The sequence below is a fragment of the Cyclopterus lumpus genome, chromosome 17 (assembly GCF_009769545.1).
Source record: "Cyclopterus lumpus isolate fCycLum1 chromosome 17, fCycLum1.pri, whole genome shotgun sequence".
Taxonomy (NCBI): Eukaryota; Metazoa; Chordata; class Actinopteri; order Perciformes; family Cyclopteridae; genus Cyclopterus; species Cyclopterus lumpus.
This window is the reverse complement of record NC_046982.1, coordinates 19,662,391-19,805,638: the sequence shown is the minus strand read 5'-3', so window position 1 is coordinate 19,805,638 and position 143,248 is coordinate 19,662,391. Positions and strand designations below refer to the sequence as shown.

General features: G+C 43.2%; 8 protein-coding genes across 16 annotated transcripts in view; 3 read left to right on the top strand and 5 right to left on the bottom strand.

Annotated features, from left to right (window-relative positions):
* Window positions 1-37,765: 37,765 nt before the first annotated feature.
* On the bottom strand, window positions 37,766-41,822 carry ube2v2 (ubiquitin-conjugating enzyme E2 variant 2). Of its 2 annotated transcripts, none has more exons than XM_034556210.1 (4): window positions 41,690-41,822; window positions 38,741-38,889; window positions 38,509-38,634; window positions 37,766-38,396 (listed from the first exon to the last, which is right to left on the bottom strand). In XM_034556210.1, the coding sequence occupies exons 1-4, from the start codon at window positions 41,703-41,705 to the stop codon at window positions 38,250-38,252; spliced, it is 438 nt and encodes a 145-aa protein (XP_034412101.1). In that variant the 5' UTR covers window positions 41,706-41,822; the 3' UTR covers window positions 37,766-38,249. The 2 variants fall into 2 exon arrangements, with proteins under 2 accessions (XP_034412101.1, XP_034412102.1); XM_034556211.1 differs by lacking the exon at window positions 41,690-41,822 and adding an exon at window positions 41,404-41,615.
* A 1,323-nt stretch (window positions 41,823-43,145) lies between these two features.
* Window positions 43,146-50,344, bottom strand: mcm4 (minichromosome maintenance complex component 4). The gene is made up of 17 exons (XM_034556157.1): window positions 50,277-50,344; window positions 49,504-49,581; window positions 49,212-49,370; window positions 48,932-49,095; window positions 48,740-48,841; window positions 48,534-48,629; window positions 48,274-48,369; window positions 47,867-48,005; window positions 47,487-47,707; window positions 47,253-47,373; window positions 46,619-46,875; window positions 45,179-45,544; window positions 44,935-45,062; window positions 44,559-44,766; window positions 44,250-44,478; window positions 43,992-44,125; window positions 43,146-43,676 (listed from the first exon to the last, which is right to left on the bottom strand). Exons 2-17 carry the CDS (start codon window positions 49,565-49,567, stop codon window positions 43,581-43,583), a joined length of 2,580 nt encoding a protein of 859 aa, XP_034412048.1. The 5' UTR covers window positions 49,568-49,581; window positions 50,277-50,344; the 3' UTR covers window positions 43,146-43,580.
* Window positions 50,345-54,001: 3,657 nt separating this feature from the next.
* Window positions 54,002-55,479, top strand: cebpd (CCAAT enhancer binding protein delta). The gene has a single exon (XM_034556158.1). The coding sequence runs from the start codon at window positions 54,225-54,227 to the stop codon at window positions 55,116-55,118; it is 894 nt and encodes a 297-aa protein (XP_034412049.1). The 5' UTR covers window positions 54,002-54,224; the 3' UTR covers window positions 55,119-55,479.
* A 72-nt stretch (window positions 55,480-55,551) lies between these two features.
* On the bottom strand, window positions 55,552-83,693 carry spidr (scaffold protein involved in DNA repair). 5 transcript variants are annotated; one of them, XM_034556153.1, is made up of 20 exons: window positions 83,439-83,693; window positions 82,828-82,962; window positions 82,652-82,706; window positions 81,777-81,941; window positions 80,789-80,925; window positions 77,751-77,980; window positions 76,998-77,113; window positions 74,493-74,712; window positions 70,138-70,330; window positions 69,317-69,558; window positions 63,484-63,642; window positions 61,039-61,126; window positions 60,580-60,720; window positions 60,389-60,451; window positions 59,636-59,840; window positions 58,830-58,973; window positions 57,649-57,742; window positions 57,449-57,560; window positions 56,653-56,709; window positions 55,552-56,074 (listed from the first exon to the last, which is right to left on the bottom strand). In XM_034556153.1, the coding sequence occupies exons 1-20, from the start codon at window positions 83,451-83,453 to the stop codon at window positions 55,940-55,942; spliced, it is 2,706 nt and encodes a 901-aa protein (XP_034412044.1). In that variant the 5' UTR covers window positions 83,454-83,693; the 3' UTR covers window positions 55,552-55,939. The 5 variants fall into 5 exon arrangements, 4 of the variants coding, with proteins under 4 accessions (XP_034412044.1, XP_034412045.1, XP_034412047.1 ...); XM_034556154.1 differs by having other exon boundaries at window positions 74,493-74,715; window positions 77,004-77,113; window positions 83,439-83,668; XM_034556156.1 differs by having other exon boundaries at window positions 81,777-82,025; window positions 82,828-82,957; window positions 83,439-83,668.
* Window positions 83,694-84,181: 488 nt separating this feature from the next.
* Window positions 84,182-96,301, bottom strand: mapre2 (microtubule-associated protein, RP/EB family, member 2). Of its 3 annotated transcripts, none has more exons than XM_034555204.1 (8): window positions 96,201-96,301; window positions 89,810-89,937; window positions 89,081-89,226; window positions 88,710-88,926; window positions 88,447-88,595; window positions 86,880-87,038; window positions 85,522-85,664; window positions 84,182-85,306 (listed from the first exon to the last, which is right to left on the bottom strand). In XM_034555204.1, the coding sequence occupies exons 2-7, from the start codon at window positions 89,928-89,930 to the stop codon at window positions 85,566-85,568; spliced, it is 891 nt and encodes a 296-aa protein (XP_034411095.1). In that variant the 5' UTR covers window positions 89,931-89,937; window positions 96,201-96,301; the 3' UTR covers window positions 84,182-85,306; window positions 85,522-85,565. The 3 variants fall into 3 exon arrangements, with proteins under 3 accessions (XP_034411095.1, XP_034411092.1, XP_034411093.1); XM_034555201.1 differs by adding an exon at window positions 91,725-91,854 and having other exon boundaries at window positions 84,182-85,664; window positions 96,201-96,280; XM_034555202.1 differs by lacking the exon at window positions 96,201-96,301 and adding an exon at window positions 91,725-95,628 and having other exon boundaries at window positions 84,377-85,306.
* Window positions 96,302-97,599: 1,298 nt separating this feature from the next.
* Window positions 97,600-114,967, bottom strand: dtna (dystrobrevin, alpha). 2 transcript variants are annotated; one of them, XM_034555327.1, is made up of 20 exons: window positions 114,665-114,967; window positions 111,009-111,076; window positions 110,585-110,665; window positions 110,292-110,505; window positions 109,907-109,992; window positions 109,282-109,436; window positions 109,083-109,188; window positions 108,510-108,676; window positions 108,164-108,288; window positions 107,035-107,118; window positions 103,663-103,741; window positions 103,225-103,319; window positions 101,670-101,783; window positions 101,399-101,495; window positions 99,841-99,988; window positions 99,638-99,727; window positions 99,442-99,541; window positions 98,970-99,081; window positions 98,831-98,869; window positions 97,600-98,642 (listed from the first exon to the last, which is right to left on the bottom strand). In XM_034555327.1, exons 2-19 carry the CDS (start codon window positions 111,073-111,075, stop codon window positions 98,852-98,854), a joined length of 1,938 nt encoding a protein of 645 aa, XP_034411218.1. In that variant the 5' UTR covers window position 111,076; window positions 114,665-114,967; the 3' UTR covers window positions 97,600-98,642; window positions 98,831-98,851. The 2 variants fall into 2 exon arrangements, with proteins under 2 accessions (XP_034411218.1, XP_034411219.1); XM_034555328.1 differs by lacking the exons at window positions 97,600-98,642; window positions 98,831-98,869; window positions 98,970-99,081; ... (1 more) ...; window positions 99,638-99,727; window positions 103,663-103,741 and having other exon boundaries at window positions 99,876-99,988.
* An 865-nt stretch (window positions 114,968-115,832) lies between these two features.
* LOC117746283 (coiled-coil domain-containing protein 178) lies at window positions 115,833-134,482 on the top strand. The gene is made up of 20 exons (XM_034555326.1): window positions 115,833-115,977; window positions 116,260-116,373; window positions 118,632-118,768; window positions 118,869-118,927; window positions 119,019-119,098; window positions 119,458-119,661; window positions 119,764-119,984; window positions 120,796-120,938; window positions 122,527-122,680; window positions 122,776-122,871; window positions 123,145-123,281; window positions 123,393-123,576; window positions 123,686-123,748; window positions 124,111-124,239; window positions 124,358-124,471; window positions 124,583-124,728; window positions 125,292-125,451; window positions 128,191-128,340; window positions 131,388-131,522; window positions 133,773-134,482. The coding sequence occupies exons 2-20, from the start codon at window positions 116,316-116,318 to the stop codon at window positions 133,890-133,892; spliced, it is 2,490 nt and encodes an 829-aa protein (XP_034411217.1). The 5' UTR covers window positions 115,833-115,977; window positions 116,260-116,315; the 3' UTR covers window positions 133,893-134,482.
* An 8,756-nt stretch (window positions 134,483-143,238) lies between these two features.
* klhl14 (kelch-like family member 14) overlaps window positions 143,239-143,248 on the top strand; it is an 11,305-nt gene continuing 11,295 nt past the window's right edge. Inside the window, exon 1 of the mRNA XM_034556093.1 lies at window positions 143,239-143,248. This exon is cut by the window's right edge and continues 889 nt beyond it. The gene's annotated coding sequence lies outside the window, so the exon portion shown is untranslated.

The window sequence follows — 143,248 nt, the reverse complement described above, 5'->3', positions numbered from 1 at the left end:
ATCCTTTCTGCTCAGTAAGCCCTCGCTGCATTCAGCCTCCTTCTGCACCCCAGTGTGCGAGGATGACATGTTTACACCACAGAGGCACCTGTAGCCGCCTACAGCTCAGCAAATCACCAACAAACCTGCAAGTCTGGCCATGCCACGGGATTCCTGCCATCACGGTGCAACAGTAATCATCTGCACGGGAGTGTCCGAGTGATGGAAAATGATGAAAAAAATGGTTCGGCGTGCAAAAATCTTCTAAAGGATACGTGACTCACCGTGTGCCACACACACGCTCACAACATTTTCTTATTGTAGGAGTGGCGATGAAAGGCCCAGAGCAATAATTCTTCAAGGTTCAAAAGATTCCATGCAAACCTATTTCTGAAATACTGCAGAGAGAGAGAGAGAAAGAGCGTTCTAGTTATGGTGGTGTTCAACAAGAACTTGTCGATCCAGAGCCTGTTGCAGCCTGTGTTGGAAAAGAAGGACAACAAAAAAACCCTGAGTGAGATGATATGAAAAGATTTTTAGCCCTCATGCTGGTTTTGGAACATCAAAATCACATCAATGCCCACCAGTCACAGGAATTTAAATACACCTCCTTAAGCCCCCTTTTTAAGCCTTCTAAGCCCTGGAGCGTTTTATCAGCAGGTCATTTCAGTGTGGGCCTACGGTATACGCTACATGCTGCTTTATGCAATTTAGTTATTTTCCCCAGCTGGTGGAGAAAATGTGATGATGCGAATCTCAAAACACAACGTTTAGCTGCAATTTACGTCCGCAGACACCTGAAGGAGTGGAGCATTTTTAACAATGGGGGGCAGAGGAAGCAAGATGATCTGCCCTCCCTCCTCTGTTTGCTTTGCCTGAATGAATAGCAGATCCACCAGCATGGCAGTGTCAGTACAGATTAGCACCACGGTCCATCTCCCTGGCTTTAGAAAATAAAATCCTCTTAAAAGCAAGGCACGTCACTCAATCTCCTGAGACATGTGCTTGCATGGAGCCCTGCTGGGAAATTATACCTGAACAAATGGAGGAAGTTAAACCAGAAAAATGCTGCCAAAAAAAAATAGGTATTTGGGTATTTGCCAAGGTATATAGATCTGCACACCAACGTTCCCAACACACAGCAATTTGCATGCTATTGAAGTTTTTTAATGCATTTAGAGAATGACACATTATCGAGCTGCAGACAGGAATTATCTCATACATATAGAAGTAAACGTCTTTTACACACAAGACTTGAAGAGGACAGGTTCAAGTGGCTCTTTTCTTTCAAAAAGTATCTTCACATTGCCTTCAGCTATCTGTTATTCTATGATCACAGCCCACGGCTGAGAGAAAAAGACGGCTTTCCAAAACCCATTCAGGGTTTTCAATCCCTGTAACAAAGAAAATAACAGGAAGTTCCTCTGAAGAGCCCAAAGGCAAGAGGTTAAGAGTTCATTGCTCACAAAATCTCTAAAGTACTCTCCTTGCAAAACAAAAAGTATTTATTTATTCAAACGGGAAAAAAACATATTGTGAAAGGACTTTACAAAAAGACGATGAGGGCACACAGCTGTGTAGCACAATTTGACTTAAGTATGTATAGGCCTATATCTAAATATGTGAATGTATGAATAATAATGTATTTATTTTGACATAAATAATACTATCTATTGCACAACATAGAGGGATCAATCTTGTCATTATGGTAAATTGATCGTGTCATTGCTTGTGTTTTATGCTGTTTTGTATTTTTTCATTGTGTATTTTATAAAAGCCCATCTCGAGGGATGAGGATTGCAAACTATTCTATAAATGTTGTGGTATGTGGCACTGGTATGTTATATATACATATCCATAAAAATATAAAACAGATAGTAGATAAATTAATATCTGAATCCTCATGTCCTGTCTTATTCTAAAGTGCACTCTGGGCACTCACATGTTAAATAGATGGAAATATTCATACTATTCATACCGAACACAGAAACAAAACAATTTCACCAGCACATCTAAATGTGGCTTATTTGAGTGACATATTGTTGCTCAAGAAGTAACAAGTATTGACTCGGCCAATCGATGACCACCAGCTCGACTAAATAGCTTAAACTGACTGATAGAACGGGGTAATTAGTGGTGAGTTGATTAGCACCAATCACGATGAACCAAATGAATAACTACCCGAGTTTCGGAACATCTAGAAAGTCTAACATTAAAAAGGCACAACCAAATAAATGACAATACATGGCTTGAGATTGCCCATGCGTTATATGTTGGTCGTGGAGTGGGGCTAGCCAGAACTGCTAGCATTAGCATAACATTTAGCGTTGGATTAGTAATTTGTAGGTATTGTTAGCCCCTTTTTTTGTTGAGTGGAGTAGATACAGGCTCTATTTAGGAGGAAAGTTATTGGTCCTCATTGAAGAAACTTGCGTTAATTTACAGCCAACAGCTGTTTAGTTAGTTTAGCCCAACAACTGCAATCAGCTAGCATGAAGGTCCGTACGAAGGTATTTCAAATACATTTGACAAAGCGTAGAAAGCATCCGTAAGTTCTTTGGACAAATTAAACAAACAAAGATATAACTTGTTCATTAGTGGAGCTTTAGAGGCACAGGTAGGTGTTTTTTTTTGTAAATGTAATTGGACAGAGCCATGCAAGCCGGTTTCCCCCGTTTCCAGCGTCTGTGCTAAGCTAACTGGCAGCTGACTGCACCTTCACATTTAGCAGCTACGAGAGAGGCATCAAGCTTCTCAGCAAGACCTCGAAAAAAAGCATTCCCCCAAATATTGAACCATTTCTTCAAAGCATCAATACACCTTGGAGATGATGCAGTCTCTTTTTCTTAGCAGGGAAAAATCGATTTTTCCGTCCCTACCCTTCAATAAAACCGGACAACCGCAACACACATCCTTGTTTGGGAAAATCAATCCCCACCCTTGTCCTGGAGCTATGGTCTCTAAACACTAGCTCTGAAAGTATTTACTTAAACAGTGGTGGCTCCTGGCTGCATGTTTTAACTTGTAATCTGTGCTCAGATTCACAGCTCGCAGCCCAGGAATGTAGAGCTTTTCTACTTGCTTGGGGTGATGCGGTCGCTCCCACTGTCAGTCTATCATTATGCCAGAGGTGATACAAACACACACGTATACGTGCATGCACATGCACCTATACGTAAACATGTGTACACAAATACTGCAAGGTATTGCATTGGTATTTCTTTGGCCTGTAAGATTCAGCTCAGTTTGAGCGGTAACATTTTTTATATTATGATGAACGGGGAAAAATCAACATTCAAAAAAAGCCCTGGAAAGTGTTTTGAGCTGAAATAAATAATGGATGAGTACGGTTGTTGTGTCAACATTCATTCATACTTTCAGACCACACCAGAGTGTATTCATCTAAAATGTTAGCAGACACAAAAATACTGCGCGCACACACACACACATACAAGATGCATTAGGATGATGATCACACCTGTTCTCTGTATCAGAGAGGCTCCGATGATCAATGAGACTACGAGATGAAAAGGAGAGGGGAGAGGATCCTTGTTATGGCCCAGAAAGTGATCCCAATCAGTTCGAAGAGAGAGACACGTTGCTCTGCGGAAAATGTAGACTTTTACATCCTCGCCTTGAATGACAGCTTATCTTTGTGGGATGTTCGGGGGGGAAAGAAACATTGCCTTCTCTCCTGCTTCTGTGAAAACTTTACACCCCTGACCCAAAAATAGCTTCATCCTTACGCCAAAAGGTGTGGACAGTGACCAAAGAAATATTTACATTGTGAGCATTTAAATGCACTTCTTTGGGATAATGTGTGAGCGTGCATGGTTTGCACTGACATGATTGTTCTGACAGACTTTGAAGTCGCTGCAGGCATTAGGCTGACTGGCCAGCACTGCGTCACCTTGCCGGCAGGTAATCCCACTTTACAGGTCACCGTCTTCCGGATATGTCAGACGGCAGTCTGTATTGTCTCTGCTCCCTGTCTCACTGTCATCGTGAGGCGAGAGAAGACAGGAGCAGATTGGACGACGTCACATTTATTCCCGGTCTTGAAGAAAACACAGGAGGGTAAAACATGTGCAAGATTACTGTCTCGAAAGGAGTCTGCATTCCCTCTCACGTGGACGCCTTTAAAAAAAAGCTCAAGATGCACATGTTAAGACTTTTGTTTTGTTTATTATTTATTTAATGTCAAACCGATATTTTTAGCTTATATCTTTCTCTGCATTTTGTGTCTTTTAATCGATAGTTTTGTCTTTTACTGTGAAGCATTTTGTGTGTGCAAAAATGTTACTGTGAATTTTCTTTTTCTCTCTATATTGTTGTAGTAGTACATATATTAAAAAAAACTGCATGTTTCAAAAAGTTCTTCAGATTAATTGCTGTTAATCACACACTTGAAAAATACAGACTCAGGGTTGGCTGGTTTCTTATGTGGCGGGAAACAGTCGAAGACTATTTTGTGAGAAAAAGTGCAGCGCAAATTAGCTAGTAGCGTACGTTAGCTAGTCGTATGAAGTAGCATGTGTGAGCCAGCAGTGCATATTAGCTAGTAGCCTACGTTAGCTAGTCGTATGAAGTAGCATGTGTGAGCCAGCAGTGCACATTAGCTAGTAGCCTACGTTAGCTAGTCGTATGAAGTAGCATGTGTGAGCCAGCAGTGCACATTAGCTAGTAGCCTACGTTAGCTAGTCGTATGAAGTAGCATGTGTGAGCCAGCAGTGCACATTAGCTAGTAGTGTACGTTAGCTAGTCGTAGGATGTAGCATGTGTGAGCCAGCAGTGCACATTAGCTAGTAGTGTACGTTAGCTAGTCGTAGGATGTAGCATGTGTGAGCCAGCAGTGAACATTAGCCAGTAGCGTAGCATTATTCTCAGCTAGAAAGGGGCTACCTCGAGCTCACTCGATACAGCATAAGGACCATAAAGGCTGAGTCCTTGGCAGCGGTCATCCAGCTGCTAAAGGCAATAAAAGCTGTAAAGAATTCATATCTAAAAAAAAAGACTCAGCAAGAAAACCAATTTTCTAAACAACGTTAACTGTTCCTTTAACCAAAAATGAAGTGTGCCAACATGTTTGCACTTTTTCTATGTGTGATGACTCATATTTGTAACATAATTGTGTATTTGCAATGTGCTATAAAATAAAACCTGCAACACAGAAGTGGCTCTCATTGGATTCCTGCATGCCGCAAGAGGAAATTATGGATTTATCCCATGGTTCACTCTGGCTGCAAAGATCTGCATAGATCACCACCTGCCACTCAAATCTGAAACACCTGCTTCCTCCACAGCTTTCACCGCCAGCTGGCTCACTGCAGAGAACCCTAAAATAGCCATAAAGAAATTCTAACTCAGCCCAGAACCATATCTTTCCCACATCAGAGTTTAAACATTTAATCCCATAAACGTTCACAAGTACATTTCATAGCTCCTGTATATACCCCACTTTTCTAAGATTTATCTTCCTCTCTTTTAACCATGCTCTTTTTTTTTCTCATTTCGCTCACTCTTCCAGCTGACCGGGGGTTGCATGAGCTACGAGAGGAACTTTCCTGAACTCCCATCCAACATAATCAAATAGAACATGTTCCCAATAATAATACCCACTCCCTGCAACCTTTTTTTCCCCCCTTTTCCTTTTCTTTAATTGAAACATGAATCAAAACAGAGTTGCCAGTTTGAGCCGTGTAGCGCTCAATATTCCCAGGCAATAAAAGAGGAGGCCTGGTGATTACAGGCCGGACATATGTGTGATTTAGGTGGCGGGCTGATGCTCATGCTTGCTGGGAACATACAGGAAGGAGGATCCACTCCACCTACAGGTTTCCACCAGGCATAACAGAGCCGGCGTTACTCTGCTTAGAATGCTCTGCTGAATCCTTTTATTTCCGAATTGACTCGATAACAAGCGTATTGGGGCCGCTCTCGTCCAGGCTCACTCTGCCTCGCTGCTTTTCTCATTGTAATTCACGGCCGTTTTGCAACACTTTTGACCCGCTCCGTCGCATACAATCCTGCCCCCGATGCCTGCGGTTCATTGGTCCACTTTTCACATCTGCACATGGCATGCAGGCGGAGAGCACGTGATTCTTATGCCCCTTTTTTAAAATGTTTAATTATTATTTCACCCTCGATCCAGGCTTTCAGTTTGATTATTTTTCTTTCATCCGCGGTGGAAGAAGTAGCGATATTTTAAGTCAAAGTAGCAATAGCTCAATGTAAATATACTCCCATCGCAAAGGAAATGCATCCAGGATTTTACCTCACCGGTGGCACCCAAGTATTAATAGCTCAACACACGAAAGCATTAAAAGTGCTAATTAGACAGCAGAGTGACCTTCACCAGAGTCTTGTATGACATCATTGGCAGCAGCCGTGTACATTTACTCTGGTCTCTGGTACTGTATTTGAGAATTAAATCCATTTAATGCCATGTTATACTTCTACATTGCAGACACTGTACTTAGCTAGTGGTACGAGTTGCTTTATACTAAAAAATAGATACAATTATTTACAGGTTCCCACTTTTATTTTTGTTTTTTATTATAACATGTTCAAACGATTTGATGTTATAAGAAATCCATCTGTATTTTTTCCAATAATGTTGGTCTTATTACACCTCTGTCTGAAAGGCTCAGTGTGTTTCAACAGAATTGTGTTGCTAGGCAACAACTCAGATCCATGTTTACTTCCTGTCCTGATGTCATCCACATACACCGCAACCAGAAATAAACCGAGACAAAATGTCGACGTTTAAAACTGGGAAATTGTCTAAATTATTGTACAGTTGTAATACCATAAACGTACAGAAGGTTTCCCGAATAAGGGCCGAGTGCATTTCTCTCCAAGGATTGATTATTTCATTCACTTTGACATTATTTATATCCAACTCAGACCGGTTTTATTATTTAAAAAATAAGAAAATCTCACTTTTTACAATATGGGACATTTAGGCTTGTCTTAATCTGGCACACTGATGCTTGAGGGACATTTGTAGGGAATCACACATAAAAATAAATAAATACATATGCGATGTGATATATAGATATTTTGGAGCAGCAACTAATCTTAACTTTCCTCATACTGTCGAGAATAAATTACATCCGTACAAAGTGATGGGATATTTTGTATATAAAATGTTCATCTTCCAAGTAACCAGTACAGCTGATATATATATATATATATATATATATATATATATATATATATATATATATATATATATATATATATATATATATATATATGCTTTTTTAATAAAGTGGGAAAGAGGTTAAAAAGAAAGAAAGAAGTAGCACTAAATTGAAATAAAGAATATTACTTAGTGCATTATTTGAGTAAACATTTACACCAACACTGCGTTTGACACACAGAATTCTAAAAACCGGGATCAAAATAATGCTCTGCATGCTGCGTTGCAAATAACTTTACTTTCAGTTGAACTGGTATTTGATGGATGAATCGGGAGGAATAAATCCTTTCAGTCTGTTCACAGTCAAAATCCTGGATGCTGCACGTCAAACAAAGCCGCTGCAGCTTGTCCGATCCCAATGACTCAAGCCCACTGAGTGCAGGATTTCCAGCAGAACGTCAGATCTGTTTCAAAGTTGAACTGACTGGATGAATTTCATCAATTGTTTACAGGACTGGTGTCATTTAAGTCCAAGGCCTGTGGTGACACATTGACTGCGTCTGATATTGTCCCAGTTTTAAAAAAATAAATAAAAAATGGACTGTTTGTTGAAGAAAAAGAAGAAGAAGAAGGAGGAGGAAAAAAAAAAGGCAGTAAAGTTTCATTAAAAAAACTAAATTAAAATGCACCAATGCCAGCATTAAACATCTTTGATCAGACAGTATGAGCATTATTGCTGTAATGAGGCTCTTTTATCGCACTAAACGGAGGTTAACAAAATTATTATTACAGTAACTTAATGCAGGGCCTTTTTCCCCCAAAACCACAGAGTTTAAAGCAACAGAGACGTTTAACATTTGAATCTAGACTTGTCGGGGCGTAGGTGTTTATAAAATCGCCTGGTGCAAACTAAATAGCTTTCCAGACAGACCTGCAGGGCGGAGGAGGAGGAGGAGGAGGAGGAGGAGGGGGAGTGTCAAGGTGGTTGTTGCACCTGATGAAATAAAGGGCCTGTTGCCACCAGCTGGAGCAGAGCAGCAGTGCATCATCACCTGCAGGGGGGGAAAACCTCAACCCCGAACAGACAGGTGTGTTCATTCACTCTAATGAGCATGTGTGGGAATCTGAATTCAGCAGAGGTCGCTTATTAAAAACAAGACAAATACAAGCATTTTTAATTAAGAGCTATAACCCGACAAACCGCGACTGCGATGCGTTTAGTGCCTCTGTGTGATGCCGATGAGCGTGGCGGTGCGCTGAGGACATTTCACATGGAACCTGACGGATCTTTTCCACCCCCCCCCCCCCCGCGTCGCATGCATGCGGTGCACGAGGGCCACGCGCAGTGATTCACGTGGTTGTTAGTGACGGTGGTTATCTGGAGAGGAGGAAGGATTAGTCAGAAAACAAGTGGTGGAGGAAGAGTATCTAGATCAAATGTAAAAATACAAAAATAAAAAAGTTCTCCGTGGACTCACACGGTGCACCAGGCTCTCTATTGGCTTGCCGGAGCACATCCACTCGTGGGCGGGAGATCACAAGCCAAACAGGAAACAAGCTTGAATCTTTTCCGTCTTTTGGGTTTCATTATTAACGAACGGGTGGAATCTGAGCGAGTATTCATGGAACAGGAGTTTTGAATGTGACTGTACCTTTTAGTCCATCCGCCCAGGTGTTTACCGTCCTGATTCGGGTTGCAGCCCAGCTCTTGACTGACATCTAGCTCACCCTTATTTTTAGTTTTTTTTTGTTGTACCCATTCCACCGTCTGACAGTTTAAAAACAAAAAAAAAACGGATCAATCAAGATGGAAGCAACAGAACCAGAGATATGGTCTATTTTTAAGTCCACACGTTCGAGCGCCTACATAACCCGCAATGTAGCTCGACCGCCAACCGTCGGGTCGGTAGCCTCGAGTGGCTTTAGCCTCCAGCACACATGAGGAGCTACAGAGGAGCTGGTTAACCGCTCTTCTTTTCTAACTCCCCAGATTTCATTTTCCAACCTTGTAGCCTTCCACAACAACAACCGACGTAACCGGAGACAAAAATAGGCGCGCGATTCTTATCCCCGACTTCCCGAGACCTGTAAACAATACTTTGATGCGTGAAATGGATGAAGAGGGAGAATGCGTCCTTTTATGATCGTTATAGTTGTGGTTGAAGGCGTGTTAAATCCAACTAATGATTTTCCAAACTTGGAAAAGTCAAAACGAAACGCCACCGACCTCGACGTTCGAGGTGGCGGGCAGGTGTGACATCGTTACCAGCTCTCCGACCTCCGAGGTCAAATAAACCCCCCAGCGTCACACCTGGAGGCCCTAACCAGCCAGAGTGATTGAAAACACCCTGTGTGGCTGTGCAGAAGCCTGTAAGAAATGAATGTAGTGGAGTAAAGAAGTATAAAGTGGCATAACATGGAGTAAATGCATCCCGTTGCATTTCACCACCATTCAGGAGGGTTGTGTTGTCAGCAGAGGCAGATCTCCGGTGAAACAATGGCATTCGAGCCGCTCTGAATCAAATTCCAGTTTGTACAGGAAGCTGTAGAACACCAGGAAGGACACTGCCCCTCGCTCTTCCTCTGTTACGGCAACAAATACACCGGCTCCACGCGCTGCCCCATCAGGATCCTGTTTTCACTCTTTTTTTTTGTTGTTGTTCTTTTCTTTCTGTTCCACGCCTGACAAGTTTCCAAAAAAGGAGAAGGGTCGACGTGACATGACACCGGCCCTTCGCTGCACCATGAGACCAAAGCGCGTATAGCTGCCACTCTTATTTATTAAGCAGCAGCAGCAGCGAGGCGTCTAATTTTAGAGGAGGCATATGACCGAGTGGGAATATGGCTGATCGCTGATCACACTGCAGACTCTGTGGATATATTCGGGGGGGGGGGTTTGAAAGATTGTTTTGTAGGAGGAAGTGATTACTGCAGCGCCGCGATGACTCACTGAGCTGAAACTAACTTCTGAATCTGTGTCACAATAGCAAAGTGGCAGTGATTCACAAGTCACTTGACATTAAAACAGCTTTTTTAAAAAATATTTTCTTGATGTATGCTTGAGATATGCCGTATGTGTTTATTGTACAGACTGTAGTGCTGTGTTTAGGATTTTGGAAGTACATCTACACTGGTACTGTACCATTTTAAGGTACTTTTTTTACTCCGTATTACCATTTTGTTTGTTCCTCACCACCACATTTCAGAGGGAAATGTTGCAGACGCTTTTTTTTCCACCGAGTAATCCTGAATAGTATTTTTAGTAGTACGTCAACATTGCATTTAATACTGCCAAGTTTAGTAGAAAATATAATAAAAGCACAGTATTCAGAAATGCCGAGTAAAGCTTTCATCAGTTTTCCTCAGCTGACTTTATTTGCTGCTGCGTTGAGCATTAAAAACATTTGGGCACATCGGTGCTTTTGTTTGATCAAAATAAAGCATGCAACGAAATATGATGAACATAGTGGTGTTATTGCTGAAATTCCTAATGGGGTTACAGGATACAGTGAAACACCGGTTAACGGACCTCAGGAGGTCATAATTACCAAATAAGACCCTTTTTTTTTGGTTTGTTTTTTCACTTCAGTACTTTTCAGGTTTAGGTTTCACAAATAAAACACACACAGCAGAGTTGAGGATTAAACCAGTGGTTCTAATCTGTTTGGCTTTTGACCCCTCGCACAACAACAGTGTCGGGGTGTCAGCTGTGTCCCAGTCCTGGGTTAGATACTCGATAGCAGACGCGACACACACACACACACAAGGTAAGTTAAAACAGACGAGGTCTTTATTGAAAAGCAGGTGTTCAGACACAGGTAATCAGTCCCAAGAAGAGCAAACAAATCCAGACAGGGAAAATGGCGAAAAACCAAATAAAAAGTTCAGAAACCAGAGAAAAACTTAGTTAGAATAAAGATAATCTAGCAGAGGAACACGAGGGAAAGACTAATAGCTCAGTCTATCAGGGGCAGGTGAGGAGTTGAGGGCAGGTGTAGATAATCAGGGAGGTGGGGCAACGCGAAGGCAGGAAGTAAAAAGGAAGAAAGAAGAGGTGAGTTTCACAATAAAACAGGAAACACGAAAGGAATAACGGAATAAACAGAAGACACAAAACTGGCAACACAGTCCATTCTTTATACAAAATCAGACTGATGTGTTAGAGTGTGTTAGCAGTTACACCAAAGAGATATTTCCCCTTCAAAATAAGCTTAACCCCCCCAAAAAAAAGTTTAATTGTCCCCAATTCCACAAAAGAAAGCAACGACGTCAGTCTTTATTAATTAGCACATTAATCCATCCTCAGATTTATTGTGTGACCCTTTGGAGGCGCTGGATCCCCAAACTCTAGGACACAAGGGATTGAAGAGGGTCCTGAAGGGCTCAGGTTCAACCCAGTATGATTGGCATTTATAAAAAGGTTCTACCAGGAACCACAAACCGGCTGAGGTTCCCTATATGGTTCTAGTTAGCACCTTTTTTATTTATAGAGTGTAGGCACCAGTGGACTAAACCACGTATAGGAAGCACTCTCTCCCCCTCAGCCCGTCTACGTTTGATGCCTCAGTATGAAGATGAATCGTGAAAGACGTAACTACGGTTACAGGAACCACTTTACTGCAGCACAATGCACTTTGGTACTTTAAGTACATTTCACTTAATGCATTGCTACTTTCACTTCTGTGAAGAGTACGAACTCTTTGTTCGCCCTTCGGGAGGAAAAAAGGGAGCAGCTCGGGCCAACGACACAATGGAAGAGAAATGGGGAAAGTTACATTTAATGTAGTGTCTGCGTCCGATCTCCATCTCCCCTCCTTGTTAAGCTATATAGCTGCCGAGCTGAGCACAGAGGCCGGACTTCCAGCTGGAAATGTTCTATTGGGCTTTGGGCCAGTTTCCCATAATCTTTGCTAATTAAAAGCAGCCCCTCCTGCTTTATTCACATACTCCGTGCAGCAGAATACCATAAATCCCCGTAAAAGGGAGAGAGAGAGAGCAATTATTCTCCATCATTATTATTATTAATTTCTTCTTCTTTTTTTTTTTTAAAAAGATTTATTTTGCAATCATCTTGTTTTTTTTCTCATCTTTATTGGGATAGTTTGCATAATTTGATTGATGGTTGTAAACGTGTTCCAACATGGTGGACCCTGTAAGAGTGATATGTTACCGAACGTAGTTTTAATTTCACTAATATATCAAGAAGATACTTCATAAAGCTAAAAGTAACCAGCGTTACATTATCTTCTTGATTCATTATCCTCCTAATTATTAGCGAGCGAGAGGACGATATCTCAGACTCGTTTATGGGGCTTGTTTTAATGGCAAAAATGTAAGTTATTAATAATTTTCTGATAATCAGTGAGACATAAGACTGCTGGACTAATACCATCAACTAAAAGTGAATCATGTAAGTTTTCATTGATGTACGGCTTTGATATTTGCTGGTGATGAATGCGTGCTGGGTATTAATTAATTAATAATCAGATCCCTAATCGAGCTCTTTGGAGGCTTTTCTGTTGGTCTGAAATGAATCGGACCTTATTAACAGGAGAAATATGTGCTGTTAATTCATCTTTTGGTTGTGTTTTGTTTATTAATATTGACCCTGCACAGACATCAGCACAAAATAATAATTTAAAAACTTTTTGTTAGCTTTTAAAAGTGGCATTTTAATAATTGTCTGTTTAGTCACAGTCTATCTATTGGATGAGGCGACACAATGGCGATTGAACCCACGGTTAAAAGTATTTATATATTACAAACTGTGGAGATATTACCACAAAGAAAACAATATAATTACACTTTTTCTCCATTGAATACACACAAAAACACCTGAAACGTGAAGCTCGTGAATCAACAAAGAGACTGCAGCCCGTTGGACGAACCCGTGGAGATCGGCCCCAGATCTATTGCTCCAAATCGATTAAGAGTCCTGACGACTTTAAATTCCAATCAGCGCTTTGCTTCAAAAGGCTTTTATTCAAGGCGGATGGATTCTCATCTACCGACTCGGCCTCTTTGGTACTTGAGGAAATGGTTCGGGGATTTCGAATGGTGATTGTTATTTCTCTGTTACTAATGGAGGACGAGTCCTCCGAGAGAGTTCATATTGAAGAATTGCCACAACATCTCTGAATCATTGCGTCGAGGGTCCTCTCGTTCGTCCCCTCGTTCGTCCCCTCGTTCGCCTCTGAGTTCGGGTCCGGGGCCTCTACCCGTTTAGTTTTTTTTCTTTTATATTCTCTGTTAACTCGCTGTTGTCATGGCAACGCATCCCCCTGTCGACTTAAAGCAACATTATATTCAGGCCATATATATATATATATATATATATATATATATATATATATATATATATATATACGCTCGTCTCCAGTGATGGTATTCTGTCTGATATCAGGCAATACTGTGTCCTCTAACTCCAACCGAGGACCCTAATCTGAAGGATCGCCACTTTAATACGCATACGTTGTAAAAAAATGCGTACTAATTAGAATTTAATACCAAATGTTTGTCTTCACTCAAAGCGCTTGTCTGTCAAATATGAGTCGCAATTGTCGAGGCGAAGCAGACGTCCGATCAATAACGAGGCGATCCAAGGTGACCTCCGTGTCACTCCCTGCTTATTCGCAAGGGAAACCCCCTTTTTCTGAGCCGACATCAAATCTGAGCTGCCTTTGAATCCCTGGCTCTGAAAGCCAGTTGGTATTACACAGACCCAGTTAGGAGCATGTGTATAATGAATTTCAAGATTTATTAAGGTTATTTATAGGAGCAAAATATATATATAAAAAAATAGGCAAATTGTCATTTCCTTTCAGCGTTTTTCTAAATTGAGATTTTACGTCGGCGGTTTTCATGAGTCAACGTGTGCACGGAGGTCACGGGAGCCAGTTTCCTTAAATAAAAGCGAGTCGTTTATACCACGAGCGATGCAAAAAAAAAAAAAGATCAATACATTGTGTTTTGTTTGTTTGTTTGTTTGTTTGCGGGGGCGGTTGAGTCTCTCCATACCGTCTTGAGAGAACAACAAACAAAAATATATATGAAAAAAAAAAAAGGTCATAAACACAAAAATAGAGACACAAGACTAAATTAAATTTTTTTTTTTAAAAAGGCCACACAACACTGAACAACCGTAAGTGTTTGTGTGATAATTGTGCGAGAAAGAGGTCTTTTTTTTTCTTCTGTGTAGTACTGAGTTTGCGTTTTTTTTTCTTCTTCTTCTTCTTCTTCTTCTTCTTCTTCTTCTTCTTCTTCTTCTTCTTCTTCTTCTTCTTCTTCTTCTTCCCCCCCTAACAAGGGTCTGGCGTCCCCGCAGCCGTCAGTGGGATCCACGCTGGGCCCTTTTTCTGCAGTAATCAGCCAGACTGTCTTGCTCTAATTGTTTCCAGATTTGTGTGGGAGGTCAGAGCCCCGGAGTGCTGATCCTTGCCAAGTTTATAAACAGAGCAGTGTTTCCAGATGGCCACTGGCTCCAGACTGGCTAGCAGGTTGATTGGGACCAGAATAATAACAGGTGGAGAACAGACAATGAATTCCTTGACACTTCTTACCTCGCGCACACACACACACACACACACACTCGCAGACGCGCCGACACTCTCTCACTCTCACACACACACACACACACACACACATACGGAGTCACACGCTCTCAATATGGTGAGCAGGAGAGACTCTTGACGCCGGCTCTGTGGTTTTCTGCTCGGCAACAACCAGATTTGAGAGTAATCCGGGCAGGATGTCTGAACACAGACCGTTTTTTTTTGTTTTTTTTTTAAAGGTTTTACACATGATGCGTATGGAAGGGTTACACATTTTAACCTTATTTTGTGACGCAAAAGTACAATTATTAATATAAGCTTGCAAATCACTTTAAAGTGTTTTTTTTTTTTCTTCCCTTAAGCTTTATGAAACCTTTCCTTCTCGTGAGGAATGACGTCATGTGTGAATTGCAAAAGACCAGATTACAAAACACCAGGTTCCTCCAGGAAGCCGACGAGGCTCTCTTCTTGTGTCGTTTTTTCTTTTTTTTTGGATGCCACGTCCGATTGTGAAATCATCATCGAGCCCTCCGAAGGCTTTTTCGAATTATTAGTTTTTTCTGTAATTCTGTATTTTTTTTTTTGGTCTGAATCCCAAAAAGCGAAGTGAAAAGGAATTCCCGGGAAATGTAAAGTAATATAAACGTGTCGCGCACACATAATCCGTGTATATTTCATATTTTTTTCCCCTCTTCAAGTTGTCACTCACTTTGTCAAAAGCTGAAGGTTCACAGCTCTTCCAGGAACCGACTGCGTGACACACACACACACACACACACACACAGTCACACTTTCAACGTGGAGATTTCAGCAGCTCCACAACAATCACATCATTAGCTCCATCGTGTCTCTTAATGCCTCTCTCAAGTTTTTGTTTACAGAATCCAGTCCTCCCAAGGTCTTTTGTAATAGCTGGAGAGATCTGGGCTCCGGAGGAGGGGGTGGGGGGGTTCTGAGGATGTGTGTGTGTGTGTGTGTGTGGAGGGGGAGGCTGCCTTTCATCGGTTTTGCTCTGCTACACTTGTTTGGGCCAAGGTTGGCCCCTGTTTTTCAGTAAGCGTACTCCACTCCAGATGTGCGGCGGCTCCAGAGTGGCTGCCATGTACAGTAAATCGGCATCTGAGGGCTCGTCAATCTGTGGGGTAGAGCGCTGCGGTGTCGTCAGCCCCAGCCACTGGTATAAACGGAAATTTGTACTGCTGAGCTCCCATGAGGCCTTGGGGGTGGGGGGGGGGGAGGTGGAGGTGGGTGGTGTTGCAGGGGAGAGAGAGAGAGAGAGTGTGTGTGGAAGTGAGAGCTCCAAAACTGAAACCGATGAGTAGCGAGGGACGGAGGCCCGTTAACAGGCACGAAAGCTCCGACAAATGTCTTATTATTCTCGTCCAGAAGGGATAATAATGAGCTCAAGCTTGATGACTTTATCCTCTGCTGGAAAACGAAGGGGAGACGTGAGTGAGGAAGGCCGAAGGCTTGGAATAAAGAAAAAAAAAATACACGATTAGTCCTTTTTTCGAGAGCCGCGTCTGATTTAAAAAAAGAGTTAATCACGATGACCGCGTGCAGACGGACGGACGAACGTTGAAAGTATTAATACAGCATCACCGCGTTAATGTAAATACATCAGGCATCTTGAGTCATAATAGAGACGGAGCTCTTTTTTTACGGGGGGGGGGGGGGGGACACAGAGCAGACTCTGGAGTGCCATCAGGGGCAGACAGTGTTTCCCCCGCACATTCCTCCCTTTTACATTTTCCCATGCTCGGAGCTCGGAGCCCTGACTCAGCGCCATTATCACTGGGAACAAGTCGTAGGAAAAGCTGCAGATGACTTACAGAGCGAAGAGCGTCCAGACCGATGCTCGAGAGCTCCGTCCTTCGCTGACGTTATTAAGAAGGTCAGCCAGGTTTTCTGTCACGAGGAACGCCGCTCCAGATAACCCAAAGTGGGGGGGACCGATCACTTATTGTTGTGGTGTAACTGTCACCTGGTTAAAAGCTTTATTACAACCGAGCAGCGTGTTTACACGCACTCAGATGACCGGGTTCAGGCCTCCCCCCCCTTCCCTCCGATTCGGGGCGTTGACAACTGTGAGAGAAACGCGACGAGGCCTTCGGGTCGTCAATCAGAAACGAGATCTCTGATCGCTGTGCTGATTGACAGCTGATTCAGGTTGCAACAACAAGGACTCTAAAAACAGATTGCACATTTTATTGTGTATATTTTTGCAGCACGCCGTAAGCCAGACGCTCATTTGCGTGTCTTGTGGCATGTCGTGGTTTAATTCTGAATCACGTTGCACCAAACTCGAGTTTAAAAATAATATCTGTTTACTCCTTACTCTAAAACTAGACTTAATCACTTTAACTTTACTCATTTTAAATCTAGTTTTGCTAAACTCTGACTAGAACTAATCCAGATTAAATGAATCGTTGCTGGTCAAAGTAACACAATGCTACTGAGACGTATCAAAAGGACTTCCTGTCATGTCATGTTTCCCCCTGCTTTTGACACTTTTTATTTTTTTATTTCTTGGTGCATTGAAGTGAATTGAACCGTCTCCCACGGATCCAGCACAAAGCGAGACGATTGTTGTCATCGCATTGTGCATGCAGGCGTAATCACAGGCAGCTTTTCTGCAGAAAAAAACAGATTTTTCTTGAACGTCTGGAATTTTGGGCCATAATTACCTCGTTTTTTAGATCCAGATTTCTCCTGTAATCGTTTTCCTGAACAACTTTTTTACATGAGCATGCATCCAGTCCAACAAGAAATCCTTCTGGATGTGTATATATATATATATATATATATATATATATATATATATCGGAATGGTTGTTGTTCCTCTGTAGGCATGCCCATACCATGACCTCTACCTCTTGGAAAAGACCCACTGCCCCCCGTCCCCAGTCGCTGGTTTCCTTTGGGATCCCCCACACTCAACTTTGGGTGCTCCCCCCCCCCCCCCCCCCTACTGCCCAGTAACGAGGCAAGGCGTCAGAGGCCTGATTATTTGCACTGACCCGGGTCTGTCTCCTCGGGGCGGCTGCCTCGGCACAGTCGCACTGGATCCCATTGACACGGTGAGAGGGAGAAGAAGGGGGGAAGAAAACAGACCCTGGCTCCAGTCAGTCGGCCCTCCTCGGCAGGTTGATGAATGTCCAGGACTTCACGATCTTTGCCACCCAAGCCAGTGGAGTCAGGCTACAATGAGTTACAGTCTCCTGGTTAGAAAAACCCTCCTGCCCGCCTGCCGCCGCCGCCGCCACCACCACCACCACCCCCCTCCCCCTCCAGCCAGCCCACGAGCCCCACAGTCCCCCCCCCCCCCCCCCCCCCCCCCAGAACCCGAGCTGGCCGGCCTCCCTCCCTCCACAAACACTGGAGGTCTATCCTCGACTGCTCCGGGCCGCACTCCTGCCACCACCTCCCTCGCCCTTTCAACTCTCGGCCCCGAGTGCGCCGACTCTACCCGGCAACACGCACACACACTCACGGGTCCGACCGCAGGCTGGCACGGGGTCACCTCGGCATGCCATTTAATTTCCATCACCCCCCCCCCCCCCCCCCCCCGCCCCTGGCTGCTCATGTCAGTTGTCTGCAGCGGTCGATGCTTTCATGAACGTGACACCTGACTTTGAAAGCATACGATGAAGTTCGCCTTACGTGTTCATTGTGTGTCTGACGCACGCCGCCACCAGCCAAAAACCACTAGAATAATAATAAATGTGCTAAATATTTAATAGTCTCTCTTCACTCCTTACATCACGTCTCCACCAGCTCCGTCTACCTTGTAAATGCAGAAGCGAGAGGTGAAAAAAACAACAACAAAAAAAAAGGTTCGCTCTAACATAGGCCATAAAATTTTTTTTAAAAAAGCCCTGCAATGGCAGGAGGAAAACAAAAAGCATTGTTAAGGTCGGGCGCCCCCCGCTGCTGCAGCTAATTGTGCTCCAGTCATGGGCGATGTCACAGCGAGATGGAGGCCGCTATCAAGAATGTTCCCCTCATAATTTGTTGGGGAATAATGGAGATAATCGGACGATGATAGCGGTTCCTGCGAGAGGATGAAGGTGATCACGGGCTCCACGAATGTACCGTCTTCTCACACGATCGTCTCAGGATCCTGATGAACGGGGGGAAGAAAGAAAGAAAGAAAGAAAAAGAAACACGATGAAACTACACAGAGGCCGAAGACAAATATGTCGTCCCATTAGAGTCGCAATTATTCGTTATTACGGCAAAGCGCTGCCTCATTATGTTACCCCTGCAATTGAGACTGGCAACACTCGTGGCAATTTGATGACGCATCGGGTTTGCGGTTTTTTTGAGGCCCGCAAAACAGAGCCCGTGAGTCGGTGTGCTTCGCGCCCATTTATTTATTTATTTTTTTCTCCATCTTCAGCCAGAAAATCCCGACTGACCCCCTATAATCACTTGAAAATGTTCCTCCTTTTGACTCCTGTGGCCTCCGGAACATGAGAAATGAGAAGACTCTACAGTAATGATGTGTCATCACGATGGAGTGGCTGTGTGGGTGTGTGTGTGTGTGTGTGTGTGTGTGTGTGTGTGTGTGTGTGTGTGTGTGTGAATTAGATAAGAATTAAGACATTATTTAACATAAAACATAATCTTTAGTATTTACAGTAGCACCTGTGGTGGAAAGTAACTAAGTACAGCTCCTTTGCAGAATTAGATTATTAATAAAAAAAATGTAAAAAACTAATAAATGATGATGTGTAAATGAAACTAATCCTATTGACCTAAATTATAGATCTTGGCAAGTTTAAACGTTTTAAACTGATATGTAAGAACCCATTAGATAACTTCAGCACTGTGCTGGCATTGTTTCACAAATGTCGTTAGCTGGATCATATTTGCTATAAGCTGTGATGTTGAATTAAGATATTTGGTAGAAGAAGCATTCAGATCTGTTTATTAAACAATAGGAAGTAACACAACAGTCCCATAATACTCTGTAAAAGAACTGAGTTACACATTGTAAAAGTAAACATAAAAAATCTAATTAAAAGTGCTACGTATTAGTATTATGTTCAATGGTACCAATGGTATTTGTCAATACATATCATATTCTTGGATTATTATTACTGATTCTCAATGTGAGCAGCATTTAAATCATATAATGGTAGTGAAATCTATAAAAATCATCACATTTTAGAGGTAGATTATATTTGAAAGTACTAAGTGCTAAAGTACAATAGCATAGAGAGTACATCGGTGGTTGGAGGGCACGTCAGACCCCAGAGAAGAGTCGGAGCGCTTGTAATCAGCTGACACAGTCGCCCTCAAAGGATTCTTTGAACGGCTTTTTCAAAGGACACACTGTCCGCGCACGGTTCATCCGTCTGTTCCCTTTAAACCACATCTAACTTCCGCCCCCCCCCCCCCCCCTGCAGGAGACATTCCTCACCAGGCGGGTTGAATGGCGGCCCTGTTGCAGGTCAGCAGCCCAGGCGGCAGCGACAGGCGATTTACAGGGTCCCTGCTGTGCGGAGCTGTGACCCGGCCTCCGAGCGGCGCTCCCAGGTGACGGATAAAACACTAGCCCTCTCAAGGAGCGCGACTTCAGGCTCCACAATGCTAATTCAATACAATGCGTCTAATTGTGGCCCGTTTTTTAGAGAAGCTATGTGGCGAGATCCTCTGCCAGCCATTCAGAGGATTACTGCTAATTGGGAAATAAACGCGTGGTTAAAAAAAAAGAATAAAAATAGAGTGTGAGGCGAGGTAGTTAATGTAGAAACCCTGGTAATGGACACTTGGAGCCCATTTGCTTCAGTCTCACAAAGCATTGTTTGATTAGAAAGACTCCCTATGTTCTCCCTTTATGGCGTCGCATTGGATTTAGTGTGTTTTTTTTCTTCTTTCTTTTTCTTGAAACACACTTTGATTGTTTTGTTTGGCGACCGAAAAAAAAAAAAGAAAGATCAGCGTCGAAGAAAAAAAAAAAAAGAAGTTGCGCAACTCTCGCCGCTTCTTGATATCACTTCAATTACCCGTTGGCAATTTCATGTCATGCATAGACACACACAAAAAAGAAGCATATTTTATTAACGGTCCTTGGATATGGAGACCAGACGGCCAACGGTGCATATCTCATATTTTGTGGAGCGTTAAGGACTCAAAGACCGATTGTTAGAGTTTGTTTAACAAAAACAAGCTTAAAATCACGGTGCCACGAACACTTTAAACTAGAATATATATATACGAGTACTTCTGGAAAAAGCTGTTTAAAAACTGCATTTATGTGCTGCTGTTGGGTAATTGTGTTTATCATTTTGTGTAGTTGATATTTGGTGAAAATTGAGCTTTAGGTTGAAGATGCTCTCAATGACATTGACATTCCCATCCAAGTGACACTATATATATATATAGATGTTCACATCTACCTGCTTGATTGCACCTGTGTCATCTACCCAGTGTGTCCCTGATTGTGATGACCAGCTGACTCCAACCCGGGTTCATCTATCGCTTTAACAATTCCCAGAAGAAGACTGTGAGTTGAAGGCGTGCGTGCACAAATCATTTGTGACGGGATTGAATTGAATCCCATGAAATAAAAAAGTTGTTTTGAGTTATGACTTCTTTTTCTCTTCTCTAGTCTCATGACTCGTCTTTAGATCTAAAGATTTATCCATCTGCCCCCCGGATAAGCGGCATAAAGTGGATAGCTGCATGGATGGGCAATATTCAGTTAACTTATTCTATATATCAATAACTATATATCAATATTCACCCTATTGCTGCTTTCAAATCCAGCATGAAATCCTCTTGGGTTCAAATGATTTATAGCTTCAGGTTCGTGTATTTTCAAGATAAATAGTATCCAGTTTTGACCCAGAATGGATCTCGACCTAGAAACAGCTGTCCCGTATGTGGAAAAAAATAATAATAACACAAAATCTATTGTCTCCATTTCGGGGGGGGGGGCAATATGTCTTCATGAAAATAGCAGCTCGTTGGCGTGGCCTCGATTTAAAGTTTGTGACTTCAAACCGAGAGCTCATTTTGAGGCGTCAGTTGAGATGGTTTATGAAGCGAGACTCCTGCCACGTTGGTTTTAGTTTGTTTTCTATATACGCAATTAAAGGACCCGAAAAACGACCTAGAAAGAAAAAATCGAAATCCAGTGTGCAGGCACGAAGGCTACAATCTGTGGGGTGAGAAGGATGCCAGAGCTGGCCCATCACCAAATATGGTGTTGTTCCAGCAGCTGATAAGACAAATTCCTGTTTACTCCCATTCATTCATCAACAGAAAGTTATGCCGTGTTGTTGCAGTCACAAATTCACTGCGTGTTTTAAAAAAAAAAGATGACAAATGTCTGAATACACTGATTTTTAGATTACGGTCATTACCCGTAAATGCATCAGTTTTCACGATCTTGTATTTTCTTTTCAAGGCCTAACTTGTACGTTAAAGCATGTTTTAAAACACTGTGTATTTATCGCTCCTTTATGCACCGCGGGAGAAAGTTCATGTATAACTTACTGACCTTCTACATCCTTAATAAGCTGCCTCCTCCTGTTTTACTCAAAAGGTCACTTTTGCATAATTTTTTTACCAATCCACTGCAAGTCACATATACTTCTTTTTATTCTCTGGATCGCTTTACAAAGCGGAACAGAACATGTAGATTTTTTTTTGTATATTAATGCTATTGTTTAATATTTGTCGCTATTTATCGCCGAATGAGGAAACACGGAGGTGACTGAGCTGTGGCGACATTCTTGGAAAATATTCCTGTTTTTGCATTATTATTTTGCCTTAAGACAATATTCCTACTTAGCTATTTATATGGTTAATAAAAAATGTAATTCTACTATAATATATTCTTCTCTAATAGTCCCCGTTTGCATACTCCGATTAACCAGTGGTGGACTAACCAGTGGTGGACTCGTTCCTTCAACCACCTTCTTGAAAAGGTCGCCGTTGCCATTTTTTTTTTGCCATTTTTGGATATTAACCTGTTAATATCCAAGTCTTTCATTCTTTTTTTTTTAAGTAGGTGTGTTTCTTCTTCGGACCAGGAATGTGAGCTTTTATTTGGGGCAGTTAGGTGGTTAGCTAGGTGTTTTTTTTTTGTACAACCATGTGCACAAAGAACAGAGCTGGTCGTAAACAGGAAACCCAAAATTGCTGAAAAAAAACCCTAATTGAGATGCAAAGAATGCTAAAAAAACAACTGAATATATCGGCATGTCCCACTTGTCTTAATTGGAAAATGCTCTATTTTAAATAAGGCCTAAATATGAATATCTAAATGGGATGTGCTTTCTTTTCATCAAGTTTGAAGGAATATTGTCATATTCTAAATAATAGTTGAATATTAGCGTGCATTGTATCTCAAACACAACCTGCAATTACCGCTTATCGCCACATGGGTGCCGTCAAAGAGTATGAAAAAAACGAGAATTTAACCGTAATTTACCAAAAGTGAACATTTAGTGTGCTTTCTTTCGTGCGTGGTGTTACGAAAGTGTTGCACGTTAATATAATTGTGGGGAGGCTGTGACATGCAACAAACTCAGTGATGAAACTAGCATCCATATGCATATTATCCTCTTCACAACTTAATGTGCAAATCAACAATAATATAACCCTGACAAATAAATAATAAATACATGATTTAAATGAGTAGAAACAAACAAAGCCCTCCCCATGTTGAATCTATTATCACGTGACTAAAGTTATGTACTTGTTCCTGGCAGGAAATAAATAAAACTATCTGCTGAAGAAGACTTTGAGATGTAGTTAGAACAAGTTAGAGGACCTTGAGTTAAGATGTATTAAAACCCTTTATTGAGCATCTCCCCTTTATCACCTTCTAATACGGCACTTTGTATTCAGCTACCTAACAACGTGTCAGACAGGAGGGATTATTGTAAAAACATGCAATAATATTTCATTCCCAACTGTACACCTGATGGCATCATTGAAGGTGAGACCATTTATTTACGACGCACAAACATGCATTATTACCAAATTGGAAAAAATATATATATATATACATAGGCACGAGTCAGAGATTTTTTTGCAGAAGAAGTTGCTCTTATTAACCGACGTATAAAGCATTAAAAAGTCGTACATCAGCCATTATTCTAAACGTTAGTTGCTACTCAGAAACCCAATATAAAAGGTTCTTTCTGTTGTCCTTTTTAGTTTAACGATAAATTGCGACGCTCTTTTCCACCCCTCATAATCACCCACGCACAATGGGAGACCCCAGCAGTCCCTCCCCCCACCGAGAAGCCCCAGAGAGTCTTTTTACGAGTACGTCACACAGTACAAGGTCTGTCCTGCTTTGTGTAACACACAGAAAGCGACTTGTCGTGTTTATACCTCCTCTCGGGTCCGACCAGGATTATACTGGTGTTGTCCCATAATTGCTAGATGACATTAACCTACCGCACTTTACTATAATCCTGACTCTGGGACCATTAAACGCCGTGTTCATATATCAATTATTGATAGTTCATGTTGTGTCGTGTGTACCTGGATAACAATATGGGATTCGTGAAACCATGCGCGTGGTTATCTCGGAGGGCTTTTCTTTGATAATCTGCTGGATAACGCCGGTTGTAAAACAGTCCAGAGCGAGCTGTCTCCTGGATCAAATGGGCAGGTTCTCAGCATGCTATCAGCACTGTTAACGCTGGCTGTAAACCGAACCTCCCGGGAGGTCAGAGGTCAAAATGTTTGGGCTTCAGAGAGACGCCATAGACTGAGCATGGCCAGGATTTAATATGAAGTCTGACACAAAGTTACTGCCTGTGAAGCGGTGACCTTAACATCCACCCTAACACCATGTAGGACAATACAGGGGAAGTCCAGGCGTTAGAAAAAGGTTATTATTGTGAGGATACCTTTATTTCACGGACAATACTTTATACAGTTATAAAGAGTTTATAGAGTTTAATACATAATTAATGTTTCTGTATGTTATGCTGTGTTTTATTGACTCTCCGTGGATGTCCGTCTGTCGGTCCACCATTTTTATTCTACACTGAAATAACTCAATAAATATTGGGAGGATTGCAATAAAAACTTCTTTTTTTTACAGACGTTCATGATCCCCAGAGGACAAACCCTGTTGAGTTTGATGATCCCTCGACCGGTCCACTAGCGCCACCATGAGGTCAAGATTGTATTATGACTAGATACGGATATTCCCAGAAGCCTCGGCTGTACTTAGGGTTTAGTGCTAATTAACGACTGTTAGCTTGCACGCAGGCTTCGCTAAGTTTTTAGCATCGAGAGAGTTAGCACGCCGACGTTAGCATTTAGCTCAAAGCACCGCTTGCTTTCTCTTCCTCGCAACACAACTTTGTCGTGATTGTTTCATTCATTTAGTTATTGAGGTGCGATGCGGGTGGATGCGTCTTTCTTAATTAATTTGTAATATAATAATAGGCCTCGTGTCTTATTGCCATTTGGCTAATTGATCAAATGAAGAAAGAAACAATTTGACTACGAGAGTAAATAATCTGATGTGGAACATATTATATACAAAAAAGAAACACAATCGTGTAATTAAACGCACGATAAAGGATTAGGTCAGCAAATAAACTAATTATAAACAGGTGAATATATATATATATATATATATATATATATATATATATATAACTGTCTTTTCCTTTTGAAACCAGATGACAGAAATGGTTCGATTTTGTACGTCGTAAAAAAAAAAAACCCGATGATACATTAGTTGGGGTGAGTAAGAGGAAAGTCATGAGAGGCGACGCCAGTCGAATGAGCGTTACATCACACCGGCGGTGTGGAGATGAGTCTCGTCTGTGTGTTTGTGCGTCGCCTCTTCAAACAGACTGGAGCACGATCGGCTGAAAAGCAATTTCTTTGATTGCATGAATAGTCAATGAGTCAATAACTGATTTAAAAGAGGTCAATTGGATTTCGCTGGTGTCATTTATATAATAAACCCTTTTGACAAAATAGTTTCTGGTTAAATCCACATTGTAACAGTATACCGCCGCAATAAAAAATGTCGGTTATCATCATTCCGAGGACATCAGTGAGTGGGTGAGTTAAAGCTACAGACAGTCTGGTTGTGCCACTACAGTTTATGTTTATTGGTAATCATCACAGGACATTATTTTAAAAGCTCACAGCTGATGTTATGAATTATATGGCGTTTGATTTAACATGCTGTATGTAGTGCTACTAACATGTACAGTAACATATCATAGTTACATGCCTGTTTATTATTATAATTCGGTTCTCATTCCACTCAGGGGCATTGGTGACTGTCACTAATAATAATAATAAATTGGTGTATTACAGTGAAACCGCGTTATCGTACCGTATAATTACAATCCCAGTTACCACGACCTTTCTAATGTAGTTCATTGAAGTAAATAGTGTAAAAATACTCATGAAGCGGACGTAAAACATATGCCTGAGTTGTTTTATGAATACAGAGAAAGCCATTCGGGCAGTTACAACTATAGATAACAAGCTTCTAATTAATTCAGATGAATGTCAAGGCTCCATTAAGTTTAACTCCGGCAGCTTGTTGAGAGAACAATGTAAGTTTAAAGCACTACAGTTTAGTTTTTGTTATGTATCTACCTGAGATACTTCTACAATAAGGCAGATACGAAGGGGTGGCCTTAACACTGTGGGCAAAAGATTACACTTTTCTGGGCACAACATAATTGAAGGATGCTTCAAATGATTTTATTTTTTTTTGAGAGAGAGAAATGTTCAACAGCCAGATAAGAGACTTAGAGCACCGTCGCCTGCTTCCCCTTCTTGCTCTTCATTTGACGTGCATGTTGGCCGGCACCTCAATGCACTGCACTGCAGGGTGTTACGGATGATAAAGGGAACGTGGACAGGCCTCGTCGTGGGGAGGGGAGGAGGGGAGGAGGGGCGGAGGGGAGGAGGGGTCCGTTATCAGCAGCCCCGAGAGCAGCAGCCTTTACCTGAGACGTGCACCTGCTGAATCAGTGTGCTCTCACGGAGGAAGACCCCCCCCCCCCCCCCCCCACCCCACCCCACCCCACACACAAGGATACATCTGGATACACTTGGAGTGGGGAGGCCAATTACCGGGGCATTCAAGTGTTCTTGTCTGATATCACAGAGATTTGTCCCCACAGCACTCTGCAGTGGCACGAAGCCTAGTTTTCACACATTTGGAGGTCAAGCCAACTAATCATAAGACATCCAGCTACATGTGCAAGGAGACACTATATGGAGAGATGCATTCCTACATGGATACACTAGAATATCTCATTATCACTGTAGTTTAAAAATGTTGGGAAAGATTCTTATGTTTGTGCGCTAAATAGCTAAATATTCTGCTGTAGCCGGTGAGCTTAGCTTAGCATAATGACTGGAAACAGGGGGAAACTGCTAGCCTGGTTCTGTCCACCTACCAGCACCTCTAAAGCTCATTAGTTAATACCAAATATCATGTTTTTTATCAATCGATATCGTATCAATTCGTCGTGCGGCACAAAAGCAGTAACTCTGCTGGCTGTGTGACGAATTGCAGTTGAATAGATCATTAAACAAACAAAATACAAACATTTTAGGAAATATGTTTACTCCTTTTCTTTTCAGAGTGAGACGACGTCTCGTGTTTGTACAGGTATGTATTGAGCTAACGCCAGTTACCCGTTAGCTTAGCATAAGGTCTGTAAACAGCTGGCATGGCTCTGTCCAAAAGGTAAAACAAGCTGAAGACCTGTTTAAGAGGATCCCATGTTTACAGATTAAACAAACACAGTGTAGCCTAATGTGTTTGGAGTGCTTTATGCTAAGCTAAGCTAACAGGCCACTGTCACCAGCTACAGAAGTGAGAGTGGTATCGAACTTCTCATCTCACTCTCTTAGGGATCAAGCACATTTCTTCAACTTGTTTCTTTCCGCAATTAAATCTCATAACCAACTTTCTTCATATATGTCTTAGTATCAAATAATGTTTCTGCAGGGAGCGATCGGCCTCTTGTTCCTCCTGTGCAACTGAGCCCGAGATGAGAGCTATTGTAGGGAGCGTTAATACTAACCAGATGTTAAACTTGTGTCCTCAAAATGAATGGGCCTATTGGGAAACCGAAGGCGAGTCTCAGGGGACATTCCACTGGAGGCTAAGCTGATTGGTTCATATTGAAACAACATGGCCAAGATAAACTGGGATTTCAAGAAAGGGGGTCTCTGGACGCCGGAGTCTAAAATAAATCGTTAGGGCTAAAGGAGGAGCTTAGCTCATCCTCTAAGGAAAACAGTGAGTTTTGCAAGTGACTGACATACATGATGACTGTGGCGCCAGGCAACCTCGGTCTACAGCCCAGTTGTGGGCTGCATGGGAAGTGGAGAGCATCGGGGGCCATGCTTCTTTTGTGCTGATGTCACAAAGCTGCAGGGTATTACTTTTTCCAAATTGTTGTATTTATTTTCCCCTCACGACGTGACTGTTTTGGCAAGGGGGGGGGGGGGACTGGAGCTGAAATGGTCTCGTAAAGACACATTTAAATGCTGCTTAGTGGTTTAATCTTGCATACAGGCATCAAAGAGACCATGTTTGAATCGAGCTCTGAGAACACTGATACATCTTGATCTGTTTTAACTTTTAACTCAATTGGAATATTATTTGGTTCGTGACATATCAGTTCAAATTAATTTAGTTAATTCACTTTTTTTTTTCTTTCTTTCTTTCCCCCTAACTGATCAAAGCTCAATTGCTTTCATATATCCAAGATTCAAAATAATGTATTCGTCACAATCGTACACGGTGCAGTGAAAAGCTTAATTACCAGAAATATATAATGCGGGATTAAATAAAAGTGGAAAAGCAAAAGTATGTACAATAGTAAGTAAAAAGTGGATTTGGAACATGGGATATCAAATATGGAGTAATAAGTCAAATATAATACATTAGCTTAGCATTAATACTGGAAACAGCTAACTTGGCTCCGTCTGAAGGTAATAAAATATCGCTTAAACTCACCAATTACATCTTGTATATTAAATAATCAGCACAGAAAAACAAAGTGTAAAAAAAACAACTTTCTACTAACTGCTTCCAGTCGTTGTGCTAAACTATGCTAAGCTAACGGGCCGCTGGAGCTGATAACTATGTGCATAAACAACAATTTTGTTTGACACCGACCAAACAGCTTGTTACAGCTTTGTTCCAACAGGAGTAAGAGGATATTATATTTGTGCTTTTATTAGCCAATAGGGACGTCGCCTCTCGTAAAAGCTCATCGGTATCAGCTGTGAGGAGATTATCTCAACTGCTGTGTGGGCCACATCATTGTGTCGCGTGGAAGTCCAGTTGTTTGGACCTCCTGTGTGCAGCCCAGAAGAGCCAGCGATATAAAAAAGAAAAAGAAAAGAAAACCTCCCAAGGTCACAATAGTGGCATTTTAATCACCGTCGGCCAGCCAAAGGAGGTAATTGCTGGTGCCGTGCCGTCAGTACGTAGGAGTCGTCAGGATTCACAAAGAAAGATCTAAAAAGAGAAGCACGCTCCCACACAATAGCTGGAAAGCAGGAGTGCGGCGGTGTTTTCCTCTGTCAGAGGGCCGGCCGGGGCCTGTTTTGTAAGCACTACATCCTGTGAAAGCCCCCCCCCCCCCCCCCCGCCTGCCCCCGGTAGACCTCCACCTGCTCGCTCACTGCAAAGTCTGCGGCGACTTACTTCTCAGAGAGGAGCGAGCCAGCCTACACCCCCCCGCCCCCCCCTTCATTTCACTGGCGCCAGCGCTCAATGGGCCCTGCACTTTGATTATTTGTGTTAACAGTTAATTTAGCACCACAGACACATGTGCCAAAGCTGGCTTCACTTCCTCATGCATCACCAACAAATGTGACTTTTATGAGTTCCTTTTCCACGGCCCCCCCCCCCCCCCCCCCCCCCCCCCTCTTTAGACTCAGTTCTCGCCTGTCGACTCACTCTGCAAACTCTCTGTGGACTCGAGACCCCCACACCACACCGCGCCACACACATACTCACACTCACCCCCGCAGACACCATCTCCTCACCTCCTCTTACCTCGCCTCTACCCCCCCTCCCCCTCCCCCCCCTCCTCCCCATCTCATTTTCCAACCTTCCTTTCTTTCGTTGGTTCGGCCTTAATCTCTTCCACATCTTGCCTGGGAGAGTTATTTCTGGCTCCTCTGTTCCCGATGTTTGCATTATCGGGAATACATTTCATGTCAATTTATTCTTTTGGTTAAACACCACAAAAGAGTCACCCGTTGGGACATTTGAACTGCAGTTGAAAAGAATGCTTACCCCCCCCCCCCCCCCCCCCCCCCCCTTCACCCAAAGGAGGGTCTTCTCTGCGTTTTCTTTCTCCATTTGGGATCAGAGCTTACTAAAATAACTCCTATAGCTCAGGGGGAATAAAAGGAATAACCGTTTTCATACAGCGAGCTCACTTAAAAAGACATTACGGATCCGCGGAGAGCGGATACCTTATTGCGAACCGATGATCAACGGCGCTATCGTCCAGACTCCCCGGGCCCCCGAGAAGGACCGCCGTTAAGCGCGTTCCAGGTATTTAGTCAAACCTGAGAGCGTGACGTCGGTGTTGGGTGACACAAAGATATAATATATAGATACGCTCTGCCCCTCGATGCCGAGTGGAGCCAGAGTCTGGTGGGTAGTGGGGGGGGGGGGGGGGGGGGGGGGGAAGGGAGGCTCGGAGAACTTCGTCAATGCCTACTTAGCTTCGACATTGATACTTACAGAGTGGGAAAGAACAGTGCTGAGGGAGCACAAACTCGCCGCACGCCGATGAGCTCATGCCAGGGCTATGCGAGCAAGAAGGCCACAGGAGCCATGGAAATATTTGGACATCTATTTCGCTCCCCCGCTCGTCTGCAGCGCAAATCCAGTACATCATCTTTTGTGGTTCGAGAGAGACACGTTTTTTTTTCTTGTTTTTTTTCATGTGGCCAGAGGCAAGAACCTTAGAAGGTCCCGGTTTTTTTTTTTTTTTTTTTTTATCGTGTCGCTGCATTTCAGCTACTCAGCGGGAGCAAATTGCGACCGCATCCCTGACGGCCGCAGATTCTTCTTCATTAATTCTCCATCCGTGGCGTGCTGAGGCCTATAAGTGCTCCAGGCATTGATTCACGCGCAGAGGGTCCATAAAAGGCAGCGATGGTCACCGCTGGTTGGACGAAGTGTGGTGAAAACTGACCGTGGAAACAATGATAACCGAGCTCACAGAAAAAGCTTTTCTTTGGGATTATATTTCATCTCTTTAAGAGATGTTTTAGCTGGCAGCAGGTGAATTATCCCACCGCTGTTTAGCATTGAGCAGTGTATGAATGATTAATGAGCGCTTTATAACACGGGAATGTTGTTGTAAACAGATTTATACATCCAGGCTGAAATATCTCAAGAATGGATTGTTATTTTTTATGGACATTCACGGTGCCCAGAGGATGAACCCTACTCGACTTTACCCGTACCTTAACTATATTGGATGCATTCCCATTCAATACAAATGCATTCATTCTTTCTATCCATCTATCAAGAGATGAATATTTCAAAATGTCCTTAAATATCCTTGGAACTATATTATACTGTGTTATAATGCAAGACAATTTCACCTTATACCTGTAGAAAAGGTATGTTTTTATACTTAAACTCTTACATCTGGAGTAAGTAAGAAACAAGCCGGTCATTTTTCCTCTGCGGGCTCCCGAGGTCAGAAAACATGTGATTGAACAAGTCACATGCAGGCTCATTAGAATAAACTGTTTTTAAACCTTAAAGCATGACATGTTCTCGTAGAAATAAACAATGCAACCTCAGAATGAGCATGTTATGGAGCCAAGCTGCATAACAGCATATCCGGTTTCCTCACCTCGAAGTCTGTGTTTTTTTTTAATTATAGGTTTTTGGTTAGATGCCTGAAATAAGGTCAGTGGTTGACACAAGGAGATTAACTACCCCGCCTGTGAATTTTGAACTTTTTACGTAGGCGGTTGCTAACAAGTGGCTAAATGAGACAAACTTAAAAACAAAAGAAGAGTGACATTCAAACAATCAATTCAAATCATCCCCATCGTTACCAGTTGCAACAATAAAGTGATAAATAGATGAATCTATCAATCACTATAATCCAATAATATAAAACAAATATAATAAATTGATATTTTGATGTTAATGCTTTTGTACTTTTAGTTAAAAAAAAAAGAAAAGAAAAGACGTCGTACTTTTACTTCAGTAAAAGATCTGCGTACTTCTTCCACCCCTGATCTAATGTCCTCACAGCTCCTTAGAACCACACGTGTGTTATAAAGTGTCTATTAAGGGTTCGTACACTGCCTATAAATGCTCTTAAAAAGGGTTCAAATAAAGTGCTACTCCACTGAAGCAAACCAAATGAAGATATCACCTCTTAAAGCCTTTGAAGAAAGTCTTCATCCTCATTCCCCTCACACACACACACACACACACACACACACACACACACACACAAGGTGAGAGGATGACAAAGTCTATCCTCGGGTGGTAAGAGGGGGGGGTTGGAGGAGAAGTCACGGGGGAGTGCTCTCAGAGACACTCGGCTGACCGGGCCTTCTGCAACACACAGCTCCGGGATTCCCTCCTCTTCCTTCCCAGTATTGTCTCACATCCTGCAGGCCGCGGCATCGGGGGCCGTCCTCCGCGGCCATCGCTGCCACAATAGCATCAGCGGGCAGCCGGGCACCGAGGGGTGACCGGAGGGACGCCGGCGGTTTTCCGTCTGACAGGATGTGACACTCGCTCCTCTCGACAATTAATGAGCGCAAAGAGAAAAAGCGGATGACACGACATGTAGCGTGGCACTTCGGGCCTCAATGGCCTCGACCGAGTGGCATCTTCACACACACACACACACACACACACGCACATACACACACACACGAGGACGGTGCTGGACTGTTTTATTTCAACGAGAGGTCGCGAGCGTGCAAAATAATGCAATAAGATGAGACAATAAGATGTACAGGTTTTTATAAAGGTTTTACAATATTAAAAAAGTGGTATACATTCAACCAGCTAGAATACCGCAGTCTCCAATATCATATCATAACACGTAGAGGCCATCTTGGCTGCCTGTACATGTACTTCTGAACACGTCTCCCCCCCCTCCCCCCAGAAGCTCGAGGCTAGCTGTCGCTACCACGAGGATTTATTGCAAACTGCCTTTGACAAAACAGCAAAGTCGTCCAAAATATCACGAAATAACGAGTAAAAAAACGCTGCCAAACGCTAAATGTCAAAGCAAAGACAGCTATTTGTCAGGGAGAAAGAAAGAAAAAAAAGCACCAAGACACGACGACGTTCAACAAAAAGAGTATTGATACCCTTCTTCTCCCCAGCGACTCAGTAAACGAGCAAAAAAAAAAAAAAAAAAGGCAGATTTTCTGGCGTCCGCCGACTTACGAAACAGCAGCGTTCTTAATATTAATAATATTATTACCGATGGCACCACTCAAAGAGAGGGATTAGTGCTCGTACTGCCGAATGAGAAAAGTCACCGCTTGGCTGGTATACATGTGGGATTTGACTTGACTTTCCTTTAAACACAGCAAAATGGGGAAGCCAAAAATCTTTTTCATTTAAGAGCAATTAAGTGGATCCCAGAATCACTGGCTCCAGCACGCCGCCTAGGCTTTTTTTTAACATTTTTTTATTTTTTTTAAACTCTTTGGTTTTATTACCCATTTCCTCTCCCTTGCGCCAGCAGAAGGAATGCTCACTTTTCTCTCACAAAGCCACATTTCCAAACGCCAGAATCACACAGGGACCACCATGATTAAGTGCAAGCCAGTGCTTCCCTAAACATGTGAGACATTATGGACCCCCCCCCCCCCACACACACACACACACACACACACACACACACACCTCCTACTCCCCCTCAAAACACTGGAGAAGTGTTATGTTCCAACATTTATGTGAAGTAATTAAAAACATCCACCAGTAATTTAATAGTTCTCACCAAGTAGAGACATGAAGTCTACGCAGTTTTTTTTATTTTCACTCTGTATAAATAACCCGGAATGCAGCGAGTACACAGACGATTTGCTCGTTGCTTTTCTTTTTTTCTTCATCTTTTGCTTCCCTCTTCCTGCTGCTTTTTTTTTTTTTTTTTGCAACATTTTGTAAGAAGCCCTGTTCTGTGCGTGTCGCTTTGACCCGAGACGAAAGGTCGAGCGGTTACAAGCGACACGCTGACATTTTTTTTCTTTTTTTCGAATTCATGTGATCCATATACATCAAAAACTGCTGACAGCAGATTCAAAATCAAAGCGCGTTCCTATAACTTAAGGCTGTGTGCCCCCCCCCCCACCACCACCACCACCAGGCTAACATCAGTGAGCATAAAAATGACCTCAAGTGCTCGATGTGGATGGTTCAGTGAAGTGCATGTCAATAGCCCGGAGAGAGCCGGCAGGGCAACAGACATGTGGTTCCAATCTGTGTCTTCTCACAGCGAGAGGAGGCCATTCATTTATCTCACTGTAAATACAGCACTTAAACGCACCGTTTTCCAAGCCCCCCCCCCCCCCCCCCCCCCCCCCCCCCCCCCCCCCAGGAAAAAAAGAAGTAACAATACACTGTTTATTATGCAAACAGTGTATTGTTACTGATTATCTTTTTATAAGACATGAATACAAATACTTGAAAACTTGAGCTTAGTCCAACCAGAGTAAGTTGATCTAGAAATACAGTTAGAGAGAAATCGGGGAAGGTGAACGTCATAACTCGTGGTTTTTTTTTTGGGGGCTGAGAAAATCATATTTCAATTAGACTTGTGGCCAATTTTCTTGCTTCGACTTCTCTACTTGTTTGTGATTTAAGGGGAAAGACACACGAGGCTGCGCTAATCAACATTGTGATATTAATAAATATCAGATGACTTTAATGCGTTCCTCAGGAGTTGGAGGAGAACCAAACGGAGCGTGAACGTCTCCAGACGAGTGCCGATGGGGAGGGGGGGGGGGGGGGGGTAACTGGGTGGAATATAGACTCGGCCCAATAAGCTATACAATAATTCATTAAATACTGAGCGTCTCGTGTTGCTGACCTGTGTGTTTTAAAGGTTTAACACCAATATGGATGCTTGTTCCTTTAGCTTCTGTGCTGCCAGGAATTGGATTATGCAACCTTTGCACATACAAAAAAAATCTAATAAAATGTTAAATCCTGGCTTTTGGGAAACTTAAAAGTTATAATTTTTTTTGTCGTTTCTTTTAAATAATTTGTGGGATGTGTGACTGCGTGATGTTATTAATGCCTTGTCACCTAACCTCCTGCACCTTTGACTAAACTAAACCTTTTGTCATATTTTTTTTTTTTTTTTTTAAATCTGTTAAAAGCTCCAAAACGTGTAAGTTATGACGAGGCTTTAAAAGAATGGTAACGCGTGGGGGTTTTCTCAGGAAGACGAGACACATTCTCCCTTCAGCGGCCATAAAGAAGACAAAGCTTCTTCTTCTTCTTCTTTTTTTACAGTATCAACAGACGCAAGACGCAACCTCTTGGCCCTTTTGGGGCTAAAGGTGAGCGCTCATGTGAGCGGAGGCCTGGTTCCAGCAGTCTGCCGGCAGACGAGACGCATGTCCTCCTCACCGCATTCCTTCCCATCTTAGATCACCCAACAGCTCTCTGCCTTCATCATCCCCTCCACAACCAAAAGCAACAGAACTCTTTTATCTTCGACCCGGGGTGGCAGCTTATAAAAGAAACCAAAATAACCCCCAATAACAAGTGTATAGCGGCTTCAGTTGGTGCTTTTTTTTGTGCAGGTGCACGTTTGAAATTCAGATTAGTCTGATGGGGGCTGCAGTTTAAATAGTCCGAGGAAGGATTTTTCCATCCTTCCATTAAAATGAGAATCTCAAGAGAAAAAAAAAAAAGGGTTCAGAGGAGTCTGCTACATATGGTTGAATAAAGGAATACGCCTGTGTGACCTGGGGGCTGTTTCTTTCATATTTGGGGATGGATGTGCTGCCGAGTGAACCGGCTGCAACACAAGCCACTTCAGATTTCATATTCATGACTTCCGAGAGGAGAGGAGGGAGGGAGGGGGGGGACAAAACAACAAGCGAGCTGAGGAGAGTATAGCTGATGGAAGTTAGGCCCCCGTGCACTGTCACATCCAGAAAGTCACGTCCACAAATCTCATCTCGCTCAGGCTGAGGAAGAGTGAGGTCATCCTCCCGCAGAGCAGGCGCTGGCTCATCTCACACCCACGCACATGCACACAAATTGAAATAAGAACTCTTGCCTTGCACTGAAGGGATTTAATGGCTACACGGTGCAAAGAAACGCTGCCTTGTATTTATCTGGCAACGTGCACAGTCACGATGCCCCCCCCCCCCCTACACACACACACACACACACACACGGGGACACCAGCTAAGAGGCTTTTGGAACAGTGGCCTCCCAGCAGCCGGGATGCAGCTCCCTGCAGCACACTGCGAAACACGTCACTTTTTCTTTTTTTAAAGGAATAATGACAGCGTGCACAAACGGAGCCTGGAAGCGTCACAGTGGCCCTCGTGTCCTCTGAACGGAAGCAACGTCAAGGCCATGCATGAGTGCGCAGCGCCCTCTAGGGGACACAGCTGGGAGCACGTGAGAGGCAGTCAAGCGTAGCATCGAAGTTCACCTTATGCAAATGTGGGCTTGAAAATAGAAATAGTTCAAATTGGTGACTTTTTGAAAATGCAAATGCTGCTAGAAATGTACAATCCTTCTCCGTTTATGTTGCTTTTCTCATGAGGATGCAGAATTATTATGCATTTTAAGTTAAAAAAAAGCATTCTGAGACAAGACTCCTCCGCGGTTCTATTCATATTCATGCAAGTCAGCGGTCCAATAATTTAATACACACAACAATAACATGAAACCCGGAGCTCTCGACACGCGGCACTGACAAGTCAAGTGTCGCGAGGCCGACAGACGGGTGCTCATTTTCATCACGTTTTTATATGCGTCGCATAAGGGCCCCCCAGCGGCTGCTGTCAAGAATTCAACAACCATTCATTAAAAATATCAAAAAGAGAAATTAAATGTCAGTCGAATGACTTGACTGATGGCGCATGAGTGTTTTTTGCGACTGGACCATCAAATAGTAATCCTTCCAAAATAAGGTCTGCGCCAGTGGATAAAGAGGATGTAAATAGCAGGAAATCCCCTAAAACACACCATTAGCCCTCTCCCAACAGACCAACCACTCTCCCCGGGGCAATTACTGGGACAAAGAACGTGGTCCGGCTCCATTTTTCCTGGTAAATAGGGTTTTAACATTTTCCAATTCAAAAGATGCTTCACCAACTTAAATGTTTGGCAATGCACAATAACTCTTAAACAAACTGAGCGTGCAGATTACAGCAATCTGCAGTGAATTCCCCTTTAAATGCCCATTTGCTTAATTAAACTGGGTGAATAATTAAAACCACCGCACAGCAACAAAAGGTCACGCAGGGAGCAGGACCCTCAGTTTCACTGGATATCTACTGGCAGACTGGGCACTGGTTACCACCAACATAAGAACAATTGGGAGCGACAGGGTGGACTATCAATCATTAAGAAACCGGGTCCTCCATTTCATAAATATCTCACCAAATGAGAGCTGTAGTGTGGAATAAATAGCATTTTGATTATATATTTTCTGACTCCAAGTGGCATATCAAATATCTGCACTCTCACAACAGCGCAATACATGACGGTGCATCTCCTTGTGAGCTGAGGCCCCCTGCTGGTTAAACTGGTGCATTGCTGGGAGTCAAATAAACGTCACGCTTGCGATTGATTTCCTTTTTTCCCCTTTTTTTTTTTTTTTTTTGCAGACAGTGATTTTTATTTCAGAAAATTACAAGTTTACACACCTGCCATTTTCACTGGGAGTCAAATGCGTTTAGGTTTCAGAACAGAACAGGCTTCAACATCTGTTACATGTCAACAAGCTGCACAACAGAAACATAATACAGAAATATATATATATATATATGTATACATATATATATATATATGTATACATATATATATTTCTTACCTTGTGACACTATTTTGAGACTACAGCCACAGTTAAATATTTAGCAATCTGCATGATATTTTAATGAATCAGCTAACTTTGACTAACAAACTGAAACACATGGCTTCTCTTCGACTGGGTATTAAGTTACAGAACATGCCTTCATACACACATCTCGCCGGTTCCTTCAGTGATCAGTCATCTGAACGTAAACACTATCGGGACTCTGGTCCATCCTCCGCGTGGCGTCATGCTTCCCTCTTCAAGCCCACTCAGGCAACAAAACACGTCGAACATAAAAGTCATTGTCAAAGTAAGTTTCTTGTTTTAATGGCGGGTAACTTAAAGTCTTTTAACTATTCAGTGCTTAACTGCAGGGATATTTTCCTTTTCAATGAGCTATGCAATAAGAAAGTCCAATCTTGGTCTCGCAGACGATATTGTTGATGCGTGAAGTGAGCCTCTTGATGATTTTACACGATATTTTCTAAGAGTAAGGTTTAAGACAGAGGGTCAAACAATCCATTGCGATTAAGTGCTGTAGGTTTGTCCTTCCGGTGGTTGTGGAAGCTTCATATTTTCTTTGGACATCATTAGACGCCTTAACTCTTGAAGAATAATTTTAATGCTATAAGAAGTCTGCCATTTTGCTAAAACCGGTACGCTACTTGAATCCACCTGCGAGAGACGAGACAAAACAAAATCAGTAGTTGGGACAGGAGGGCGGACATCTGAGCGTCATGGAACTATTTGTGAGTTCGACATATGTGAGATTTGTGAGGACACTTACCCCCCCGTTGGAATTATCTATCCCATTCATGCTTATTTTCGTTACAAATTTAACAGTCGGGGACACATCTGGGTATCTAGATCCGCATACCACTCTCAGACTGTATATTCTGTTCTCATAATTGGTCTGGGGAGACAAAAAGAAGAACAAAATGCAGACGTCAGTAAAAAAAAAGGTATCTGGAATAGTTGCATCTGGAATTGGAATGAGTCCACGTGCTCAGCCCGCTTACTCTCGATGGTCCAATGATCATGCCCGTCCACCACGTGAGGGTCATGTCGTCGTCATTCTCGAGGCCCCAGCTGACGGTGCCGTCGCCTTCGCCCTTCTGCCCTTCTTCAAGCTCCTCCAACAAGCGGAAATTGCGTGGAACTTTAACTCCTAAAATAACATAAACAGAATCAGAGTTTTAAATATACCTACGCATTACTCCATAGACTGTCCAATAACTATTATAAATATATCAGTGAGCATAAGTGGACCATTTGACAAAACAAGAAATTTTAAAATGTCCCTTTGGGAACCTGACGGGCACTTTTAAAAACTATTTTGTGACATTTAATAGACCGAAAGGTTAATAAAATACTTTGCAGATTATTCAATTTAGTAAATAGTACTTAATCGATTCGTTGACCGCTAGAACCTGCAACTACTTTTACAATCTGTCAATCGCTCCAATCAATTAACAAGGAGAAATGTAAAAATATTCTCTGGTTACTGCTCCTCAGCTGTGAGAGACTTTCAGCTTTTTTTTCTGTCAGATCTTTGAATATTAGGCTAAATATCTTTGCAATTCAGACAATGAATAACAATGAAATTGTGACAGACAGAGGAAGATTTTTACGATTCACCGAACAAAATAGAGATGAAAAATAAGAGAGAATAATCAATGAGGATAATGATCATTAGTTCCATCCCTAATTGTAAACAATTGTTACTCGAGTCTTAAAATGGTTGTGTTGAAAAGTGTTTTCTCACTGTTGGTGACGAAAACTGATGCAGGCACACATTCCTCTTTCTAAATCATAGAAAAGTAATACTTTTAAATGACGATGATTGATGGTTGACACAAGAAATTATCCTGGTCTACCTGCTGTGGCGCTGCATTTAATTAGATTACTTTTGTTCACAAGATATCCATTTAAGATATCTGATGCCGCTGAACACCGAAACTTAATACAAATCTGCAGTCTTAAGGGTTGTTCGAAAACACTCATGAGATTCGGAGCACACAGGCTTTTACAGCTGATTTTTTATGAATGTTTCAGGGTAAAATCCAGTCGTCAAATGGCCGAGAGTTGAAACAGCTGACTTGATCATAAAACCAGTCGGAAACTAGTCGGTCAAAGAGTTCAGATGTTGTCAGTGCCAGGGGCTGTAAATGATGAACCATTTACAGCTCAACTCAAACTGCTGCTTTTCATAATCATGATCTTGAAGACCAATGGAAGAACCATTTCAGGACACGACGAAAACATTAACATTTTCCCTCCGTCATCAAACCGTTCCTTTCACCTCCTTCATTCGCAAACATCCATCACAGTAATCCCCCCCCCCCCCCCCCCCCCAGAAAAAAATCAATAATTCACATCTGGTGTGCAGTGGCCACAATGAAGGGTTGATTTTCTCACACAAAGTTGTTTGATTTCAGTCCTTTATCGACATTCAAACGCTAAAGAGACCAATGTTAGCTGGTAATTTTAGTGCACCACACAGCACATCAGCTAATAAGCAACAAGAAAGTGAAATTGACTTAATTAAACTTCGGTGGAAAAACCACCCACAATAATTAACTTTATAATGTATTTTTACTATGAGTATACGGTCGTGGTCAATTGATCCAATTATAATGTGTACATTAAATTACAGTATTAATACACAAGAGGCATACATGTTGGGCTATGTCAGGTGTATTAGAATTACTGATTGACTTTTTAAAATAGGTGATTTAAGTTACTCTAAAATATAAATGGCCACTCATTCAAGCACAATAATAGCTGTTTGGATCATAAGATGTAAAGACTAATGGCGCGGATTTCTGCCAGGTAGAAATTAATATTGTTTTGTTAATTTATGGCACTAACATGAATGAATCAGAGGGTCACGTAAACTTGCACTTTCTGTTATGAAGTTACTTCCCGTTTATCCATTTTGTATTTGCATCCCCGTGAAATGTAGCTAAACTGACCAAGAAAGTACGTTAAACACTTTAAAAAAATAATAATAATCGTTTAAATAATTATTTTATTTTTCAGTAACTCTCAAAAGACTTTATTTTGTAAGGTTGACAGCCACGCTTCCTGCCGAGCTCTAAAGGGCTCCGACTACTTGCTGAAACAACGTGTACCAACAAATACGCTGCGTTTCTATACTCCTGGCCCAACAATGACTAACACCAAGTTACTTCCTTCATCCATCACGAGATTTACACAGTAGTGAGCTAGTTAAATTACCACAATAACGTCAGAAATTGATCCCAGAAGGAGCCGAATCCGACCCTTCATTTCCACGCTAACGTTACCGTGTTGCAATGCGAGGTGTGTCACAGAGACGTCATTAAAGAAAATGTGTCACTATTAAATTGGTAAAGCTCAATGGCCATTCATCTACACAGATATTGTGCCTGGACAATTAATCCACAATTATCTGTAACATTACGTTTAGTCCGATTACATCTAGATAAAGAGTCTCGCTGCCTCGCGGTCCTGGAATATTCTAGTACCTTAGGTTAGCTCAGCTAGCACGCAGAAACTGCGATCAAGCCTCATTTACACCCAAATAAACATTTATAACGCACTTTACAATATATGCGGAGTTTCTTTCAAACGCAGATGGCCAAAAACGTGCAAAACGGACGCACATTTTTAACAACCTGGGCTATTTTAGCCAACTCACTGGGCAAGCTACTCGCTGGTGTAAGCTAGGTTAGCCAACCTCCAGGAGATAGACGGGGCCCCCGCGGAGCGCATTCGCTTCACCCGAGACGGGAGATATCAACGAATAAATGGCGGTCGAGAGCGATTCTTGTAAAACCCCGTTTAAGTCAGCGAGTCGCCACGTTTTTGGTGGCCGAGGTGACAGAGCGGCCGCGGCGGCCGAGCAGGGCTGGTCCGGGGTGGGTTTCGCCCACACGTTTTTAGTTGTGTTCGCTGTATACGTTATAGTTTGAAGGCACACGAACCTGAGGAGGCCGCCATCTTCTTCAGTCCAGAAGCGCACAAGAGCCGTGACGTCACAGCAGTTAAAAAAAAAAAACCGACAGTCAGTATTGCAGCAGCGGATCGCGGCGTTCGCTGTAACGGGGTTTCCGGGTCACTGTTCACTGACAGTGGGGGCGTGAGTGAATCTTGTCATTTACTTTTATATATGAACAACATGGATGGATGGATGGAGTTAGGCACAAACGGTGTTTGTAAAAAATAAATAATTAACACTAGCAGTACACATACATAACTTGAAGGGAATAATAAATAAACATTAGGCCTATTAGTTTGATATAAAGTAATAATAGTTTGACCAAATGTGTTGTAAAATGAACTAATTAGCAGTAAACATTAAACTAGTTAGCTTTTTAGCCAAGATTACATAACAGGAAGAAAGGCCCTTCCGGGTTAAGTCGAAAAACTAAAATACTTATTTATGTTTCTGGAGTTTTGACAGATGGGTAGTAAAAACAACAAAACACAGCGTTCAACATTAAACCAACTTCTGGTGACCGAATATAAACTTTCCTCGCTTGAATCTCTTAAAGGGTGGGTGGGTTTGAACGAACAACTTGAAAGACTGGGTCCCTGGAGGCCTTAGAGGTCGTAGAGGGGCCCCCAGAGGCTGTAGAGGCCATAGAGGGGCCCCCAGAGGCGGTAGAGAGGCTGTAGAGGGGCCCCCAGAGGCAGTAGAGGGGCCCCCAGAGGCGGTAGAGGCCGTAGAGGGGACCCTGGAGGTGGTAGAGGCAGTAGAGGGGCCCCCAGAGGCAGTAGAGGGGCCCCCAGAGGCGGTAGAGGGGCCCCCAGAGGCAGTAGAGGGGCCCCCAGAGGCAGTAGAGGGGCCCCCAGAGGCAGTAGAGGGGCCCCCAGAGGCGGTAGAGAGGCTGTAGAGGGGCCCCCAGAGGCAGTAGAGGCCATAGAGGGGCACCCAGAGGCGGTAGAGAGGCCCCAGAGGCTGTAGAGGGGCCCCCAGAGGCCGTAGAGGGGACCCTGGAGGTGGTAGAGAGGCAGTAGAGGGGCCCCCCAGAGGAGCCAAGGAGGTTTATCAAGGCTTTTTAGTAGAAGAGCGAGTTACTGCAAACATGTGGTCTAGTTTAAGTTAAATGACTTCAACCCCACTGGTTTGTTCAGTTAAAACTCAAGTGATCTGGTGCAGAACCCACAATCTCCAAATATACTAAACATGCCACCTGAATGCCGATGTAATGTGTATAAAAACAAAACACTTCTATTATAATTCGATTTGATGAGAGCAATAGCAAAAAAAACATACGGTTCAACATCTATAGCAGGAACAACCTTGTGTTCAATATAATAAACTTATATTCATTTGATGTCAACAACTTTGAAAAATGTACCCGGGATAAAATATAACATAATGGAATTTATTTCCAGCTAACACAAATTGGAAATAAATAAATAAAATAAGAAAGCTTTCAGTGAGCAACATTTTATTTCCCCTCTTAATAAGCAGTCAACTCTAGAGACAGGGACATCTGTGGAAATAATAAGTGACTGACTTCCCCCTCAGTCATGTACAAGTTGGAACCAAAGAGAAACACCCAGAACATTACTTCAAAAAAAAAAAAAAAGGTAAACAAATGGTATACAAGCACATTTACATATTAGCTCTATTATTTGCCAGTAATTGTGTTTCTCTTATTTTTATCTCTTTCACATCAGAACACAAAAAGTCGCGCGGTTATTACTCTGAATGCAGGATTCAGTCAAACATCCAACACAGCCGCAAAAACATATGGTGGTTCAATTATACAAAATGTCTTTACAGCACAACAAAAACAAAAAAGCGGTCGACACGGGCCAAAGATTTAAAAAAATGAAGGACTGTACATAATTGCATGGTGCGCCTCAGGCGAGGAGCCGAACCGTCTTTCCAGTAACCGTCAAGTAATCCTCGTCAGACAGAGCTCGGAGCGCCTCGTCAAACATCTCCTTGGTGATCGCCTGCAAACAAAGAGACATTTATAATACATATATAAATAAAAAATAAAATTATATATATATATATATATATATATATATATATATATATATATATATATACATTTTATTATTATTTATTTATTATAATTAAAATATATATATTATTTATTGTATCTATATATATATATATATATATATATATATATATATATAAATAATAATTACAATAAATAATATAAATAATATATATATTTTAATTATAATAAATAAATAATAATAAAATGTTCTCACAGCACATCTATGAAATATATATTTTTTTAAAAAGATGATATTTACAGTTTCAGACTGTCTTCTGAGATCCTCAAGCAGCGTGTGGTACTTCATGGCAGGTGTCTTTCCTTTGGCCTGGATCACTTTCTTCAGGGCTTGGGCGACCTCCTCCCTGCGTTTGCGCGCGGTGGCACTCATACCTGGAGTCAACAAATGAATACGCTCAACAACAATAATAACAAAAAGTCTGTTGGGCTGCAACCCTTTTATTGTCGGCGTGACTGTAAAACGCATCCGAAACACGCGGTCGAGGTTCCCGGTTACCTGTCGTGAGAATAGAGATGTCAACGAATCCCGTCCTGGGGTCGGTGGCCGACTGTTTGAGGGCCTCTCGGTGCAGCCGCTTGGCCTCCTCCACGTCGATGGTCTCCACCTTCTCGGAGAAGCGCACCTTGGAGTGGGCCTCGGCCAAGCGGATCAGGGACTCCAGCTGCCGGGGGTAGGCGGACACCATCCCACGACCGCTGCCGATCTTCCTCATGTCCACGTAGGCCTGAGGGACCAAACGTGCACACTTGAGCATTTTCAGGACCAATGTTGTTCTGCAAACTGAACATTTTCCATAAAACCGACCTCGATGAGCGCCTGGCTGGCCTCCTCGCTCAGCTTGGGATTGATGTACGTTCGCGCGTACGCGATGTAGTCCCTCAGCATCGCCATGTCGAGGAACTCCTCCTCCAGCTGCTCCTCGCTCTGGTAGTACAGCGACACCAGGTGGTGGGCCAGCCGGCGGTCGTACGCCTCGTCTTGGGGATCCAGCATCAGGAAGATGAGGTCGAATCTGACAGGAGGGGAGGGACAAAAACGTGTTATTCTAGTATCTTTGTGACATTCAGAAAATTAAAATAGGAACAGTAATAATAATAATAATAATAATGTAGGAAAAGCAAATAAAAGGCAACAAAGAGTAAATAATCCCACATTAGGTCTAATTTGAAACGGCGATCACCTGGACAGCAGCGTGTGAGGCAGCTGAATGTTCTCGATCGTGGTTTTTTTGGGGTTCCACTGAGACTCGATGGGGTTAGCGGCGGCCAACACGGAGGTCCGGGCGTTCAGCTGGCAAATTATTCCAGCCTGCAGACAATAAAAAGAAATAAGAAAAAGGTGAGAACTCTTTCCTTTTTGCAGCGTAACTCTGTCGTGTCGGTTTAAAAAAGGTGGCGTGTGCGTGTGCGTGTGCGTGTGCGCACCTTGGCGATGGACAGCGTCTGCTGCTCCATGACCTCGTGCAGCACCGAGCGCGTGCTGTCGCTCATCTTGTCGAACTCGTCGATGCAGCAGATGCCGTTGTCGCTCAGTACCAGGGCGCCGGTCTGCAGCACCAGCTGCCGGGTCTCGGGGTCCTTCATCACGTAGGCCGTGAGGCCCACGGCGCTGGAGCCCTTCCCCGACGTGTACTGGCCCCGGGGCACCAGGTTGAAGACGTACTGCAGCAGCTGGGACTTGCTGGTGCCGGGGTCCCCGCAGAGCAGGATGTTCACGTCGGCGCGGAAGTTCCCCCGGCCGGTCTGACTGAAGTCCTTGCGGGTGCCGCCAAACAGCTGCAGCAAAATACCCTGGAGCCGACAACAGGGGGAGATAAATACTCATAAAGAAGAACAAAAAGAGTCTAATATTGATTATTTAGAAGGATAATTCAATGGCTATCTGTCGGTAACGCACGGCTTCACTTAAGGCCGCAGAACATTTTAACAGACTTGTTTGAGCCGCCGATGTCATTTAAATTTAAATATTTGCTTCGGTCTTCTTTCCGCTATTCTCACAGGTGAAAAAGCGTTCTTGTTGATCTCCGATGAACACGTCAGATAACAAAAAAAAAAAAAGGATCAAGACACTTTGTTTGGTTTCTTTAAACCACAGGAGTGCCGCCTCTTCCAGACCGATTAAAACTCACGAAATATGACCATTCAAATTTCGGTATTTGATTCCGTTACAGAGTCCGTAAGCGCTGCTACATCGTCGTACTTATGTTAAAACTTTTTATCTCCCATGATCTTAAATTTAGGCGTGCACCTTAATTAGACTTTGGAACACACAGCTGTGGAACCGCATCGCGTTATTAACCATCTCAGATTTCTGCTGGCTTGTTGTAAAATGCATGGAGGGGATCAAATGCAATAACCCGAGTGTCATTGGCAAACCAAAGTGCGAGCGTGTAGAGAGATTACTCTTCCATCTGGACACACACACACACACACACACACACACACACACACACACACACACACACACACACACACACACACACACACACACACACACACACACACACACACACACACACACACACACACACACACACACACACACACACACACACACACACACACACACACACACACACACACACACACACACACACACACACACACACACACACACACACACACACACACACACACACACACACACACACACACACACACACACACACACACACACACACACACACACACACACACACACACACACACACACACACACACACACACACACACACACACACACACACACACACACACACACACACACACACACACACACACACACACACACACACACACACACACACACACACACACACACACACACACACACACACACACACACACACACACACACACACACACCTTTTTGATGTCCTCGTGCTCATAGATACTGGGCGCGAGGGCTGAGGCGAGGCGCTCGTAGACGTCCGGCTTGGCCGCCAGCTCCTTCAGGGTCTGGACGCGCTCTTCGGTGAACAGCTTCTGCTCGGCGTCGTCCAGGCCGTGCAGGCGCTTCTCGTCCGTCTTGCGGAAGTGGATGACGTCGATGTGGGTCTTGTACACGGACTTCACGTTGCTCTGGCGGGGGTTGGCGCGCATGGGGACCGCCCTGTACACACCTGCGGGGACAAGCGGGACGCCGTTAGGCTGAAAAGAGGACGCCAGAAAACTCCTTTTTCCTTTTTTTTGGAAGTCATCTTTCAAGCGACACATTTTGAATATTCTTTAGTTTCAGGAAGAATTGTGATTGTGTCAATTTTATAGAGCAAACGATAAAAAGGTGAACACATTAGAATAATAAGTGCACTGATATGTGGCTTTGTGTACTCTGATCATGTCTGTCTTGTTGTCTGTGTTGATTGTAATGCGTGTCGACATGAATGCCTCACAAGTCTACCTACGGGTACAAAAGAAAGTAACCTGAATCTGAAGAAAAAGAAAAGTAATTGCTAATAAAAAAAAATACCCCCCGAAGTAGAGATTTAGGGAATCGTACCGGTGATGTTGATGCGGTCTCCCGGCTGCACTTTGTCCACCAGGTCGTTGTGAGCGTAGACGACCGTGGTGTGAGGCGTCTGACCGGCCGGCATGTCGTCGGGGGACTCTTGAATCTTAATCTGAAAACAAAGATCGGGGGGGAAATGAACAGATGTCGTGACCCCTGCTGCGCCACCTCATTAATTACCACCCGACATATTTTCGAGGGGATTAGGCGTCGTCAACCCCTCACCATCTGCTTGTCTGAGAAGAGCGAGCGGTTGTGAACCAGCGCCAGGCTGTGGGTGGTGTTGCAGTGGCGGCACACGGCCGGCTCGGCGATGCGCCCGCGATCCACCTCCACGCGGGTGCTGAAGGCGCACACCTGGCACTGGAAGAACGCCTCCTGCATCTCGGGGATGAGCTGCGAGGTGCGGATCACCATGCCGCTGATGGTGATCAGCTGATCGATGTCTGCGGGGAGGCAAAAAATAAAAACAGGGGCACAGCTTTAGGCACGGGGTGAACACTGTTCACGAAGATCCCACACTCAATATGGGACGACAATATGCTCAATATGATGGAAGTGTGATTCCACTTCACATGGGCTGGCTTAATGACACACACACACACCTTCTGGGTTCAGGTTCCTCATGTTTCTGGTTTTCAGGGCGTTGTAGGGGCGGACTTGGATCTGGTACTCCAGGATGGAGTCTGGGAAACGCTCAAAGAAAAGCTCGTTGACTGCCATGTCGAAGGTCGGGATGACTTCCTGCCGACGGAACATAAACACTCACTTATTAGCAACCGGCAAGTGTGATTTAAAACTTTGACGACGGGCCAAAAAAAACGCTCACAACATCCTGTAGATTAAAAGACACAACAATAACCCCATTCGTCCCTTCACGCTGCACTGAGGACTTTCTAGTTTATTCATGATATACAAAAAACAACATACAGATTAACGAATCGGCCCCATTTGCGAGTGTCTTTGTCATGCAAATGAGGTGATAATGTGATTGCGAAACATAGGACGTCACCTGTGGGTAGCAGATGAGCTGCCTGTACAGTTCTGCGTCAAAGGACTGCACGTGCAGACAATTCACATTGAGAACCGGATCGCCGACAACACTGATCTGTAGGACGAAGAGAGACAGAAATATTTAAGACCGAGAGACCCCGTGATGTTCGGACTCGAATGAAGGCGAAAACATCATCTAGTTTGATTTAAACCAAAGGATAAAATCGGCCTAAACCGTACCAAACCACAATGAAACAAACTGTTTTTAAAGTGCACTACCTCTTCCAGCTTCTGCATGTACAGCGGCTCGTTCAGGTCCAACCCAGTGTTCTCATCTTCAGAGGAGGACGGGTCGATGAACCTTTGCAGGAACCTCTAAAAAAAAAAAAAAAGAAGTAAAAAGGATGCAAAGCATGCAGACAATTAACCCCTCAGTACAAAGAAAGGGGGAATATTTTACGATGGCTGAACCGTAAGTTTCATACCTGAAACTTCTCCTTGCAGGTCCCCACGTTGACGTCCGTCCCCCAGATCACCAGCCGCTGCCCTGCGTTGGCCTCGCTGGCTACGGCGCCGTCAGCACTCGGCTGATAAAAATAATAATAAAAAGAGACTAATTTTAAAGTTTGTCATCCTTAAAAAGTGCACTCAAATGTTCTCGTCTCCTCTCCACTGACCGGCTCAGACTGGAGATCGACTTGTGGAGCCTTGCTGACTGATCCCAGATCAGGACGCTGTCTGGCTGGCGTGCCACGCACTCCACTGCGAGGGGTCCCTTCAACCCTGGAGCTGGGCGTCCCATACATCAGAGGGGAGCTCATGTCCACCTCATTGGGCGGGACTGTTGGAACGAGACGCTGGAGTTATTAACTCAAGTGCGCCACAACAACAGAGATTAAAACGTTCCTGTGCGTTTTCCCGTTGGATGAGGCTGAAAACATGAACGTCGTTATGCACCTGAGGGCCGCGGGCTGGAGAACAGAGAGTTGTCCAGAGGTGCCGCTGGACTGAGCACGTCGGTCGGCGGGGAGGTGGGCATCGGCATCAGGTCCCCGGTGGAGGAGTCCTGGCCCCGGCGCCGCTGAAAGGGGGGTGAGGTGGGGCCCTCGCTGCTGGCTGAGGACGCACAAGACAAAGACAACGTTATCAATGCCCCACACACACACACACACACACACACACACACACACACACACACACACAGACACCCCAACCTGCGGCCATGTTGATGGAGGGCACGTGAACTCACGCGTGGACGGGTTGGTGGTCCTTCCTCGTTTGCGGCCACCAGGAGTCGATAGTGGGGAAGACATTGTTGCTGGATGATCTGAAGATTTAAATAGATTCAAGTCACTTTTATTTATTTAATTAGGATGCCAAAGTATAGATGTATATGCACATTTAGTTTGTCCCTTTATTGTACCACTTTTATACAACAACACCTTCTAAATACTCTAAATTCACTTGCAAGTCCTCAATATTGTGTTTTATTAGTCATTATTTTTGTACCATTTATTTGCAGATTGAAGGCTAATAATGTGGTTAAATATGTCATAATTTACGTCACTATTTTTCCAGATTAACACTTTACATGCAACACATGAAATTAACTCGAAATGCGAGTTAAAGCTACAGTTTAAACTACATACATGTTTAATTAAACAGTTCCCTGGTATCACAAAGCCAACTGTCAAAGGTCAACACTGCTTTTCTTCACATGTTTATGCAACAATAGGTTATGAAGAGAGCTTAACTGTATTTCCATTTGTTTTATACTTGCGCGTGTGACGTTATTGTAATAAATTACTTTATTAAAAACGTTGTAACAGTCGACACTACGGTTTCCACCATTTGACATGTGGCTGCAGAGGAAAACAACGAGCTGAAGCTCACTCCTCCGCTTCGGCTCGTTTTAAACTTTAACCGTGAGCTCGCCAGTCGATGATCGATCGATCCGACACGTGTGATCAGACAGTTCGATCATATTTAGAAGGAACACGTCCATTTAAAGTCTTTTCTTACCTCTTCTTGTGTGTCCGAGAGCTGCAGATCTGGCGCGCGACTGCGAGTGACGTGGTTTTCGCGGGGAACTTTCGACCAATCGCAAGCCAGGATGGTCTTTTTCCGGTCGCGTCCATCTCCTCGGAGAGGGGGGGGGGGGGGGGGGGGGGGGGTGTTCACGAAGAGTTTCAGTCGTTTCGATTTTAATTACACGCACTGAAACGTCTTGATCAATAACATAAATCGCATACATCGCTTAGAATGAAACAGAAACAAGGTGTGTTTTCTAAATTGTATTTACAAAAACGATCCGCGTTTCGTGCGCGTGGCCTTATGCCGCTTGAGACGCGGAGCTCATTTGGTTTGGTCCAACAATAAAATCATAACTTTTCCCTTTATTGAAAAAGTTGACATATATATAATATATTTAAATTGTTGGACCAAACCAAATTATATATATATTATATATAATATATAAATGTATAATATATATATATATTATATATATATATGTATAATATATATATATAATATATAATATATAAATGTATAATATATATATATATTATATATATATGTATAATATATATATATATATAATATAATATATAATATATAAATGTACAATATGTATATATATAATATATATGTATAAAATACATATATTATACATATATAATATATATATAAATAATATATATATATATATTATATTATACATATATAATATATATACATATACATATAACATATATATATTATATACATATAACGTATATATATTATATATATATATATATTTTATATATATTATATATATAGAAATGTATACTTAAATCAGAAAAATGTCAAATTAAGGACAAATAATATATTTAGGGGTTCTCTAACATATTGCATATCATTTTAACCAAAATAGAGAGTTTAGAAATGCTAGGAAACTAATTGTAAATTTAAATTTTAAAGAGAGGAAAATATCAGTGTAAATATTTTAAAGAGCAAGTGAATCAAATCCTAGTTTTTGTTGCAATATCCGCAGTCTGAAGCATCAACTCAAAATGTATTTTTATCATCGTGCATTATAACCATGCATTTATGTTGGTGTTTGTACTCGTCACAATATTACTTTGTCCTGCAAGTGCATTCATCGATCAACAGGTGGCGCAGTTTCCATTTCCAAAGGTATTGACAGAGGAAAAGTACAGCACACTTCCTGAACGGGAAAAAGACAGGAGCGGTTCCGAGAAGTGTCAGAACATGTGTCATTCAAGGTAGTACGATCCACCAAGCTCAGTCATCACGTCCCCTACGTGTGTTCAGTCATGAGTCAGTATGGAAGTATGTATGTATGAAAGCATGTATGGAAGGAAATGTATGAATGCATGTATGGAAGTATGTATGTATGTATGAAAGCATGTATGGAAGGAAATGTATGAAAGCATGTATGTATGTATGTATGTATGTATGTATGAAAGCATGTATGGAAGGAAATGTATGAATGCATGTATGGAAGTATGTATGTATGTATGAAAGCATGTATGGAAGGAAATGTATGAAAGCATGTATGTATGTATGTATGTATGTATGTATGTATGTATGTATGTATGAAAGCATGTATGGAAGGAAATGTATGAATGCATGTATGGAAGTATGTATGTATGTATGAAAGCATGTATGGAAGGAAATGTATGAATGCATGTATGGAAGGAAATGTATGAATGCATGTATGGAAGTATGTATGTATGTATGAAAGCATGTATGGAAGGAAATGTATGAAAGCATGTATGTATGTATGTATGTATGTATGAAAGTATGTATGAAAGTATGTATATGTATGAACGTATGTATGGAAGGAAATGTATGAAAGCATTTATGGAAGTATGTATGTTTGAAAGCATATATGGAAGTATGTATGTATGTAAGGATGTATGGAAGTACAGTATGTATGTATGTATGAACGCATGTATGTATGTATGTATATGTATGAACGTATGTATGGAAGGAAATGTATGAAAGCATGTATGGAAGTATGTATGTATGTATGAAAGCATGTATGTATGTATATATTTGAACGTATGTCTGGAAGGAAACGTATGAAAGCATTTATGGAAGTATGTATGTTTGAAAGCATATATGGAAGTATGTATGTATGTATGAAAGCATGTATGTATTTATGTATATGTATGAACGTATGTATGGAAGGAAATGTATGAAAGCATTTATGGAAGTATGTATGTTTGAAAGCACATATGGAAGTATGTATGTATGTATGACAGCATGTATGTATGTATATGTATGAACACATGTAAGTATGTGTATCTATGTGTGTATGTTTGTATGTATCTATGCAAGTTTCTTTGTAAATAAGTATGTATGTATGTATATGTTTGTTAGCATGTATGTATGTATGTGTGTGTGTACGTCTGTATGTATCTATGTGTGTATGTATCTGTGTATGTGTGTATGTATCTACAGTATGTGTGTATGTACCTGTGTGTATGTGTGTAAGTATCTATGTGTGTTTGTATGTATCTATGTATGTATGTCTGGACTTGTATAATGAAGAGTAACTTCTTTAATAACATTAATAACACTAAACAGAAAATGTGTTATCCATCTTTAAATGTGTGAGCTTCCTGCCAACTCAATGGTCAAATGTCCTCATAAGTTCTGAGTGTACCGAGAACCTGAAGAAGAAGTTATGTTCTCTTTGGTTTTGGTGGTTTTCCCTACACGGCGTCACTTTTATCAAATACTATTTCGTATACTCGACCAATTTTGGTCAAATTTAACTTGATCCCAGGTCACACAACAGGTAAACAACATAAGGTAAGTATTACTAAAATAACTAAAAAACTAGGACTGTGCTCTTAACTCTTAATACACATTATTACAGTAACAGGTTGCACATGGTTAGTGTGAGTCTAATATATAGTGTATGCTGTATTGTATTGGTGTGGCATATACAAAGTACTTTTGTAAGTATTTTATATATTACATACATCAACATTCAACACTCAACTATTGTACATTTGTGAGGTACTTTACTCGACTATTTTCATTCTCGGCATGCTTTACACTTTACAGATATTGTACTTTTTTTTTTTCTACACATGTACTTAAGTTTTTTTTACAAAACATGTGATCAGTTTATAGAATACTATTACCCAGTATATAAAGTATAAAGGAGCTACGCTCTTAAAATGACTCTTAATGCAGAATGTGTTAGATTATTTTACTGAATCATTATTACTAATGCATTAACATATATATATATATATATATATATATATATATATATATATAACACTTAAAATGACTCTTAATGCAGAATGTGTTAGATTATTTTACTGAATCATTATTATTATCATTATTATTATTAAATACTCTAACACATTCTGCATTAAGAGTCATTTTAGTTTAAATAATTTAAGTACATCTTTCTAATAATACTTCTGCACTTTTACTTTGTACTTTAACATTTGGAATACTAGTGATATTACTCCTTTTACTTGAGTAAATGGTCTGAATACTTCGCCCAGAGTCCCCTCAGCATGTAAACAACTCCGAGCCATTCATACTATCGTAGTAAAAAAGTGGGTGGCGCGAGCAACACGCCCCTCTCTCCTCAAATGGGGAAGTCAACGGACACCACGTGACCTCCGTTTTGACTTGACTGGCTCGTGAGAGGGCGGCGCGTGTGACGTCAGCGGGGCAACGATACAAAAACACTGCGCGAAAGTACAGCTGCTTCAGAGAAGTGTTGCGAGAAGAAGATTACTATTATATATATATATATATAAATAAATATATATATATATATTTTTTAAACTGGAGAAAGGCGCGTGCACAGAGACTGAAGCCACTGCAGGTTTACTGCGCTGTCACACCGGTGCCGTCACGTTTTTAAACAAGTTCATAGATATATATATTTATACTTCCTAAACCACGTGGGGCAAGTAACCAGTGTTCATGTGTGACATATACAGCCTGGACTCTCACTGCGTGTCTCCACGATGCAACATGAGTTGGGCGATGGAGCCTGCTAACTTCTACGAGACGGCCAAGCTGGGCGCCCCGCAGATGGGGGTCTGCAAGCCGGGCAGCAGGGGGGTCGACGGCGCGGCGGCCGAGGACGGCACCATGGTGGAGCTGAGCACCGCCGCCGCCGCCGCCGCCATGTACGACGACGAGAGCGCCATCGACTTCAGCCAGTACATCGAGTCCATGACCGCGGTGCCCAACCTGGAGCTGTGCAACGACGAGCTCTTCCTCGACCTGTTCAACACTGTGAAGCAGGAGAAGCTGGATTTCTACAACATGCAGAGCCCCGCGCTGCCGGCCGACATGCAGCAGCTGTCGGCCGCGTACGCAGCGGAGCGGAAGGCGGACGTGGGGCTGGATAAAGGGGCGTTTTGCGCGCCCATCAAGCAGGAGTCCGACTGGAGTGACAGCGACGCGTCCTCGTCTCTGCCCTCGCAGATAGAGAGCTGCGCGCAGACGTCCGTGAGCCTGCCGACGGGGCAGCCGACTCCCCCGACCACCCCGGAGCCCGGCTCCGGCGCCAGCTCCGCCAGGTCCTCCCCGCGGAAGGTCGGCAGGGAGAAGGGGAAGAGGGTGGACCGGTACAGCGTGGAGTACCGGCAGAGGCGCGAGAGGAACAACATCGCGGTGAGGAAAAGCAGGGACAAAGCCAAGAGGCGCAACGTGGATATGCAGCACAAGCTGCTGGAACTGAGCTCCGACAACGACAAGCTCCACAAAACTATCGAGCAGCTAACCAGAGAGCTCTCTGGGCTCCGAGACTTCTTCAAGCAGATGCCCGGCTCGTCCTTTGGGGGCTCCACGAGTGCAGCGAGCCGGTGACGGATTCGTTAACCTATGGACTGAGCTATTAGGAGACATACCTCAACAGACATTTCGTTTTTTTTTTTTTTTACCATCTGTACCAGATGTATTTTAAGCTTACCATAATGGCACTGGAAAATATATATATATGATGTTGCTGCCATATTTGTTTTGTGGGATTTTTCTCTGTATTAAATTATTTTACCACTGCATTTACATGATGTTTATACCTGATATGGTACATGTTATAATTCCAAACGTTGTATAAGAGCCAGAGCATGATCTTTTATATAGTTTGTATAAAAAAAAAAAAAAACAACCTTGAAAACATTTTGTTTATGGAATCTATAATAAAATTGCTGAAAAAGATGCAGAAACATACTGGTGTGTGGGTGTTTTCTATATGTTGAGGGAGCAGCTGGAAGTGAAGAGTGCAACAGGAAACGGAATGTAAAGTCAGCAAAAAACTTTATTGATAGTGTCAGTAATCTTAAATACAGAGGTAGATAAGGAGGGGGCGGGGGGGTAAAGAATTTCAAACCACTTAAAAAAAAAAAAGAAGTGTTTACAGCCAAAAGTCCCAGTTGATGAACCGCGTGGGCTGCTTTGACAGACTGCATGCCACCGGTCTACCCTTGGGCTGTCAACCCCTGGTCCAGAGGATCACATATCTTTAACACAAACAAGACCTTGTCTTCTAGCAGGCCGTTCACTTCAGCGTCAAGCTGTCAGGGAGGCCTTCAGAAGGGAGGAGGGGAGGGAAAGAAGGCTGAACTGGCTCAGACTGAGGCCTCTTGTGCAGATCCTTGGAGCCAACTGGAGCCTGAGGATTGATATCATTAGCTTCTCAGACTCGGGAGGCAGATTTCCTCCAGGCCAATCCAGAGGGCAGGTTTCCTGGAGACGACTCGGACGTAAACGGCGAGGGGGCCCACTTCTTTTCCCAGGACATTCTCCACATCGTAACCTGGGAACTAAAACACACCAATTATTTATCGGTTTAAACTCCCACACACTAACTGCGCGTGATTTCTTAAATTCAGTTCTTAAATCCGCTGAAGTTGCCAGAATATTTTGAGTGCACGTAAGGCCTTTGCACCCCGCCCACATTGGTCAGCAGCATTTTCTGTTGATCTAAGAATTGATTCTGCACCTCGCATGTTCCCCATGTCAACATCATTAATGCCTACAATGAAAATAACATTTTCACGAGTAGTCACAAGACGTCATATAGGAAAGTTATTATTATAATAAAGCGTAAAAAAAGTGCATGCAAACTTAAAAAAAAAAAAAGAAAGAAGAAAAGTGGGTGGGAGATTAAGTCAGCACTCTGGCAGCCGAGGCTTTAACTGTTTAAGTGACGAGCGTGACTCAGATGTTTTCTTTGTGTGTCCAGAACAGAACAGTCTTTAATCACCTCGACATGAACAGATGACAGTGTTTTCAGGACATATTGACACAAGATCAATGCAGCGAGCACTTCAGCCCAGAGTTACGTAACAGCTAATAAAAAAAAAATAAAAAAAAGAAAGAAAGAAAAGAGAGCGCCCACCTCTCGACCCTCCAGCGCTGCGGTGTTCAGGAGCGACGTGATCGTCTTCTGCTGCAGCTGTCGGCAGAAATGAAAAGGGAGTTCGGAGGTCATCGATGTCTTTTTAATTGTCTCGATGTTGTAAATGATAAAACAAAAAAGGCTGGTCGGTAACAGACTTGATAGGAGGCTGAAATATAACGTTGGCTGATAAGAGCGCTGCTCCTTCTTTTATCAGTTTGGCTCACTTAAGTTTCCTGATAACAACAAAGTCGCAGCAGGTTTTTAACATAACGCTGTCATGCAGATGCAGTAAAATATATATATATATTTTTTTTGTTATGAAGCCTTTTTAACGTGCAGGAATCTCAGGATTAGGTATCTTGCTCAAGGACTCTCAGACCACTACACCCCTCCCCCCCTCCACTGCTCTTTGTACTGTCAATCTTCTGATACTACATTTGTTTTACTTTTTCCTCGCTGCGGAAGCTTTTTAAAAGCTATAGTTCAATGTTTTCTTTGCAGAGAATTAGATGAGTAGGTCGAAACCACTCACGCGCGTCCGTAGCGTCACTATGAAGCAGTCGGTTAGCTTAGCACAAAGACTGGAGACAGCTAGCATGGCTGTCAGAAAGTAACAACATCCGCCCACCAAGAAATTCCCAGAATGAAAGTGGAGACTTCAGGAAGTTATTGGTCCCCGACCGAGAACGAGTCCGACGCAGTCACCGCTTTTACTCAGATTAAATGAATGCTGCACATTGAGCTTCAGCTATGGCTGCTGGATGGACCTTCACATTAAAAACACTATTCTCACCTTGACCTTCAAAGTGCAATTGCTTAGCGAAGAACTCAGGAACACTTCCAGCTGGATCCTCGTGTCCGGTTCGTCCACCGACGACTTGCAAGAAACGCAGCGGAAGTTCCGACTGCGGAAAAAGAAAAAGAAACTTTGTGATTATTTTGTTTGTTTTTGCACAAACACTCAGTAATGATGGATTCAACTCGAGAGCTTACGGTGTTTCAGATAACGTCTCCAAGTTGTCACTTCCACAGCGGTTGCAGGCCGGCCAGGAATACGCAGCGGTCTCATCCACGCCGACTATCACCCCTGCAGGCAATTAAAGTGTTAAAATACATTTATTAACGCACCAAAAAAAACAACCTCACTGAACTTTTCAACTCGGCTTTAGTTTACTCCTATTCGCTTATCTTTTTTTATCATCGATGTTATTCACATTTTGAAGTTATTCTCAAGGAAAAAAAAACCCAGAACTAGAAGAAACTGATAAATGATCTAGACAAAGTTTCAAAGTGTGTGTGTGTGTGTGTGTGTGTACGCTTGTGACGGGGCGCGAGAAATAAACGCATCCCTCTCATTTTTTATCCGAGATGGCCGCGATAAAAAAGAGGCAGCCGAGCGCTCCCAGCTTGAGCAGCATCTCAGTTAACAACCCGAGCCGCTGCTCCACAAACATAAACACGGAGGCCGCGAGCGAGATACTGAAATTTTAACGCCCGATAAATTGCACTTGCATGTCGAACATTTTTTTTTAATTTTTTTTTTTATTAGTCCTCATGTAATTTCCAGAAGATAGCATCCGCACATGAGTGCAACAAAAAAAAAGAAAGAGATGATACGTTTTGTTTTATTGTTTTTCAGCCACCTGACCAAACACGTCGGGCCGGAGGGGCCAGAACCAAGAGGGCTCAGTTTGATCTTTGCCCTCCACTGTGACACGAAGTCGACAGATGCAGATTGTGATCGGTTTTGTTGCAAAAAGTATCTTTCCAACATATTTGAGAAAGAAAAGCACACGTTCGGGAGGGGGGGGGGGGGGGGGGAAGAGAGAGAAACAATGCAACGTTACTTCAATCTGAAACCAATAACTCATCCGAATTGTATTAAAAAAAAAGAAAGAAAAAAGCCTAATGGGGAGCAGACGTGTGGATTTCACTGACAAAACGACGCGGGAAATGATTTGGGATTGAACAAAAATTCCATGTGTTTTTGTTTCCTAAAGCACCAAACAATGGCAGCCCCGAGGACACTGAATAACAAACAGCAGAAGAGGCGATGCCTTGAAGCCACATCAAGGCCTCTCGCTGAGCCGTTACGAGGAAAAAACACGGAGAGACGACAACCCTGTCGGGCGTGTTCTGCAGGAATCGGTGAAAAACGTGGGGCAGAAACTGACCTGAGAGAGAGCAGACGGAGTTGGGTGTGACCTCAGGACTCAGGGGATCCAGTCTCACAGGTTGGGGCAGAGGCTCTGCCCGAGGCTCATCCGGGTCCACAGAGCACATCCCGACGACGGACTGCTCCACACACAAGAGAACGCCTATTGTGTGGAAAACGTGGAAATGTTACTCCGCAACATGAATGGGAAATATGCGTCAAACTTGACCTCGGATTGCGTTTCATCCCCAAAATCAGCAGACCGGCTCGGAAAAAGAAGCTCTCTGGAAGCACGAAAGGTTTTAAAACAACTTTTTACCAACTACTTTATGCAGCAGTGCTCCCAAAACGCTGTTTGACAGACTTGTTGGACCTCCCCCGCCAACCTTCAAATAAAAATACAGAGCTATAACGAACACATTTCAATTAAAAAGGTGTGCGATGTTGCATTTTTTTAAAAGTTGTTAAAAGGGAATGAAAAAAAGAAGAATTTTCTGATCGTTTCACGGCTCGACAGCGCAAATAAACGAACCCACACCTCCGCACGTCGCTACGGGAAGGTGGCGCAGACAAAGAAACATGAAAACCCACGACTATAGCCGTCATGTACATGCAGTGGGGTAAGACAGATAATATTTTCCTCTGAGATTTATTAAATTAGAAGTGCAAAGTAGCAGGAAATGGTAAAGTAAAAAGTACAAGAATCTCCGCGTTAGTAGTTAATGTACTTTTTGACTTTCCGCCACTGTTCGGGTGACTCGTGCGCGGCTCTCGTGACACGGCCGGCCGGCCACGGCGAATGTCAGGTCACGTCAAAAGCTCTACCGTGTTCTCTGATGACATCTCTGAACGACATGCGACAGGCGGCGGGGGAGTTGAGCGATTCGAGGACAGAGGAAGTGAGCGCACAGGAAGTGCTGACACACAGGGCCACCGTTCGCCTGCGCGGCCTCTCGGGCTGCCGCCGCTCCTCCTGAAGACTGGGGTCTGTCAGCACCAGCCAAACCTCACCCTGGCCTACATCACGACTCTGAAACACACACACACACACACACACACACACACACACACACACACACACACACACAAAAGAACAGACCGAGTACTACTTAGAAACAGAATGACCTAGAAAGGAGACGTTACAAAACAAAACAAAAAAAAAGTACAAAGCAAATTGTGATTTCTGCCACAAAAAAAGAAAGAACGAAAGAAAGAAAGAAAACGGCTTTGACGAGATTATTATTCATTCTTCAAAGCTGGTTACACTCAAACGTGTGTGTTTGTGTTTCAGTGGTGTGAGCGCGAGGCAAAGTCCACTTTGTTCTGCGGCGTTATCTCATCTCGGTCAAAGTTTAAAGGTCTCGCCAATCAATGGTAAAGAACGTCCGGGCATCTCGCCGGCTAACACACACACACACACACACACACACACACACACACACACAGCTCAATCTTTATCAGCTTGTTGGTGCAAATAATCTAAAAAAAAAAAAAAAGAAGGAAAAAGGGGACGACCGAGGAGCTCTAGAAGACAGTTTATCATGTGTCTGTAGAATAAAATACTTTAAAAAAAAATACCTGCATTTTTCTCTTGTACAGAACAGTAGCGACAAAACTGCAGCGGCAGGTTTTATGCTCACCCTGAAAGAAAAAAATAAATAAAAAAAGTTTGGAGATAAACATGCTGAAGGTTAATTATTGCACATTTTTTAAAATAAATTCTGTGCGCGCGCGCGTGCGTGCATGCGTGTGTGTGAGAAAACGTTCACCTGCAGTATGTCTCGCAAGGTGTGTTTAGTGGGAGGGGCGTAAAGCGGCGACACCTTTTGCTCCTCGGCAGGCTCAACGGAGCTCTCCTGACCGGAGAGCAGGTAGCAGAAACTGGGAGCCGCACCTGCAGGTCTACTTTCCTATTTAAAAAAAAACAACAAAAAAAAACAGAAAGGCATCTTCATGTTTTAATAAAATAATTTTTTTCAAAAAAAAGGTGCAACGACAACTGAGAAAAATAATCAAACAAATCATTGAAGTGAATTCATCTTGGGGACAAAACCAAAGACGTTTCTAGTTCCTGCTTCTTTAGTGAGAGGACGCCGACCCTCTTCGGGTTGACGTCGACACATTGAAAGGGCATTTTATGGAAAAACAGTCAGTGAAAATCAGTTTAAGTTTAAGAGAATACATTCCTAAACCAAAAGCATGTTGAGGGTGCATGCGTAAGAACTCACAGTGCACACACTAGGTGCGTTTCCATGATCTTTAAGAGGCATCACTGGGGGCCACAGACTGTCTATCAAGCTGAACAGCCTGGTGCTCCTGAGAGTGAGACACACACACAAAAAGGAGAAGACATGAAAAAAGCACTACTCAAGAAAGGGGGGAGGAGGGGAGAAACTGGTGAAACTGGTGAATAACGGGAAGATAAAAAGAGCTTTCACAGCCAGTTTCACTTCCACTGATACGAGGATCTGTTAAGACAGAGCTTGTTCTAACAAATTGGCAGAGCGTGCTCGGGCTGGCAGCACACACACACACACACACACACACACACACACACACACACACACACACACACACACACACACACACACACACACACACACACACACACACACACACACACACACACACACACACACACACACACACACACACACACACACACACACACACACACACACACACACACACACACACACACACACACACACACACACACACACACACACACACACACACACACACACACACACACACACACACACACACACACACACACACACACACACACACACACACACACACACACACACACACACACACACACACACACACACACACACGTTTTTCCAAGCAGGTTTTGAGATACTGAAGTGTGGGAAAACAGCCCAACCCGCCCCCCCCCCCCCGATGTAAAATCACAACATCATCGCGGTGCAAAAACAACAAGCGTTAGAAAAACACAATTGCAATTGATCGTTAACGGACAAAGTTTTAAAAAACAACAACAAAAAAACGCTCAATTAGTGACGCCGCGTCTTCTCTCATTTGTTAATCTCAGCGACGACATTTACGCTCCAATGAGCTTTTGTGTGACGTTTTCATTTCCACCCAATTTAAAAAAGAACTAAATGAGTGACTTGAGTTCAGCGGGGTCAACGTTAGTAATTCAACCATGAGACTGTGTGTGTGTGTGTGTGTGTGTGTGTGTGTGTGTGTGTGTGTGTGTGTGTGTGTGTGTGTGCCGTCATATCAGCCAGCGGTTGGCAACCTGTTAGTCGGCCTGTAATCACAGGGTTTCTTTGTGCGGAACTGGTTCCGCAGCCCATTCAAGTCCAGCGAGGCCCCGCTGGAGGATGAGTAACGACAAACACAAATCATTCAGCTCACTTCTTTTGTTCGGACGGAGTTTCAAGCGCTGCTTTTCTTCTTCTTCTTCTTCTTCTTTTCAGTCGACGTGCGGCTGAGAATATAAGTAGCTTTTTCTGAGAAAATACCTTCTCGCCATAAGGGCAATATTGACATGACGGCTCACACCGGTTCCAGGGCGGCCCTCTTGTTTGTTCAGAAAACCACACACACTCCTCAGAGACTTGTATCCTGACAGAAGGAGTTGGACATCTTGGAAATTACGCTTACTCACTTCTTTTGAGCCAGTAGCTGATTAGCTTAGCTTTAAATAAAGACTGGAAACGGGGCAAACGGGTAGCACGGCTCTGTCCAAAAGTAACTAAAACTGCTCTCCAGCTCACCAAGTTTCACGTGATGTCTTGTTTGTTTCAGATAAACACCGAGGAGTAAATAAAGTCGTGGCGTTACCTTTGGACACGGCCAGGCTAGCTGACATTTACGCTACCAAATCTTTGTGCTAAGCTAACAGGTCTCCTGGCTGTAGCTTGCACTCTTCTCATCTACTTCCTTGAAAAAAGGCAAATGAGCGCAATCCCCCCCAAAAAATGTCAAACTACTCCCACGCGGTTTACTTTGCGCGATTGGCTTGGATGTCCATATATTTGACTGCTTCTAAGAAACTGGGGGAAAGATCAATGCCTCATTTACCCAAATCAGGACGTGCTTTCCCACTTGAGGGAGTACGATCGCCCCGTCCATCCATCACCGTCCGACCGCAGAAACCCTCCAGAGACATTATAGGCTGCGGTGGCAAAATAAAATACCGAGGATGTAAACATACCCCCAAGCCTCAATGTTCCCATGTCAGTTCTTCTAACTGCTTCTAATCTGGGGCCCCCGACTATGGAAAACTCACAAGGGACACGGAGCGTGCCGTGCGCCCTCAGTATCACTTTACATGTAAACACAGTCGCAGGACGGCGTAAATCGGGTTCAGACGAGCTGCACTCCCTCATTGTATCGCAACATGTGGCGGTTAGTGTTTCAGAGGGGCATCCAGGCATGAAGACGAGGGGGGTTTGCTGCAGCTCAAACTACCGGAGATTCACACATTAGACACTAAATCCAATGTGCGAGGGTTTTAGCTCGAGGCCCCCCGTGCCTCCGTAGCACAAGGCCCTGAGGCATTTACCCAGGGTTGTTGCTCCAGATGGCCGAGTAACGAGATAAGATAACCTCACAGAGCAGAAATCCATATCACGGACTGGCACCGGTCTGGGCTTGAAGTTGGCTCGTCGGGGGATGAAATGCGTGGGTCTAACCTTTCACGTGTCACCCGCTGCACCACTTTAACGCCCCTCAGCAGGCAGGCCCTCCCCTGCCACTTGTGGCAGTACTTGTGCAGGTCGTCCATGCCGGGCAGGAAGTGGAGCTGGACCACGCTGAACATCCCATAGCCATCCTGGACGAGCACACAGAGCCTGGGAAAGACAAAAACATCACACTGATGTTGATACGAATACTTCTTAAATCATGTTAGACGTGTCCGAAGACGGAAAAAAATAAATATTCTTTCACCAAAACACAACGTGCGTATTGTTTACATCGGCGTTTACGGCTTTTCTTGGTGTAGAATAGCAAAACAGTGTGAAACAAGCAGCAGACCTGGAATGCTTCGTGAAGGTGCACAAATACCAACTAAACAGGAACGCACTGAAAATGGTACCTTTAAATGTATATAGGTCAAATATCAATATTTAATTGAAAAAATTAATCTTTTGCTGCCAAATATATCTATAAACCTCGATATGACGTTTCATTATGCAAAGAGGAAAGAAGGGTCGGTCTTCGTGTTCACACGTGTTGTAAGCACCGATATTCCGACAGCAGACTCTACAAGTTCTACAGAAATCCCGAGAGGTGTTTCAGTTCAACGAGTGGCCGTGCTATCTGGTGACCTGAAGCCGAGTGCGTCTGGAGTAACTTCAGGTAGAGCGTTTGGCGTCGGTAATAAAACAGTCAACACGAGAAACACACCTACATGTCTTTTTTTTTATTGTTAGGTGCATTTCATTTTCCATTTCCTCGTTCCAACATCGTTCGGGCTCGTCGCAAAGAAAAACATTTCTACCGATCCTCGTTGCAATCGAAAAAAAAGGCAAAAAAAAAAAAAAAAAAAAACGGGTGCAAATTGCACTCGGCTGCCAAACTTTATGGGAGTGTTTATGCGCTATAATAACAAATATCTTTTGAGAATGGGGGGGGGGGGGGGGGGGGAGAGCAGATTGTAGCAAAAACATTCATTTTTTGCTACAATCTGCTCCCCGAAAAACGTAATTATTACTTCAGAAGTTCTTATAAAACTTCAGCTTTGAGCAAGAAGTTCTCAGAATAACTGAAAGTTGAAACCTTGAGTACATCAGACTGGTGAATCGAGGTTTTTGAGTTTCGTCACTCGACTCGAGGGATTCTTCCTAGAATTTGCAGAACTCGGCGTACATTTCTGTGTCTTTATGGTCCCGGCTGCACCGGCACGCCACTGCGGGGGCTGCATTGGAATTAAATCAAATCAACCCGAGTGTTTGCATTGAGAATAACTCGATTTTCACAATTCCCAACTCGTTTCTTTTTTTCTTAAAAATCAGATAACGCGCTACAGAAATAAATGAACCCCGTTGACACAATTAAATAGTGAGAGCCACACAAAAAGACTCGGCGGTGACATTTTTTAAGCGTTGCTGCCGGTTGGACAGGAAAGACCTTTGGCCCACAAAAAGGTGCGAGGCAGCGAGGCAGTCTTCCTGCACTCTGCTGCTCCCAGTGAGCGAGGGACTGGAACTGCTATAGGCTCCAGTATCTCGGCCAGTCAAGCCCAGACACGGCCCTGTACCAGCCCCGAGAGTAAACAGTGGAGTTCATATCTCCTGGCAACAATCAGAGAAGAGGAGGCGGAGCAGAGAGGACTGTCAGCGTGCCTTCCATGCATGTGCACAACCCAGACATTTGGAAATAGTTTTGAGACTTGTTTTCAACCACCTGATTAGGCCTATAAACGTCCCGTGTTGGTAAACATGGGGTCCGTCTGTGTTTGTTTTGAGAGACCTGGAAATAGATACCTCAATAACATTCCTGCCGGTGGTGTTGGGCAATGTTTTCACAGAGTGTATTCTCAGTCGTTTGCTATATTCACAAAACCACAATCAAGAGCTGTAGTACATCTTGGAAAAATACGACAAAAAAAAAACAAACACCGGAGACAAAGAAAAAGTTTTTCTGAAGGTTTTATGCTGACGGAGCTGAACTCGCGAACGAGTGCAGCGGGTTTAAAAGTTAAGGTTGAGACTCCTTCCGTGTTGGACGTGAGAGAATGCACCCGGGATCAAACGATATCCCTCACATTCTTTAAAAATAAAAAAATAAACCACAACAAATTATATTCAAACTGGCTTCTGTCCTACGTTGAGCTCTGTGATGAAAACAGTAACCGATAGATATCGATTGTTCTTTTGATTTAGTGTTTCGTCTCTGGGACGTTAAATAAAAAATTATCATCTGCGTAATGTTTTGACCAACTAATAACCAACTTCTTTGGAACCTGCAAATCGTCAAGATTTTCTTTATTAAAATGACTAAACCGTTAAAGGATTCCATATCTTAACAAATAAAGGCTCGCAATGTTCTGCAGTTCGTCGTCATTAAATGTGTTTTTATTTTTTTAAAAGGCTTAAAAGTTCCCGATAAAAACATCTGCGCCCAACAACTTAAAACTGGAGGATATTTAAGTATTTTCAGCTGCAGACTAATTTAGTGAGTATTGACAACAACAGGACGGTGTTTAATAAGACTCGACAGGAAGACACGTGACCCGGTTCAACAATGAAGGGCATTGATGCGTTTGCAATCATTTATGGACAACGAGGACGATGGTCCAGGTGTAATTAGGAACACGACGCACCGGGCCATGAAAACACAAGAGCTATCCTTTAAGGCATAAACCAGGCACAGACACCTGTGTCTAGAAATAACATAGAACTAACCTTGTGTGTTTCATGTTATACATTTGAACCAGGCTAAAGCAATATATTCATTAACATGACCCTGGCCTACAATATGAATGCAGCTGCTTGCAGACACATTGGTGGGAACATATGTAAACTTTCACTTTAAGAGCAGCATGTCCGAACTTGCAAAAAAAAAAAAGAAAAAACTTCATATGAAACCTGATATGACACTTGACAGATAGAAAAAAAGAAGAAAAAAAAAGCGACGGGACTCTTGGTGGTACCAGCGTAAACAACCCCCCCCCCCTACCCCCCCGCGTGGGCCCTCCTTTTTGCCCGTTAACAGCCCCACTTCCTCAAACAGCCCCCCCCCCCCCCCCCCCCCCCCCCCCCCCCCCCCTCCACTCCCCGACTAATCCTCTGCCACTGGCCAGGTTTCCTTCTCAGGCAGATTTTCAGGAATTTGTTATTGTGAGCGATACACAGAATTCTCAGCAACTTCGGTTTTCTTCCAGGAACTACGATCCACGGAGCCTGTGCAAACACACACACACACACACACACACACGCTGTGTGCGCATACACATTACTTGGCAACGTACAAGTAAGTGACCCACGCATTAAGAACACAGCAGAGAGGCCTCATTGGTGGGTTGGGGGGGGGCGGACAGGCGGGATTCCGTCCTATGTGTTGTCCACCAATGGGTGCAGGCAGAGTGATAAACACGGTTGTAACAGGATCCTCGCAGCACATTGTGTTCCTTCTCCACAGAGAGAGGAGAGAAGAAAAAAAGAGAGCAACAACTAGCCTCTCCTCTCATCCTGCAAACAGTTAATCCCCTTGTTTATTCTATTCAGAATTTACGGGAACTTACCATCTTTTTCAGGCACAAATATCACACTGGCCTCACCCCCATGTGTGTGCGTGTGTCTTAACATGGAGGCTAAACAACAAAAGGATCAAATAATCATGCTGACTAGAGGAAGTGAGTCATCGAGGCCGGGGACACAACACGAGGAGGTACACACTGTCCTCGTCTTCATAGCGAATGGGGCAAGTGGAGATGAAGTGAACTGCCCTTCCCACAGTGGAGCAGGCGTCCTGGAAAAGCACTAAATATACAAAATTGTTGTTGTTCCAACCAAAATAAGGTTCTTATAAAAAGGAGGTATACAAGTGCACTTCAACAACTTATTGTACTTTAGAAAAGAAAAGAAAAACACATTTTTACAAAAGAAAGTGCGTCTTATGATCCGAAGTATAACGTCCCAGATATATATAACCTCCCCATATTCTTTCATTCAGGCCCTCGTGATCGCCTCCTTAACCTCCAGCCTTTCACTTCAAACCCGAGCCTGTTGAATCTGGTCCGAGAGAGAAAACGGGGGGGGGCAAGGGAGGAAGAGAAGACAGCGAGGGATCGTTTCCGGTCAGAGGGCGTTTGTTTACCGGCCCTGCCGAGGCAGCGTGGCAGGAGAAAGTGTCCTATTACATCCCGGAGTTAACTGGTCAGCTGACCAGGAGGGAAGGGGGGCTCTCCTTTCAACCACAGAGTGCCCCCTCATGCCGCTCCGCTCAGGAGGAACCAAAGCTTCCCCTTTATTACTCAGCAAAGAACTGCAACAACAAGCCCGGGGAGAGCCAGGCAACTTGGAGTCAGTGACAATAGGAAGACCGCGCGAGTGGACCGCAGTCCAATAAAGGGGATCAGACTCCACGCCGCTGGACAGAAATATCGCCCGTGTAGAAATACATATTGTTGTATGAACAATAAGAAGAAGAAGAAGAATGTTGATGGAAAATTAGTCACCCCGTAGTGAGAAACCCACAGAACCCCATGACTCTACTTTATTATACACTCTGCGGTGTGTTTGGGTCTTTCAGCTCGTCGTTTTGGTTTCACAGCCCACAACAGCTCAACATGTCCAATCTCATCAGGCAGCTGTTGCTAGAAGAAAATACATGTTATAAAAAATAAAAAAAGGAGGTCAGAACAACCCACTGTACGCCTGAGCCAAGACTCAAAACATACGGTGTTTCAAACTGGGAGTCCAGAATCTGAAGTTTTCAAAAGCCACGATCGAATTGTCCTGATTTTCAATACAATAATAATATCAATCAATCAATGTGTCATCAAGGCTGTTGCTATGACGCTCGCAGCCAAAAGGTTAGCCGTCATGCCTGAGAGAAAGTATGTCTTCTTACAGCCAAGAAACTGGAAGCATTCCTATGGCGCAGGAATAAGTGGGCTCCACTTCGGGCTCCTGGTTTTTACGTTTGGCATCTGTCATTCAAACCCAACGCAACGGAGCATCTGGCGCCTAAAGAGACGGACAGTTCCTTCAGGGAGGTGGTGGATTATTGGACTTAACTGTTTTTCTTGATTAACCGATTAATCAATTACTCAAGCCTCGTGTCTTATCGTGTCTGACCCAAAAACATTCAGTTTACAATCACGTATGACAAAGAACAGCCTCAAATCTTCACATTTGAAAATCGACTACTCCTTTCGAGCATTTGGATTCACCTTTTCCCCAATGAATACAATGTTTTGGTGTCAGATAAAAAGTAACCAAAAGCTAAAATCTCAAAAAGATTCCACACATCTGAACTATATCTGCATCGCTAAGACTGGGCGTCTTTTTGAAACCCGTACGCACTTTCGGTTTCCTTAATTAGCAGAAAGGTTAAAACAACCAAACCGTTGCAAACCTCTTACAGAACAAGCGGGCAGCGAGTCAACTCCGGCTCGCAGGGCGCATGAGATCCTGAACACATCGCGCTGTATATCTCTCAGAGAATTGGATGGAGTTTGCTCACAGAGGGGGCTGGATTCAATTAGAAATGTTTGTGTCCTTTGTCGAGCGCTGCCATATGGCTGGAGACAGTGCGAGCGCTCTGTGGGGCCCCGCTGCGCCGTGAACAATAGCTCCACCACTTACACACATCGTGCCACCAAGGAGAAGCAGACCCCAGGAAAACCAGCATGCAATTATTATTGTTTTTCCCCCCGCTTCACACAAAAAAAAAAGAAGAAAAAAAAAAAGAGTAATTTATAATCGTGGGAGTGACGCATACACAGTGAGATAAAATGTGATTCTCTTTTTGGCGTCGAGTGTCGGGACTCGAGGCCCCTCGCCGGGCCAACAGTACCTGGTTTTGCCCTTTTCGGCAGGAGGATCCGAGGACGACCTCGAGGGAGGTCTGGGCTTCAGGGTGGACACGGGGGAGCAGTCGGGCACGGGGATGGAGTAAACTCTCTGGACCACCACCTCCACGTCCTGCCCCACAGAACCAGCCTGGCCGAGACCCTCGATAGCTTCCAGGAGAGAAAGGCAACGGCTCGCCGAAACCCCCGGACCTCCAAAACGGCACAGAGAACCGGAGGCAGCAACCTGAGGAGAAGACGGGGGGGGGGGGGGGGGGGGGGGGTCTTTAGTTGCAGCTTTATGCAACATGAACAAACACAGCTGTCCGTTTGTCACTTCTCACCTCAATTGTTTGTATATAGTTCAGTGTCAACACACGTTGTGGTCGTGAGCAGCAAGAACCTCCCTCCCCCCCCCCCCCACCCCCCCCAAAAAATGGCCTTTTCTTTATGCTGCATTAGAAATCTGCTCTATAAAAAAAAAGGAGAGCGCGGCCCGAGTTTTTCCAGAAGTTCATTCGCTGCCATAATTACAGCTGCATGTAAACTTATTGGTTTTCCTTCAGAGACCGAATGCTCCTGTTGCATTGATTACATTTATGAAGATTATTGACACAAAACCTCCTCATGTGTGATAATATAATACATTTTTAAACCCTGAACTGATGACGTCTGTGGCCGCAGCTGAGAGGTAGTTACAGACTACGTGTATAATAACGAGGGTTAACGCAAGTTTGATTGGTGTCTAATATGATCTGTAAGTTTCTGAACACAGTATATATATATATATATATTTATATTTCTACCGACATCAAAGCACACGTACTTGCTCGGCAGCGATCTCCGCCGTGGTCCTGCTTTCCTCCAGCGGTCCAAACGTCTGACACAAAGAACACGGGTTGCATCTTTCTGCTCTGGGAACTGACGCGTCGGCCACTTTGGTTGCGGCGTGAACCTTCTGGCTGAAGTGCGTGTTCAGAATAATGTCACGGCTGAAGCCCTCGATGGAGAGACTTTGCCTGCAAAGAGATGAATTCATTGTAGTTTTTTTTTTTTTTTGGGGAGTCGTTTCGGTGCCGTCTTTTTTTACTCTACCGTGAAATTAAACATATTAAAAACTTTTGTTTTAAAAAGGCGTTGGGCAATGATAAACAGTTTGTGTCTCGATTGCGTTGATAACGGATGCACCGGAGGAGCTTTTACAGAACATTAAATAGAGTATTGCACAAACTTAAGGGGGGTGGGGGGTGGGGGGGGGGGGGGCTGAGAGCTCGAGACTGAATGTCAAACTCAGATAAGCTACCGACCACCTCCACACGTTTCTTTACGAGGTCAAAAACCTGAACATACACAACGGATGCTTTTCGTCCTCTTTAAAAAAAAAAAAAAAAGGTAAAAAGATAACTTTTCTGTATAAGCTTGATTTAAACACTTTCCAAATGTGACATCATGGAAAAAAAAAAAGATTAAAAAAAAAAAAAAAAGTCAGAAACAGACAAAAAAATGTAATTAAAATTAAGGCACAAACGTGACCTGAATTTTGCCAGCTTAGATTTCACTCACCATGAAATCTAAGAAACAGTTCCGGTTTAGTTTCAACTCACTAAAAAAGGTAAATGACACACACACACACACACACACACACACACACACACACACACACACACACAGGTGCCGAGCCTGAGAATCAAACAACCGGAACAATAGATAATTGCAATGGTGAGTTTTGAGTCACGACTTAATTTCTTCCACAAGTGAGTGACACGGATGAATGGTGGGACGATTGGCTTATCACTGACTCAGAGACGAGATCACCGGTGTGCCTGGAACTGACGGGACGTGTCACGGCTCGCCTGAATGAACACGAGAAATTTAAAAAAATAATAATAATATTTGTCCGGAATGTCATAATGATCGTTGACGGCTTCATGCGGGGCGCCGAGTTCAAATTAAATGTATAACATCAGCTTCTCCAAGGTAGTAGTTATTGTTCCTTGACTGCAACTCGGCATACATGTTCATGGCACTGTCTTCATCACACACACACACACACACACACACACACACACACACACACACACACACACACACACACACACACACACACACACACACACACACACACACACACACACACACACACACACACACACACACACACACACACACACACACACACACACACACACACACACACACACACACACACACACACACACACACACACACACACACACACACACAGACACACAGACAGTTGACTCAGCCAGTAATCGTTAAGGCTGTTAAGTAGTCGCATTATCCCACTCAGTTCATTGATTCTGACAGTCAATGAACTGAGTCATTGATTAAGTGAGCTGGTTACACTTCTTATATTATTAAAAAAAAAAAAAAAAATCTTTCTCAACTTTCAAGTTAAAACAAAACAATCAGTTCATAACGCATGATGAAATGTTACACATCAAATTACAGGATCATTAGGGCCACTTAAAAACACCAACAACAGTAAATTACTGTTTACGTGTTGATGAATCAATAATAACGATCGATATAACGTCATTATTAGTCAATGAGTTGACAGTATCCCTTCCGTAACAGTCTAATCTTTAGTTTAAGCTTTACCTATTGTATTTTTAATCGCCGTCCTATTTCTTTATTTTGCCGTCCTGACAAATAAAATACGTTGCGTATTCACTCTTTGATGACTCGGCATGTATCTTTAAGATACGTTTATCAGGCCAACATCTGATTAGAGATCAGTTAGTCATCGAAAGCCATGGAGGGACATAAGTCGAGCGGGAACGCACTGTTCAGAAAAGGTACGTTTATCAGGCCAACATCTGATTCGAGATCAGTTAGTCATTGAAAGCCATAGAGGGACATAAGTCGAGCGGGAACGCACTGTTCAGAACAGGTACAACGCCCGCCCAGGAAGCGTGGCCCCGCCGTGAGACAGGTGAGTGGGCAGCTGTCATCAGACAGGCCCCGTCGTGAGACAGGTGAGTGGGCAGCTGTCATCAGACAGGCCCCGTCGTGAGACAGGTGAGTGGGCAGCTGTCATCAGACAGGTAGCCGAAGTTAAGGCGCGGCCCCGTCTGCTGGCGTCACAGCTCGCGAGTGAATAATCCCCGCAGGTATTTCCGCTCAGGCCTCGGCCCACTCGCAAAGGCGTGGGAGGTGGGAGGAGCCAACAACAACAAAAAAAAACTCGTCACTCTGCAGGAACTGCGGAGGAGGTTCGCCGCTGCTGAGCGTCGTCACAGGAAACCGTGAAGGAATTTTACTAGACGCGCCGATGCTCTGAATTCCGGGTTTTTCCACTTCATGTCACTCTGGAAGTCGGACGTGTGTGCATCTCTTTAGAGAATATGAAGCTTGTCATCACCCAGACTTTGTTTTTTTTTGTTTTTTAATCATCGAGTTAGAATATCGTTTGATTTAAAATGGTCATTTACAAACAAAAGAAAGAGGAGTCGAGGAGGAGAAATGATTCTTTGAAAGAGTAAACGGGGGGTTAATGTTTGGTGTGGGGGGGTTGGGGGCTCTACTCCTCCTTGTGATTTCAGGACAGGAATACAACAGGGGAAGGAGAGGTGCTAAAGCCAGAGGTGCTTTCAAACCACCATGTGTTTTCAATCTCTTTCCTTTGGCTCCCTCCACTCTCTGCTCCAGAAAATAATCCCACTGTGTGTTTTTTTTTCCTTCTTCTTCTTCTTCTTTTTCTCCCCCTGCTTGCTGGAAATGACCTAACGACTGCCAGGAAGAGGAATGCGAAGCATTCCCTGGAGCCGTTCGTGACGTCAGAGCGCCGAGGAGGCCCCTGCGCCGCCGCCAGCCTGGATATTCCAGAGTACACTAAACCTAAACTCCCAACAGCTGGAGTCGACTGCTGCCTCGCTCCGACTCCAAAACAATACACACACACACACACACACACACACACACACACACACACACACACACACACACACACACACACACACACACACACACACACACACACACACACACACACACACACACACACACACACACACACACACACACACACACACACACACACACACACACACACACACACACACACACACACACACACACACACACACACACACACACACACACACCACCCCTCCTAACCTCTCCGCCCTGCCTTCACATCTGGGCCTTTACCATTTTCATACTTAAACCCCAAAAGAATCATCAGTCATACAGAATTCGTGTTCACGGTTCTTCTTCTTTAATGTGTTTGCGTGTTTTATTCCAACGATCAGAATGCCTCCTCAGCGTTATCTCACGAGATCCCGTCACTCTTTTTGTCGTGAGTCAGTCTTGAATTGTGTAATGGAGTCTTTTTTTTTTCTTCTTTTTCTTTTGTTGCGATCGCTTGGCCGAAGAAGGACGATGAAAATCAAAAACAGGAAAGTGCAAGAAACAGATTTGTGTCTTTCTCCCGCCGCTCTATTTGAGACCACATAGTTGCAACGTACGTAGATATATATATATATTTATATATATATATATATATATATATATATATATATATATATATATATATATTATAACCGATCGAATGTATCTTTCAGTCATTGGCTCTAGAGAAACTCGTCATTTTCGTGACAGTAAATCCTTAAACGGTTTGCAATTCATCTTATAAAAAGCAGAAGAACCCCCTAAAGGTGACAAATGGTCCTCATTACTTCACCTCCCAGTCAAAGTCTTCTGCAGCTGGTGCTTAACGTCAGTCACTGTCGGACCCCGATAACTTCCCGGCAGCAGCCAAAATATTCAAATCCGACTGCAGCTAAATGGGATTTTTCATTTAAATACCCCCTTAAAAAGACATTTTAAAGACATCTGAATAACAGGTTTTGTCCACTGAACAACAACAAGTCTGCTACCCTCCGGTCTCAATGCATGTCCACAGGAGGCTTCAGGTTTCCTCATTACACTTTTTGTAAGACAGCATTGGCTCCAAACTGGTTCTGATGTCACAAAACCCTTCTCACATGTTCACGTGTTAAACTCAGATTCAGGGTGAGCACAGAGAAACTTTCCCCTTCAGCAGATGAACCGGTCGACCTCTGCACACACATTATTCTGCACCGTGAAGGTCAAACACCCAGAGTTGGTTGAAGGGGGGGGGGGGGGGGCTTTAAAAGCGTGACTGCATCCTCTCACCATGGCGGGTATATGTGGACGACGTCTCTGGGTGCGGGGATCAGCTGGGCGCCGGTCTCTCTGTTGAACAACACCAGCACATGAGCGCTCCCCTCGGAGGGGGGGTTTCTCTGCTGGTGGGCCTCTCCGGGGGGCCGGTGGTGCTCGCAGAGCACCAGTTGCACGCCGCACTCCTCCTGAACCTGCAGCACCTCCAGCACCAGCACGCCAGGCCTGTCCACTGGAGAGCAGATCAACAACAACACAGATGTTTGAGTGTGCGTGTGTGTGTGTGTGTGTGTGTGTACATGCAAGAGAAAAAGAAAAAAAAGTGCACTCGGGCTCTCACGGACTCTTGCTCTCTGTGGGACTCATTACGCGTTGAGAGAGTAATTTGCTTTTACCATCAGGATAATTTGCACTGAATAGCTAAAAGCTGTTACTGAGTCAGCCTGAGCTTGACAAGAAACACAGCGAATCCCACTGGGTGAGTGTGCAAATGTTTGGAATTTCACTATGGAGCTGACTTTGCTTCTTTTGGCACCGCGCGATGTGGTCGACAGATATAATTAAGGAAAGCAAATTGAGACAATGCCCCGGAGTCGTAAATCAAACTGCGATAAGAGAGCCACTTGGCCGCGTGTCAAATCATTTGCTGTGTAAATTTGATTTGCGTTGAATTGTGAAAATCTCCCTTGACAAAGCACTTCAGTGTCTGCGTGTGTTAACGGACCCTGATACAATAAAAAGACAAAATCATAAAAAAAAGGGATCGCTAGAGAGCCATTAGGTCTTAACATGCATTTGTCCGAGCGTGAAATCGAAGCACTTCATTTGCGCTCCGTGCGTTCAGGTCCCCGATTACAAAATCAGCAGAACAACCGGCGGGGGGCGGTCGGCCAAACCCCCGAGACCGTCCTCGAGTCCTCCTCTCGGCCTAGAATGATCTGCCAAGTTGTGGGCGGGGCCACTTGCGCGAGTGCGTTTATATAACACGCGGAAATTACAGCAAACAACCAAATAAACAGGTGTCATGTAACAGCAGGATGACCTGGTAACCTAGTGTTGTTGTTCAGGAATTTAACAATAAAATCACACAAACCCTCTCCTGAAAGTCAAAACGTCCTGCACTGCAGAGCTGGCCGTCAATGCAACAACCACCTCTACAAACCTCGACACTTTCACCCTCCGTTTAACTCTCTACGCCAATTAAACCAAATCGACTGACCGCGAACTCTAAAAAAGGTGCATCATGTGTTTTTTTGTTTTTTTTCCCCCCACAATCAACCGTCACCTTTAAGCCCGCCGCTTGCGTCCCGTCGTGAAAGGAGACACCCAACGAGAGAACAGACGTGGTTTGGTGAACCGCGAGAAGGAAGAAAAAGAAAAAAAGAACTAGGCGAGCAGTTTCCTGTCACCTACATAGTGTGTTCACAGCGATCAGCTTCTCCATATGATCACACACACACACACACACACACACACACACGCGCGCACGCACACGCACACGCACACGCACACGCACACGCACACGCACACAGACACACACACGGAGGAGGGCATCGTCCCACTCACAAATCAAAGTTCATTGTCAAATATAAATGGTGTGCAGCATCCTGGGTGTAACTGTGGCGAACACAACTGCCCCCCCCCCCCCCCCCCCCCCCCCCCCCCCCCCCCACACACACACACTGTTCCTCATACCTGGCTAACGGAGTTTGGTCAGGCTTTTCAGGTTCCACGAAGCGAGTTTGGCAAAATCACCGCAGCCATAAACTTGAACCTGCTCCAGTAGCACAGGCTAACTTAAGTTAGCTGGATAAGCTTGCAGCTCCCTTCCTCAGAGATCCCATTGATGAAGGAGCGATATTAGTTAGATTAGCCATTTAATGAAAATGCATTCCCATGACTATATATATATATTAAGGATCTTATCAGTGCTGAAGTGCCAACTCCTCAGCAGGAGTCGAATCTGGAGTCTTAGGTCCTCCCCCCGTCTTGACCCACATCAGCCCTCTTTTTGTTTTGTACACCACAACATTATTGTGGATGTTATTAAGGTGGACTCATGAGAAGAATGGAGAGAATCACACACAATTTCTTTTCACTGCTTCAATTGATTGCATTTCTGATTATGACTAATACATACATACATAGTGATCCACCCATACACAGATGCGCGCACACACTTATTCAAACTCCTATATGGTAATCTCCACATACATGTACTGTATACACATATATAGTACATGATACATAAGCGCATACAGTACATATATCCTCATAAGCATCTATTCATTCGTATCAATTAGATACTCTTCGGGCTTGTTTTTATCTACTTATTCTGAAAGAGTTGAGCTAATTATTATTCGCTAGCGAGATCTCATTGGACGATGTATTCCACGAAGCCGACTGCAACATGTAAATAAATATAAATCTGATTGATTGGGGTGATGAGGCACTTAAAAATTAGCCTATACATTTTCCCAACACTTCCTTAACTTGGCCCTGGTTTGTGTTAATCACCTGTTGTTGTTGTTGTTGTTGTTGTTGTGGTGTCAGAGATGGACTGGTGCCTCCAGAAGCCGACGGCTGACCTCTGTCTGCACTGGAGTCGATTCAGCCTCTCGGCGAGACCTCCACTACAAAAAAAAACCAAACCAACAATAGATGAAGTCGCTTGATGAACTCACGCGGCGTCGGAAAACAAAACGCACGTGCAGAACGGTTTATCTCAAGGAAAATTGATTTTCTGACGCAAAACGCAAGCTGTCGAAGACGACAGATAAGCCATCTGTCAGATTCGGTGGGCTCGGAGATGGCAGTGACATTCAACGCCCACATTGTGACACCAGGTGTCCCTTTCATCACCCGTTCTGCCGTGGAAACGTTGATGTGTGGCAGCGAGCGATATGGCTACACACACACACACACACACACAAATGTAAAGTAGGGAGGATTGTTCTGGTCAGTACAATACTGACCTTACTAAGCAGCCATCAGCTAAACATGACCCATTGTCATTAAAAGATTATGCGTTTATAGGATAATTTCTTTATTCATAGCGAGCTGCTGACACAACTTCATGTTACAGGATGTCTCACACACACACACACACACGCACACACACACACACACACACTGTAGTGAGCAGATTAAATAGGGAGGAGACAATTATCGTATGGGGATCAGCAGATAATTTAGACTCACGGGACAATTGGTACGCCTCTTAATGTGTTTGTTTTTTTTCTTCATAAAAACATGAACGACAAGTCAAACCTTTGAAATTTCCTTTTCTTTTTGGCCGAGTCCTCCGGTGTCACGGACGGCCTGGTGGTCTGCGGTTTCTGAGGAGTCTGGAGCATCGCCTGAGCGGACCTGACCCAGTCACTCACTGACCTCTTGCTGACCTCGCCAGTTTGCGGAGGAGAGCCCGGTCGGCTCGAGGTCGTCGTGACGTCAACGTTCTCGCCCTCAGACGCGTAGCCTGAGATCTCTAACTCTGTCATCTAGGGAAAAGAGTAAGAATGATTTTTTTGTTATTAAATTGACCTTAAAATAAAAATATTCAATTTTGAAACAGCTCATGCTTGATTTAATTTAAAAAAGGTTTTACGGTATTAAATTCCAGATAAAGTACCACTACACAGGAGGGGGATAATAGATATTCATAATAATGAGTCATTACAGATTAAATCAAATCAATAAACTCAATCATACAGTGGGTGGATATGGTACAATGATACACTGTCAGGCTGATGAACTCACAAGATAGGGCTTGAAGCTTTTTTTTTTTTTTTTTTAATGCTCACTACACCTGAGGGAAGCAGTTCTCATGGAAAAATTCACGAGAAAACCAGAGTTCCTGTCATGTGCAGACAAGACCCAGCATACCAGGCTCCGCCAGCCAACGCGCTGCTGTCCTATTTGAATCAACTTGACCCTGCTAGGCGCCGTGCCAGCAAACGTCACACTCTTAACCAGCCACAGAGAGAAAGGAACACTATGTCCCTGGCCCCGGCTCAAAAATGTTTTCACCCGGCACTGAAAGCATTGTAAGTACACAGGCTCTGCGCGGCGGCTTAAGACTTGCATGTTTCTCTGAACAAACAGTAGTAAAAAAATATGTTTATAGTCCCGCTCTGTTGACACGGTGTGCCCCCCTCCCCCCCGGGTCTAGCAACGGGTGCTCTGGTGCAGTCGAGGAGGTCGGTGACCCTTTGAGCGACCGGCGTGGACACGCTTCATCTGGGAAGCGGCCATCCTCTTCGGCCTTGAGATGCAAAAAAAAAAAAAAAAGCCCTCACAGCTCCGCCTATCCACTTTCAGCGCTAGTACAATAACACAGAAATCTGGCAGGCATACGTGGAGTGAGTCAGCCGTACATTTATCTGGAGTTAGAAACTTGGACTTGGACTGGGATGGTCCTCTTCTGTATCCTGTTAGATCCGGTTTTATATGAAATTGGCAGTGTGTAAGCAAGCTCTCTCCGAGCAGCAAAAGAAAACCAAACTAGTGGTAACTGCGGTAATTAAATATAAATATCTACCTTTTTTTTTTTTTTTTTTTAATGCAACGTTGCTAAACAAAACGCTAGCGACTATTTTTATGCCTTGCTGACATATTTATAATTTATCGAAAGTCAACCTTTATTTATTTTACAATACTTTTTTTTTTTGCAGCATCCTGGTCCGATTGTAAATAGTTAAAAAAAAGAACTAGATAATTTAAATTAGATACCCAAACGTTATTCCTATAACACGCCATGTAACCATGTCTGAAAAGCGAGGACCCCCTCTGTCTCCCCAGGAGGCCTCTGACCACAAGCCTCCAGTTAGGTGATCTCGAGTCTCGTTCAACGAGAGCTGATAGCAGCACATTAAACTGTGACAAGAGGAAGTAGCTGGGTCTGTGTGTGGGGGGCTGGGAGGGATGTTAATCTGCTTCCTCTCCACATAACAGCCTGCAAAAACTCAAAAGATATTCATCACAGGATACTTGTGACTTAACTACACCTTCATTTTGTAATCATTAGCGGGCACAGATTCAATCGATTACAGGCTTCAAATCATCGCCAACAAAAAAAACGCATCGCCGCAGTAATGTGGCCACATCCAGTGGATCAATTACACGTGGTACCATTACACGCTGTGTGTGTGTGTGTGTGTGTGGTTGAACCCGAGCACAACACCTCCACCGCTCCTTGTCCATTCTGCCCTGCCTTTAACTAACACTGATCCCGAGTGGCTCCTGAGTCAAAGTCTCCACGGCGTACAGGAGGGCCAACGAACGACCGACTACGACCATAACTCAAAAGATAATTAGTCGAAAGAAATAGTGCACGCGTCGCATTACGGTGCGTTTTCAGGATTGGCTTTCTTGAGACATTAATCTGCCGTTTACTTATTTTCTATTCATATTCAGTGAGCAGTGGAAAAAATGGCCAGAGCCCAAGTTGACATCATTGAATGACTTTGTTTTGGTCTTAAGAACAGTCAAAAACCCACTAAAATATTGAAATCTCTTTAATGCAACATTAAAAAGGCTCTAAAGCCCAATCAAATATCTGGAGAACATTAAAAAAGACTCAAGTCAATAAAAGTTAATTCATTTTCCATCTATTGATCGCGGTGTTTTGGTTTCCATCAATAACACCACGATTGAAAAGAGGATAAAAAGCATCCATTGTCCTCACTAGAGTGACATGCATTCCTATCCGTTTTAACACGTGCTTGTGGATATGAGGCAGCTTCTCCCTCCGCGCTCAGACTTTATTGCTGCCTCAGCTTGTGAACTTTGACAGTTTGGATTCTGACCTAAAACACAAGTTTTTTTTGCTCTGCTGGTTCGAGACCCCCCTCAGAAAGAGAGGCGGAGACCGCAACGCTCCACCTAGTGGTGCACCGGCTACACGTACAATCAAATAATGACTCAAAACCAGAGTAAAAACATATTAACGCCAAGTATTCTTTTTAAAATGATACAGACAGAGAGAGAGATGCAAGCCAGGTTTAAAACACTCAGTGGGAAGAACATCATCTGGTGTGTCACTGTGCTTTAGGGAAAGTACCGACGCTTGTGGCACCACTTCTAAGATAACGGAGTGCACTGGCAGTCAACTTAACACTTTTAATTAGAAACAGACTGGACTCAACAAAAAAAAAAAGGTACGCAGGGTTTATGTGGGTGTGTGGCGCCACCTAGTGTTCATTAAGACACATCAACCAGGAGAAAATGACCGCTGAATGGCGCTCATGGACAACGGTGCATCGTTGGGAGTGTAACACACAGTGTCGGAATAAGAAGAGTTCACTCACATTTATAGGTCGAAGAGGAAAATCTTCTGGTTTTTCATCAAAACACTCCGATTCACAGTCAGAGATTTGTTGCCCGCTGTCCTTTTCTTCCTCGAATTCATCCAGATCGCTGTCTGTGTCAATAACAGGAAGGTCCTCTAAAAAATAATAAATAAATAAATAAAGCAATGAATGAAAACAAGAATCATATCTCAAGTTCTACTTACTAGCCTTTTTCTCTAACTTTCAACATCTCACAGCAGTGACGAAAATTCCTCAGCTATATGTTCTCATATTTTTGTATTAAAGTGACTAAAGACCATAATTGTTTTACTTGGTCTGGTATTGAGGGAGACACAATGTAATCCTTTGGGGCAACTCCTAAGCCTTAATTTACATCCAATAAAAGAAGTTATTTAGAAAGGATTTTAATTTTTTGTTTTATCTTTTGCCAGTCAGTTTGTTTTTGTGTCATGTGACTTGTTGCCGGAAGACAAGGTGGAAACTTGAGTGAGAGTCTGAGAAAGGAGTGCCGGTGTTGTCAGTTTGGTGTGTTGGAGAACAGAAACATTGCCGTCCCCATTAAAACACTCAGACACAAAAACATTGAAAAATACCAAAGTCACCGTTTAAAAAAGGAATAATTCAACATTTTAAGAAATTCACTTTTATTTTCTCTATTATTTTTATTTTATTGTATATATTGTAAACATGCTTGCTGCTGATACAAACAAATTTCCCCCATGGAATGAATAAACTATATATATCTAATCTAATCTAATCCCTTTCTTGCAGACTAAAATCAGAAGATTGTCACTAGAGTGATATCAATCTTCTCATTTAACTCTGCGAGAAACTGAATAAGTGTTTATCCTAAAATGTTGAATTATGCCTTTAAAAGATATGTGCGTCTGTTGTCACACTTAAGTATCATGATATAAATAGTCTTGTCTGAGACAAGTCAGCTCATAAAAAGCTGAACTGTCCAGTTCAAAACAGCCTTGTGTACCTGTTTCCGTGCGCAGCGCTCTGGTGTAAGACTGAATGGGAGCTGCAGGTCTCCGCGGCCTCCGAGGAAGCCGTTGCTGATCCTGGGTTTCATCATCGGACCGTTCGCCGTCACTGGAGCTCCACGCGATGTGCACCGGGTCCTCATTAACGGCACCGCTCTGCACTGAGCAGACACAAGAGTGCATAAGAGGATCTCCATCCCACCGTGGTCAGGACAAGATGAGGAAACTGACAACGCACTCCCCGCCTGTAGAGAAGCATGTGCACTCAAACGGTTTATATTCTTGTGTGTCTCTTACTCGGCCCCCCCCCCCTCCACTGTCTAAATTAAGACATTGTTTTGAAAATAAACTTGACCCCTTACTTAGAAGCATATTTTTCAACAAAAAGATGATATTCTGTTCACAAAAGAGGTGGAAACAACTTACAAAAAAAAAGAAGAAAAAAAAAGGGTATAAAACCGGAGATTTTTAGAATTAAAATACAAGTAAACAAGATTATAAATCTAACCAAACAATGGCAACTTTCACTACTTGACCATTTTTTATAAACTGTGGTATGGGCACACATATTTTGGTTTAGAAAAAACAATAAAAATACAAATACATATATATATGTATATATATATATATTATAGTTTGATGCTCAACCCTTGTAGAAATGTGTGTTTACATCTTATAATTATAATATTGAGAAGAATTTCCCCACTGTGGGATCAATAAAGTGTACATTATTATTATTATTATTAGAATAGTGGATCACGAGTATACTGAGATAGCCCACTGTATATACATTTACAGTGACAATATTATATAAATAGATTGCAGAGCCCTTAATGTACCAGATGTTATAACCAGACTAACAACTAATTACCTATAGCAGGAGACTTTCTTAAGTCAGACAGTTTCCTCCCCGATGTCTTGACATTCTGCAACAAAAAAAACACCATCGACAACGACGTCAGAGGACTACTGCGCGAGAGCGCAGGGCAACGCGAGTGTTACGTGGCTGTCAATCACGTGGTGACGCGTCTCGTGGTTTTTGACGACCTTCATCGCCGGAGTGTCCAGAAAACTGTCCCCGCACGTCTCCCAGCTCCTGGCGCAGGACTCGGATGAAAGTCTCCCCGCTCCGACGTCTTCCGGGAAGAAAGCACACTTCGCATCCTTGTGGCATCTTCTACGCTACAAAAAAATAAAATAGCAAAATATATAAAGTTTAACAAAAAAGGGGTTTTAAAAGGTTGGCGTCACGTCAATAAAATACATAATTCGTCCCTAATTAAAAAGAACCAGTGTTACGGTTTAACAAGAGACCGTGTTGACAGAAGAATGTCAGCCCGTTGTTGATCAACAGCTGTCGTAACCACGACAACAGGCGCGTTCGGTTGAAAGTCTCCAGTTAACACGGTCACCTGTTAAACCGAAACACCGGTTGGCTTACTCTCACTCGGCTCTGATTATCATCGTGATGGCGGTTCAGTTCGGGTCTTAAAAAATAACCGTTACATTTAAAAAGTGGCGCATCTGTTGTAATAATGAAGCCAAGATGAAGATAAATCGGTTGAAACGCGTCACGACGTGTATAAAGTCGACAAAGCTAATGTAGCATGTAGCTTTAAAAGTTAGCTTAAACTAACTAGCCGGCGGGATTGTCTTACCTTTCTGGGAACCATGGCGACTAAATAAAACAACGTTTAAGCCACGGCTGAAGTCACAAGTGTGTCCACGAAGCACCCATACGTTGTATTAACCCCGTCGTTGTGAAGGAGAGGTTTGAAGGCGGTTGGTAACTAACGAGGAGAACACAGAGTTTAGGCTTGTTGCTCAACCTGAGAGAGGGGTGTGTTCCATTTTTCCACCAGCATGGCCCGGAGGCCGTTCGCGTTCGTCTGCCTGTCTGTTTGTCAGTGTGCGCATGCGTATGTGTGTGTGTTAGATTTTATGTACTTGTACTTTATTTATTATTTCCACTTTGTGCTACTTTATACTTCTACCCTTCTACAATTCGGAGGCAAATACTGTATTTTCTTACTGCACTAAATTGATTTGACAAATTACTTAGTTACTTTGTATACTGATATTATTAATACATTATATACATAATAAATGATGAGGTATTATGGTGGATTAGGTTACCTAGCAGTGTATAAAGTAATCGAGATTAGCTCCACCCGTACCAGATGCCTAATGTGATGTATAGTTTTCACATTATGCATCGATGACTATAATACACATGTATATTTGTCTGGCAATTATTTTTATTCTTTTGACTTCTTATACTTTTGGGACCTTAAGTAAATATCTGGATGCTTCTTTCACCATAAAGTAGTCTATAACTTAATTTACTTCTTATAATTATGGGCGGTTGCTGCTGCTGGAGTGACACGACAACGCTCCCATGGACTCGAAACGTACATTTTATTACAGCAAATGCATCTGAATGTCAACATCTTCCAAATAGCAGGTTAAAACATACAAAAAGCTCACTTAACATATTTTTTATTTTTTATTAAATATGTAAAAAGCAGGTCAAGTTATTCACAAATAAAATGCAAACATGCAACACGTTTTTTGGGGGGAATGCATAATGAGTGGGACTTGAAAAAAACAAAAAAAACATTTACCATTCATTAATTATTGACAGTACATGTTTACATTCTTTTTTCATTTACACAATAATATATATATAACTAAAGCATTATGGTGCACTGCCCAGTTCAATATTAGTAAATGCAATATTAAGAAAGGGGAATACGATGTACTAACTGGAATATAGCATGGCAATTACTCAGTGAACCGACTCTCCCTAAGACCTGTGGTTTAAAAAAAAGAACACAAAAAAAATCTGAAATCTGAACAGACCACAAGTTTCAGCTGAGGTTTAAAAACTTTTTTTTTTTTTTTTTTAAATGCTGCATCGTAACAAAACTAGTCCAGAATAACGTTTATGGCATAACCAGGTTAACTCTATTACCAAACTGCCTCGTATGGTGTGAAGAACACATCATTGAGCACACTGATTATCTGAAATCATGAAAATTTGTGGAGGACGGTTGTCCAACAGTCAGAACTTGGCATTATACTACATTTTATTCACAATTCACTGACTGTAGTGTCCTCCTTCATGAGGACGCAATGCAGAATCTCGCACTATTCCTAAAGGATTAATAACAATAAATATGGTGAGGGGGGTCTATGGACAGATTGTCCTATACAGAGTCAAATGTCAGTGCAACATATGAAAGGAGGTTAAATAAGAGCTACTACGAGCCCTTTCAGGGCTTTGCTTATTGCGTTCTTGTGATTATTATTGTCGATATGCAAAATAAAAAAATTTAAAAAAGGGAAAGGGAAGAAGCTGGGAAGGTAACACTTGCACCGACGGGTAACAGCTACCCGTCTAAACTTCAGCGTTTCATCACGTCTACTGTGGGATTCGAACCGCCTCTCCGCCCCTCGCGGTCCTTTAGAAACCTCAGTGACGGTCGGAGCTCGTTCTGCCGGTGGAGGATCGTCACCGCCAAGTCTTCCACAGCAGTTCACCAAAAGTCACAACGAAAAAAAACATCGAACAGTGAGCAGGAGGGAATACGAAAAAGAAAGAATAAGAAACCGGTGACGGTGCTTCTATTCAGGATGTTGCTTCATGTGCTCAGTCTTGGAGAGAACCAAATAAAAAAAAAAAGTGAAAAAAGACATGGAGGAAAAAAAAAAAAATTTAAATCCTTGAACAGTTCTCACATATTTAAAAAGAAGGGCGTAACCGCGGCGAGCGATGACGGCAGTCAGTATTCATCCTGCTCCTCCTGCTGATCATTTGGCGCCTCCTCATGGGCTTGCTGCTCCACTTCCTGTCCGTCGCCCTCAGCCAGCTCCGCTCCCTCCTATAAACAAAACAAACAAACAGCTTAATACTAGTGCTACTGAATAGGAGTATTCTCCACGTAGAGCTTTGATTCTCTGACCCGACCCGGCTGTAATTTCTCACCAATGTTAACTTAAAAACCATAACTCGGTCCTAACTAACGATTAATTAACGAGGAGAAAGGTCCACCGTGATCTGCAGAAATGCATCGTGCCGTCACCGTCAAATCCCAGACTCCCTCCCTACGAGGAGAGATGTTACACAACCTCTATTTAATATATATATATATATATATATATATATATATATATATATATATATATATATATATATATATATATATATATATAGAAAGCCGTTCTGGGTGTTCTGACCCACAATGCAGCACAAGGCAGCTCGATGACAGGTGCAATGTTATGACGTAGTAGTATGTTCCAATTGTATGCACACTGCATGCAACAGTTTGTACTTTGTAAGGGAAGCTAAATATAAAAATACTACTTTTAGTTTCAGTTTGAGTTAGAAGGAACCGTGTGTAGGATTCTAACCAACTGAACCCCCCCCCCCCCCCCCCGCATAGATATAATATTCAATTTCTGCCAATAAATCCTACACAATGCTCCTTTAAGGTTGTAGTAGTTTGTAAAAAATGTATTTAAAAAAAACAAAAAACTGTAGTGTGGAAATTCAGGTCTTTCATTAGTCTTGCGCCAGAAACCGCTGCCTTGGGTTCAGGCAGGTTCATGTCGTCGCGCCCGTTTTATTTTAGGGCCCAATCGCAGCTCGAGCTTCAGGGCAAACACATGCGATCGATCTCACACACACACACACACACACAAATGTTAAGTAGGGAGGATTGTTCTGGTCAGTACAATACTGACCTTACTAAGCAGCCATCAGCTAAACATGACCCATTGTCATTAAAAGATTATGCGTTTATAGGATAATTTCTTTATTCATAGCGAGCTGCTGACACAACTTCATGTTACAGGATGTCTCACACACACACACACACACACACACACACACACACACACACTTCTGAGGACTGAACCCCTTTCAAACGCACAATAAGTTCCGCATGATTTTACCACCAGGGGAAACCGGCAGTCACATGTTTCACTAGTGCGCACTGCTGCGAAATCTTATCTGTCAGGAAAAGAAAAAAGCAGCCTCTAGCTGTCCATGAATCCACTTCTAATTTAAAAAAAAAAAAAGAGGTTCTCCGACTGACCTGCTCGTCTGAAGCGTAAAGGACCTCCATCAGCTGATCGACAAACAGGGCACTCTCTTCACCCTGATCCTGGCACAGCACCTCCACCTCCCGCAGCTTGCTGAAGTAGTAGTCCCTCTCCTTCTCCACGCCCTCCAGTGCTGACTTTAATGTGTTCATCTACAAAAAATAAAAAAGGCAACAGATGAGCAAAGAAATCCACGAGACAAACACCAGATGACACACACACACACACACACACACACACACACACACACACACACACACACACACACACACACACACACACACACACACACACACACACACACACACACACACACACACACACACACACACACACACACACACACACACACACACACACACACACACACACACACACACACACACACACACACACACACACACACACACACACACACACACACACACACACACACACACACACACACACACACACACACACACACACACACACACACACACACACACACACTTATAGCTGCTTTTATCTGGAGTTATCAAAAGCATAAGTCACATGAAACTAGAGTCGTAAAGGGCAAGTTGCTTAACTGATTATTATTGATTGAAAATCAACCCTCTAATCTTCACTCAGATAACCTATTGATCCGTTTAGTCAATCCATCCCATCGTCCTATTCAGGGTCGTGGGGGGCGCTGACATTGAGTGAAGGCAGAGTTCACCTGGACAGGTCACGTGTCTCTCTCGGGGCTCGTATAGAGACAGACGACCACTACGGGGACTTTAGAGCCTCCGATTAATCACAGTGGATGTAAACAAGACTTTGACACCGATCAATAAAAGAGGAAAGTAAAAAAATAATAATACAGAGAATATATTTCCTCAGGCAGCAATTGCAGTCTTTATCTCAGTGGACAGGTCTGGATCAATCAAGATATTTTGTTTACGCCAAGCTGGTTGTTGTTGTTGTTGTTGTTGTTGTTGTGGTGGTGAAGAGGTGGCTTTAAAAGCTGCAGTAGTCTTTGGTATAACAGACTACTAAACCAGCTACATTATTAATAAGAATGATTTTACAGCCGCATTTGTGCAAGAGTAACGTAAACAAAATGGATGTGTTCATAAATGTTGTCGAGTTAATGATGTTTAGTTGCAGTTCTCTGGTCTCTTCTCTTAAACCGCTTCTCCGTGACATCTAGAGCCAAAAATAGTAAACGTTTGAAAAATAAATACTACATTTTATTGTCTAGGTAATTTTACAAGCAAAATGACAAGAGTGTGCCCGGTTGCAGCCTCTCAGAGGTTTTCTTTGTCCAGCATGATGATGAACTAAATGTCTTTGTGTTTTTGGACCGTTTGACCACGTTGTCGGGCAACAGGCATTTTCCACTATTTTTTCGGCCAAAGTAATTGGGAGATTAATCCATAATCCAAATAATCCTTATCTGCAGCCATTCTACCTGCGAGCAGCAACACAAATCATTGTAGAAATGTGAAGAAAACAAAAAGGGTTCGCTGGCATCATTTCAGAATAATGGTAACGCTTGACATCCGGAGGTCAGAACCGAGCGTTTCATGAACACACCTGCTCGGTGAGATGCGTGACCTGCGCTTCCAGTTCTTTCTCCCCTTTGGCAGGAATCAGTGTCGCCATCGCAGGGATCTTTTTGGCTGACGAAGGTCTGGACGTCGGCGTCGCGATCTTGGGAGTTGTAGAGCTCGACCGCGACGCTCCTACGGCAGACAAGAAGGGGTTGTTTTACTCGGAGATGGGAGACGGGTCCGGTACATAGAGGCACGTGTCACCTATCGCTTCACGTGTTTTTGCAGAGCCTTCTCTTTCCTTACCTGCCGTCGGGGAGCTGGCTGCATGGTGGGACTTCTTTGGCAGGTTGAAGATCTGCTCACCGGGGTCAGGTGGGGGGATGGCATCCTGACCCTGTCTGGCTGCCATCGGGTCGTACTCTTTGCCGTCGTAATTGGCATCGAAGAACTTCTTAAACCACTGGATGAAATCGAGATTGTCCTGAAATCTGCCTTTAACCAGTTTCTCGACGGGGATGATCTGAATCGATGGGGTGGGGGGGGTGGGGGTTGGGAAGAGAAATACAAAATGCATGCAGTTTACTCCACACCGTTTAAACCACACACAGTGTGGAGCAAACATTAAAATAGCGGAAACCCTGAACAACATGAAAAAGTATGGTTACGCAACTCACCTTGTCCACATTCATCCGTTTGAAGGAAGCCTGCAACAGTTTGAAATTGTGAATGTACTCGTGCTCCAGCTTGGCTTGAAACTTGACCTTCTTAAGACTGATGCAGCCGGGGAAGAGCAGATCCATGAACTGGCAATACGCGGCTCCTGAAGACGTAACAAAATGTTAGTGGAGGACATAATCCCTTGCTTGAAAATTAGAAGACTAGGGCCCAGATATAGGACAGGATTTACGAGACTTTGCACGACAGAAATCCACTGCAATATAAAAAGAAAGTTAAAAAAAAGAGAGAAAACGCCCAGGGAAGCCAGATCGTTGACCCAGTTTCCTTAAAAAGAGAACTATTAACGCAGATACTCAGTAATGTGGCTAATATTAACTGAAGCCCAGTTCAACCCTTTATGCATTAGAAAAAGACGGCACCATCTCAACCTGGCAGAGTGTCAGCCATCAGATAAAACTCACATAAACCCAACGAGAGAGCACACACACGGGTAATCTACATCAAACAAGTAGCGTACTAATTGGATTACCTGTTTACAGCAGGAGAACAGGGCAAGCCACAAGTTTATTTATAGACAACTCCCTGCCAGAGAGATGAGCGTGTTTCCACAGGTTGCTTTAACTGCCAGCTTACACAGAAACAACCCCCCCCCCCTCCCCACACACACACACACACACACACACACACACACACCTCCACGGAGGAAGATTCTCACGGGTTCTCACCTGAGGAGAGCTGCTCCACTTTCGTGTAGTTTAGGCAGAGGATATCGTTAACCCAGGCAGTGATGTCATGCCTGCTCATAGTCTCCTGGGTTATTGAGGTAGAATATACGTTGACCGCCATCCCCCAACTGCAACAGAGAAACGACAATACTTTAAAAATGGGGGAGGCGGGGGGTGTTGATGGTGAAAAATGTGTCGGTGATGTTAGCCGCGTTGCTGACTCTTTTAAAAAACATGTTAAGTACATTCAAATAGTTTTCCTGCATCTAAAGAGTCTCTGAACGTGCAGAGTGATAACAAACCTTTACAGCTGCACATATTTGCTATATTAACAACCTCGTCGGCCCTCTTTGAATTCGTGCCCGGGATCCTTTAATCAGATTTTAACGTCTACGCTAAACGGAGGAGACTCCGGCTCATATACAAAAAAACCAGGTGCAACAAAGGATCTCAAACTTTGATCCTTAAAGCTACAGATTAGGCCGTTACACAGCGTGGCCACAGCACAATGGATACATGCATAAAATGTGTTCACAGTGTGTGACAAACATCTGAGGAGGGGGGAGGGGGGGGTCTCATTCCCAGTGTTTCCCACACATTAGGTACACCTGACCAGCTATATTAAAAAGACCACAAATGTACTTGATCCTGTTCAGAATATTACAAATATTAAATCAGTTCAAACAAACATCTCGTTTGCAGTTTTCCCAACAACACGCGAGTGTCTTCATTTATTTTACTGCAATGGGAAGAAAAGAAGAAAAAAACAGGTTTGTGGAAATCCAGTCCTTTAAAAGCACATTTGGTAACAGATGTTACATGCAAAAGGGTCAATGTTTGCAGATGCATAGTGATATGTATCCTGAACGGTGCAGTCATATGTAATTCCCTTAACGGAATTGCTGCACAACCATTTCCTCTGAACCAATTTAAATAAAAAGGGAAACAGCTGCATTAAAAAAAAACCACCCTCTATTTATTGCTCCACCGACTGATATGGTGTTAAAAACAAAATCGTGCTACATCATCACCGGGGATTATATTTCATGCAGGGTCACGATCAACCCCCCCCCCCCCCCCCGTGCGCAATAAAGTCGCTATCGCAGCGCCGCAGGAGAGTCCTCGGTTTGGAGCGATTCTCCGGGAAGGAAACGGTCGATGTCATGTCAACAAAGCGGATGTATGCGCTGCTAGCATGCTTTGTTAGCCAGGCAGGGATAGCCGGGGCCGGGCTGATGCCTGGGCTCGAACCGGGTGTGGGAAGGAGGGGAGCAGGGGAGGAGGGGAGGCTGCTGGTGGATCAAGCTCGTGCTGCAGGTTCCGCACATTAAAGCACCACCTTCAAAACACATATATACACATATATATTGAGATATACGGGATTGGTGGGGAGCTGCAAAGTGTCACGTCACGATGGGGATCCACTCGCAGCAGCAGGGGCGGCCGGCTGTCGGCGTGTTCCTGTCATTAAATACAAGCGATCCGCTCCTGCAACTCAAATGTGCAATTGCGCACCAACAAAAAACCCCACATGACAACATTACTCCGGGGCCCGCTGTATTTTCGGGCCGCTGCACACACACACACACACACACACACACACACACACACACACACACACACACACACACACACACACACACCCTAACAGAAGGAGGGTTTAAGCTAACTTAAAAAACAAGAAGGGATTTACGCCAGAGCGCTAACGTGACAGGAGACACCGGCGGATGGGCGCAAAGCGGAGAAACCAAACACGCGACGGGCAGGAGGACCAGGCCGGAATGCAGCTTTCTGTCTGCAGCAGTGTCTGTTTGTATGATTTAAAAAAATATATATATTTATATATGTATATATAAATATATATACATATATAAATAGAATCGCTTCTAACATGACACCAGTACACAGATTTTACCTGTAGGCGCGCTCTCCCCGCACTGTGTTTTTCCTGTAAGGAATGATGTTGGTTCCGTTGTCCGGGTCGATGTCGTTGTTATTCTCTCCATTTGGGGAAAGGGCTTGGGTGGGACCGGGCATTTGGGTGTCTAGAAATGTGGAACAGATACTCTGTTCTCTCGCTGGCCAGGAAAGGAAGGGGAAAAAAAAAAAAAAAAACACAACCCAACAGGAACGATTGCAAAAGGCTGAGAGAGAGAGAGAGAAAGGAGAGAGAGAGAGAGAGAGAGAGAGCCGCGCCTCCGGGTCTCCTTCCTTCTGTCTGCTTATTCTTCACAAATCTCTGCCCTAATGACGTCGCTGCACCCTGTACCACGTGACTGATGGGGCTGGCTGCCCGTGCTCCGTATGGTGGGCTATTTCAGTACACCCAAATTACATTGATCGCCCCGCGTGCTTTAGAAAAATAAAAAAATAAAAAACCCGGTTTAGATCAATGCATGTGGCGTTTTTGAGATGCAGATCTACTTTGTGAGCAGCTCGTCACGTGATCAGAGATGACGTTCAAATCAACTGAGGGAGCATGATGAAGTGTGAGAAAAATAAAATAAATGCAGCCCACCCAGTTTCACCTTTATTATTATTTTTAAAAATTTAAAAATTTAAAAAAACGACAGTGAAAAGAAAAAGCTGGATCCTCATAAATACACGTGGTGCTGATGAAATGATGACGTAACACATGCTATGTGGAAGTGTAGTGGGCTGTGTTCATTACCAACCATATTATAGTCAATACAATCGAATATTATTTTTTTTTTAAACACTGCAAAAAATGTAACTCTGCAATTCTGATGATCTATTAAATGTCATTTACAGCATAAATCCACTGGTTTGAGCTATTTACGTGTGAATATTAGTGTTTTTTGTAATGGTTTAACTGGTTTCTGGAGTGCTGGTCGGCATTTTTCATCTTTTTCTGACATTACAGACCAAACGATTAATTTAACAAAATAAGACGTGGATTGATCGATAATGAAAATAACATAATAAAAATAAAAAAAATGTACTATAAAATGTCGTTGAATTAGGGGGAAAAAATGCTCATCACAGTGTTCCGAAGCAGTGAATACATTTCCAAATTTGTGGCAGATGCATTATTACCAATAATGTAGCTCTACAAACATTCAAACACCCAGTAGGGGTGTAACAATACGCTTGATCTTTTCATGCAAAAGATCTCAACTCGATACACGCCGTTGTCATGTAGGCCCGTGTGGTCGCTCAGCTATCTCCCGTCTGTCGTTGCCACATCTGTTGTTGTCACATAACAAAAAACCTGCTTTTGCTGTGTTGTAGTTGTGCTGCTGAGCAACCGCTTCGAGTGGCTCCGAGGAAACCGCCTCATTCACGTCACGTGCTATACAAAAAAGGCCAATTCTCATTTACTACGACTTACTTTTTGCGCATTTAAAATGAACCGTTGCACTCTCAATATTCAGAATATTAAGTGGGGAGACGCTTCTGTATGTGGACTGGCTGGTTACCAGGCATGATGGTGGCAAACGGGTCTGTCACACGGTCTCTCTGATAGCATTACAATCCTTCACATGTTTATATAAAATGTTTTTTTTTTAAAACAGTGAAATGCAGGTATAGACTTTGAGATCAATACAAACGATCCATCTTGCACAACCATCAGTCCAAGAGGCAAACTCACATTTTTGGGTCAGTAATGCTTTACCAAGAAAAATGTGTCAACAGTTTCTTGCTTCTGATGAAAAGGCAAAATAGTGTGTCACTTATCTACACAAGGTTTCCTTCTACAATGTGCACTTCCACCTCCAATCGCAGTGTTAGCAGCTACATTCTCTGTCAAAATGGTGAATCATATTTGAAACTATCCAGTAATGCTTTTCAAATTGGGGTACAACATTGGGTCTGTGTGCTCACTCGAAACAAGTTCCTCTGGTGCCACCATCAGGCCAGCTGAGGTCACTTGTAAAAAAAAAAAAAACCTACAAACTTATGAACTCTCAGATAAGTCTGACAAAATAAATGTAAAACAAATAAGATTGAGGTCTCATTTGACCAGTTAAACCCATTTTTCACTCAGCCTATTATAGTTTTTCCATTTTCTTATCGTTTGTGCAGCGGCAGCTTTATGAAGTTGCCTTCTTCTACAGCTTTCCACACATATTTCAAATTCCAACAGTGTTTCACTGTGAAGTTATGGCCATAATCCACATTATCGCTCTCGGTCCTTTAGCTTAAAAGTCATCACAGTAGGAGTTTTTAAAAAAAAGTCACAAGTCGTCAAAGAGGGTGTTTGTGCCACGGACTGTAATAATCCACCGTCGTACTAAACACGTGTATTTTAAACTGCTCTTTTTCACAGTTTCTATAACATTTAAAAAAGGGTATCCATCTCTTGAGTGGTTATTCTGGAAAGACACATATTCAGGATCTCCTGCCTCTAATGTGTCTTTTGCTTTAATCTTTACATTAATCCCTGCAGAGCCAAACACAAGGCTAATCTCTCCAAACTGTGGAACTCGTAACATCAGAGGTCTGCTTTGTGGCCGGCGTCGAGCAGCAGGGGGAACGACGCGGTCAAACTTCAGAAGCAGAAGGACAAGCGGGCCGCGTTCACGTGGGCAGTGCATTCCCATGCTGTGTGCCGCGGGTTCACTGGAATGAACTTGACACTTCCCGGTCTGACAGCTCTTCAGGTGACACCAGAGGGGGGAGGCGTGTCCTGGTTATAATTAACATTTGGACTGTGAAGCCCAATAAATTGTGTGAAATATTATTATTTGATTACGCCTTCACCTGCAGAGAGGTTGTCCTTCTTGGTGCTCTTAACTACTACAACTATAACAAAGATAAACAAAAGACTCATCTGTCTGTACAAAAGTACCTGTCTTCCCAGTTTTGTTGTTTCAGGATCTGGTGAGACGATGAATACGATCAAAGTCCAGCTTGGGTTATAGAGTCGTGACTTTAAAGTTCTATTTGAGACCATATAACACTATATAATGACTTATAACACTACGAGGAAGGAGTTTATAAGCTGCAGCGAGTTCCTCGCATGTGTAACGTACTTGGCGATAAACAGTTCTGTTCTTCTGAACACGACCTCACACGTTTCAAGACTGCTGAACTGAAACTTTGACTCTCGAAAAAATCTTGTCAGGTTGAGGAAGGAATAATGCATTAAAGTCCAGTGATGTAATATGGGGAAACAGTGACCTCGTATACAATTTGTTGGGAGTCGATTGGGTAAAGTGGCTTTATGTAGCAATGACAGAACGAGGCGGGTAAAAGACTGGAAACAACAACTGCGTGCATGTTCACGTTGCTTTCTTTAGTCTCTGTGAAAGCTACATGTTCAATAAAAGCTATATGTTCAATAAAAGCTATATGTTCAATGAATCATTGGGCCGATGTGCATGGACTCATTCCACTGGAGGCCAGACAGAGCTTCACTTGCTCTCTAGTCATATCTCACCAGGCTTTCTCTTAGCATTGGGTGATCCAGAGTGTGTGTGTGTGTGTGTGTGAGTGTGAGTGTGAGTGTGAGTGTGAGTGTGAGTGTGTGTGTGTGGGATGGCGGCTCCACCCAAAGAACCCAGCCCTCAGCATTCAATTAAACAGAAAGGAGGTCATTGTTATCCTGACTTGCGGGTTGAGCAGGTTAATGTCTGCTCGGTGTCTAAAAGTACTATTAAGGGTGCAGAATATTCTTAATAAAAGACATTTGTTTGGGTTATTACAGACATGTTTTAGGGGAACCTCATGCCTAACCAGAAAAACTGAGGACAAGGAGAGTCAGAGAAGGAGGGAGCACTGATCTCGCCCACCTTTTTGTCATTGGCTGCCTTTAAGACATTCAATTAAGCACACGTGTGTAAAGAAAAGTTAGCTTTTGCCAATGAAAAAAATAATAATAATAAAAAAAAGGGTTAATTTGATAGCCAGACAAAAGACCAAGGAGGTCCATGGTCTCCCCCAACCAAGTCTGTCCCCCTGTATGAGGAAAACATACGAGACAGGCTAACGCCTCATTTCTAAAAAGGCTAATTTCTGAGATTTCTAAAGCAGCTAACAAGCTAACTAGTTAGCTTCACTGAATGTGGTGAACGAAGCTAACTCACAGACAGTTAAATGAAGAAGCGGTGATGAATGGAAAGAAGGGCGACGACACAGTGAAACAATGGCAGAACCGAATTAAAAAAAACCAGTGTTTTACAGAGGAGGACGGTAGCTTCATCTTGACCAGCTTACGTACATTCAACTATTAATTCTGGTTCGTCGGGATAGTGACAGCCGACATATGCCCTGACCCGGGTTAACGTCAGCGTACCAACCGGCGACGCACACGCGCCGGTTCGGGCAGTTGGCCACCATTATCGGACTCGAATGAAAAACACACACACAAGACTTGGATATTTTTTTTTTTCTTCTTCTTTTTTCGGCAAAAGCAACCGAGACTCACCCGTGAAGTTCGTTCCGCAGGTTACAAGGTGTTTGAAAAAGCTCCTTTTTCCGACTGAGTCACTCCACCCTCAAACGCCCATTTCTCACCATACGCCGGAGCTGAAGCCGGGGGCACTTGATTGGACAGCGCGTCATCGGCGTCGCGGCTGATTGGTCCGTCGGAGACATCTGTAGTCGGTTAGACCAATCACGTGTTGATGCGTTGATCGTTCGGAACGTCCAACAAGCTTTCCGTCGCTCTGTGTCACATCACTTTTACCACAGAAATGCAAATATTTTCCAACTAATTCATATTTGTTGAACTCAATGTTGAAAGGTTGACTCAGTCCACCATTATTTAAAATGTTAAATGTATTTTATTTTCAAATAAACTTTTTTTTATTATATATATATATATAATTGAAAAAAACTTTAAACACTTTAATGCTTATAAGTATATATTATATAATTGACTAAGTTGTTACAGTGGTGTAATCTAGTAGAAATGCTACTATACTACTACCAATGATAATAATTATGATAATAACAATTATTAGTATTATACTTCTCAAATGTCTTGTCTGTATTTTCTATAACTTCAAATTTAATATCGGAGGATTTTGGACTTCTTGGACTGTGGTTTGGCCCTTTTAAATTTGTGATGCACGTTTTTACTTTAATATTATTATTTATGGCCCATTCATAATTGACACAATATGTGAACTGATAACACATGTTATATATATCTCTCGTATCATATGTACACTACACGTTTTCCACAGGGGGGGAAACACGGTGCACAAAGTTTGCATCTTTAATAAAATAAACCTGACGTTCCGCCTCTGGCACAACTGCATTTCTCATGTTTTAACACCAGGGTGCAGTCATGCACTTAATACGCGACATAAGGTATCAGGAAGAGGGCGGCTTGCTTTAAAATTAATCTCTATTATAGCTGATATGGGAGACACAAAAATAGACCAGATAAAGAAAGGAAATAGTGTGCCAAGATAGCATTCAATTATGCAAAGACCTGTTGGTAGATTTCCTATCTATCTTATAAATACTGTCTGTGGAGATGTCTTTAGAAAATACTGATAATGTTAATAATAATGAAGACTAATATCAGTTAATTCATATGCTGATAATTCTGCCTGAGCAAGAGAGCACAAGTCTCCCTCTTAATATCCACATGACTGTGCGCTTCAGTGCGTTTATGGTACCTCAGAGGGTGGGACTATGTGATGAATTATAGACAATATAGGTTTGAGGGCAGCCAGCAGTGCATTTATGACAGATAATAAATGTGCACCGCCAAAGCAAAGCCAATTGAAGTGTGCCGGTCTGGAATGGAGAAAAAAAAAAAAGAAAAGACAGAAGGAGTTCATATAGACACCCAACAAAAAAAAAAAAATGGTGATATTGTGTCAACACTTTATTATTATGCTTCACCACCATGCAAAATCACTGCTATGAACTTGCTCAAAATTCAAACTAGATACATTTCACACATTTATGATTTTAGATTGGCTTTGGCCACTTTGAGAGTGTGTGTGTGTGTGTGTGTGTGTGTGTGTGTGTGTGTTTGGTGTGTGAGAGAGTTGTGTGCACGAGCAGCGACGCTATACCAAATGAAACGATGGCGAATGATGGAATTCTTAATTCATAAAACATTGGAGAGTAAGCACAGTTTGTTCAATGCCCTCATTGGTGTAAACCGTTTGGAAGTATGTGTGTTACATATGTTCAGCGTATCTTAAAACACTTCCAGGTATCAGAACAAATCCATCTTTATCTTTAACTGACTTAACTCAAGCTCCATTGAGAGGTCATCCAATCAGCTAAGGCATGTGTGCATTATTATTAATAACGTATGAAAGAAGACAAGCGTATTTGTTCGGCCTGCTCCAAAAACAATACGAAAGCCACTCGACAGCAACTGTAAAAAAAATAATAATAATTAAAATAATCTATGGACTAGTGGTTGAATCTGGAGTTATACATTTATAAAATATTGCAAAATGTATCATCCTATAACTTCAACTCCAACACAGGTTTATATTTTAAAATCAGAAGACAAAACAAACACTTAAAAACCTGCTTCACTGTTTTTTGCAGAAACATGAACATTTGAAAGGATGAACTAACTTGTAAGTCGCACATTTGCTTGACAACTCATATAAAAAGGCTCAAAATTAAGAAATAATTCCCCCCCAAAGCTTATTTTATGGCACCTGTGGTGTAATAGACAGCTCACGAATTAATCTCTTTACATCAGGCTCACAGTATTACCTTGAATATGCGGTTGGTTAAAAAATATATCTTTACATAAATGTATTCTATGGTTGGATTCAGCCATTTAATTCAACTTAAATTCTTCATGTCTTCAGTGCTCGGTACCGTCGGCCCGGTGTCGCCTCGTCCAGTGTCTCCTACGATTGTTGCTTTTCATATTGCTCACCTGTGGAGGACACAGAGCGCGTTACTTACAGCACAATAAAAGTCATATCAAACATCATATCTCAAACATGCTACCTGGTAGAAACCTAGTTTAGTTAGGAGTTAGTCAGGAAACCAAACTTTCTTTTAGTTTAAAACTGTTATGATGACCTACATGTTGACCCCCGGTAACATAGAAGAGACACTTACCAGTCACCTGGACTAACACGGTCACTGCTGCAGCGTCACCTGCGCCACAACAACAGAAACCAAGTTAGAATAAGTATATATACAAAAACACACACACACACACACACACAACGCGCCCGCCGCCACCTCCAGAACTCACCATGCACGCCTTGTCCGGTTCCTGCCTGTGCTGCACCAGCTCCTCCAGGCTGAGCTCGTCCTCCAGCCGCCGCTCCAGGTCGTTCTCGAAGCTCTCTGCAGCGCTGGCACTCCTGTGACAGATAACAGGCATTTTTTTTGTTAAAAACAAGTCACAACCTCCGAGGTTGGAACCTGAAAACTGGAGGCGTTGTGACGGTAGTCGAGAACAAATAGTTTTCAAGTTACACTTTTTTTTTTAGATAGAAAACAGCTGATGTCCCACCGCCTTCTAATTTCTGATAACAACCGTTACATCTGATTCACATCGGTGATCTGCAGAAATCTATGAGATGACCTGATGTATGAAGGTTTCCACACACACACACACTGGTTAAGCAGCTAAACTGCATAAGGCGTGCATGTGGAAGAACACACTGATTATTACTTGTTGATCTAATGCTCATTGTTGATGACACATCCCACTGCGGTACCTTGGTTTATATGTGAAGAAGGGATCTGAAGAGGTCGTGGCCGACAGGTCAGCACGTCCAAAGTCTGAATCCGTGGTGCTCTCCGTCTCACTTCCACCCTCTAGGAGAAAAAAGATATTTCTTTTAGCTGTTGCATAAAAATTCAGAGGGCAAAAAATTCAACCTTTTAAAAAAAAAAAAAAAAAAAGAAATTCACCTGAATTGAGTTCTCTAACCAGCGATGACATTGTGTTGGTGATGGAGTCGGCAGCGATGAGGAGGTCATTTCTTAAATTTCTTCTCGGACCTTTGAAGCACGGATTCGTTTAGAAATCAGAGCCGGACATCCGCGACGCACGCCATTTCTGTCTGTGTGTGTGTGTGTGTGTGTGTGTGTGTGTGTGTGTGTGACGGTCCTACCGTGAGCGAAGGCCTCCTGAACGTCCCCCCCCACGCCCATGAGCGAGTCCTGCGGCGTGTGAGTCGGGGTCGTGCCGGCAGAGTCCGTGTGGATCGGCGTCGGGATCTGCCGGCCGGGGGAGGAGCGCGGAGAGCCGGGGGCCTGAGTCTGCAAACACAGACACCGTTTTCAGTGTTGACGCCGCGTTGCCATTGGTAACAGAGAGACGGGAATAAACCCGGGAGAAGAGTCAAACCTGATCTGGATCAAAAGGCTTCTTATCAAAGCAAACCTTCCACGAGCAACGCAACAAATAACCTTTCATTGCCAGCGGCTCAAATCACAGCAAAGAATATCAAACGCCAAAAAAACATCACACACGTGCTATAAATGTACATATGAGGAGTCATAAAGCTGCATCTTTCATTAAGTCTGTACATGCTGTTAAAACAGATTCCAATTATTCCCACAGACCGGATACACGTCGCCGATGTCTGGCGAACATCTGCATCTCCAAAAAGTGTTCACCCGACAACAGCAGGTTAGTATTTACTTTTACAAACATGCAAACAATTTTTTAATCCAAGCGCAGCTCCAGCCTCTTTTTTTGTTGTTGTTCCACTCACGGCTTGTTTCCGTTCCTCCTCCAGCTGCAAAACAATATTTTATGGCTCGTGAAATAACAAACCGCATCACGTTGAGTATTTCCAAAAAGAAAAAGAAAAAAATCCAATCAGTAATTCCTCCATGGTCGTGACAAAGCATGTGGCTTCCTCATGCAAGTTTAATGGATTAACATTGATCCTTTTCAGCTTAATTAGATTGATATCCTCCCCATTGAGCCAGTATAGGTAGCGGCTTTGAGGAGCTCCTGTCTTTGTCCAAAGGTTATCCTCCTTGTAAGGAGTGATGTAACACCCTTTTCCTAAACCATCCCTTTAGACTCTTAGCTAATGTTAACATTATGAACATAGGTAAGGAGCAAAGTGACGGTCAATAGCATTTGCGATATTGGTTGCCTAGACACCAACTAGATTAAACATGTTTCTGATGCGGTTAAAGGTTTATTTAACGGGCTGATACAACTTAATTTTAGGTGGAGAAACATTATATATTTAGCTCAAAATCGTACATGTGTGAGTGCTGTTTCCACTTATTTGAACACTCAATAAGTGACATAATAGCTCGACTATTAAAGCCATGCGCCCTCTGATGGACATGTTGGGTAATTGCTCACATTTACATGAGCTGGAGTGAGCGCCTACATCTGGGAGAAAGTGTAGCACACGTGACCGTCATCATCCGGCCACATTGCTTACCGGCTGCCACCAAATCAAAAAAATAAATAAATAAAAAAATGTCCATGTAAAATATAAAACATGCAAACTTCAACAGAGCCGATTGTGGCCAAAAGGCCAAAACTCGAGACTAAATTGCGACCTAATTGCTCCCTGCAGGGAAACAGGGTGTGTGTGTGTGTGTGTGTGTGTGTGTGTGTGTGTGTGTGTTCGTCTTCTCCGCGCTCCGGCATTCGAGTGCTGTGAAGTTGAGAGAGATGAAAGGTGGCGTCTGCAGTACCTTGAGAAGCATCATTAGTTGCTCCAGCTGCACCATGAGCTCCCTGCGACTCTCCTGCAGAGCAGACATCCTTTGCTCAAGCTCATCTTTGCGTTGCCTATCGGAGGAAAACAAGTTGTGAGGATACGATAAGACGTGTGCGAGCATCCGTGAGCTCCACAACACATGGCGCGTTCATTTTTGTTTTAGGAAATAGGCAATTACAATATATACGTAGCAAATGATGCCTGTTATGAACGCACGGCGAACATAGGAGGGGGGGGGGGTTTACCTGAGAAGTCGAAGCTCAGCCAGAAGAGTGGGGTTCTGCAGACCCCGGTCAGGTGGCGGCTGGGAGGCCTCCTCGTGCTGGACGCGCAGCCGCTGGATTTCCTGCAGGATTTCTCTGTGAGAGGAGGCACAAAACGGGTTATTTAATGTATATATGTTTGCCCCTACAGGCCCTGGGTCAACACAAACACCGGGCACACTGTCCAAATATTTTTAAATCTAATCTAATAACTTGGGGTTTTCTTTTTGGCCACTTGGGGGCACTAGAAACAAGCTGTGGGGAATTTTATCCCCTCGGTTATAGCCGATATTAGTCCAATATTCACTCCCTTTCAGCTCCTGAGGGTAAATATCTTGCTTTATAGCAGTTCACCAGCTAGTCGCTAACGTCGTCTGTCAGCAGGTGGTGTACAGTGGGGGTTTTAGTGCTAAAGAAGGCCCCAAACAACACAATGGGAGCAGTGAGAGTTTAGCAAATCAATCCAAAAATCTCCAAAACGATGAAGTGATAGACACTATAAAAAGGAGCAGCGTGAAAGGATTGCATGTGATTACCCCTCCGCTCACACGTTCTCCTGTCAGAGAGAACCGCGGTGCTTTTAAAAAGGTAATGTAAAGGACACAAAAGGCCCTCTTTAGAGCCGGTGTTTAAGTTTGTCCGTTCTGGGCTTCTGTAGAAACGATGCGGTGCAACGTGGAAGACGTATAAACCACCCCGTATAAACGTCTCATTCTCAGCTAACGGAAACACATATTAGTTACTAATATTAGAGTCCATTGCTGCCAATAAAGCCCCCTGAATTGCGCCTGTTCCTTTAAGACCTTCTCCACAACAGATATTTTGCCTGCAGGTGCTTCTAACAAACATAAACCCAGGCTCCGTGCTCCTCGAGCCACGGCGGCGTGACCGGGAGCCAATAAAGCTCCGTGGAGCCGAGGATAACTGCAGAGTCGGGCGATAACTCTGCAGGTTTTCTCATCACGTGTGAACGCCGTCATGTACAAAAATAAGTCACGTGATCCAGTGTTTGTATTAAAGAAAAAAAGTATTAATTATAGCCGCATTAAAACCCTACTACGTACTTGTTCACTGTTGCCTGTAATTGAACTTTTGTCTCCATTTCGGTTTCATTATTCACAATTAGTTATTGCTGTCATTTTAATGTTAATGTTGCCGTTACTTTCAATGGCAAGGCTTCTTAACTGCTTTTCTTTCTTTTTATATTTTACTGATTTTAAGCAATCTGCGAAGCCATTTTGAATTTGCCTCTGGTCGTGAAATATGCTATATGAAATAAATTGCCTCGCATGATCCGACAGTCATTAACTTATATTATTATACTGTAAACATACAGTTAGTTAAGCGGTCAAAAATGTTTATGTTTACAAGGATATCATACCTTAGAGTTTCTAATAATGTAAATAATTGCAGTTTTCAGTTGGTTTATTTGATTCAGGCCAGGATAAGGTGAATCTCTTGTCGTGGGGATTGAAAAAAAGACGAGACAAACAGGAAACAAGCGGAAAAAAAAAAGGCAACGCCGAAGCGGTCCGACCTGTTTTTGCACTCCAGCTCGGCGATGAGCTGCCGCTGCTGTTTGTTGGCGTCCAGAGAGCCGGGGAGGTCTGTGGGGATCCGCTGATGTTGAGCCTGTTGGTGGAACCGAGCGAGAGACAAACACGTGAACTGGCTTCTTTTTTTTTTTTACCGAACGGATGATGTCATCCATCGCCTCATATCGTATCTCACACAGGGAGGGGAGTAATAAAACAGCCGAGTCAGCAGCCATCTATCAAGACCTGTTTTCAGAACATAAACAGGCGTACAGGTCCGGTGAGGAATGATCACCATGTAAACCCCCCTTTCATCATCTCAACAATGAAAAGTTATTTATTATTTTCGGGGCTGTGTGACACAGATGAAAGAAGCCACGATATTGTGAGCAATAAATATCTTATATATATATATATATATGTATATATATATATCTCACCGCGGCATCAGCAGCCAGTCTAGCAGCGTAGCGAGCGATGAGGCTGTGCTCTTCATCTTGATGGTTACTCTCCAGCAAACTGACGAAGAGGAAATTGGAGTCACAACACGACACGGTGACCCAGACGGCCGCGCAGATACGACCCCGTGCAAAAAAAAAATGTAACCCGAGAAAGTTTAGTTCAAGAGAGAAAAAGTTTTATAGCGCCGTCCCGCATTAATCCTGCTAAGCTACTTATGTGAAACCACAACAGCATGAATGTATTTAGTATGAATGTAATAATGAAGTTGAAGTTATCGTGTGTGTCCAACAGAACAGAAGGTTTACTCATACAGTCGGATCACTGATAAAGTCAAAAGGAAATAAATGCTTGTGTGCATTTCCAAGCACACAAGGAAGCTCTCAAACACACTCACACAGGAAGATACTATATATATATATATATATATAAATATATATATATAACACTGAAACCAGCATTAACACACGCCCACACCCAAGCATATGAGTGCACACGCACAATGCTTACAAGAGCAGAGGATATGTCATATTCCCAGTGTTCAAATAAAAAAACTAAACAGCTGACACAAACAGGTTTGTTTTGTTTTTTAACAATTCGAAACACGATTTCCTGGACCAAACTCATTTTGGAGATTAAAGAGGCGGTCGGATCGGAGGAAACCAGCAGCTAAAAGTGCTTAAAGTATTTGGTACCAATTAACTAACGAATCGGCCCTGATAATTTGGAGTTACATAGTTTTAATGTGACAAATATGAGACTTTTGCCCTTTTTTTCTTTTGCATATTTCAGTCTGAGACATTGATGTGTACATTTTATGACTTAGAGAAATGCAATATGTCGTAGTCGTGTCGTAGTGTTAGTATGTGTATACTTATAATCGTTAATAAGGGTTTAAATATGACAAGATTGGATTTTTTTAACGTGAAACATTTTGTGTTTCACGTTAAGAAAATCCAATCGAATAAATACAGATCTGCTAGAAATAAACTCTGGTTCCATTTTGGGGAACAAATCAGTCGGACAATTATTGCTGCTGAGCAGCGAATGATGCGTTGACAGAAGGTGTCAAAGGTCGAGGTGACCCGTCTGTAAAAAAGTGACGGCATGCAGTGTTAGGGCTTGTGACACACTCAGGATGAGGTTAGGTCAGAGGTCACATCCCCCTGGTGGTCGGCCAACGCGCCGACACACCAAACTAACCATGTTTTGGGCTTGTTTTGGAGGAGATTCACATAGAGGCCAATGAGAGCATGTTCGTCTGCGAGCCTATCGGCAACATCGAGGTTGTAGTTCAACCTGGAACGGCGCAAGAGGGGGGTTCACAAAACATAAAACATGACATTACACAGGTGACAATGGAAGGGCGAGGACGAGAAGGAGGGGGGGGGGGGTGGGGGGTGGGAGCAGAGAGACAAAAGGCAACGAGAGAGGAGAGGAAGAGAGCAGCTGGAAAGCAGCCGTTCACGGGTGACTGGAGAGAGACAAGGCCATATTATGTTTGAGAGAGACTCCAGCGATGACGGCTAGGAGCTCCACTGAGGACTCCACAAGCTCCGTGTTTACATTCTCCAAGCATCTATTATTAAAACTATTGAGAATCATTCTTTTACAAGTCAAACAACCTGCCACCCAGGCATCGAGCATGCACAGTCTTTTATATTTAGCGAGGCTCCCCATCAGACTCCGATAGCAACCGCCCCTCCGGCCGATGTGCAGAATCAGCCGCGACCGTGACGTGTCTCACAACAGCAAAAACAACAAAGAGCAGCATCGTCAAACCATTCGGCAAACAATAGAAATAGAAATTAGTGCATATTGTCCTGCAACTGTTTGGATTATTTGCTTCTTTTTTTTTTTTTTTTTAACTCAGCAGCTAATTCAATAAATAAACCTGCATCCACTGCATACTGACCTCATAACAATACATTATATGTATTATTAGCTTTCCTTTGACACGTAGCGGCACTGCGTTATGAGGTCATTGTGCAGTTTGGGCTGGCAGTTGAATGTCCACAATAACTAATTATTTAGTGAAATTATAAAATATTCAAAGGGTATCTGGCTCCACTATGCCGACATGCTCACTAACGTTGGTGTTTGCGGCTCGGCAGGAAGCTGTTCGTTGTGGGCCTTGAAAAAACAAAACAAAGAGCTGAAAGATGCTAAAACGTTCCTCCTATAATAATAATAAGCTCATTGTGTTGCATTATGGGAAGTGTAGGCTCATTGGAGCTTGACAAAACAGTAGAGACCAGAATTCAGAATATTTGGGCATGAATTTGTTTTTTTTTAAAAGTGTCTGATGGCACTAAGCCACTGTGACTGCACATTACAGCTGAGTCAAGTCCAAACTCGCGTCATAAAGTTTGTGATCTGGTATTCTCAGTCAAAAGTCACCGGGCACATCAGCTAAAAAGCCCCGAATAATACGGTGTGTGTGTGTGTGTGTGCGTGTGTGTGTGTGTGTGTGCAAACAGGAAGCACAATGTCAGATGCTCCGATACGCACATCAAGAATAACCTAAAGAAACGCTCACTCGTCACATCTCCATGTTTTTCTATAAGCCCTCAGCTATGAAAGGGACCAGTGTTCCCTACAGAAACACCTTCTGCAGGTGCAGTGGAGCCCCGTGGTAAAAAATACAACATCAAGATAATCCCATTTTGTTTTAAAACGGGCCTATTTGTTCACTCCTGCTACTTTAAACTCTTTACTGCAGCTTCAACATCCAGAGGGAGATTGAGGGCGACGTTAAAAGACGCTTATATTCAAAAGGTTAGTATTTCCCATTTCTGTGCGAATGATAAAAGCTTGTAATAGACACTCCGAACTAATTGCCAGTGATCTTTATGGCGCATGCTTCATCCAGCAGTTATGAAATAGCCCCTCGAGTACAACAACGTAAACCCCTCTATAAGAAAAAAAGCGGTTCTTTAGAACGATGAGCCTTATGATTATTATCTATATTAGTCAACGCATGCATTAGGCTACAAAGGCGTCCTCGTATGCACACCTGCGTCACTTACCCTCTCCCTCTAAACAGATGTGGAGCGGCCACAGTCAAGGGCTTCCTTTGCCCAACGTCACTACTCTTGCTGTGAGGCAAGCTATTTACATTCAGCACACAAAGAGCCACAAAGGAGGAAAAGAAAGAAAGAAAGAAAGAAAGAGAAGCACGATGATACACAAATGTTCTGGGAACATAAAAGGAGAAAGACAGTGTGGGTCACAGAGCGGACGGGGGGGGGGGGGGGGGGGGGGGGGGGGGGATGGACCTTTGGGGAGTGCGGCGACTTGAAAAGATCCGCTTTGAAAAAATAATCCCGGACGTGTTTTAGGGCCGTACTCACCTTTTGGTGGAGTAAGGGTTCCCTGATATCGGCATGGAGTGGGAGAGCGAGTAGTCGTTGGTGATGTTCACCGGTCTCGGCGGCCTGAACATGGAAAACAACAGGTTTTTAAATCCAAACGAGGCTGTTTTAAAAAAAAAAAATGATGTGAAAGTAACACGAGACACACACTTTTTGTTTGCATGTATCTAAAAACAGATAAATAGAGGAACTTTCTGTGCACGCGTGTCAGGACGTCGCAACAACAACAACAACAAAAAGTCAGAGATGATTAGTTATGCAGGGGTGTGTGAGGTAAACAATAACAACATGCAGCGGATGGTGAGCACTCTCGTGTGGACGGGGTATGATTAGCACGAAAAAAACACAAATCTACGGTCACAGGAATGTACAGACACCTTTTTTTACGATGCGATGAATAACCAAAACAAACTCACCACGTGTCTCTGAGGAAAGTACGGGACGAGGAGAGGAATGAAAATGAGTCATTACAATCGGCCCGGCAGTGCAAGAGACTACACTAGATGCAGAAATACCAGTCGTTTAGAAGAAAAGAAAAAGCTACGCACGATTTGTCAATAAATTCTACGGAAAAAAGGGAAAGTGGTGCATACGTAGGACAATATTAGTGGCTTAGCCAAAGAGGGTCTTGTTTTTAATTACTATATCGTAGATGCATTTAAGGGATCCTTAGTAAATATATATATATTTGTGTGTTTATGTGAAAAAACTGAGTATGTTTTGTCTTTGTTCTATAAAACTGCAAGAATATGAATCCTTTTCGCTGTTTTAAGGGTTATTCTGTAAAATACTGCAATCAAGTTAAATGTGAAGCTGAAAGAATAAATGAACATATGATACCTGCCTTTAATAAACAGCTTGGTATTAGGCCGGTGCTTGTGCAGGCTGTTCCATTATTTATACCACACCACAACACAGCAGACAAGTCAAGGCAAAGGCAGCAGCACTGTTGCAGATCACAATCATTCCCACGGCTATAATTAAGCCCCATTGATCAGTTGACCCAAGAGATTGACTGGATTCACTTCAGACTTCCAGGCAGCAACAAGGTCATTATCAGCTGAGGGAGGAAAGCAAGCGTTTAAAAAATAAAAAAATCGGAACTTACACAATATGAGATAGGTTGAGAGGTTTTTCCGGCGTGTCTGGAAACACGGGGTGGAGGGGCTCTCTGCTGGATGCACAGCTCAGGGACTTGCTGAGCACGTGGGATAACTTCTTAGCGGGGGATTTCTGGGGAGAAACACACACAAGCCACTCGCAAATTATGACGACATCGAAGGACGCTAACGTCTCCGTCCTGAAGCACGTGACATCATTACGTTCCCCGGCGTCCTCGCAAATCGGACAATAACCACAATGACTGGTCGAGCGCAGACACACCCTCCCTCCCTCTGCCCAGCCCCTCTCCCTCTCCTCCTCCACCTCCTCCTCCTCCTCCTCCTCCCCCTTACCCATGACGTATACTCCTTCATTTGGTGCTGGTTGCTATGGGAACCGCTGGCATGCCCCCTCCAGAAGCAGTCCTGACAGAGCTGGTAATCATGACATTGCTGACAGCGGTAGCGGAAGCCCATCATACTCTCGGTGTTGCAGTAGGAGCACTCGACCGGGTGAAAGACTGCGGGGGTGGAGAGGAGGAGGTGTCAGACACACACGTGCACACAACGTGCACACAAACACACGCCATTGTAAACCCAGATGTTCACTTTGCACAGAGTGGAGGAGTCACTTTCATTCATTTAAGGACAGATGTGCGCTTCGGGCTGTTCTGGTGACATTTCATTTGAACAGCATATACACGGAAGTCAGAGTGTGTGTGTGTGTGTGTGTCTTCTGCTCATAAGGTAGTGATGAAGTGTGCGTGACCATTACGCACAAACACACACTTATCCACAGGGTGTACGGTCCTTATGGGTCATCCTCAATGGAGGTGTTTGTGTGTGTGTGTGTGTGTGTGTGTGTGTGTGTGTGTGTGTGTGACGATGCTAGCTTCCCTTCCCCCCCGTTCATATAAGTATTCTCACCGTTCTCCACGTTGGTGAGCCGATGCATGAGCGGTAACCACACCAGACACTGAGGGGGCGGGTCTGACATCAACGTATCCAGGAATGTGTTGAGGGAGACCTTTTTCTGGAGCGAGAGGGTGAGACCATTCAACGAGGGTGCGGGGGGGAGGGGGTGGGGGGCAATAAAATCCTCCACGACGTCTAAACGGACCCTCACCTGCTGTGTGAAGCACGTTCTCGCGGCTTGTTCGGTGTAACCGAAAGAAGGCCCCTCGAAAACCGCCATGGGTAATTTGAGCACCTCCCTCAGGAACTGGTCAAACTGCGAGTGGACCATCACGCCGGCAGAATCTGATATCTGGGAGAAAATATCTGGGAAGAACATCATTACACAAATTAATCAAAAGCAATGTGTCGGCTGCCACCGCAGTGTGGCTAATTACAGCGCAACGCAAGCAATGCAATTATCCCACTTATTTGTGAAAACAAATCAAAGTAAGAGCGGTTATTCAAATCAGTTGTTATAATACACCGGCGACACAGCCCTCCTTTTTTCTCTTTCTTTTTTTCTCCCTTCACGAGCCGTTGCGACCGCTCCCACGGATTTGAAGATTATGTAATAAAAACCCATCCTTCAGATAATGAATAATGACTTCTTTCCAGCCACAAAAAGAGCGAGGCCGGTGCTGCTTCTTCCTTTATGCACAGAGATATATATAGCCAATGCAGACATTAATAGGAACATTCCAAAACAGATTAGAAACTGCATGATGGAAAATGATCTGATGTATTACAGGTAATTTAACCCCGATTAAAAGTAAAATATTTGTTGTGTTGCTTACATCTTAATTTATCCAGGATTTTCCCCCCACAGATGGTTGCCAGGGTCATCTTCACAACAAAGACAGATATCTTGCCCTGGCCCTCCCTAAAAAAAAAAAAAAAAGGAGCAAATACATTTTACATTATGATCATAGTTTACCGTCGGTGTCTAGAATCCTCGAACATGAACAGTTTTTCAAAAAGGCCCAAACCTTTTAGAGGCAAACGCCTTAAATCATCTTTTATCTCGGTGTTCATGCAACTCTCACTATATTCCCTCTACGCGAGCGTGTTTTGACATTACGAAAAAAATGTAACAGTCACATTTCCACACTAATAATAATAATAATAATAATAATAACGCATTCTATTTAGCTACACGTCGAAAAAACCCGTCAGACTCACGGGTCGTAGGACGCCAGCAGGAAGTTGAGCAGCAGGCCGATGGACTGCTCCACGACGATCTGGTGCGTGTTGGGCATGCGCTTGTTCAGCTGGTAGAAGATCGTGGACAGGACCACTTCCAGGCGAGCCACGGGGAGCTCGTCGCGGAGGTCCATGGCGTTGACGGCGTTCTCTCGGAAAGCCTCGATGACGTTCCAAATGTCGACCAGGTGCACTGGAAACCAGAGAGATGATAATTCATGTCGGGAAGGATCGCGAGCGGAGTGGAGGGTGCGCCGCGTCGTCGTACTCACGGTTACATTTCTTCTGCACAAATCGGAGTTTGCAGGCCGTCCTGTACGTCGATAATCGTATGGAGTCCAGATCCTGAGCCCCTGGGGGAATAATTATTATTATCAAATTACATCGGGGACGTCAATGTCAGTTCACAGTGTCCAATACCAAATAAATACGCTGGGAAATTTAGAAATCATGTAAATAAAGAACAAATACAGATTATACTTTGGAGGAAAAAAAGGACATTTTGAAATACTGGGATGAAATAATAAAATACATGAATTGTGATTTTTTTGTTGTTGTTGAATTAACAATAATGATGTAGGATTATTTAACAATCTAGTGGAGAAAGTTACAGAGAGGAATACACCATTGTTATGGTCAGAGGGTCGAACAGCAGACGCACATAGATCACGCCGAGCGGCGGCCCTGAGCACTTACTCATCTCGACAAACAGTTGCCTTCGATCCGCCATGTTGTCGCCGCTCGGCCCGAAGTCTTCAATCATTCTGCTCGGGGAGGAGAGAAAGTAACGTCAGGGCACGCTTCCAATCACCCGGATACGCGCCTCCCATCGCTCCCGGTTCTATTCTGTGTCATATCACTCCTGTATTTCCAGAAGCATCACAGCACATCTGTTTATCCACCGTGTTACGATAAATCTGTAAAATCTGTAATAGCATTATGCCCATTTGACGTGACATAATTTCACTGTAAATGTCCCACAAAGGCACCCTGGAGGCACCCAAAGGCTCCAGGTGCACTAACTGGACCCCACCCCTTGAGTTACTGTTACTGTCCAGATCTGGCAGATTTTACCCCTTTGAAATTTATAGTTATTTTAGAAAACAATGGGTCCGTAATGTCAGACAGAGGCGGACACAAAAGCTTCTTCTCATTTTTTGTTGGATGATATGAAAAATGTGTCGCTGGCAGGTTTGATCGGAGTTGGTTGAGAACTGATTTTTTAAAGTTTACAACAGACTCGTATGACAAAGAGAACCCTGTATAAAACAAGGGGGTCTTAAAACGTGGAATGTGCACTTGATTGCTTCATATGTTAACCGTGCTGTGCTACGATTGGACAATCACTGTTTGGGGGGGGGAGGGAGTTCAATTAGCTAATTAGTTTGTGATTATTTGATCAATTGCAACATTTGTAAAGGTGCATCTGAAGAACTGGAATGATGTGGGTACATACAGGGACCCTCAATTCAAATCCTGAGTACACATATTAAGGCTTTGTGCATTTTCATGCTTAATTAAATGACAAAATAATGATAAAATACTAATGGGGGGGGGACCACAGGGGCTCATTTTACCCAGAGGGCCCCACAGCAGTTTAATCCGGCCGTGGTAAACACACACTGACCTCCTTTTTTTTTTTGTTGCTTTTTTAAAGAAGTGCATCCGCAAATTAAACAAAGCACACTACAGTGCTTATCAGAAATGTGATGGGGGGAGAAGGGAGGGAGGGAGGGGGGGGGGGGGCAAAGAAAAACTTAAGTAAGACAAGGACAAGACTTTGAAAAGGGGGCAGAGCGGCAGAGAGAGGGCTCACACCATGCCTCGCTGCACACTGTCTGAGGCAATCTAATACACCTAGTCATGTGGTTTGTTGCCATGGCAGCAAAGATCCCAGCCACTCTGTTCATAAAAACATAGTACTAGCAGAGTACTAGTCCCCCCCACACACACTCAACACCCCCCACACACAGACACTACACCCCCCACACACAGACACTACACCTCCCACTGCAGACAAGCAAAAGTTTGCAGAGAGAAGTTTTTTTTTTTTTTCGCTCGTAAATATCGTTTTATGAGATAGAGCTCAGTGGGATGACGGTCGAGAGCACGGTTGGCACTTCTTGGGGCGAGTGGCTCGCAAGACAATCACTCAGGCGTGGCGTTTCGAAAATCACCGGCGACACATTAATTGAAATATCACGCCGCAATTTCCGTGGCGCGGTAATTAAATTTTGCACCTTATTGTGTTAAAAATCTTTTTTAAATCCAGATTATGGAGAGAAAAAGTGGATTAACCTGGAAGTAGTGTTTCAGGAAATCACCTCAAAGCAGTGAAAGCTACAGAAAAATATATATAATTATACTATATAATATTAATGACAAGCCAGAGCAGATCGTTCCACATACGAATTGAAAAAAACACCTGCGTTTTAGGGTTATGAACGCCATATTGAATATGAATTGAGGGTTTTCATCCATTAAAACAAGGTAATGACAACAAGTAAATAACTGTTTTAGATGTAAACAAAGCCACTACTACCAGAGTCCAACGTCATCTTGAATCCATCTCTTCCACAGTGAGTGAATGTAAAAAAGTGTACAAAAAACATACACCATTTGATATATTAACATTGATATCCCTTTTTCCACCTCGCAAAGCAGAGCACGTTACGTGACCTTCCTTTCCGGTGGTCTGTTTTCAGTCTCGGAGAAAAAATATATATATAACTGAGATTGATACAATCTGTGGCGGCGGCAGATATTAAAACCAGCGCCGCCAATACAAAGGAGGGAAGCGAGATGATCAACATACCTGCCGTAAAGCACCATGGTCGTGTCCCCCCCCCCCCCCAACCCCCCCAACCCCCTGGTTATTACAAAGCCAAAGTCCTCCTTCTAGAGACAATCGTTCGTCAACACAGACTCCTTTCTATCCAGGAAACAGCCGCCCAGACGCACGAGTGGAGGACACATCTGAAATGAGAAACGTGTCAGCGAGGATACGCGGCTTGTGTCGCCTCTATCTTTAACTACAAGTGAGAAGGCTCCACATTCTCTGCGCAGCTTTCCTGGCTCTCTGGTTGCAGACCCCCGGACCCTCATTCCTGGCATGTGCCCAGCAAAACATTAGTCTTTCTCGGAAGGCGCTGTCACAACTGGCAGATTTGGGATAATAACTGCCCTTAAAAGAGCAAATCATCGCGTATACTATATTACCATTACGCAGATTGGACTGCCAGAACCCCACCAAAGGGGTCTCACAGTAACGACTCATTGCTGCTCGGACTTCTGTTGGACAAGGTTCAACTGCACGAATGCCTTATTAGTCAGTTATTTACATTACGAGTCTATTTATGTGGCAGCTCAGCAAAAAAAAAAACGTAGTGGACGGCGCTGTTGGTGGATATCCTCGAGTTGTACAGCGATCTGTGGCCGGGCTCGACACAGTCCATCGCAGCTGTTAGCGCTGATTGGAGTTATTTTTACATCACGGGACTATAAACTACGCTGGCATCCGAATTCCATTCCCCCTGACAGGAAGAAAAAAAGAAAAAAGAAAGAGCTGTGCCGTTGACTTAAGGTTAATCAGCTACAGAGCTCAGAGGTGTAGTGCTTTAATGTTCTCTTCCTGTCTGGTTACCAGTGATGTCTTCTGGAGGGCCCTGTGCTCCCTGTTGACCTGCTGATGATCGCCATGGTTTCAGCTGCAAAGAGGCCAACACTTTAGCACCCAAGATGTTAAAACGAGAGTGCAGCAAAAAAAAAAATACAAGTTGTTTTACGACAGTTTTTTTTTTGTTTTAGCTCTTTGAATTGTTTCAAAGTATCAAACATAGTTTAGAATCAGTGGAATAAATAGAAGTCAATGGGCTGTGATGAGACAATGTGCATGTTGGTGATACGGTGGAAGAGAGCTGTGCTCCTGGGCAGAGACTCGTAGCCCTCTGGACATCAACCACAACATCCACATTCCACCACAGCGATGCCGGCCCGAGGTTAAACGAAAGGGAGGATGGCAACAGGCAGCTTGTGGTGCACACGTCACCTGTCACGCCTGAGACACCTGTGTGTGTGTGTGTGCGTGTGTGTGCGTGTAGCCGACGCGACACAAAGCTCTCATTGTTACACACATCCCGGCGCTCACGAATACGCACACGACACTTTCTAATTGTTGTTGTTGTTTTTACTCTCGCAACATCGCATCGTTTTTTCTTTCTTTAACATGGAAACTTGATCGGGGGGGGGGGGGGGGGGGGGGGGGGGAGACAAAAGTAGGTTACGGTTCGCTCCTCTGCTGCTTCGCCATGCCTCCAGCTGCAGCAGCTGCAGCACTTTTGCACGAGACTTACCACAATGTATTCCGAGGCATGTCACGCAACATCACTGTGCTTTCTTTCTTTCTTTCTTTCTTCTTCTCCTCCTCCTCCTCCTCCTCCTCCTCCTCCTCCTCCGGGGGTTCCTGACGGCCTTGTCGTGTTTCCTCGCGGTGCCGATCAGCGGTTCTCCGGCGTCGGGGCCAGCATCGCTGCACGAAGCGGCCGGTTCTTGCGCCGCTCTCCTGCGAAACGCTCGTGTTGTGGAAATTTTTGATCTGGGTAGCGGAGCCTACTGGCCGAGGAGAATAGAGGCAGCATTGCCTCCAGTGTGTGTGGCCTTCGCGATGACGTAATGCGGAATCTCTTCACTTGCGTCACTGTGCGTTTGGGCTCCAAGTGTGAAAAGTTTGATCATAATGAAAAGAAGAAGAAGAAGAAATGGGAAATAGAGAAAGTAAGCAGGGTTAATTATATATATATTTTTTAACGGAAATGGACATGCAAAAATGCAAAGATTCGCAGGTTTAATTTCTTTTTTTAAAAATTTTGTTTAGTTTGGTGAGGATGACGTCATCGAAATACGTGTTTCTCAATAACTCTTTGTGAATGAAAACAATTATTCATTAAATAAATTACATTAGAACACATGTTTTTTTGTTTTTTTTTTCTAATTTCTTGTAATTTCCTCCTGTGGTTGAACAATTTAGATCCCTAAATACATATTTGAGGTATATGAACACATTACTAATAGTAAATGAAATAAATCATAGTCTGCAGAGGTTTTGCAAGCACAAAAATGAATATTTATCCATGATGGGTTGTATGATTTTGCACATGAGATTTTTTGGAGTCTTAGTTGCCCAAATGTTTTCTAACTACTCAAGACACGTACAATGGTGTTAACTAATTTGTAGTAGTATCTGACTTGTAACACAGAAACAAATGTTCAAGACAACCAAAATAATAGATGTTTCTCAGATTCAAAGTTTGGATTTTAAGCCTAAAATAATGAGAAGAAAAAAATACATGACGTTACTGTCAATACAAATAATGATCGAAGTGAAAAAGAAATACATTCTCATTCTCTTAATCTAAAAATGTGCCTAAATTCACACCCTAAAGCACGAACCGTCGCTGCTGCTGCTCTTGAACGCAACTCGCTCTCTCCCGAGCGCAGCCCCTTGTTGCTAAGCAACCCCCCAGTAGAAGATTGACAGCAACTTCAGTTGGTTCATTTGGAGGAAAACTTTAGTAACAGGCAGTTTTTTTTCGTTGTCGTTGTTTACACGCAGGATAACAACACACTTCAAGACAGCTGGCCGTCAAAGGTGTATTAATTAATACAAGTAAGTTGATATCCTGCCTTTTTTTTTTACCGCTTTCACTTTCTGCCATGACAACACCCTGCTCATTAATATGTAATTAGCTAGCTAAGTTAATTAACCGTTAGCTTAACTAGCTCAGAGAGGGAGGTGAGTGAAGGTGTCAGTTGCAACGTTAGCCGACGTTAACTCTCTCCGACAGCTTAACTAACGACAGACATTAACACCTTACACACCTCACGTGTACATTAAACAGTTTTTTTTCCCCTCCAAAAAAAAACCCCCAAAACGTCACCACGTGTTCAGGGTTAACGTCGGACCGGCGACACATTCTCCTTAAACCCGCCGGAGGACTCGCGGCGATGCCGGACGTTGAACCGCTCAGATTCCCGTCCAGGGAAGGACGACCGAGTCAGCCAGGTGAGAGTAACTAACGGCGAAAAACGGCAAAAGAAGTGGACTGTGGTCATGACATGTTCTTAGTGTGTGAAATAGATCATCTTTAACGTTAGGTTATCTATTTTACTTGTTTTAAAAGTCAAAACTGGCAACATAAAACCCCCAAAAGGAAAATAAATACAAACAAATATGGAGGACAGAAACTATAACCAGTGTGGTCAGTGGTCACCTAACGTTACTTTATTCATTTTGACTCAGGGTTGTTTGCTAACACACACACACACACACACACACACGTATTTATCGAGCTGTCTTATGAATATGAAGTTCATTTGGAGACCACACTTGTCCCCATTTACAGTAATAAAAGTAGTAATTCAATGTTAGTTTGGGTAAATGATCCTCTTTAACGTTACACCCTGATTTATTTCACCTTTTTTTTTAGTCCAAACAGGCAACATGAAATCTAATCGACACACTCTGTTACTATACAACAGATGGAAACTCTCAATAGGAAAATAAATACAAACAAATATGGACGACAGAAACTATAACCAGCGTGGTCAGTGGTCACCGGATACTTTATTCATGTTGAATCAGTGTTTTTGGTTAACACATGCTTAACGTAGTATTTATCATGCTGAATATGAAGTTAATTTTGGAGATCACACCTGTCCCCCATATACAGTAATAAAGCTGCCCACACAAAACCCATCCTGCAGATGGGTGCTGAGTGGACTGCAAATTATATCAAGTAGGCGACTACAGTTTTATGATAATTACAGTTAAATATCTAATGTCATTAGTGAAATGATGGCTAACTATTGGCCATCAGACTCACTTGGGCCTGCTCTGTGGCTATAATCCTCCCCGGCAGTATAATTTAGGGCCTATTCCCCCCCACCCCCCACCCTGCTGGTGACATATTGCCTCAGCACCTTCCTACCCCACTTGGGTCTTTCACTTTGTATTATTCATCTAAACTGCTCGGCAACAGATGGCCTTCATTCCAGGTCCCCCCACACGTTTTTCTCTCCGCGGTCCCTGTGTCGTTCTGAGTCAGCTCACTTCTCGCCCATTGTTCAATTAATGGATCGCCCGATGCAAGATATCTAGTATCTGAAGTGAAGAAAGTCTCACACGCGGTTTGTGACCTTGTTCATATTGATTTGAGCACGAGTAGTTTGTCTTTAGGTTCTTGACAGTTGTGGTTGTTATGAAGAGGCCAATCAACTACCTCACACATGTGATGCTGTCCTTAGCAAAAGCCAGGCAACACCAGACATCCCTTTTGCCCAGACGGGTGCACATGACCGCCTGGTGGTGCATGTCCCCCCCCCCTCTCTCTCCCCTTGTGACAATTGATGATCCTCTTGTGGGTGTGCGCGCCTACGTTTGGTCCTCCTTTGGGTGGAGGTACATTCAGGATCAGCTTACCTGCTATCTTACAGTGTAAGATTGATACCACTGCTCATAAGAATTGAGAATGTATTATATAATATCCCTCGCTGTACAGTTTTGTCATTTCTACAGAACTAATGTGACTGATATCGTATGTTATTTTTCACGTCTTACTTTAAAAACATGTTTTTCTAAATTGTTTCCTGTCTTTTTATCTAATTACAACTGTAAGTAAATATGTGTATATCAAAATAATACCCAGTACAGGTAACTTTTTGCCACCGACATCAACTTGGTCTTAAATAACATTCACTATTTAGATGTTGTTACTTTTAGTTGTGAATGAGCTCGACATGTCATCGCACGATAATATAGATATAGACAAAAGAAGTCAGTATTTCTCAGACGTTGACGTGAATTATTGCTAGTTTTTATGTACCCGTTATGTCAGCCAGATGGCGTCCTTTCACCACTAAGAATTGTGCCCTTGGGTTTGTCTTGAGAGGTTTGAATTAGTTGTCTCTGCTCTGTCACTGATGCTTCCAACATATTGCAGAGTTTATGCAAACAGAATCAAAGAGAGAGTAAAGAACCACAGAACATCTTTCACAGCCAAATTCATTTCTGTCATTACTTAAAATAAAGTCATTGAAGTATAGGGTGAACGTTTTGTTCCAACAAAAGTCTGTTGTTTCCTGATTTATTGATTTATTTCCATTAATTAATGGTTCATCAGTGTGTTACTTGTGGCTCTGTGGAATTATATTAAAGACATGTGTCGGTAGGGTTGGCTTTTAATTGCTTCTCTGAAAACAATCGTTTGTATGTCATAAACCGGAGTTGCATTAACAGATCTTTAATAATTTGTGTTTCTCAAGATCAAGCAGATCTTCAAGCCGTCTGCTCTGGTAGACGTCGCACGTGCGCTCTGCTCAACAGTCCCTCGCCTTGTGTCAACAATGCTACTCACCATATCCAAGAGCTGAAGATGGCAGTGGAAAATTGGTGTCAACAGGTAAACCGATGTTGGATGTGATCGGACGCGTGAAAGATTGTCAAACAAATATCAGTACAAATCTATTTAATAGCATTTCTTTCCTTTTGTCTTGTACCAGTCTGGAAAATATCCGCCGCAGATCAATCAGGACAAGCATCAATACAGCAACACTTTAAGGTGAAGTCCTCTAATGTTTTTAATGATCATTATTTATTTGTGTTATATTCAGTAGAAACACAACATGAGATGAACTCTCATTTTTTAACAGATTTCAGTCCAGAGACTCAGACACTGAATCAGCGACTTCTGCGGAATTGTTCGTCGAAGGCGTCGCAATAAGTGCGCCAGGTGAACCCCTTTCTCTTTTTTAATACCGTTAAGTCATTTCTAAAATATTTCTTCTTCATTTTTTTTGGAGCAACACACAAGTGTGTAGTGTGCACAGTAATGGCTAGTCAGTGGCACACCTAGCAGTCCCAGTTACTGGTTCACATCTTTTGTCTGCTTAATAATTAAGAAGATCCCAACCAGTATCCACTTCTGCTGATGGACTACCATAGCTCTTTAGGCTTTATGTTCATGTGCACAGATTATGCTAACACAGCTTTGCAAACACTCGTTTCCTCGCTATCGCTCTTGTTATTGAGTGGAAAGAGCCACGCGGCACACGAGAATGCAACAATCTTGTACAGTTTTTAATCCTCTAGAAAGTTGTCCTTTATCGCCACTGTTGAAGAAAATAAACGATGTCCTCGGAGAGGTTGTGTGTCTGATCGAGTGGCTGGAGGCTGATCGTCAGTATGCCGAGGAAGCTCTCCACAAAGAGAAGAGAAGGAAGCGTTTTTTGGAGAACCAAGGCGACAGTCTTTCACTATGGAAGCAACAAGAGCGCTCTATTTTGGTCCAAAAAGGTCTGTGGACTGAGACGTCTTCGCTATAATTTCCTCATGAATGTTTCTTAAAAAACAATGAATAGATTCTTCCTGACTATGTTTTATTTTATTTTTTTGCAGAGCACGAGGCGTGCATTAAAGAAATCACGGAACTCAAGTGGCAGCTCAAACTAGACAGAGAGAAACTTGACCAGGCTCAGGAGAAACTCTCATACACGGAGGCGTGGAACTGGAGCCTACACGAGGACATCGACTTCGCCAAAAAACAAATTCCCATTGTGAAAGCAAACCTGGACCTACAGAGAGGAATCATAAATCAGATCAACGCGGCACAAGCCGAGGTAAACTCTAATCTGCTTCGTTCCCATGTATGTAAAAAAAAAAGAAGCTCAAAACAAGGTACATTTTCAGATTTGCTTCTTCCTCACACACTAGCTCTTTCTCACTCACCCACTTGCTCCTTTTTAAATCTGTTTTAAATCCACAAGTGCGCACGGCACTAGGGATTGCAATGTTTGTTGGTCCAGCGTTTATCCAACGCATTGGTCGAGTAAAATCACTCCATTTTAACAAATGACTGGATTGCCATGAAATTTGGTACAGAACATTCATGGTCCCCAGAGGTCGAATCCTAATAACTTCACAATAATTCCCTGACTTTTCATTTAGCTTTTGTCCTCGGTAATTTATTTTTTCGTTCAAGTCAGGATGCATCGAAATACTAAGGGCTGAATTCAGCTCAACTGTACTTTTGAGTTTCATGCCTTTTATACAAATATGCCATATACGTGTGTCAATAGAGAGGAAGAGGGATGGAAAAGGTGCACATGGGTCGACATTGATGTGAAACGTTGATGATAAAACACCAGACTCACTCAATTAGTACAAATGATGTGTGTTTTTTATCAATGTGAAAATAGAAGAGTTGAGTTTATCTTTAATTTTCATAGGGTTAATAGCTCGGCTGTGTGTGCCGAAGCTAAGCTAACCTTAACTTGTGTGCATAGCCTCACTGTTGGCTTATAGGTGCACTTTGGGATTCATCCACATTGATATATTGTCTTTAACATACCTTGAAGAAATTGTTCTCTAAAAAAGTACCATGATCCCCCCCCCCCCCCCCCCCCCCACCTTCACCCTTCTATTTTTCAGACTGATGGAGTATACTCAAACACACAAACCGATTTCCTACTGCTCGACAAGGAGAAAAAAAAGATGGAGCTGGACAGCAACAATGAAAAGATCTCCATGGATTCTGTTCTGTCGGTGACTCAGAATCAGCTGGAGAGCAAACTGTGAGTATCCAACTGCAGTGAAAATCATCTGCCGTAAAGAAAAGTTTGAATCGTTGATGTCAGACAATGAGCACAATGAGAATATATACACTATGTGTACACCAAGCATCACCGCTGACTTTTATTTTAAGGTGCGGGCCTCTGTCCATCTGTTTTTTTTAGCAGACTGTTTTATTCTTGTTTATTAGTTATTTCCAAATGCTTTTATTCTGTAATTTCTTGAAGGTTTTATGCACTGCACACTATTAAAGCACAAAGGAAGTTACAGAAAACAACCAAAGTCAAATGTATTCAACCTTTTGCATAATGATTGATAACCACACAGTTACATTTCATTTGTAATTGCTTCTTAAAGCATCTTTTAATGTCATATTGTGCCACTCAACACACTGAAATCATATAAGAGGACATACGGTCAACCGCTGCTTTAAGTCAGTGTGCAAGGTACAGTATATTAAACTGCATGTATCCATAGCAACACTACTTCTGCTTGATGCTGCTTTACCAGATGACGAGTCTCACTGTAACGAACCCAACCGTTCATTTAACAAACTCTAAAAAATAAAACGATTTGACGATACAGATTTTATATACAAAATGAATGTCTCTTTAAATGTTGTTCTTTGATGCTGACTAAGTGAAAACCAGGTCATGAATCATTTAAACTCTCTGTGGGGAAAAAAAATCAATACAGGTTTGATTCCTTAAAAATACCTTAATTAAGGGAATAGTTTCCGATTCAATTAAGATAAGATAATCTTTTATTAGTCCCACAGCGGGGAAATGTGCAGTTTGACGGCAGTACCAAAGAAAAGTGCAACAATGAGACGCATCAGTATGAAATAACACGAGTGTGATAAATAAGTAATCAAACAGTAAAGATATAATGAATAAGTAAAACATCTATAATCTAATCATGGACACGCTGAATCGTTGAGTTCACATTATTGCACATACAAAAAAAAAGGAAATGTGAAATGTTGCTACTGCAGAGAATATTGATATCATACAGAGGTATACGTTGATATTGATAATGCACACAAATTAATATTTAGCCAGTTTTTGGTATGTGCAGTTTATTGGGAGCAGTCTGCGGCAGCTGGAAGGAAAGACCCGCCGCGTCGCTCCTTCTCACACAGGAGCTGAAGCAGCTGCCCAGTGCTGTGAGAGGGTGCTGCATGGACACGTTCATTTTCCTTTCTCCCACCACTTCCACTGGATCGGGGATGAGGGGGGAGGGGGTCCCGGGGGGGACCAGGACCAGGACCAGGCTGACCCTCCTAAGCAGTCTGTTAAGTCTCTTCTTGTCAGCAGTTGCGATGCTGCCTCCCCACCAGACCATTACATAAAAGATGGCTGATGCCACCATCGAGTCGGTGACACAGATCTCCTCAGCGCTGTAAAGTGCATTTGTTTTGTCTGTCCAGTCCAGTTTATTGTTCATGCGACCCCCCCAGTTGTCATGCTGTGTCGCAGAGTCGCTTATTAACTCGTATTATACATTAATGTGTGATTCCCATCAAAAAACTGCCTTCAATCGACCAACTTTAAAACACAAGACAACAGTGTTTCTTCTCTCTCTCTCCAGGGGCGAGTTGAACCAGTTGAGGATGCTTGAGGAAGCGATGTGGTCAGAAATACAGGATGCTGAAAAGACGATCGCACTCACGAGAGGAAAGTGTGCGGTCACAACACGACATGTCCCGGAGTTGACGGAGCTCGAGAAAACTGAAAATGAATGGGTAAAGGATATTGTTGAAAAATTAAGTTGAAAAAACAAACAAAAAAAGTGGTTTTCAAGAGTTGTCCAATGCATGTTTTTCTCCTTTTATCACAGATTCTGCAATCGAAACTTCAAATTGAGGATGAAGTGCGAAGGAATACGATATCAAACGAGAGACTAATTGCACTGCAAGAAAACATTGAGAAAACTGTAAGTATTGTCACAAAAGTGTTTAAATCATGTATAAAAAGAAGAAGAAGAAAGAAGCGGTCGCCATTTTTCTTTTTCTAACATTGGCGCTGCTTTATCCACTTATGTGTGTCTGGATAGTTCATTGGGTAGAGCGCGGCACATACCTGCCAGCCTACGATTGGACTCTCACTGGAGCTACGCATGCTAATAATGTTTGAAATCATGCCTCCGTAAGGTGTTTTGGAGAAGTGCATCCACTCAGTGGCACGCTGTATGTTACGTTATGTGCAGAGGCTTCACGGGGAAGCGGAGGTTTCCTGCATAGAACAGCAGCTCCTTTCAACACGTAACGCTTTTGCAGCTCTTGCTAAAGAAAAGATGGAGTATGAACAGAAAGTGGAAGACTACAAGATGAACATATCTGAGAGGTACAATACATTTTACCTGTTACCTACTATTACTACGTTCAGTGGTGAGCAATTTATGTGAGCTTACCATAGCTTTTCTGTGTGATTTAAAAAAAATAAAATAATTGTTAGCGAGAATTCAGTGAAGCAGATGCATGAGGAGAGGAAGCATATGCTCCAGAAAATCATTGACAATGCCGAGCAGTGGGAAAAGGCCAAGGAGGAAGTGACCCAGGTTGTTACTCAGCACAGTGCCGCCCAGACTAAACTGGAAGAGCAGCAGCAGCTCACCTTCATGGAAGAACAGAGAGTCAGGGTCAGTGACAACATGTATACGTGTTCTATGGATACCGCATGGGTCACTGTTTGTAGGGAGACGCGAGATACCGAATGTTTCCTTCAGTGTTGTTCTCTGTGCTCGACAGATGGAGATTGAAACCTTGAGGAAACATCTGACAGGTCAGATGTCTGCCCTGGAACTGCTGAAGGTAAATTCGCGAGGCGCTTCAGAGAAGAAAAATGCAATCACAGAATTGTGACGCAAACAAAGTAGATTTAAATTGAACTCTTCAAAATACGTCGCTGTATTTTTTTTTTGCAGACTACTTTTTCTGTTTCCGCGGAACACTTTGATTGTATATGATGAAAGATATGAAGAGGTGAAGCTTCACAAAGCACAGTCTCAATAAAAATGGAACATTATACGTTCCATAAAGATAGTTTTAAATGCCCTGCTGTATTCAATTGCATAATTTTATACATTCCCGCACCCTTTACTGCTTTTACCCCCTGTAAATGTTTGAAGCCTTTCGGATAATGACATTCGTCTCTGTGTTTTCTATGGCATCAGGGTCAGTGTGGAAATATAAATGAAGAGCTGTACCGACAGCAAAGGAGCTCAGAGATGTCCAACAAAAAACTTGAGAAAGAATTTGAAGAGGCATCCATAGCAACAAAAGAACTGGAGACAAACGTTTTGGTAATCATACATCTTAATGATTAGAATCTCAGTCTGAGGATAATTGTACATTAACAAAAAGCAACAATTAAAAGAACACACACAAAAGTATGAATCAACGGCACTTTTGTTTGTATAGAAAATCAAGAAATTGACCGAACATTTTGAAAAGATTCAGCATGATCACGGGATGAAATTAGTCCAGTTTGAGGAGGAGAAAAAACTCCAACGTGACCACCTGGAAGCGGCTCAGGTGAGAAAAGAAAAAGCAAACGGTTGCATAAACAATTCAAAGATGAGCACCGAGCTAGTTATGATGTCGTTCTCTCAGTTCGCACGTAAAATGCAACTATTTGTTTTCCAGGATTCACACGCCGCCGCCGTCGAGCGATACGAGAACACCCGGGGAAGGATCGGTGACCTCACAACGAAGAGCGGAGACTACCGGGATGCTTCGGATAAAATGGAAGAAATGGTCGAGTGCATGCCGGAAGCCATCGCAGAACTTGAGTAAGTTAGTAACGCACAGGAAACACTCAACATGGTTTATAAATGGGACATCTGGGCCTACTGGCTGTCTGAGGAGTCCAAGTCAAAGCTTAACACTTTTATATTTACCACTTCCTACTCAAATAGATCGTCTTTTTTAGCTTAGCTTTGAAATAGCCTTCCTTATAGCTGGATGGTGAGATTTTGTCCTCATCTCTTCTATATCTTGTTTGTACTTATTTCTATAGTTAATCTTTTATCTTTACTGTATTATTTATTGTTCTGTAAAGCACTTTGACTTGCCCCAGCATATGAAATGGGCTTTACCACCACAGCTGCCTTTCCTGTAATAGAAATAGGATATTATTGTTGAAGAATACTCAATCCGTCTTCAATATCAGCCTTTTTGAAAGACAAGGCATTCATAATCAACCTTTTCTCTACATGTGATAATATTCTCAGTTTTTCTAAAATAAATGTCTTGCTTTGACTGTACATCTACAGGCTCCATAATGCATGATATTCAAAACTCAATTTAGGAAAATAATTGTCTTTTTTTATGTGTTTTGATTTCCCCTTTCCAGAAGTGTTTTTGATGCAATGGAATTCCAAAACAAGTCAGCTGCTCTCGTAATGAGCACCTTGCAGTCTGATATTAATAACTGCCAACAACGAGCACAGCGATCCATGCAGACACACACTGCTCATGTTGCAGCAAGAAAGAAGGAAATGGAAGACACCAAGGTAACAACATGTTCTTCGGCATTACTTTCTGTAAATACACAACTTTTTTTTTGGTGTCAAATACTGCGAGACAAACTGTAAAAAACAAAAAAAGGAAGAAAGAAGAGAGACATCTCATTGTTTATTTGTTTGTGGATTAGTGTCAGCACATTGCTTGTCACAATACTCCCCTTAAGATGCAGAGAAAAGAGCTGTGAGCAATTAAAATTACAAGCCATGGTCAATCTTGTTTAAGTGCTTTTCCCACAAATGACAACTCACTGTTGTTATAGTCTTTTGTCTGGACAAATTTGATGATGCGTGTCGTGGTGCGATGCTGCTCCTATTTCGTTACCTGTAGGCCGACATGTTCTATATAGCGATTTCAATGTATGTCGTTCACAATATCAAATAAGCATATGATCTGGTTTTTTTTAAAATGTGAGTGAATAGGCTCCTGTAAACACATAGGTACACTCTGCACACAATGGCGTGTGTCTGAACACTCCTTTTTGTCAGAGAAACCCCTATTTATTGTAAGGTTTTCATCTGCAGGATTATCAGCCCCAGCCAGAGCGCAGCCTCTTTGCTGATGGGGGTTTCACATGGCTTATCTAATGTGAAATCGCCATGTGGTATATAGTTTCATTAAACGGTGATCAAGAATGCATTAGTTCAAAACAAGAAAAGGCAATGGAGCTTAAGCCGCCATGCATCCAAGTGCAGCAACTTTAAAGAAGTTGTTGGCGTGAGACAATTTAAGAATTAGAAGTCTTCCTCATAGACACAACTCCCATTAGCGAGATAAAAGTTAGCCATGCAAAAAAAAGGGTTTAGTCTCCTCACTTGACGAAATACGACGAACAACAATACTCCTCGACAAATAAAAAAAGATCAGGGTTCTGAAGTGCGAAGGAAATTGGTCACTTTAATCATTGAGACCCGTATAAAGCACACATAATGTCTGCATTAGCATAACATAATAAGCCGAGTGTGCATTCAGAAGCCGCAGAGCGTGAAGCAGAATGGTTAGAACTCTTTTAAGATATTTCTTTATAGAAGAGATTTCTTCTAAAACTGCTGACCTCATACTACACTCTCACAAGCTGCTGGCGGTCACAGGAACCAGCGCGGGTCGGTTAACGAGCTAGTGCGCGGCTACGTTAAATACAAGCTAGTTGTTTTGAAGATGTATATACGCACGCGGGGCTTATCTCGGTGAACTAGGCCGACTTGTTGCAATCTGTGGTCATCTCACTTCCCTCCACACACACGCATCCTGAAGGTGTTGCGTCTCTCATACGCGCACCTGTGTTTTGATTCGCTTGTCGTCTTTCTGCCGAGCGCAAAGTAAACAACGCAAACTGCCGACGCCATCAGTTTCTTACGGGGCAATGGAGTGTAATTTGTTCCATTTACACTTCACAACGGCGTCAGATGGGCTTTGTCAGTGCTGCACGGAGTAATTAAACCTGAAATCAATAGCAGGCATTTGTCATGTTTACAGCCCCTCTTTCTGCTGGGTTAAACTCATCACTTTAGTGCTGTTGTGTTTTACTGCAGAGACACACTTCATTATGTCTGCAGGTAGACTGGAGGTATTCACCAGCCACATACGTGGGGAACATTGTTCAAAGGAAGAGAGGACACAAACTCACTGTGATTTATTTGCTTAATTTCCCAGAAAGGTGTCCATCGTTGTATGCCTGCTATTTATATCGCCTTTAATTAACAGCACAAATAACGAAAGCATGTGTTGTGTTGTAGACACACACATCTTACAACCAAAGGTGAGTGTGTGTGTGTGTGTCACTGTACAGTACGCACAGCACTGTATATTGACTCTTCAGTTCCCATCGCCACATCTTGGGTATCTACATGTCGTGACACCATCATTCATTATGTATTTTATATCTCTGCTGAACAGGACGTCGCCTCAGCAGTCGTCTTACGAACACAAATCCATTTGAGAGGTCGCCATCGGCCCCGATACCGATCCGCTGTGATTCGCCGTCACCAACGTACTCGGAAAAAGTAACGAGGATCGAACACAGGAACCTCCCACGCTTGAATATTAATTTGGCGATGATCGCCAAATTAATATTCAAGCGTGGGAGGTTCCTGTGGCCGATGGCGACCTTATCAATCGCATCTGGTGTTGTATTAAATATGGTTTCTTTTATTGTAAGAATTATAAGAATCCAGAGTTCGAATCCAGAGTTACATTAATTTAGTCTCAAATAAAAACATTTTTTATCACCGCAGTGATCCCAGGTCTTATATTACAGAATATAAAACATTATTTCAGAAAAGCTGGCATTGGATTAGTTAGTGACAGATGCTTTGAATAGATCAGAATCCGGGTTTTGAGATAACGTGATGATGAAGAGAAGTCACACTTGGTTCCAATATTAGTCTGCAGCCGACACTGTGCCAAGCTTGTGTCTTGGTGGTTATTTTTATTTTTATAATATTTTATTTGTTACTATCATTCCTACCGCTAAGAACTTCTTGTCTTCCTTTTATATCTCTTTACGTTAAGGTAGCAAACATGCACAGTGTTAAAATACATAGTAAAAGCTAGTGGGAGGTTTTACTATCGGCCTCCTGCACAATCGATGCCGCTGGTTGTTATGCACTCTTGTTGTTGTTGTTTGTTTTCTTCTCACTTCCCTTTGTGCTAAACTATAACGGTATAAACATTTACCTATTTACCTTCCCCGTCTCACCTGAACCTTTGGTCCTCGTGTGTTCGTGCAGGTCGCACTGACGATCGCACTGAAGGAGAACGAGTGGCTGGCGAGCGAGTACGAAAGTCTGCAGAAGATCCTCATGGAGGCCAAACAAGAGGCCGTGTGTGCACTGAGCGAGAAGAACCACGCACATGAATCCTTTCATGACTACACACAGGTACACTTTATATTTATATATATATATATATATATAGATCTCTTTTTGTCCTGTTTAATATCACCCCTCTTCTGGCCCTTGTGTTCTAGTCCAGGCTCTTCTCCTCTGCAGCAGCTAGCTGGTCTTTGCATGGGCAGTATATATATATATATATATATATATATATATATATATATATATATATATATTGTACATCTCAGAGGGTTTTAGTTTGCCACCCAGTGTGGAGTCAGTGAGTGTCTGCAGCAATCTAATAATGATGAGATAACATGAGTGGAGGAGGATGATGGATGTGACATAATGTAATGATAGCTGCGTAGTAGGGGAGTAAAGAGAGAGGTTGATGGCACATGTAAATATTATATACCTTCCGCATTTTCTTGATTGTAGTTCTTCTACAGAGGGGAAACGTTTTATAATCGGGGTGTTCCACATTTGCCTCCGCTCACCACCGCTCACACACACCATTGGTTCGCAGGTTAGGATCAGACAACGAATGCGTTGCCTTCAGTGCTAAAATAGCCCGAGAGGTCTTGACTAGTTGAGGGAGACAACTCTGCAGCATTTCACTGTTAAATATATATAGTTTTTGACACAATTTAACTGGAGTAGAATTACACACGACAACCGTAACGCCACACTGCTCCTGCGGTGAAAAAAAAAAAATCATATTATTTGTTCCAAAAAATGACTAATACCTTTACTTGAGCAATTCCTCATCTAACTGCATGAATGTTATCAAGTGAAAAATGCATGCAAAAATAAAATCCTGTGGACAGGATTTTCCACGCTCGTGATCAAAGCCTGATTTTCTTTTAGCCCGGATTCAGCCTTCACCATTTTTGTTTGTTTCAACTCTACACTCCTGTAACGGCAGCCTCTCGGCGAGGTTTTACGCCTGAATTTAGTTTTGTATAACAAGCTTATAATCAACAATGTTTCTGACATGTAGATCACATTTAATCTGATTCACACGGGAACATTCAGGCGCCCCTCTTCCCGGGTTTCAAATGTACAATTATCCTTATAATGTTCAAATTCGATGTCCCAGTTAGTGCACGTGTTACACAATGTGATTACCATTTGTTAGTAACTGGAGGCAACAAGGTATATGCGTGCGTGCGTGCGTGTTTGAAGCCTCACGCCACTCATTTGTGTGTTTGGAAGAGCCCATAATCTCTTTCATTATATTCAAGTGAGGAACACAATGAGTCTCTTGAGGATCCTCGACATAAAATCCTGACAACAGGCATTCCTGACATTTAGTTCAAGTGACGAGTTTAAAACCACCCATATTATGCTCATAAACACCTTAAATCAAAACTGGTAATGGTATTCTCTTATGATAGATGCATTTACTTCATGCTTTTTGTGTCAAAAACTACGAGAAGGGAGCGGGCTCATAGCTGTGATTTAAACCTTTCCAAGCCATCACAACACAACCCATAGTTGATATTCATATTTTAAATCCAGGTTAAAGCTGACATTTTTACCTCTCCACAGGTTGACACTTTGAAACGCAGCTAACAAGGTGCAGCATTTAGTGTCAAACCTGTTACGTTAACTTGAGTGAAGCGTTATGAACCTCGACTGTTCGTGATGGGATGTAACTGTGTGAAGTACTTAATTACACATTTCAGGTACTTCTACACTGTTAAAGGTGAAACTATCCTTTTATAAGCTAGTTCAAATTGTCTCCACCACAGTACAATGCTTTAATCCAATAATGTAATATATAATAATCACAGGGAAGTACTTTTACTGTTCTTTTGATACTTTAAGTATCCTTTGTTAATAATATTGCAGTATTAATACTTTTCTTTCAGTAAAGCATCTCAACACGTTGTCCACCACTGACGGTAGCGTGTTATTTATTCTATATTCATTAGAATGGTCCCCCAGGTCAGATACAACACAATAAACCATCATCAACATGTCTTAATAGAGTTGTAAATGTAAATGTGCTCCTTGTAGTACCACCATGCCCATCCTCCATTATAACAGATGGGATGTCAAAACATGGATTATTTCAAATTAAATGCAAATTGCAGCTTTAATAATACTTTCAGATACAGATCATTTTTACATTCATTGTGGTTTGTGATGGCTTTGTATGTTTCTAGTGGAAGAAGTATGTCCTATTCATTAATGGTCCAATCAAGAGACACGTTAGCTGGTTTATCAAATATTAGAATAGTTTGTGGAAAAAAAACATTTGGATATTTCTTCATCAAATATTCAACAAAATGCAAATACATTCAAATAAGAAAAAATATCATTTGTAAATGACACAATTAATGATTAATTAGCATTCGATAGCACTTGTACTCTTATACAAATCCTGTACACGTAAGCATTGCTTTGTTTATGTGGAGGCTTTCAGCTCTTTTAACAGGGAACACCATAAAGAGCATTCTTGTTATTGTCTTTCCTTCAGGAGCTGATGACTGAGCTAATTCGCTTTAGTTTTCAATGCACTGGGGAACACATTGCCGAGCAATGATAAGCTTTGTAGGAAGAGTAGAGAGATGGAGGGGGAAGAAAAGCAATGGCATCTATCAGAATTTAAACCTCTTTGCTTGAAACTGTGTTCAAATAATAAAGCAAGCAGCATGTCTTTCCAAGAGACTAGGAATAATTTCTGGTTTCAGTGGGGGGTTCATGACTCTGTGTGTATGTGTAAAATATGTCTTGAGGGGATTGGTATAAAGTTAAACTGGGTGAAGTAGAAATATTTTACTCATCAGCTTTGCAGTCACAGAGTTTGCCTCGGCTAGAACAAAACTGCTGAAGCATTTAGAGAAAATTAACCCCCCATCCTGGCAGCCAGATGTGACTGGATTCTGATGAGTGCACACGAGTGGGCAGAGAAACCAAGAGACTGTGAAATTCCTGTCAGGCCCGTGTACTGCAGAATGGGCTATTGACTGCTTTCTCTATTCCCCTCCATCATTCTTCTTGAACACTGCCATTAATTTCCTCTCCTGCCTTACCAATTCCTTTTCTCTGCCTTCTCCCCCCCCCCCCAACCCCCCCCACCCCGCTAGCTCTCTTTGTTGCAGAAGAGGATGCACAAAGCTTTGGTGAAATACTTCAAACGACGCAGCCTCTACAGCCGGGCTGAACTGGACCGGTGCCAGGCTCTTTCTCAGGAGACCGACCGGAAAATACAAACTGCCCAGGTATTTGTACATATACGTGTAAAAAAAAAACAGGCTGGAAAACAAGCGCCCATTCATTTAAATGGCAAATCCTTCTATCCAACTTTTTTTCCCCTTTTAGCCCAGGCTAGATATTCTACCAGATGGAAGCGTATTCTTTTTCTTGCATACTACAGTAACTCCATGTTACGCATGGCATTGTTTGAGCCTCATCCGGCTAGTCGGTCGCCTTGTGTCTTTCTTTGCCAAGCAGGGGGGGGGGGCAGCCAGGCAAACATCCACCGAGACCCTCCGCGCCTCGCTGCGACGGCGAAGTTAAAGACGCCACGCCGCCGTTACATTACTCTTTATACGTTCAGTCATCAGATCACAGGCTGACGTGATGGATGATGTGTCTGCTAGAGTGCCTCTGCAGTGACCCCCATGTCTGAGGCTGCCTCTCCAGATAACTCTATATACACACACAACACTTTGCGTTTGGTCACATTGCATTAACATTTGAGCCCGATTCCCCATTTAGCTGGGGGGGGGGGGGGGCGCAGCAGAGTAACCTTCTGTCCGTCTTGCAGAAGAGCAGCGACATATTCTGCAAGGTTGAGAAGCAGGGATCTTCAATTAGAGGATAATCGGTGTCTAATCTGTGCTGTGATGTGAGATGAGGGCAAAGCGGACGGAGGGACAGTGATGAATCTTTATGAAAGGTCCTGTCCAGCATTAACGCGGAGCCATGCAACCATACCATGGAACACCTTTTTTTACTTCTTCAGTAGGGCATCCCCAAACCCCTCAGTGGCCATGTTTGTCAGTTGCAATGTGTTGTTTTTGCACACAAAAAATAATAATTTAGTTTATTGTCGTTGTCCAAAATTCATCTGGAGGCCAAATATGCTCTGATTTGATTAGAGGAGTACCTAGTGGAAATACTATTAAGTGGTTCCCCTTCTCTGTTCCTCCTCCTCCTCCGCCGACTGCTGCCATGTTTTTCTGATGGGTCTGGTCCAGACATTACAGGGAGCAGCCATGTCTCAGTGGCCCAGCCTCCAAAGGCCCCAGCAGATCACAGCTCAAGGCATGGAGGAGAGGGGCACGGGGGGAGGGGGGGGGGGGAGGAGGAGCTATCAGAGCGCCGCAGAGTGTGAAGGACAAAAGAGCTGGTGTATTCAAGCGCACCACACCGTCACCCGTCACAGCTCAGCGCAGGGTCCATCAGAGCAGGCAACACTCACTTTAAACAGGCTCCTCATGAACAGTGCAGCCGATCCTCCAAAAAGTACAACCTATATGAGAAGAGAGGGAAACAAACCAAACCTTTACAAGCGGGCATAAACACACAACCTGCATAATTACTTCAATATTAAGACCTTTTTAAATGTGATTTAATGCGGATGGTGATAATACAGATGCAGCGATTCAGGATCGCACGATACTTTATCAAAAACACTGAGGGAGAAATGAAGAAACCAAAGGAACTGATACCAGTTGTAAACCAGGCTGAATCCCGACAAGGCCTGCCACTAATCCATCATGTCCACTTAACCCCACATGCAGAACAACGGAAGAGAGGTCAGCTCGCCGCTTTCACGGCTGCGGCGTGCTCGAACGGGAAGCCAAATGGCAGTTTGTTCATAAGTAGCTTGAAGGGAGGAAGGCCGAGGAACCCTAGGGTGGGCGTGGGTGGGTGGGTGGGGGTGTGGAGTGTGGAGTGTGGAGGGTGGAGGGGGAGGGGGCGGGGGCTGTCATCCTGTTACACTCCTGCCAGAACTGGCAGTTCAGCTTTGTGTTTTGCGAGTTTACACTAGGGATGGCATAATTGACAATGGCTAACAGCGGAGAGCAGTGCCGAGCCTTGTTGAATGGCCAGTAATGATTGGAGCAGACGCCCACTGCCCCAGTCCCACGGGACTGTAATCCAAGATCCTGTTTCTGATATAATTGTTAGTCAGAGAATTTCTGCATGGCTAGGCCGGTTCAGATTCCCAAGCTGGTTGACAGCGCCAGGCAGTTTAATAGAAAAACTGGATGCTGAGGTTTTTAAAACAGAGGATCACTGAACCTGGACGCGGTTCACCAGGAGCCTCTTGTTCTCCTTCCTCACGAAAATACCAACGCAGTGGTAACTTTACTTTCGCGAATGCAGACTCCCTGTCAGCTGTGTGTGTGTGTGTGTGTGTGTGTGTGTGTGTGGGAGGAGGGGGATGCAGATAGAGCGATGAGTTTGTATTATTGCCTTTCTTAATTAGCTTGTTTTCATTTATTATGTTATTCAAACAGGAGGGGTTGTCAGCAGAAATTCAGCTCATCTCCGCGTTCCTGCACCCGTTGACGGATGACTCCACCTCCACCGACGACGCCGGGGCGAACCAACACGCCGGTCCGGGATCGAATGAGTAGATGCCTTCAGTTCAAATAGCAGTGTAATTGGACATTCACCTGTACCAGACAACTTACTTACTTACCCTAGCACGCTTCACTATCCCCCCCCCCCTCCCCCAATCACCGCACCCCCCCGCACCCCTCTTTACTTGCAGCGAATCCATAACAATGAAACAGGTGACTTTCATGCTGCTGTCAGGACTGATCTAATTTTAGCTGGGTGAATGATTGCAATTGGCTTTGCCTCATCAGATAATTAATCTATGTCACCATTAATTGGAAAAGAGAATAATTACAGGCAGTGTTGACAGAAATTCTACGCTTCTCCAGATTCCGGGGATCTAATTACAACTAGTGAAACCCTGTGACCTTAACTAGCACTTAGTACACCTCGGCCACCTTGACCGCGTCCATGTGAAGACCACCCTCTTCTTTGAAAGACCCTGTTTTTGTTAGCGCCTCCCTTCGCACTCCCCCCCTCCCCTCCCCACACTCTCCAAGAGCTGTCTCCCTCAATCACTTTTCAATATTCAATCTTAATTTTGTGGAAGTTTAGCATTTTCAATGAGCTGGAGATGAATGATTAATGAATAAATTTGAATGCTTCATTTTGTCCATGGATCATTAGTTAAGTCCTTTGTGGGAAGGACCTGAGAAAGGAGTGAAAATTATTGAGACATTAGCCTGAAGCAATCCAGGGGTAAATAGTGTGCACGAAAGGATGTTGTGTGCGCACCATCCACTGGCTCTCTAAAGAACCCGGGGGAAACGCTGTTTTCAATTTGGAATCGTCACCCAATCACATTTAGTGCTTATAGAAAATAGATTTCTGTGTTTCAACAATGACACACTAATGGTACACAAAAAAGTTACATCGGAATGTTTTTTACGGAGACACAATAGTTGTCTAAATCTCATCTTGCATATCGTTGATTTACATTAAGAAACATATAAATTAGTCAATAATATGGGTTGTATGATTCTCAAGGTCATTCTCGAGGCTTTTCGACCTCTCCTTCTGTGTCTGGTTGGTAGAGATGCTGTTGTCTTGTTTGGTACGCTGGATGCCCCTCTGACTCGTGGGGACAGAAGGGGGCAGTGTGAGCACAACAACCGTAGAGACGAACCGTCTACTGGCTTAACGTCGCCTCAAATCAAGGACCATTATCTTTCAGTCAAAATGGAACATTTGAAATTACTTTTGCCCCCCCCCCCCCCCAAAAGAAAAAGAAAGTAGAACATTTAAATTCTGATTTTTAATAAAAGTTCTTCTTGTAGCGTTAGAGTTAAACACACTATATGATTTCAAACGTGCAGAACCGCACCGCTTGACGGCGCTGATGTGGAATCTCATACACAGACGACTCGCAACGGCGCCACTCGATCTCCAAAAGCACCTTGAAGGGGTAAAAACGTTCACTCCGTCTCTTATTCCCTTTTTCCGACTTTACGGCAATATCTCAAAAATGAAAGAGCCGTCCCCCACCCCCGACACATTCATCTACTCTCTTTGCATCGAATAAATCCCCTAAATAAATGAAAGTGAGCCACGACTAGATGTCATCACATTTATCTGCCGGCGTGTGCCTCAAAGTGCACACGCTCCTAAATGCTGCTGCTCTAAAGAGGGTGGACTGTGGAAACACTGATGGGGCCGCTTGACAGCTGAGATGTTGGATGCCCGTTTCACTTTGATGAGGATGGACTACACGGCACCAACATCACCGTGTTGTACTCTGTGATACATCAAAGCTGTTTATTGGGGGGGGGGATTTATTTTGTGTGGTTTTGTATAAACGCAGATTTCGCAAGAGACACACGCACACAAAAAAATAAATTACAAAATCTGATTTACAGGCGGCACGATTCTCAATTTCAGCCCAGGCGCCACCATGCAGACGATGGGCCCCCGTCTCGCGTGGGTTCACTCCGGCGGTCGCCTCTGATCGTTGACGTGAAGCCGAGTGGATCGGAGGCGCCGTTCCGTCTTCTCGAGCTTAACTCAAAGTTCTGTTTTTCAGATCTTTTTCACTCCAAACGCACCTTCCTTGTGTTCACGAGCAAGTGGAGAGTTGAGCCATGGAGAGTCGAGGAAAAGGATGGTGAGTGTGTAAAATATCAATGAGGGAGACGCTGCCAAGTTCTGGAGCACACGAGGGGGAATAAAGTCTTCTGTCAAGGTGGAGTAGACCAGGCAGATCTGCACTACTTCCTGTTGTAGCTCTTTAAAACCATGTCTTCTGTTCATTCCTTAGTGTTTATACCGTACACGTTATTAGGGAGTGTGTTCCTTTAAGTGTAGGTAACTACAGCATCTGTCATTCAGTCATACTGTGCAGCTGAACAATACACTGGAACAGTGTGTCTGCCCAGTGAACTCCGCCTGAAAAACATGCCAAACAAATACATCAGTGCAACAATACGTGTTCCTTTTGTGTTGCCACACTCATTTGATTTCAAAGATATTTATCTTTAACGGGATAATAATTTGTGAAAGTCTCTGACATTTGTGGCTAGCTAGCATGATAATAAATCCGTGGCTTGGAACATTTTTTAGTTAATTAGAGTCAATCAATCCAAACTTTGCTCACTTACCGGTGTGAAACCGGAGTATAATGAGCAGAAATCAGCATGGTGATTGGAAAACACAAATTACAGCTGTTAAAGAGAAACTCATCCACTTTTCTTCTGTTGACGCCAATGCCTGCTGCGAGGATTTAAAATTAGCATGGCATTCCTTTAATGGATGTTAGGGAGAATGTGCTCCTCTATAATTAAAAAAAAAACCAGCCTTTTAATATCCTCGTATAGGCTAAAATAAGAGGAGTTCTTATGATTACATGACAACTCTTTAAAAAAAGGACATATAACCCAAAAAAAGTTCATTTATTTCATTTTAAGACCAGTGTTTGTTTTTTTTATTGCAGAAACACACACCTGCATTACCCAAATACCACATGCAGTATATGCTCTTTATGTGATGTATTAGTAACGTTTTATCTCTGTTGATATGTATTACGAGCCAATGAAGTAACGCTACATAACGGTGTGTGACCGCACTGTAGCAGTCAGGTCATGTGACACATTAATGAACCTCCCTGATATATATACAGTACGCATTGCTGTTTATGGTATAGCGCATATCTCTACAGTCAGTCCTACAGTCATATTCTTCTGGACATATTCCATGCGCCTTCCATTCATGGTGTAATGATGTGAGTAATAGCCTGCCGATGTTAACGGCGCCCTACAATAGGACCTTTTATCTGATCTCGGTGTGACGTGACCCGGCTGCTCGTGTCCACGATGTGCGAGACCTTCGCCGCTGGATGTGATTTCCTCTCAAAAGCTGTTTGGCGAGCGAGAGGAAGCTTATGTTGTCGAGCTCATGTCGTCGGGGCCGCTAACAGCAGCTTGCCATTGTATTAATTATTGTCAGGGAATCCAAGGGGTGTAGATAATACAGAATGCACTGGTTGGTCCCATTTGTTTCACTTGTCAGTGGAGTGAATAATTGGGAGTGCTGACCATATTAGACACAGAGAATTTCTAAACATACGACTCAACCCCCCCCCCCCCCCCCCCCCAAAAAAAATGAGAAAGCTTAATGTCTGAGAATTTTCAAATCAGTATGAAATAATTTGCCGGCTTCCCGTTGCCAAAGGAATTTACTGAAGTTTAACTCGACAGTAATTCCGATGCACAGTGGAACATACAGCGTGAGGGTGCCGTGCTGAATTAAGAGAACCCTTGTTTATTATTGCATTTGACATTTTATTTTAGAGATTACACGCTCCGACATCCTATTTATTCCGTTAAACAAAACTTTAAAGCATGCTGTCAGGATATTTTGCACCCCAACTTCAGTCTTTAAAGGGCTTAAGAACATTGATACAGTTTCAGTAGAAGGGGGCTGCTAATACAATGGGGCTCATCTTGCAATTCTCCCAAGGAATAACTATCAGTCCTGCTACAGCAGCTTCAGCGTCCCCAGGTGACCGCGCCACTGAGCCCGGGCTCGCTCCATCGCACCCCACTCCACGCCTGCTGCCACCCTGAAGGTAGATGCATCACGCTGGGGAAACTGCGCAACAGCAGCCCCCCCCCCACCGCCTCCTCTCCCACCAGCCCCCCCCTCCCTCCCCCGCCTCCCCGTCCAAAACCTCCTCCTCCACAGCACGGTGGCCACTTGCGGGGCCGGGGCCTCACACGTCTCCGGGCAGTCCTGGACTCTGCCTCAGGTTAATCTCCACACCGCCTCCACGTGTCCTCTCACCTGAACCGCACAACCGGTATCCTTTTTTAATTTGAGAAATGCCACACAAACACACACAAACTGTACACACACACACACACACACACACTCACTCTGAAGGGGACACCGCCTGTTCCTTTCTGCTCACCTCCCGGCTGCCGGCTGACTCTCTGAGCCGTGTCTGTGGTGGCTACGCCATGTGTGGGGATCTGGGGGTTTAAAACAGCAGGCCTCCCATACTCCCCGAATGGCAAATATAAGTGCTTCTAATTTATTACACCGTGGACGTTATATGAATCATCTCTGACTAACTTTGATCCGAGATGACAACCACGCGCTAATCGGTCCCAGTATCAAAATATGTGACGGGGAAAAAAAAAAAAAAAAAGTGGCTTTAATCAAGTAAACGCGGCACTGAATCTGTTCAAATGTCCAAATTCGTCACGATTAAGTAAAGCTGCCGTTAGAAATGTTGCACTTTAAGCGACCCTTTCACTTTCTCCTCACCTCTGCTGATTAAACTATTACTGCGAGGGAACTCGCATGTTCCTTTGTGTCAGAGCTCCTGGTACATACATAATACTGGATGATAACAGTCATATCACATTATAATATCATTCAACACGTAACCCTGAACTCCTCTAAGATCATAGAAGGATATACAATGATAGAATGAGACGAGAAGCCTCCTTGTGTTCAGTTAACTGGAATTGAAGCTGAGAGTCTTTAATTCAAATGTTACTGCTGAAGGCTCAATAATTCAGTATTTACTGTAACCTGCAGTTTGCATTAATGTAGTCTCACTATCTCTAAAGAGGCTGCCTGCTTCATATTTTTCTTTATCAGAAAACAACCTTTTCACTAACACATACATTACACCTCTCACTTTATAGGTTGCCATACCACACCACACTTAGTTAGCAAAATATTTTACAAACAAGATGATATCACCCTCTCCATGATATTAATATGATATGTTCCCTGATCTGTAAACAGCTGGTTATCTTGCTTTTTCCACGATAAGAGAAAGTGCTGAGGATTTACGCTCGGTGAGCACATTTGGGCTGAATCTTTCACACGTCACAAATTGCAGATGGGAAGCAGTGATCTTGAACAGCCGATCACATTTCCGTGACCATCTGACACCTTCCATTTAGGAAAATAATACTTTCTATCTTACCCTACCCGTCCCCCCCCCCCCCGCCCCCCCCCCCCCCCCCCCTCTCTGCAGCAGCCAGCGAAAGGAATTATGCCTGGTAGACTTTTGCTATTCACAACTTTGGAGCTTCTCCATTTTGTTTCATTGCCCTGATTAGATTAAATGTTCAGTTTAACGATTTAAGGTCGTAGCAATGCCCACAGTGTGTGTTGTTGTTGTTGTTGTTGTTGTGAGCATCACACAGGAAGTTGTGTAGCAGCTGAGGGTGAAATAAGGAGCGTATTAAACCATTTCCCTGTATAAAGTAGATAATAAAAAAAATTGGGATTTTTTTTTCCTGTACCACTCTGGTAGTGAACTACAGTATTTAAAATATCATGTCACTTGTTATTTACTCCTATCTTCCCCTTCTTGCATCTGTCATGTTGAAAACAAAAAAAGAAGACTTTTTATTTTTACCCATCGAGGTAGATATGGTATCTGAGTAATATGACAGATAAATATGAGTCGGGTTAACTGGTACAGAGAGTTGTAAATCACTGTGGTGTGATTCTTTGTCTCAAAGGGTTTAATTAGTCTAGAAATTCTTCTCTTATCTGATGACCCCCCCCCCCTCTTCCTCCTCCTCCCCCCCTCCCTGCACACTGCAACAACTTACAACCATAAACGCCCTGCAATCTGAAGACCAGTGGCCTCAGGAGGCTGAGTTGCTACAAAGAGCTGAAAGAGTTGAAAAAGGTCATTTTTATTGCGTTAGAATAGCTCGCCGGAGACTTTGGGTAATGTAGTGCTAACCGGGCGCCGGTAACGACAACGGCTACTGTAATGCTCTGCAGTGACAAGGGCTTCAAAAAAAAAAAAAAAAAGAGGCAATAGTCGTAAACAAAAGAAAAACACAAAATGTCTTTCTCGCCGGTTACAAACCACTAATTAATACCTCGGTATTCCTATTTATTTACTTCAGGTGATTATTATGTGAGACGCAGTCACCTCGAATCTGCTCAGTAGAACTACAAGTGGGGGATACGCAGGCTGCGTGCTTGTCAAATAGTCAAACATCAAAACAATATTCTGGTTCCATCCATTACTGCGATACCTATATGTGTGTGGCCTGTTACTGCTTGACGGTAGCGTGCGGTGTTGCTCTATTTCATAGTACATGAACAAACCCATTTATCCCTATCTGTCATTCCATAACTTGAGAGTTATCTGTCACTTCGGGTCCCCCGGGAGTCCCGCGTGTACGTTTTTTCTTTACTCTAATTGAGCTCTTTAGTTAATTGACAGATTTTAATAAGTCATTTTTTCGAAAACCTTTTTTTTTTTTAAATCGCATTTACCAGGAATTGTTATTTTTGCTTATTTGAACCCAGCGACCGTCCCGCGTCAAACCCCCGTTTGATGTTTAGGATCCCCCCCCCAATGGGTCGTAGGGCGTATACAGTCTTAATTTAGATGATGTCATTACTGTAACCCCCCACCCCAAGACCCACCAGACAGTTGAGGCCTTTAGCTTGTTGTTGTTGTTGTTGTTTTTAGCGCTATGAATTACACCATAGTGGACGTTCACATAAGGACAACATGTGAATCCTCCATCGGCTTGCTTTAATAGACCACATGTCAGTCTTGTTGGTGAATGTGTCTAAACATCCCACACAACAACAACACACAACAACACACAACCTGTGCACTGATGGACGCCGTCTTAGGTTTCAACCCTTTGTGTGTCGCAGGCCTGCAGCTCGACCTCAGGTCGGGGAAACTGAACCCATCAGAACAGATAACAGTAGAGGAGAAAGCACAGCATGTTGTGGTAGACTTGTTGTTTTATAACTTTACATCCCTTTGGGCATGGTGTGTGTCCCCATGTGTGTGTGTGTGTGTGTGTGTGAGAGGGGGGTCTGATGCTTTTGTCACACATACATTTAAACTAGGGTGATTTTAAATAGCTTTTATCTAACATCCCCCCTTTAAAAACAACACGTGGACATTCAGGGTGCCATTTGCCATGCGGATGCAAAAAAAAACACACAAAAAAAAAAAAACTTGAAGTTTGTGTCGAGCACCTTCTTTTGAAGGACTAGCAGGAGCAGAATGAGACGAGGGGGTTATTTTGGCGATGGAGATTAAGGCAGGGGCTTTTTGTCATTTGTGCGAGACAAGCCATTCATCCATCCAGTTCACAGCCAAAAAAAGGCTGGTCCCAGAAATTAGCAGTTTCAGCTCAGCAGCAAAGTCGTCGGGCTGTGAAGGCAGAGAGAAATTGACTAATTAGCAATGCGCACTAAAACTTGACGGTTCTCTCTATAACAGCGAGGGAAAGACTCGGTTTTTCTCCCCCTTTCTCTTTTCTTTCTTCCATAGATGTTTGAAATCGCAGTCATTTACGCTCGACAGTTTTTACAATAGCCTTGAGCCATAATTTTGCGAGTCTCTCCAGCATCCATACCCCTGCATGGTCTCTCTCCACCGGCCATGCACGACCGTTTCTCTCCCCAACCGTGGATTTCCTATTACTCTCGTTACGACTCACTGAGCCCCAGGCCCAAGGATAATGATGTGTTGTTTCTTGGTAGCATAATTTGTCACACGTATATTTCTTCTTCTTCTTCTCTTGCAGAAAGCACAAGCTCCCCTTTCTCGCACACACTCACTTCTTGTTTAATTCTGAAGAACAAATGATCAGCGTCAACAAATAGCCTGAAATAGTGACTTTACGAGTTGGAGTCAAATGGTTATTCTGAGAGGACTTTAAAAAGGAGAGGACGTTTCTTTTTTTTAAAAAAAAAAAGGAGAACAAAGGAAGAAAGAAATATCCACGTGAGGATATTTGGGATCCTGAAGCTTACTTTCTTTTCTTTTTTTTTTTCTTTTTTTGGGTCAAGAGCTGAAGTCAGGTAAGTTTGGCTGCTCACATCATTTAGTTTGTGACAGGCGCTTTTACAAGACAACGTTACCGCGCGCTCGCGCACTTTAAGTTATCCGCGTTATCCGCACGTGGGAGGGGAACAAAAAAAAGAGAGAAGCTTTTTCGATGCATTTGTCGCGCTTAACTTTGCGGAAAGCTGCGGGTTTTTTAAAATATTTTCTTCCGCGGAATATTGTGTCGCTCCTCGCGGTGCCGCTCGACTCAGGTAGGCTAACGGCGCCGACGCGTCCGCCGCACCAGCTGGCTCGGCGGCTCGGGAGGGCGAACTAATTGCTTCTTTTTGTTGTTGTTGTTGTTGTTGGTATGACTCCTGTAAATCTGTGCGGGGTGTAATGTCCTCATTCTGCGGGGCGTGCTGTGTTGTGTGTGTGTGTGTGTGTGTGTGTGTGCAGTGAAGACGGGGGAAGTGTTTGGGGCTGAACGCTGCATGCTATCCGTCCACGCCGCCGCCGCGTGTCTCTTCTTCCACGACAACTTCAGCCGCGTCGCCGAGGAGAAGCTACAAAAAAGCGCCGCAGCAGCGTTCGTGTCCTCGCTCCTCGTTTCCCCGACAGCGCCCTTCAGAAAACCCTCTCAGCCCCCTCCATTTAAAATCGCCCTTCGTCGCTCAGAGAAATGAGCGAGCGGCTGCGCGCGGCAGCGAGAACCGCTGCGGGTTTTGTTTGTTTGCCTTTTACGAGCACGAGCTTCAAAGTTGAAAGCGAGCGAAGCCGCCGCCGCCGCCGCGTTTGGACGTCGATGCTCGCCGGCTGGCATGTCGCGATGATGTCGGTTCTCTCTCCCTCTCCCTCCTCCGCCCCCCCCCCCCCCCCCCCCCACCACCACACGCACACCTCCCACCACCCCCTCGCTGGACGGAACGGGATGAGATCTGTTCAATAAACTTAACTCCAGAAATCGTTTTTTATGTATCTAATCGTTGATTTTGCCCCCCACCCCCGGCGGGCTTGCAGTGTGTGTTGTGCAAATCTATACGTGACTTGAGGTAAATGGCTCTGCGTGGTTTATTTGTTGCCTAGGTGGCGTTCACA

Excerpts from the sequence above, each read along its gene's own strand:
- mapre2 (XM_034555201.1), bottom strand. The coding sequence starts at position 91,846 with ATGCCCGGTCCCACCCAAGCCCTTTCCCCAAATGGAGAGAATAACAAC. Across the intron at positions 89,227-89,809 it reads AGTGGAGCAGCTCTCCTCAG|GAGCCGCGTATTGCCAGTTC; the intron begins GTGAGAACCCGT and ends TTACGTCTTCAG. Across the intron at positions 85,665-86,879 it reads TTTACGCTTCAGACGAGCAG|GAGGGAGCGGAGCTGGCTGA; the intron begins GTCAGTCGGAGA and ends TTTTGTTTATAG.
- cebpd (XM_034556158.1), top strand. The coding sequence starts at position 54,225 with ATGTGTGACATATACAGCCTGGACTCTCACTGCGTGTCTCCACGATGC.
- mcm4 (XM_034556157.1), bottom strand. The coding sequence starts at position 49,567 with ATGTCTTCCCCACTATCGACTCCTGGTGGCCGCAAACGAGGAAGGACC. Across the intron at positions 48,630-48,739 it reads CCTGCAAGGAGAAGTTTCAG|AGGTTCCTGCAAAGGTTCAT; the intron begins GTATGAAACTTA and ends TTTTTTTTTTAG. Across the intron at positions 44,479-44,558 it reads CCAGCCAGGCGCTCATCGAG|GCCTACGTGGACATGAGGAA; the intron begins GTCGGTTTTATG and ends TTGGTCCCTCAG.
- spidr (XM_034556153.1), bottom strand. Across the intron at positions 82,707-82,827 it reads TGGACACTCCGGCGATGAAG|AATGTCAAGACATCGGGGAG; the intron begins GTCGTCAAAAAC and ends TTTTTGTTGCAG. Across the intron at positions 69,559-70,137 it reads CGGAGATCGCTGCCGAGCAA|GTTGCTGCCTCCGGTTCTCT; the intron begins GTACGTGTGCTT and ends TCTTCTCCTCAG.
- dtna (XM_034555327.1), bottom strand. The coding sequence starts at position 111,075 with ATGATTGAAGACTTCGGGCCGAGCGGCGACAACATGGCGGATCGAAGG. Across the intron at positions 109,437-109,906 it reads AATCCTGGATAAATTAAGAT|ATATTTTCTCCCAGATATCA; the intron begins GTAAGCAACACA and ends TGTTCTTCCCAG. Across the intron at positions 99,989-101,398 it reads AACTAATGATGCTTCTCAAG|ACTCAGGCCCCCGGCTCTCC; the intron begins GTACTGCAGACG and ends CTGTGTTTGCAG.
- LOC117746283 (XM_034555326.1), top strand. The coding sequence starts at position 116,316 with ATGCCGGACGTTGAACCGCTCAGATTCCCGTCCAGGGAAGGACGACCG. Across the intron at positions 118,928-119,018 it reads CAATACAGCAACACTTTAAG|ATTTCAGTCCAGAGACTCAG; the intron begins GTGAAGTCCTCT and ends ATTTTTTAACAG. Across the intron at positions 123,577-123,685 it reads TGGAAGAACAGAGAGTCAGG|ATGGAGATTGAAACCTTGAG; the intron begins GTCAGTGACAAC and ends TGTGCTCGACAG.
- ube2v2 (XM_034556210.1), bottom strand. Across the intron at positions 38,635-38,740 it reads TGATCATTGGACCATCGAGA|ACCAATTATGAGAACAGAAT; the intron begins GTAAGCGGGCTG and ends TTGTCTCCCCAG. Across the intron at positions 38,397-38,508 it reads TAGATAATTCCAACGGGGGG|GTGGATTCAAGTAGCGTACC; the intron begins GTAAGTGTCCTC and ends CGTCTCTCGCAG.